This window comes from Oncorhynchus clarkii, chromosome 5, assembly GCF_045791955.1.
Source record: "Oncorhynchus clarkii lewisi isolate Uvic-CL-2024 chromosome 5, UVic_Ocla_1.0, whole genome shotgun sequence".
Lineage (NCBI taxonomy): Eukaryota > Metazoa > Chordata > Actinopteri > Salmoniformes > Salmonidae > Oncorhynchus > Oncorhynchus clarkii.
In genome coordinates, this window is record NC_092151.1 from 35,294,405 (window position 1) to 35,416,300 (window position 121,896).

Consider the following 121,896-nt stretch of genomic DNA (forward strand, 5'->3'; position numbering starts at 1 on the left):
GAATGGAAGGAAGTGGGGTTTATTTGACCACAATTGTCAGAAGGCAGCCCACCCTCCGGACCCTTTTTCTCCGCCTTCTCTTCACGCAAATCAAGGGGATCTAGGCCTGTTCCAGAGAAAGCAGTATATCGTTTGCGTCGGGCTCGTCAGACACATTAAAGGGAAAAAAGGATTCTGTCAGTCCGTGGTGAGTAATCGCAGTCCTGATGTCCAGAAGTTATTATCAGTCATAAGAGACGGTAGCGGCAACATTATGTACAAAATAAGTTTAAGAAATAGAGTTTGTGAAGATGAAAAATGGTACTGGGCCGAGGACACGCACCTCAGGGCGACTGCGGGGAGGAGGAACAGGAAGTACTGGGCTCTGGACACGCACAGGAAGCCCCCCCAAGGCAGAGCTGGAGGCAGCCAAAGCGGAGAGGCGGCGGTTTGAAGAGGCAGCACGGAAGCAGGGATGGAAGCCCGAGAGTCAGCCCCAAAAACTTTCTTGGGGGGGTGCACACGGGAAGTGTGGCGAAGCCAGGTAGGAGATCTGCGCCAACTCCCCGTGCTTACCGTGGAGAGAGGCGGACCGAGCAGGCACCGTGTTATGCCGTGAGGCGCACGGTGTCCCCAGTGCGCAGGCATAGCCCGGTGCGGTACAGCGCCTCGTATTGGCCGGGCTAGAGTGGGCATTGAGTCAGGTGCCATGAAGCCGGCTCAGCGCATCTGGTCTCCAGTGTGTCTCCTCGGGCCGGGGTACATGGCACCAGCCCTACGCATGGAGTCCCCGGTTCGCCAGCACAGCCCAGTGCGGGCTATTCCACCTCGCCGCACTGGCCTGGCTACGGGAAGCATTCAGCCAGGTAGGGTTGGACAGGCTCGGTGCTCGAGACCTCCAGTGCGCCTTCACGGTCCGGTCTATCCAGTGCCACCTCCACGCACCAGTCCTCCGGTGGCAGCCCCCCGCACCAGGCTGTCTCTCCGTCTGCTCCCTACAGGTGCTCCCGCCTGTCCAGTGCTGCCAGAGTCTTCCTCCTGCCCAGAGCTGCCAGAGTCTCCCATCTGTCCTGAGCTGCCAGAGTCTCCCGAATGTCCTGAGCTGCCAGAGTCTCCCGAATGTCCTGAGCTGCCAGAGTCTCCCGTCTGTCCTGAGCTGCCAGTCTCCCGTCTGTCAGGATTTGGTCACTAGATGCGCCCATTGTGCTTTTTGACCCTTTTGTTTTCCCTTGTTCCCAGTTATTATTTGCACCTGTGCCTAGTTTCCCTTGATTGTATTAAAACCCTTAGTTTTCCTCAGTTCTTTGCTCTGTGTTTGAAGTTGGCACCCAGCCCCAGTGATGCTGTGAACATTTGTTGCTCCAGTTGGACTCTCTTGTGGTACTCTGTTTTTGTTCTTGTTTATTTATTTTTGATTATCTTTTGAGGCTTTTTCTGCTGTACCTACCACCTTGTGGATTTACCTTTTTAACTTGGAGGATTACCTTTGTTCTCTTGGAATTACTTTTGACGTTGTGGATTTATATTTTTGCCTGAAGAACTTTCCTTTTACTTTATTAAAACCGTCTCAAGTACTGCTGTGTCTGCCTCATCTTCGCCGGAGTCTCCCGCATGTCCTGTGCTGCCGGAATCTCCCGTCCATTCAGGACCCGTGGCTAGGGGTCCGAGGTCGGCGGCGAGGGTCGCCGCTCTAAAGAGGCCACGGAGGCGGTTAAAGAGGTGGAGAAAGACTATGGTGGAGTGGGGTCCACGTCCCGTGCCAGAGCAGCCACCGCGGACAGACACCCACACAGACCCTCCCCTATAGGTTCAGGTTTTGCGGCCGGAGACCGCACCTTTTGAGGGGGGGTACTGTCACGTTCTGACCTTAGGTCTTTTGTTATGTCTTTGTTTTAGTATGGTCAGGGCGTGAGTTGGGTGGGTTGTCTATGTTTCTTTTTCTATGATTTGGGATTTCGGTGTTTGGCCTGGTATGGTTCTCAATCAGAGGCAGCTGTCATTCGTTGTCCCTGATTGAGAACCATTCTTAGGTAGCCTGGTTTCACTTTTGAGTTGTGGGTGATTGTTTCCTGTGTCTGTGTTTGTACCACACGGGACTGCTTCGATTTTCGTTTGTTCCTTCACGTTGTTATTTTGTATTTTTGTAGTGTTCAGTTTTATATATTAAAATGGACACTTACCACGCTGCACATTGGTCCGACCTCTCTTACTCCTCGTCAGAAGAAGAGGACAATCGTTACATATCGCCTCTTCTTTCATCCCCAGAAAAGGCACCATACCTGACTATCCTGTCCCCATGTGCACTATGCATTCACAGGTGGCCTGTCACTGTGGCCACCTATGGCTGTTGCATTCACTGTCTTTGAGTTGACTAGGGTGAAACTAACAGGTTGTACCACAGTTCAAAAATAGCATACTAGGCATCAGCTATGGCATGAACCACCTCAGATCTCTGCTCAGTTCAAGAGTTCAAGGCTAAACAACATTTCCTCTTCAATAATCTGAACATCGATTGATGATCATAGAAAGGACACTTTCTTTCTTAAGGATGCGATACAGTAGATCAAAATATATATGCTCCTCACATAATTGGAGTGGTGCTTGCAATGGTCTCACGTTCACTCACTTGACTACACTGGAATTGTGCACTTACTGATCAGAAATATGACTGCCTCATTTGGAGGTACCACCACCTATGTGAAAACATCTCAATACTAGGTCCATAGTTCTGTACAATGATTAAAATGCGGTGTTTGTTAATTCATGCAATTGACTAACAAAGAGTAAAATGTCACATAATATGGTTCAAGTGGTATTGAGGTGCATTCACCCACGTGGTATATCCGCTGCTTCCACACTGCTAACTAGCGAAAGAACCCAGTTCAAGTTCCATTGTACTTCAGTGAACACACGTTACTTGTGTAATCTGTGTGAAACTAGCCTCAATACGTTTTAGCCACAATAATGACATTTGCGGTTTGCCTTCAAAATAAAAGTCCTAATTGAAACTGATTGAAACTGATAAAAATAGTGGAACATGCCATATTTGGATTAGACCAGGGGTTTCAAACTCATTCCATGGTGGGCCTAGTGTCTGCAGGTTTTTTAGTTTTTCCTTTCAATTAAGATCTAGACAACCAGGTGAGGGGAGTTCCTCACAAATTAGTTTCCGTAATTCATCAATCAAGTACAAGGGAGGAGCGAAAACCTGCAGACACTTGGCCCTCTGTGGAATTTGACACATGTGGACTAGATAATGATTAACAAGGTTGGAATGTTATATAAATTAAACAAAAGACAATTAGTTAATTTGAAAAACAAAATGTATATATATATCTGTTGATATATCTGTTGATATTGCACTGTGGATATATTACACTTCAAAACTGCATCGGGGGCATACTTATATGCACTGTACTTATATATCCAGAGTCATATTCCTGTTAGGCTGAGAGAGGATCTCATGTCATATGATGTGGAAGTAATATGGCTACAGGTTCATCTGCCTCACCTAAAGGCTATTCTCATAGGAAGTTGCTATAAACCCCCATGTACTAAAAGTCAGTATTTGGACTAGACAGTATGTGGTCGATAATGTACAGTGGGGCAAAAAAGTATTTAGTCAGCCACCAATTGTGCAAGTTCTCCCACTTAAAAAGATGAGACAGGCCTGTAATTTGCATTATATGTACACTTCAACTATGACAGACAAAATTAGAAAAGAAATCCAGAAAATCACATTGTAGGATTTTTTATGAATTTATTTGCAAATTATGGTGGAAAATAAGTATTTGGTCAATAAGAAAAGTTTATCTCAATACTTTGTTATATTCCCTTTGTTGGCAATGACAGAGGTCAAACGTTTTCGGTAAGGTTTTCACACACTGTTGCTGGTATTTTGGCCCATTCCTCCATGCAGATCTCCTCTAGAGCAGTGATGTTTTGGGGCTGTTGCTGGGCAACACGGACTTTCAACTCCCTCCAAAGATTTTCTATGGGGTTGAGATCTGGAGACTGGCTAGGCCACTCCAAGACCTTGAAATGCTTCTTATGAAGCCACACCTTCGTTGCCTGGGCGGTGTGTTTGGGATCATTGTCATGCTGAAAGACCCAGCCACGTTTCATCTTCAATGCCCTTGCTGATTAAAGGAGGTTTTCAATCAAAATCTTACGATACATGGCCCCATTCATTCTTTCCTTTACACGGATCAGTCGTCCTGGTCCCTTTGCAGAAAAACAGCCCCAAAGCATGATGTTTCCACCCCCATGCTTCGCAGTAGGTATGGTGTTCTTTGGATGCAACTCAGGATTATTTGTCCTCCAAACACGACGAGTTGAGTTTTTACCAAAAAGTTATATTTTGGTTTCATCTGACCATATGACATTCTCCCAATCTTCTTCTGGATCATCCAAATGCTCTCTAGAAACTTCAGACGGGCCTGGACATGAACTGGCTTAAGCAGGGGGACACGTCTGGCACTGCAGGATTTGAGTCCCTGGCGGCGTAGTGTGTTACTGATGGTAGGCTTTGTTACTTTGGTCCCAGCTCTCTGCAGGTCATTCACTAGGTCCCCCGTGTGGTTCTGGGATTTTTGCTCACCGTTCTTGTGATCATTTTGACCCCACGGGGTGAGATCTTGCGTGGAGCCTCAGATCGAGGGAGATTATCAGTGGTCTTGTATGTCTTCCATTTCCTAATAATTGCTCCCACAGTTGATATCTTCAAACCAAGCTGCTTACCTATTGCAGATTCAGTCTTCCCAGCCTGGTGCAGGTCTACAATTTTGTTTCTGGTGTCCTTTGACAGCTCTTTGGTCTTGGCCATAGTGGAGTTTGGAGTGTGACTGTTTGAGGTTGTGTACAGGTGTCTTATATACTGATAACAAGTTCAAACAGGTGCCATTAATACAGGTAACGAGTGGAGGACAGAGGAGCCTCTTAAAGAAGTTACAGGTCTGTGAGAGCCAGAAATCTTGCTTGTTTGTAGGTGACCAAATACTTATTTTCCACCATAATTTGCAAATAAATTCATTAAAAATCCTACAATGTGATTTTCTGGATTTTTCTCATTTTGTCTGTCATAGTTGAAGTGTACCTATGATGAAAATTACAGGCCTATCTCATCTTTTAAGTGGGAGAACATGCGCAATTGGTGGCTGACTAAATACTTTTTTGCCCCACTGTATGTGATATCAACAGAAAGGTATATTTTCTGGGTGACCTAAATATTGACTGGTTGTCATCAAGCTGTCCACTCAAAAAGAAGCTTTAAGCTGTATCTGATGCCTGCAATCTGGTTCTGTAATGGTTTTCCTCCTCTTCGTCTGAAGAGGAGAGGCGAGAAGGATCGGAGGACCAATATGCGGCGTGGTAAGTGTCCATGGTATTTATTTAAACACTTAAACTGAACACTCCATACAAAAACAATAAACATAATGTGAATAACCAAAACCTGAAAACAGTACCGTGTGGTGTAAAACACAGACACGGAAACAATCACCCACCAACAAACAGTGACACCCAGGCTACCTAAGTATGATTCTCAATCAGAGACAACTAACGACACCTGCCTCTGATTGAAAACCATACTGGGCCGAACACAGAAAAACACCCTAGACACACAACACATAGAATGCCCACCCAACTCACGTCCTGACCAACTAAAACAAACAATTAACACAATAACTGGGGTCAGAACGTGACAGTACCCCCCTCCCAATGTGCGGACTCCGGCCGCAAAACCTGAACCTATAGGGGAGGGTCTGGGTGGGCATCTGTCCGCTGTGGCGGCTCTGGCGCTGAACGTGGAGCCCACTCCACCATAGTCTTAGTCCGCCTCTGTGGTCTCCTAGGAACGGCGACCCTTGCCGCCGACCCTGACCTGGGAACCTTAAACAACAGGCTCACCGGACTGAGGGACACCTCTGGACTTAAGGGGTAGCTCAGGACTGATGGGTAGCTCAGGACTGAGGGGTAGCTCAGGACTGAGGGGTAGCTCAGGACTGAGAGGCAGCTCCTGGCTGGCTGACGGCTCTGGCAGCTCCTGGCTGGCTGACAGCTCTGGCAGCTCCTGGCTGGCGGGCGGCTATGGCAGCTGCTGACTGGCGGGCGGCTCTGGCAGCTCCTGACTGGCGGGCGGCTCTGACAGCTCCTGACTGGCGGGCGGCTCTGGCTGCTCCTGACTGACGGGCGGCTCAGATGGCGCTGGGCAGACGGGCGGCTCAGATGGCGCTGGGCAGACGGGCGGCTCAGATGGTGCTGGGCAGACGGGCGGCTCAGATGGCGCTGGGCAGAGGGGCGGCTCAGATGGCGCTGGGCAGACGGGCGGCTCAGGCGGCGCTGGGCAGACGGGCGGCTCAGGCGGCGCTGGGCAGACGGGCGGCTCAGGCGGCGCTGGGCAGACGGGCGGCTCAGGCGGCGCTGGGCAGACGGGCAGCTCAGGCGGCGCTGGGCAGACTGGAGACTCCGGCAGCGCTGGAGAGGAGGAAGGCTCTGGCAGCGCTGGACAGAGGAGCTCTGGCGCCTCTGGACTGAGGGGCTCTGGCGGCTCTGGACTGAAGGGCTCTGGCTGCTATGGACAGGCGGGGGACTCCGACAGCGCTGGAGAGGAGGAAGGCTCTGGCAGCGCTGGACAGAGGGGCTCTGGCGCCTCTGGACTGAGGGGCGGAAGCTCTGGCAGTGCCGGACAGGCGGGAGACTCCGGCAGCGCTGGAGAGGAGGAAGGCTCTGGCAGCGCTGGACAGAGGGGCTCTGGCGCCTCTGGACTGAGGGGCTCTGGCGCCTCTGGACTGAGGGGCGGAAGCTCTGGCAGCGCCAGCCACTTTAATAACTTTTTTGTTGACAAGATTAACAAATTTAGGCATGACATGCAAACAACAAACACTGAGCTTTCATATTCATGCATATCGTACCAAATAATGAAAGACAATTATTGTAGTTTTGAGTTCCGCAAATTTGATGTGGAAGAGGCTAACAAAATGGTTGCTATCTATAAATAAGGATTAGCCACCTCGTACTGACAATCTGGATGGTAAATTGCTGAGGTTGTTAGTGGAATACATTGCGACTCCTGTTTGCCACATCTTCAATTTATGCCTAGAAAACGGTGGGAGGCAAAGGTCATTCCGCTGCCAAGAATAGCAACGCACCCTTTAATGGTTCAAACAGCCGACCAATCATCCTGTTATCGATGCTTCGTAAACTTTTGGGAAAAATTGTGTTTGACCAAATACAATGTTATTTTACAGAAAACAAATTGGCAAAGGACTTTCAGCATGCTTATAGGGAAGGGCACTCAACACGCTCGTCACTGACAAAAATGACTGATGAAATGTAAGAAATGTACAATAAGAAGATTGTGGGAGCTGTTTTGTTAGACCTCAGCGCAGATTTTGATATCATTGATCATAACCTATTGCTGAAAACCTGATGTGAATTTACATCCTCTGCCTTATCATGTATTGAGAGTTACCTATTTAATAGAAGACAGGAGGTTTTATTTAATGGAAGCCTCTCTAATGCAAATAAGGTTGAGTGTGGTGTACCGCAGAGCGGCTGGCTTGGGCAATTATTGTTTTCCGGTTTTACCAATGACATTCCACTGATCTTGAATAAAGCATGTGTGTCTATGTACAGTGCCTTGCAAAAGTATTCATCCCCCTTGGCATTTTTCCTATTTTGCTGCATTCCAACCTGTCATTTAAATTGATTTTTATTTGGATTTCATGTAATGGGCATACACAAAATAGTCCAAATTGGTGAAGTGAAATTTTTAAAATTACTTGTTTAAAAAAAATATATATATATTTACACGGAAAAGTGGTGCGTGCATATGTATTCCCCCCGTTGCTATGAAAGCCCCTAAATAAGATATGGTGCAACCAATTACCTTCAGAAGTCACATAATTCGTTAAATAAAGTCCACCTATGTGCAATCTAAGTGTCACATGATCTGTCACATGATCTCAGTATATATACACCGGTTCTGAAAGGCCCCAGAGTCTGCAACGCCACTAAGCAAGGGGCACAATGAAGACCAAGGAGCTCTCCAAACAGGTCAGGGACAAAGTGGGGGAGAAGTACAGATCAGGGTTGGGTTAGAAAAAAATATCTGAAACTTTGAACATCCCACTGAGCACCATTAAATCCATTATTAAAACATGGAACGAATATGGCACCACAACAAACCTGCCAAGAGAGGGCCGTCCACCAAAACTCACGGACCAGGCAAGGAGGGCATTAATCAGAGGGGCAACAAAGAGACCAAAGATAACCCTGAAGGAGCTGCAAAGTTCCACAGCGGAGATTGGAGTATCTGTCCATAGGACCACTTTAAGCCTACAATCCACAGAGCTGGGCTTTATGCTAGTGTGGCCATAAAAAAGTCATTGCTTAATGAAGAAAATAAGCAAACATGTTCGGTGTTCACCAAAAGGCATGTGGGAGACTCCCCAAACATATGGAAGAAGGTACTCTGCTCAGATGAGACAAACATTTAGCGTTTTGGCCATCAAGGAAAACGCAATGTATGGTGCAAACCCAACACCTCTCATCACCCCGAGAACACCCCACAGTGAAGCATGATGGTGGCAGAATCATGCTGTAGAAATGTTTTTCATTGGCAGGGACTGGCAAACTGGTCAGAATTGAAGGAATGATGGATGGCGCTAAATACAGAGAAATTCTTGAGGGAAACCTGTTTCAGTCTTCCAGAGATTTGAGACTGGGACGGAGGTTCATCTTCCAGCAGGACAATGACCCTAAGCATACTGCTAAAGCAACACTTGAGTGGTTTAAGGGGAAACATTTAAATGTCTTGGAATGGCCTAGTCAAAGCCCAGACCTCAATTCAATTGAGATTCTGTGGTATGACTTAAAGATTGCTGTATACCAGCGGAACCCATTCAACTTGAAGGAGCAGGAGCAGTTTTGCCTTGAAGAACGGGAAAAAATCCCAGTGGCTAGATGTGCCAAGTTTATAGAGACATACCACAAGAGACTTGCAGCTGTAATTGCTGTAAAAGGTGGCTCTACAAAGTATTGACTTTTGGGGGGTGAATAGTTATGCATGCTCAAGTTCTGTTTTTTTGTCTTATTTCTGGTTTGTTTCACAATAAAAAATATTTTGCATCTTCAAAGTGGTAGGCATGTTGTGTAAATCAAATGATACAACCCCCCCAAAATCTATTTTAATTCCAGATTGTATGGCAACAAAATAGGAAAAATGCCAAGGGGTGAATACTTTTGCAAGCCACTGTATATAATCTATTTTATGTATTATATTTGTTGTGTTTTGTTGCCTTGGCAGAAGCTAATTGGGGATCCTAATAAAATACAGTAAATACAGCTTAATAAGTTACGGATGTTGCACCCGTGAAATGGGGTATCAGCCTACTCAGTGACAGCCATAGAACACAACTGTGAAGAGTTTCCACAAATATTACCATCTTAGCACTTATTGCAGGACTTTGAAACCAGTGTGAAATGAGCCACATTAAGCTCACCAGTCAACATACTTTCAATTGAACATTCATATTGCAATATACAGCCTTAACTATGGATCTTGGGTCCATGAAATGGAGTATCAGCCTACTTGGTGACAGCATTTAAGATACCCAATAATGACAAATTGCAACATAAATAATGTTTTAATCAGCATTTATTTAAATAAACTATTTTCCAGAGATCCATAGGTAAGGCTGTACAATATTTATGGAAACTCTTCACAATTGTGTTCTGTGGGTGTCACCCATTACATGGGTGCACATCTAGTTTAGGCTGTCCAGTCCAATATGAATGTTCAATATGTATATAATAAAGGCTGAATGGTTAATGTGGCTCATTTCGCACTGGTTTTTAGAGTCCCACAATAATAATATTTGTGGAAACTCTACACAGTTGTGTTCTGTGAGTGTTACTGAGTAGGATGATACCTCATTTCATGGGTGCAACATCCATAGCTTAGGCTGGACAGTGCATATACTTCTAATATATCCACAGATTATTTTTTTGTGTCAAATTAACAAATTATTGTATTTTGTTAAATTTATATAACAACATTCCGACCTTCTTCATTAGCATTATCTAGTCCAAAGATGGCATGATTCCACTATTTGAATCAATGGGGAGCTTTTATTTTGAAGTCGAACCGAAAATTCCACTATTGTGGCTAGTCTTTATTGTGGTTAGCTTCACACAGGTACTTGTGTAAACCTCTCTTGCAAGGGCGATATTGCGCGTGCCTGTGACTCTCTCGCCATAGAAAATAAAGCTATCTGCGCGGCTTCCATTACAGCCGAGGGTGCAGACTTAAGGAATATCTGAATATAGACGCAAGAAAACACCCCTAAATATGGATTTACAGCGAGTATAGGATCCGTTGAGACTCGGGCCTGCTTGGGGGCAGTGAGACGGCAGGACACTCGCAAAACTGATGAAATATAGAGTTTTTTTTCTCGGCGTGCTTTGTCTTGGCCACCTAGCAAACCATCATTGTAATTCGATTGGAAGCTAGTCGGCTGGTGTTTGCTAGCAGGTCTGGGGGCTGGTGTACATCGCCATGTTGTTATCAAATAGTGACTGTTAAAAAGACCCATCTTGAAGTAAAGGCGGCAATTGTGTCCACCAGGTCCTACCGTTTTGCCACAGGGACACGAATCTCTACAGTCGCGGAACCCACCACTACACTGTTGTCGTCGGCGACATGGCGGAACAAGGCTACTCTTCTTGGTGAGTACGCATAGGCATTGCGCGAGCTGGCTAACCACACTGAATTGATTGGTGTAGTTATGCCATTTGTACGCTGCAATTCACATAGATACAGCAACATATTTCGTTCCTACATGAATCAGCCGCTATTTTCGCTTAGTTAGAATGAGATGGCCATCTTCAAATTGTGTTAGTGAACTAAACGTTAGCTTGCTACGGTCCAAGTTACAGTAGGCTAGCGTGAACGGGGTTAACTAGCCAGCTAGCCGCAAGTTAGCTCAGACTCCCGTATCCATGGTGGCGTTACTGTTGATTCAGAACTGTGTTTAAGCTCGACGAATGCGCAAGGTTATTGCTAGCTAATGTTGGTTCGCCAACTCATACCTACTTCATATTATTTAATTAGTTTAAGCCCCTCGACAATATTTGTTAAAATAAATAGCTTATTGCTACCTCTCGTAGCCAGTTGCACACAAAGGGAGCTTATCGTAACTAACGTTAGCCAGACCGTTTACGCTTGCTAGCCAGAAAAGCTCACCTTAATTCATGAAATGTCATTGTGATAACGTTATTTATACCACGCCCGGTGTTGTATCGCGTCAGATGAATAGATAGGGACGTTGTGCCATCCATTTTTATTTTGTTAGCAGTTAAGTGCGCAGCTGACTTGCTAGCTATTCAACACAGCTAACTCATTTAGCTAGTTCACCAACTCATTTAGCTAGGTAATATTGATTGTCCTAAATAGTAGCTAGCTAGCTAAATAAGGCATTGTCTTTATAGATCTGGGTGTATCTTCCCGCATCATTGTTAGCTAGCTAGTTAGCAATCACTAGTTAGTTACATGTGCCATAATGATAGCTAACTAATTTGTACATTGCCTACATTAAAAAAAAATTATGATAGCGATAGATGCCATTCAGACCGGTATAGTAATTTATTGGGCTGACTGATACAGTCCAGTCCATGTCATGTCTCTCTTGTTCACAATTGGAGATCAGGTCATTTGTCTACAATTTGTTTAGGTGTTTTAATTGAAGTCTTGTGCTGCAGATCATGGAATTATTGAAGTCTAATTTTGTGACGTCTAAAAATGACTAGTAGTATGTATTGATGTGGAGGCAACCATTTAGGTTATGCCACTAAGACCAAGTGTATTTTTGAATAAGTATGCCGCTCCTGGTGACCAATGTTTGGAAAATAGTGACACCCCGCCCCCAGGTTTAGTAGAACTAAAAAACTGTAATGCCAGAGCCATTATGTTATGTGGTTATAATAAGCAACACACATGGTCAGCCTAATTAATATTTTGACTGTTCTATCTTTTAAAAGGTATGTTCTGTGTCTTGGTTACAAAAACATATGTCATAATTACTTATTTCTTATTTGTATTTTTTTTATTAAAAAAAACTGCATTGTTGGTTAGGGGCTCATAAGTAAGTATTTCACTGTAAAGTGAACAACACCTGTTGTATTAGGCGCATGTGACTAATAAAATGATGTGATTTGAAGTTAAGATAACGTACCACTTAATTAAATTGCAACCCTTCTGAGTAGATTGAATACGAGTTGTTTTTAACCAGAGTTTGGCAATTCTCTAGCTGCACCTACTGTCCTGGGACATGGTCTCACTCAGATTTCCCTCTAGTGAAGCGCATGAGGCCAGACATAGGCACAATATTTTACCATGCCCATCTGTAACAAGACATGCCTGTTTTGTAAGACCTATAAGGAAGCATTGTTACATTGAAATTGTTACATTGCCTAATTGGTGGCAACTACCTAATGAAATGTAACAATTCTACCAACATGCTGTAATTTATTACAACAGCCTCAGCATTGACAGTGTCATGAGGTGTTCTCTTGGTTTTCTGTCTATCACAAATGTTGGTGTAATATCCTACAAAAATGCTCTGTATGCAGACATTTGAGAGATTCTGATTGTTTTCCTCATGTAGGGCTACCATGAATAACGATGTAATTTCGAACCAGCTCTCATTTTTGTGGGTCAATCAGAATGGTCAATAGTCATTTGCTATAGCGACATGTTTTGAGAAACTAATCCTTGTCCTCTGTCGCTTGGTGGCTGAGTCCTCAGTGGCCAAAGCATGCATGCCTTTGGCTTGATGGTGTACGGTTTTGGAATTGTGTTATAGAAGCCTTGTTTCTCCCAAACAAGGAAGTCTTCTGGCCCTTGGGCTTCTGTCCAGCCCTCAACATTCCAGGATTGTATTTTATTTTTAAATGTTCCATTTATTTAGCCCATCTCATCCATGTGAGCAGAATTGAGGGACAACTTGACCAGTTTACTTGCTGTATATCATTTTTTACTTAATACAATCCATTACTTTGACTTCAGTGAGGATTTTATATTTGTTTATAAATGTCCAAGCACTGTCTGGAAATGTATACCGTTCTCTTAAAACAATAATTATTTAATTTGATCCGAGTTAAATCCAAGACTGGCAACAGAGAAGGCCAGGCTACCCCTTTCTCATTTGAATGCAAGCCTACGGTGGCTGGTACAGAAGGTGCCTGTTAATGGTGTTTTACAGCTCTGTTAGGGATATAGACCAGCATGCTTTTTATAATGTTATACAAATGCTATATATAATGAACAAAATTATAAAGACAATATGCAGCAATTTCTAAGATTTTACTGAGATACAGTTCCTATAAGGAAATCAGTCAATTTAAATAAATTAATTAGGCCCTAATCTATGGATTTCAAATGACTGAGAATACAGATATACCTCGGTTGGTTTCAAATACCTTTAAAAAATAAAAAGGTAGGGCCATGTATCTGGTGTGACCACCATTTGCATCATGCAGCGTGACACATCTCCTTTGCGTAGAGTGGACCAGGCTGTTGATTGTTATCCCACTCCTCTTTAATGGCTGTGTGAAGTTGCTGGATATTGGCGGCAACTGGAACATGCTGTCGTACACGTCGATTCAGAGCATTCCAAACGTGCTCAATGGGTGGCATGTCTGAGTATGCAGCCACTGGAAGGACTGGGACATATTCAGCTTCCAGGAATTGTGTATGGGGCGTGCATTATCATGCTGAAACATGAGGTGATGGCAGAGGAATGTGCCTCAGGATCTCGTCACGTACATTCAAATTGCCATTGATAAAATGCAATTGTTTGTTGTCCATAGTTTATGCATGCCCATACCATAACCCCACCGCAACCATGGGGCACGTTGACATCAGCAGACCTCTCGTCCACACGACGCCATGCACGTGGTCTGTGGTTGTGAGACCGATTTGGAGGTCCCGACAAATTCTCTAAAACATGACGTTGGAGGTGGCTTATGGTAGAGAAATTAACATTCAATTCTCTGGCAAAAGCTCTGGTGGACATTACTGCAGTCAGCATGCAAGATGCGTTCTCCCTCAACTTGAGACATCTGTGGCATTGTCCTGTGAGACAACTGCACATTTTAGTGGCCTTTTATTGTCCCCAGCACAAGGTGCACCTGTGTAATCTAGCTGTTTAATCCGCTTCTTGATATGCCACACCTGTCAGGTGGCTTGATTCTCTTGGCATAGGACAAATGGTCATTAACAGGGATGGAACATTTTGGGGATCTTTTATTTCAGCTCATAAAACATGGGATCAACACTACACGTTGCGTTTTATATTTTTGTTCAGGGTAAAGAGCGAGAGCTGTGGTTTGTGCGGAAGGCGTGCGTCACTGTTGTGAGCCCTATGAGGAAAAATGCATCTCAGTAAGTCTGTATGCAGACTTTAGGAACACGTCTTTTCTGGGACTGGCTGGACCATAATACCACTAACGAGGCGTAGCATTGACCTTTTTTATCCCGTTTCAACAGTAAACTACATGACGCCGCTCCCTCCCCTGATAGACGGCTCCAGTTATTTCTGTATTACTGAATGAATGAAATGGATAGGAGATTACCGCTTTTTCTCAAACTAATTACAAGTGCGGCATATCGGGCCTGGCGATTCCTGTTTGGCAGAGCGCATGAATAGAGTAGAGCCCGACCGATATGGGATTTTTGAATCCAACCCTGATTTTAGTGGAAATATGAACAGATGAGCGATATCTGCCGATTTAAAAAAAAATAAAAAAAATAAAAAAAAAATAATAATAATAATAATAATAAAATAAAATTATAATAAAAATAAATAAAAAAACTAGAACAAACTTTTTTGTGCTTAAAACAGCCCCACGAAGATACTCAAAGATGATTTCAGGAAAGAACATTCATGTAACCACTGCAATTTTTTTAATGTAAAAACTGTTACTTTTGTAAAAAGGAGGATTAACTGCACTGATTCCAGCAAATAAATTGTCTAGGCTCTGAAGAATGAGCTGCCTCATGCTAACCAGCTGGAAAACAACGACACAGTACACCATTTCAATGTATTGGTATTTAGTTGTGTTTTCATCTTATTTTTTTGTTGTTGTAGGGCAGTAGCCGCTGAATTCTGGCGGCAGGAAGCCTAGCGGTTAAGAGCATTGGGCAGTAACTGGAAGGTCGCTGGTTTGAATCCCAGCGCCATCTAGGTGATAAATCTGCCAATGTGCCCGAGAGCAAAGCACTTAACCCTAATTGCTCTGGGTAAGTGTGTCTGTCAAACGACTGTAAAATGAAAGGGAAAATATAATTCTCTAAATTCAAAGTACTCTCGCACAGCAAGTTAGCTGGCTAGCTAGCTAGAACTTGTCGTGGAAATGGGTGGCAAAATGTGTATTTGGACCTAAGTAGCTACTTTGTGACTTGCTAAGCTTTTTAGTGTCTCATAAAACATTTGAATGACAGTGCTTGAGGAATGCCCTTCAAAAAGAGCAAATATACCACACCAGATTTCGATGGCTTCACTAAAGCGCTGTAACATTGATGTTACCACAGATTTGAATGTTCTTTGTTTGTCACGACACCCAACACCCTAACATGACACTTTGTGTCACAGTATATGGCCAGTGCACATTTTTGGTTTCTATCTACTTTGCAGTCACCGTAGAAGAAGTAACAGTTTGTCAGTAACTCTGTGGTAGTTCACTCGTATGTAACTTGTGTAGTTGCGTTGGCCAGGTGATACCTCTGTTGTCCAGTCTTACTGTAGCGCAAGGCAAGATGGGGCTTATAGCCATGCAAAGTACCTCTCCTTGCTCCTCCCTGGGCTCGAACCAGGAACACAACGACAACAGCCACCATCGAAGCAGCGTTACCCATGCAGAACAAGGGGAACAATTACTAGAAAACTCAGAGCGAGTGATGTTAGAAACGCTATTAGCGCGCGCTAACTAGCTAGCCATTTCACTTCGGTTACACCAGCCTCATCTCGGGAGTTAGGCTTGAAGTCATAAACAGTGCAATGCTTGACGCACAACGAAGAGCTGCTGGCAAAACGCACGAAAGTGCTGTTTGAATGAATGTTTACGCGCCTGCTTCTGCCTACCACCGCTCAGTCAGATACTTAGATACTTGTATGCTCAGTCAGATTATATGCAAGGCAGGACACGCTAGATAATATCTAGTAATATCATCAACCATGTGTAGTTAACTAGTGATTATGATTGATCTTATAAAAAACGATAAGTTTAATGCTAGCTAGCAACTTACCTTGGCTTACTGCATTCGCGTAACAGGCAGTCTCCACAACGAGAAAGAGGCAGGTCGTTATTGCGTTGGACTAGTTAACGGTAAGGTTGCAAGATTGGATCCCCCGGGCTGACATGGTGAAAATCTGTCATTCTGCCCCTGATCAAGGCAGTTAAGTTTTTATGGCTGCAGGGGCAGTATTGAATAGCATGGATGAAAAGGTGCCCATTGTAAATGGCCAGCTTCTCAGTTGCTAATATATGCATATTATTAGTATTGGATAGAAAACACTAAAGTTTCAAACTGTCAAAATATTGTCTGAGTATAACAGAATTGATATAGCAGGCGAAACCCTGAGGAAAATCAAAACAGGAAGTGGCTTCTATTTTGAAAATTCCATGTTCCACCGCAAGGTGTCAAGTCTTCAGACATAGTTTCAGGCTTTTATTTTGAAAAATGAGCCAGAACAATAACATTGCGTCAAGTGGTCACATGAGTTTTGCTCGCGCAACAGAGTTTGGATTGATATTGCTTTTCCCTCTCCTACTGTGAAAGACATTTGCGGTTGATATATTATCGATTATATATTTTAAAAACAACCTGAGGATTGATTATAAAAATCGTTTGACATGTTTCTGTGGACATTATGGAAACTATTTGGAATTTGTCTGCGTTGTCGTGACCGCTCTTTCCTGTGGATTTCTGAAAACGCGACAAACAAACGGAGGTATTTTGGATATAAAAATAATCTTTATGGAACAAAAGGAACATTTGTTGTGTAACAGTCTCGTGAGTGAAAACATCAGAAGACCATCAAAGGTAAACGATTAGTTTGATTGCTTTTCTGATTTTCGTGACCAAGCTTCCTGATGCTAAGTGTACTTAATGTTTTGTCGTGCGATCGATAAACTTACACCAACGCTTGGATTGCATTCGCTGTAAAGCATAATTTCAAAATCTGGCACGACAGGTGGATTAACAAAAGGCTAAGCTGTGTTTTCCTATATTGCACTTGAATATAAATATTTGTAGTAATATTTATTGAATGTAGCGCTATGCTATTCAGCGGTTGTTGATGACACTTATCCCGACAGGGGGATTGCAGCCATAACAAGTTAACCCATCGTTCCTAGGCAGTCATTGAAAAAAAGAATGTGTTCTTAAAAAGGTATATACATTTTTAAAAAATGGGCAAATCGGTGCCCAAAAATACAGATTTCTGATTATGAAAACTTAATCGGCCCTAATTAATCGGCCATTCCGATTAATCGGTTGACCTCTAGTCTGGGGAGTTTCCTGGCCATGGACCCAAAATATTGATGTTTTGTTCCCCGGGCCACTTGGTTATCACTTTTGCCTTATGGCAAGGTGTTCCATCATGCTAGAAAAGGCATTGTTTGTCACCAAACTGTTCCTGGATGGTTGGGAGAAGTTGCTCTCGGAGGATGTGTTGGTACCATTCTTTATTTATGGCTGTGTTCTTAGGCAAAATTGTGAGTGAGCCACTCCCTTGGCTGAGAAGCAACCCCACACATGAATGGTCTCAGGATGCTTTACAACGGACAAGCTTTTTTCTCAGGATGCTTTCCGGATGCCCCAAACAATTAGAAAGGAGATTCATCAGAGAAAATTACTTTACCTCAGCAATCCAATCCCTGTACCTTTTGCAGAATGTCAGTCTGTCCCTGATGTTTTTCCTGGAGAGAAGTGGCTTCTTTGCTGCCCTTAACACCAGGCCATCCTCCAAAAGTCTTCGCCTCACTGTACGTGCAGATGCACTCACACCTTCCTGCTGCCATTCCTGAGCAAGCTCTGTACTGGTGGTTCCCCGATCCCGCAGCTGAATCAACTTTAGGAGACGGTCCTGGCGCTTGCTGGACTTTCTTGGGCGCCCTGAAGCCTTCTTCACAACAATTGAACCGCTCTCCTTGAAGTTCTTGATGATCCTATAAATGGTTGATTTAGGTGCAATCTTACTGGCAGCAATATCCTTGCCTGTGAAGCCTTTTTTGTGCAAAGCAATGATGACGGCACGTGTTTCCTTGCAGGTAACCATGGCTGACAGAGGAAGAACAATGATTCCAAGCACCACCCTCCTTTTGAAGCTTAGTCTGTTATTCGAACTCAATGAGCATGACCGAGTGATCTCCAGGCTTGTCCTCGTCAACACTCACACCTGTGTTAACAAGAGAATCACTGACATGATGTCAGCTGGTCCTTTTCTGGTAGGGCTGAAATGCAGTGGAAATGTTTTGGGAGGATTCAGTTCATTTGCATGGCAAAGAGGGACTTTGCAATTAATCGCAATTCATCTGATCACTTTTCATAACATTCTGCAGTATATGCAAATTGCCATCATACAAACTGAGTCAGCAGACTTTGAAAATTAATATTTGTGTCATTCTCAACTTTTGGCCACGACAGTATATCGGTCCTTTTCAGTGGATTAAACGCAGATACACAAATATAAAAGCGACGGTCACGTGTTTCATGAGCCAAAATAAAAGCTTATTTCTGTCATTTTGTGCACAGCGTTGTTTACATCTGCATTTAGTGAGCATTTCTCCTTTGCCAAGATGATCCATCCACTTGACCGGTGTGGCATATCAAGAAGCTAGTTAAACAGCGTGATCATTAGAGGTTCGCTGTGGATAATAAAAGGGCACTCTACAATGTGCCGTTTTGGCACACAACACAATGCCACAGATGTCTCAAGTTTTGAGGGAGCGTGCAATTGGCATGTTGACTGCAGGAATGTCCACCAGAGCTGTTGCAAGATAATTGAATGTTAATTTCTCTACCATAAGCGGCCTCCAACGTTGTTTTAGAGAATTTGGCCGTATGTCCAACTGGCCTCACAACCGCAGACCACGTGTAACCACACCAGCCCAGGACCTCCACATCCAGCTTCTTCGCCTGCGGGATCGTCGGGGGAAGGTGTGCTGAGGACGACTTCTGACTCTAATAAAGCACTTGTTGGATTAAACTCATTCTGTTTGGCTTGGTCTGGCTTCCCAGTGGGTAGGCTTATACCCTCCCGGGCCCACCCATGTCATGTGAAGTCAATAGATTAGGGCCTAATTAATTAATTTAAATTGACTGATTTCCTTATATGAACTAACTCTGTAAAATCATTGCAATTATTGCGTTTTATATTTTTGTGAAGTGACTCGGTGAAAGGCTAATATCGGTCGACCAATAAATCAACAGTGTACGCTAGTCGTAACTACAATCCTTTTTATATGAACTCATGGCCTGGCTTTCTACCAGGAAAGGATGACTATGGTGCCAAAATATCAGCCCAATTCCATTAGTAAAGACTAACAGGATTCTCTAAAATGACTGACTTTAAGCTTATAGGACTACAGCGAATGCCTTATGAAAATATACACGCTCATGTATGTTTTATTTTTTTCAATTAAAACCATTTTTATGTACATTAACATACATAATTGAATACTTGCACAGCCAAATGTCTTGCCATATCTCCTGGATGTTAAGTAGGCTAGCTGTATCTAAAGACATAAGACCTCTGCAGTAGGATTAGACTGAACATTGTAATGCAACCGGCACTTTTTCGCTATTGCCTTTCATTGATTGCACGGCGCTGGATGAGGGTTGTGGCGTTTGTCTACTTCCGCAAAACACAATGTTGGCAACCTCCGTGAAGTCTTGCTTAGACCAACGGCAAGTAGACGTTTGAGTAGTTATGCAGCTAAGACGTCTTAATTTCTATCTATATGTATTTCGCTTTGAAGGTGGTGAGTAGTAGTGCTCTCCCCGACCCCAAAAAATCTTAGTAGACCGAGAGTCGTCGGTTCTTTCGACCAATCGATTGGTCAATTTTAAAACGTCAATTTTTCCCGTTTACAGTTGAAGTCGAAGTTTACATACACTTAGGTTGAAGTCATTTAAAACTTGTTTTTCAACATCTCCACACATTTCTTGTTAACAAACTATAGTTTTGGCAAGTCGGTTAGGACATCTACTTTGTGCATGACACAAGTAATTTTTCCAACTGTTGTTTAAACAGATTATTTCACTTATTCACTGTATCACAATTCCAGTGGGTCAGAAGTTTACATCGTTGACTGCCTTTAAACAGCTTGGAAATTCCAGAAAATGATGTCATAGCTTTAGAAGCTTCTGAGACCTGGCTGTGTGGTACCAGGACAACAACCTCTCCCGCAATGTGAGCAAGACAAAGGTGCTGATTGTGGACTACAGGAAAAGGAGGGCCGCACAGGCCCCCATTAACATCGACAGGCTGTAGTGGAGCAGGTTGAGAGCTTCAAGTTCCTTGGTGTCCACATCACCAACAAACTATCATGGTTCAAGTGCACCAAGACAGTCATTTAAGAGGGCACAACAACACCTTTCCCCCTCAGGAAACTGAGAAGATTTGGCATGGGTCCCCGTAGTAACTCCTATTGCCAATATGTAAAAATAGCCTACATAAAGCTAATAAATAAAAACCGTGTAGCCTGCAGGTAGACAATATCCAGATTTTGAAGAAAAAATAAGAAAAATAAGAAAAAAATATATATAATATATATATCCTGAAAATCAAATTGGCTAAGCATGGCCTGTCTTTAAGGAACTTGAAACATTGTATCAACTTGGTCCCATCTGAAGCTAGTGCTAGCAAACTTTACAACATTGTTTAAAATATTCTGGGCCCTCAGGAGCTCACTGGCACGGGAAACTAGCTATTGGCGCAAGGAATCAGGTAGGTCTATCTAAAAATAAAAAAATTGTTTCCACCGGCTCCGAGCATGACCACTCATAAATGGAATGAAATAAACCAAAACCTGTTTCTCACAAGTGTAACATTGGTTGTGCCCTCTGCAAATGTCATGTCCACCCCTACCATGAGAACGGTAAGACTGTAATTATATTTTGAATGCAGTAACATAATTACCGTAACCCAACAAACATGGTAGATTAGAGATTCTAGAAATGAACTGTAAATGTAGGCCTACTACTGGTGTGCAATCCCTGCGGCCTCCAATGGATTAGTCCACTCAAACAGGAGCTGATTCAGACAGGTGTCTCGTGTGCCATTTTATATATATATATATATATATATATATATATTATTTTTTTAAGTATAGATTTTGACTGCTTGACAAAATCTTGGTCGACCAACTGCCTATCGACCAAACAATTGTCCAGTCAACTAAATGAGGTCATCTCTAGTGTGTGGTGATGTAGATCCCCTCTGCATCTGAATATTTTATGAAAGAATTGGATTTTGCATCTCCTGGTTTGTAAAGGAGAGGTCTGTCAGGCCCATTGACGGGCGAAGGAACATTTCTCTCCAGCGTGTTTGGGAGAATGTTTGTTTGTCAACAGGGTAATCCATTAGCTTTTAGTTTGCCCTGTGATTTTCTATGGTAGTGATTGGCGTGTTACCTTGCGAGTTTACGCTTCACAGCTCATAAGTACGTATGATTTATGCCGTTTCATCATGCGTTTCCTAACACTTATCCAGGGGTGTAATTTAGAGTGCCTGCCATATGACTGCACTCCATGGGATGCATAGTTATGAAGAATGAATACTGTTATTTATTTTGGGGCTGTGTCCTCTTAACCCCAGAATACATTTCTCACTCGGGGCTGGCTACAGAGGGACATGAGACGGGTCAGGGGTCAAACCTGCACCTCTGAAGGCAGGGTTGCACAGTGTAACCATTATGCTCTTATTTACCCCCCCAGAGATGAACCTGTCAGTGCTCTACGCCAAATTTCTTTTTACAAGGACCGTCCGTGTGTGTGCCTAGGTTGAAAAATGTAGGTGCACAAATACATTTAAGGAGCACAATTAAAAATATTTGAGATATTAAAGATGGACTTCTTTAGTTTTTCTAGGTGCATTGATGTTCCTAAATACAAATTCCAAGTTGCACAGCAAAATATTTAGGCACAAAAGCAAGTAAAATGGTTGTACTTGTAGAGCCCTGCCAGTGTGACATTTTTTTTTAAATCTCAGGAACTGGAACACATGTCTTCCACTGACTCTCTCTCTCCCCCTCTGGGACACCTATTAGTTGATCTACAACTTTACCAGTGATAATTAGCCTGCCATGGGCATACAACACTGAGGTCATGGCGCCGGGCACATCCACACCTTTTAATGTAAACAAACAGATTTGATTACAGCTGGTAGCACATGTAGGGTAAGGTTTACTGTGCCAGATACCTGATCGGTCAGGATTTCTCTCTCAGCCTTCCATCAGCATGGCCCAGTACCCAAAGCTGAGATGAATGTAGGCAGTCTATATCCCATTTGAACAGCTATCTGTTTGTTTTCTCTCTGTTTATTTATGCACTCCTCGGATTTGTAACCCTGTGTATTTTTGATCATTTTTAGCTTGTGTATGTGCTTTTTAGGCACGCTCAAGCTGCTACTACCGAGGAGTATCTCTAGGAAACCAGAAGTTGTCAGCCGGCCATGTCTGGCAGATAAGGTTAAAGCTGCAGATTAGTGGGTTTAGAATGTTAAATCCATAAATGTGTCTCTGCTGCAGCTCTCGTGCCACAGATGGTCCACCATCCTTTCTGTTAGTCAGCTGTCGTAATGGTCTGGAACACTGACATGTTTCCTGTGCTATTTCTACAGCCTTCCCAATTGAATAGCCAGTGTCCCTATTAAGATTCAATGAAACGCACACTACTGGTCTGTTGTGAAACAGTATCAAATTGCAATACATACGGGCACCTATGTATTGTAGTACTATCGCGTGAGGTCCCTGGTAATCCCACCCCATCTGTACGTTTACTTTCAACTTGTTTGGTGCACAAAGAATTGCATAAATAAATGTGGCTAGAACAAGACAAACACACACGTACATTAGATTAATGCCAGTAAGGGTTAGGCTGCGGTTTTCTTCTTTGATTGTGTATTTTCAAAGACTTTCATTCAGTCCTCCAAACCAAAAACAAACAGCTGTTAGGAACACGAGTATAAATAGCAACTAGTATGTCGCGCTCCTTTTTCTTTTTTAGGTTCCTTTCTCCTTGCTGAAGCAAAGGGAATGTATTGATTTGGTGTCAAGGGACTTATTTTAAGGTTTGACCAAAGGGATTATGAATACCAGGGTTCCAAATGAGAATATACTCTTCAATAATATGTTCATTATAGTCTTATGACACAACTGACCAAGGTCAAGCTTTGTTGACATATGCAACACTGAAGCTATAGTATGGGTTACTCTATTATATACTGGGTGGGTTGAGCCCTGAATGCTGTGGTATATCAGACCTTAAGACATTTTCCTTTTTACTGCTCTAAGTTGCTAACCCATTTTTATAATAGCAATAAGGCACCTCGGATGTTTGTGTTATATTGCCAAAATACCAATGCTAAAGGCTGTATCCAGGCACACCGTGTTGCGAAGTGCATAAAAACAGCCCTTCGGGTCAGACTTAGACCTTTTCTGTGGAGGAAATGGAATCTAAAATCTCTCTCTCTCTCTCTCTCTGTCTATAGGGCATACTCCCTGGTCGACTCCAGCCAGGTGTCCACCTTCCTCATCTCCATCCTCCTCATAGTCTATGGCAGCTTCAGGTCAGTCTACCCTGTCAACCCTCTTCCATCACAGATAGGCCAACACTGGTCACTGTGGGTCTCATCTTTATCATGTTACTTCCATTACATTGAGCGCCTATGAGCTATCCAGTCATTGTAAAACAAGTCTTTGACAATAGCAATGTGAGAGAAGCTTGATCTTATTTCAGATAGTCAACCTCTCTCCACCTTTCCCTCCATCTCTCCCTGTGCAGATCATTAAACATGGACTGTGAGAACCAGGAAAAAGATAAGGATGGTAACCCTGTCCCGAATGGGACCTTCAACAATGGCAACACAAACAACAGTGAGTCTCACATATTTGGTGAGACATAAGACATACAGAGCGTGTGTTTTTTTTTAATAAGTTGGAAGTCGTCATACCGTGGATTCCGTATATTTTGTGGTTGGTTGGTTTGCTGTTACACAGGCTGTAGACACAGCACATGCAGAAATGCCTGTCTCTGCCTGTGTGATTTGTCTTTCTCAATCCCTGTGTGTTTGAGCATTCTCACTTGTGCATGTGTTGTGTGTTGTAGGTATTCAGACCATAGACTCCACACAGGCTCTGTTCCTGCCCATAGGAGCCTCCGTGTCTCTGCTCGTCATGTTCTTCTTCTTCGACTCTGTCCAGGTGGTCTTCACCATTTGCACCGCAGGTACCTGACCCGTCACGCGCCACACAGACACGCGCCTTAATGTCACAGAGCAGTTTCTTGCCCATCTTTTGTCTGAAGGCAAGCTGACATGTATTTATATCCTTAGAGCATGGTGTTATATTGATGGTGTCATATGGTGCATTGATTTAACAGAAACATTTTCTCAGCATAATTCTTATTAGGCTTGGGCAATACCCCGGTATACGGTATAAATGGTATATTCCGAAATACCGCCGGTATGGTTTTCAATATTGTTTTCGGGGGGGCTGCGTGCTATGCCACTGCTTATAAACTATAAGTTAAGTCTAAGATGTGTCAAATTATAGCCAGCTCAGGGCTCCAGCTATGCATTTGGTTTGCTTACTTGCTAGCTAAATGGCTAGATGTCAAGATCAAGCTTCTTGGTTACAGCGGAGACATTCAAATGTTTTTATTAAGTAGTGCCCCTAGTGTCCACATTCAGTAATACTGTATACCCCTTTAGGGTACAGAGACTGTATGACAATCTGGATACCTACCGCCCAACTAATTCTTATGATGACAATGATTGACTCTGATAAACTGACTGAAACCAATGGAACGAAACAACAAACTGTCTTGCTGCTATTTCTTTCTCGTTCTCTTATCGATCTTCCTTTGTTGTTCCTCTTCAGTTCTTGCGACAATTGCGTTTGCGTTCCTCCTGTTGCCAATGTGCCAGTACTTGACCAGGCCCTGCTCACCACAAAACAAGTAAGCTGAGAGGCTGAGAGGCATTACAACCAATAATGTGACAGGTCTTAAATTCCCCTTTTTATGTTTGACAATGTGAAGCATCTGGCCTTAGATTTTTCAGCTTAATCTGAATTCTTCAACCTGAACCCCTGTGTTTGGGTGTGTTGAGCATATTTTGACCCCGTACATATCGACGAGGTGATGTATTTTCCAGTGAGAAGTGATTGTGTTTTGTCCAGTGTGTATAAACCATTTCTCTCTCTCTGCCCCCCTGTAGGATCTCGTTTGGTTGCTGTGGGCGCTTCACTCTGGCTGAGCTCCTCTCCTTCTCCCTCTCTGTCATGCTGGTGCTGATCTGGGTGCTCACTGGACACTGGCTGCTCATGGACGGTATGTCAGTGTGTCATGACTGCCTTGTGTTTGTGTGTGTTGTGGGGGGGGGGTTGTCTTGCCATTGTAAGGTTTGCCTTTAGTTTCTCTCTAATCTCATGTCTCTATGAGCTCCATTCCAAGTTTTTTTTGAGCTGTGTGTTTGTCTGCTATTCCTGTCTCTCTCAGCGCTGTGTCTCCTTCTCTCAGCGCTGTGTCTCCTTCTCTCAGCGTTGTCTCTCTCCTCCTCTCAGCGCTCTCTCTCCTCCTTCTCTCAGCGCTGTCTCTCTCAGCGCTGTCTTTCTCCTCCTTCTCTCAGTGCTGTCTCCTCCTTCTCTCAGCGCTGTCTCTCTCCTCTGTCTCTCAGCGCTGTCTCTCTTCTCCGTCTCTCAGCGCTGTGCGTTTATATGTCTGATATTCTCTCTCTCTCCTCAGCTCTGGCCATGGGGCTGTGTGTGGCCATGATAGCCTTTGTACGGCTACCCAGTCTGAAGGTGTCTTGCCTGCTGCTATCAGGGCTGCTTATCTATGATGTGTTCTGGGTAAGATGGCTGCTCCCATCTCTCCCTCCACCCAGCTGACCCAAATACAACCACTAAAACACAGGCAGGGCCATGAGTCATCAGACACCAAAAAAAAAGGACCCCAGCTGTAGACCATGGCTGAATCTCAAACGTAATACTTTGAGCACTCGATCACTCAACGTGTGCGTTCACGAATCAATCGAGTCCATCTCAAACTCTAGTTTGTCGAGCCATTGAGACCTCCACTGAACCCTTCGGAAACCTCTTTATCGAGTGGCATCCTCTGCTGACTCAGTGCCCTCAGCAGCAATTCCTTCCCATGAATCTCAGCACGTTACCTAATAACATTATTATTTTTGACGTTTTTGCCAATGTCTTAGTCACACAATTTTAAATCTAGCTAAGGAGTTCAGTGCTTGAAGACGCAGTATTTATGACATTTGATAATGTGCACGAAAACCTGTCCATTCTCTTGCTAAGCCTGGGCCAGTCAGTCCATGTCAAAGCTGACCAGCTAGTGCAACACTAAGGAACATTATTTTGTCACAACAAACACGTTTTAATGAAGCAGCAACTGTCTGTTCTTCTCCGAGTCAGTGCAGTATCGCGCTCACAGGGTTCAGCTGACTCAATTACAATATAGCGATTGGTGCTTTGGTAAATGAAGTATGGAATGCTAAGTATAGGTCAAGAACTTCATCAGCAAGCTGTCCAACTATCATAAATAAGTCCCATCCGAACTACACGCTGTTTACTTGTGCAGTGGTGCTTAAAATCCTTGCCTAACATTTGCTTGAATTCCATTCCAACCCTGTTTGTTAGTGAAGCTAGCTAACATCAGACAGGCTACAACCAGCTAAATTGGCTCATGAAGTCACTTGCAACCAATATACTTGCACATATTTTGGTCATGAGTAGCTACAGAGTTTTTACAACTCTCACCATCTATCAGAGTAAGCGTGTCTGCCCATGTTTCATATTGAGTCATGCTACAAGACAAGTCGCAGGAGACTATGCTTGCAACTGGATTTCAAATTATGGCAGTCGTGACATTGAGTTTGTATCGTCTCAATTCTATTTTTGCCCCTAAACCTGCAGACTAGAGCGTTTACTATCGAACACAAGGGCCAATCCAATAAAGGGCTTAGGGGACAAATGTTCGGTTTGAGATTCGGCCACTGTCAAAGCAGCTTACTAAACGTGTGAAGACCTAAGGTACAGCAAGTGCCGCTCTTTCAGGTTTCTTGAGGTGGACAGAGCAGCACACCATAGATAGACAGATATTTCCACGCTAACAGGACAGTAGCTGTTTTTCCGCTGTACACCATGGTGGAGCCTACAATGCCATCTATCCCCTTTATCGTGGTTAGACTACATGTCAAAGACAGAACAACAAACATGGCTATTTTCCAAGGATCGCTTGAGCCACCGGAGATGACTCCTCTGTCTGCCCTGCAGGTGTTCTTCTCGGCCTACATCTTCAACAGCAACGTGATGGTGAAGGTGGCCACCCAGCCGGCTGACAACCCCTTAGACGTGCTGTCCAGGAAGCTCCACCTGGGCCCTGGGATGGGCCGCGACGTACCCCGATTGTCCCTGCCGGGCAAACTGGTCTTCCCCAGGTACCACAGAGTGGATCTATGTTTAAACCTCCAGCTGCATTCACTACAGCTGTTCTTATGAGCTCTGAAACTCACACTTGCATTTCCTCCCACGCTGTCCTGCTTTGTCCCCTCCTGCTGTCTCCTTATTACCCTCTTTGCATCCTGCCTTTCACCATGTTTTGGTTGTCTGTGTTTTCCCTCCCTCTTCTCCCTATATCTCATCCCTCTCTCCCTCCAGTTCCACAGGCAGTCACTTCTCCATGCTCGGGATCGGGGACATAGTGATGCCGGGGCTGCTGCTGTGCTTCGTGCTGCGCTACGACAACTACAAGAAGCAGGCCAGCGGGGAGGCGGGGGGACCAGGCACGCCCGGACGCATGGGTCGCGTCTCCTACTTCCACTGCACTCTCATAGGATACTTTGTGGGTAAGGACAGGGTGAGAGATGGATGTGGGGGGGACCATCGTGTAGAATGAGGCTGCCCAAATCTGTCCCTGGAAAGCTTACCCTCCAGTAGGTAACTAACCTGATTCAGCCTATTAACCAAGTTAAAGGTCGACTTTGGGTGCAGAAATAACGTCTTTAAAACTGTATAACTGATTTTACCATCATACCAGGTCATTTTAATATTGAAAAACAAAGATGAATAAGATATTTGGCTACAGAAGTGCCATTTGTTACTGATCTCTACAGCTTCTGTCCAAAAACAAATCCTGTGAAATGATGTCATGACACACTGGAGGAGTTACTGGCTAGCTTAGCTAGCAAACTAACTACGTCGGTCACAGCGCACAAGATCAGAGTAACACAACGATGAATCACCGAAGGCACAACCGATTTCTGTTTGAAAATTGAGAAGGGGGCAGAGTTAGACTTTTTTTTTGTGCCCAAAGTCTACCTTTTAATTATTAGAATCGGGTGTGCTAGATTAGGGTTGGAACAAACAGGACGGTAGCTCTGCAGGAACAGAGTTGGGCAGCCCTGACGTAACAGAACCACATTCTGACTTGTTGAACCCAGTTAGTAGAGCGTGCTATTGTCTGGTTAACTAGACTAGTGGCAATAGTCAGCCATATGACAACATATAAAGGGAGGCGACTTCATGCTTAGAGAATTAAACAACATTAGTGTCATTCTTGGCTGATTTGAATTTAGTTGTATTGTGTATGCAGTACAGGGAAGCCTCTCTGTACACAATGATGTCATATTGCTTAGTCTACCTTAAACTTCATAGTATGAGTATTTCAGACCTGTCGCCGCTTCTTCCAGGCCTGCTGACTGCCACTGTGGCCTCCAGAATCCACCGCGCGGCTCAGCCTGCCCTGCTCTACCTGGTACCCTTCACCTTGCTGCCTCTGCTCACCATGGCCTACCTGAAGGTACATATGGGGTGGTTTCTGGAAAAGGGGGAGCGGTGGGGGATAATGTGATGGCTTCAGTCATTTATGTAAGTTAAGAGGTCAGACAAAATAGCAGTACTGCTGGGGAATCATTTTATAGGACTCAAAGCTTGTGTAGATGTGTTTTGACTGAATGCTGACAGTCAGAAGCTATGTTTCCATTAACTTGTAAAGAGTTTTTTTTTGTCGACATTTAGAAAGTTGTCATAGAAAATGGATGCAATTGCCTGCTACGGTGCATTTCCAGTTAACTGTCTGCTGTGTAGATAAAAACAGCTGGATGTAATGCCATCACACACAAAAAATCAAATAAAAATTGCAAAAAAAAAACTTTACTTTACCTTCTATACCGATATTTGAATGTTTGGTTTGTTAAATGTGATACGCCATGTGTAATGTACATTTTGATAGTTTTACTTCCCTACTTGAGTCATCTCTCCACTCTTTATCTCCGTGCCACTTTCCACACAGACCTAGCCATGTCCCCTGTCACTCAAGGAGCGCATTTGATGTGCCTCAACCACAAGACACTTGAGTTCAGTCTGAAAGGTCAATGCAGCACATGGAACAATGTTGATGAGGACAATGCTGTTTTCACTTTGCTTCTTAATATAAATCCACTAGCGTTCTATAATGACACTTAGTTTGTTTCTTACATCAGCAAACAGCTAGTTTGTCTTAGCAAGTTGCCCTAAATCTCGTGAGACGCTAATGTTAATAGCTAGCTAGCAAATAAATGTACTGAGTAAGAGCAAATGTAGCTAGCTAATACAGCATGATAATATCAGTGACGGTGTAGGCCTAAATCGGCATGTTTGCAACAGTATCTTCTAAATCAAAGAGATTTTTGCTTTGCATATTCATGTTAGCTACATGAAGTAGCTAAGAGAACCTGCAATATAGCCAAAGCTTATAGGGTCCACTAGGAAACACTTATCAACACTTCAGTTCCTACCCTGTCAGAATAACTCCAACCTGGCATTTTCATTTGTTTTCATCTCAAACAACACTGTTTTCAAAATGCCCACTATTATATTCTAACTATAGAATTAGAATAGTCATATTTCCATGATTCCAACAGTTTTGCTCTAATTCACAAGTCAAATCGCAATTGCAACATTTTGTTAAAAAGAAGCCCAAGATTATTTGCCCATATCCTGCATCCCTACGTGGCAGTGTGTAAATTATCTCAATTGAGCAGTGGTGTAAAGTACTTAATAAAAATACTTTAAAGTACTACTTATTTGATTTACTTCACTACATTCCTAAAGAAAATACTGTACTTTTTACTCCATACATTTCCCCTAACATCTACAATTTATTCATTACATTTTGAATGCTTAGCAGGACAGAAATGGTCCAATTCACGCACTTATCAAGAGAACATCCCTGGTCATCAACTGCCTCTGATCTGGAAGACTCACTAAACACACATGCTTTGTTGATAAATGATGTCTGTGTGTTGGAGTGTGCCCCTGGCTATCCGTAAATTAAAAAAACAAGCAAGTGGTGCCATCAGGTTTGCTTAATATAAGGAATTTGAAGTGATTTATACTTTTACTTTTGATACTTAAGTATATTTAAAACCCACATACTTTTAGACTTTTTATTCAAGTTGTATTTTACTGGGTGACTCACTTTTACTTGAGTAATTTTCTATTAACGTATCTTTATTACTCAAGTATGACAATTTGGTACTTTTTCCACCACTGCAATTTGAGTGCAGGAAATGCATAAATTATGAAAGTGCTGAAATGTGTTTTGGTTGAAGTTGAACAGTATAAAACAATCAGAATGGAAAAAGACTAATTGAAGTCACTTAGAATGTATGTGTTGCTACCCTAGGAACACTCACTACTCTTAAGGCAAATGTAGACCTTTTATAATTCAAAAACTAAAATACCGTCTTATTATTTTTTAATACCATGATATAATATTTTGGCTATATCACATCTTGGTGGGTATTTGTATTCGATAGTGTGGTAGTTAAAGGGAATCACTTGGGCTCCTGAGTGGTGTGGTGGTCTCAGACACTGCATCTCAGTGCAAGAGGCGTCACTGCAGTACTTGGTTCGAATTCAGGCTACATCACATCCGGCCATGATTGGGAGTCCTTTAAGGTGGTGCACAATTGTTCCAGCGTTGTCCGTGTTTGGCCCGGGGTAGGCCGTCCGTCATTGTAATAAGAATTTGTTCTTAACTGACCTGCCTAGTTAAATAAAAATCTAACCCTGGTGTGTCCTACAGGGAGACCTGCGGCGCATGTGGTCAGAGCCTTTCCACACCAAGGCCAGCAGCTCCCGCTTCCTGGAGGTATGATGCACCCTGGGAACACAGCCAGCGTGGGGTGGACCATGAGAGAAGAGGGAGAGTGTGCACTGAAGAGAGGCCTCGGCCTCATCACTCGTTCATTCTTTCCACCCATCCTCTGAGCAGCAGACCTCTCATATGGACACCAGTGTGTGGACCTCATTGCCGGACGACTCCCCTTTGCTTCCTTTTTCTTATTCTTAATCTCCCTCCTCTCTCACTTCCTGACCTTCTTTCCTTCCCTCTCTATATTCCCACCTTTTCTATCCTTTCCTTATTTTCCCTCTCCCTTCCCATGACCCATTCCATTTTGCTAGGCCTCTCACGCTCTCCTTTTGCTCTTGGTCTCTCTCTCTGACTTACTGCCGTACCGCCCCTCCATCCCTTCCCATTTATGTATCTGACTGACTCTGCCGGACTCCAAGGCCAGGTCTCCCCTTATATGGATTACTGGTTGTGGGACGTGACTGGGTCTTCGTCATTGCAAATCTTGTAATTATTATTCTGGAATGATTTGGTATGAACCACAGAGAGTAGGCAGAGCTGCTGCTGCCACTACGCAGGACAATGACATCAGTGCACAGGACCAGCAGCTGATGGGGGAGAAAGAGAAGGAATGGTTCATCAGTCTCCCTCCCTCTGTCTCTGCCATCCATCTCCCCCCTCCTGTCCCCTGAACACTTCTCTTTCCTCTACACCCTCAACCTTCCTCCCCCTCTAACAATCTCCCACCTTCTATCATTCGCTGCCCCATCACAGAAACATGTATTTTATTTAGAAAATATTTTATTCTTGGCATATACAGAAATGATGCATTATAAATTGTGAATGTGTCCCTGCTATTGATGGGGATGCATCTCTCTTTGTAAATATGTGTACACACACATTTGGGTGTCATGTTGTTTGGGTGTGTGAGTGAGAGAGTATAGAATGAGAGATTGTGTTATTACATTATGAAAAATTGAATAATGTTTTAGATCCAGCACAGGTATAAAGACATCGACAATGACTCGGCTTGTGGAGTGACAAATCTCTGACTTGGATCACAGCTTTGTTCTGGAAGGATAGTCACACTAGGGGAGGTTTCCTTGTGTACACATTTCTTCTTACGAGTAAATGAATGGACCATGGGAAACCCCTAGATAACCCTTGACATGTCATGGCTGTACCTGGAGGTGTGTGTGTGTGTGTGTGTGTGATCATATAGCATTACCTCCATAATGTCTAATGGACCTTGAGAGAGAATCTCTACGCCCCTGAGGGATTCAGATTAATAAAGGATTGTAATCAATGGACCCTGAGAGGTTCAATCTAACCCATAGCTAGTTTTTACTGTCAAAGGTTTAGTATCCCTCCCACGGTTTGAGGTGCTTGTCAGTTAGATCATAGCTTCAACGATATTGGAATTAAAGTATGTATGTGTGAGAGCGAGAGAATCAGAGGGAGACTTGAATGGAACATGCAGTTTGTCTTGGGTTTTCTTTACCTGTTTATTTTGTATTTTTATGTTGGTTCTCTGGCCTTGCATGTCAAGTGTACAGTGTGTGTCATTCCTCAGACTGCATCAACAGCGCAAACTCTATGCTGGCCAAAACCAAGGCACTGAGCTTTGCCAGCAAGGCTGCACAGAGGAAAGTTACATGGACAAAGGCCAGGTGTCTGGAGGACTCTGAACAGTTCTGACCCAACAGGCTAGCTGGCAGATTTGAGACTCGTTTAGCCCTGACTTCACGCTGGCTGATCATTACCTGGACATTATCTGGCTGTGGGACAGACCAACGTCAGACGGCCTAAACATCATGGACTTCATGTAACTACAAAAAAATGAGCTCCCCTCTGCCTCTTTATGGACTTGGCAAAGAAAATAAAATAAAAAAACAATGCCGATCATGGTGATAAATAATTGAAGAAAAAAATTGATGTTTTCATTTTTTATGGAAGATCTTTCTTTTTATCCCCTTTGTATTTTTATTTTTTTCTTAGTGCTGTAGGTTTAGTTCCATTTTCTACCTTTCTTTCCTCTCCTCCCTTGCAGCAAAGGGCTCTAGCTCTTTGGTGCATTGACATTACAGCTGAATGGATTCTGTATACAAGAAGTTGAATAAAGTAAGAACTGTTTAGTGAAACATGGACCTTGATGAGCTGAATCTAAAATATTTTGTCTTAATCCCCCTCCCTGTTCCTCTCCCCCTTGTCAGGATTCTGCTGTAAATAAACATGACTCTAGCTGTACGGCTCCTGTGTACGGCTGTTTTTCTACAGGCTTACGTTGGGGTCATATCCGAGTCAGACTCATTGTTCAACTTACACTGGTATTGGTTCTGTATCAGCTACTCTGGTAGGAAGTTGAGCTCTTTCGATAGATTACTTTCACACTTGCTACATTATCAGGGGATAATGTTTGATAAATTCAGCCATACTCTGTGTGATGAGGCCAATGTTACTGGTAGTTTATATTCAGAATATTCTGTTTTTTAATAAGGAATAGATGTTGAAATATGTTTTCATGAAATATGAGCAAAATGCTATTGTCATGGGAAGATACTATATTTCCAAAATATACCACTTGATGGCGACACTGTCCAAGTCAGATGCTTGAGGTCGGTTGAAAATGAAACTAGACTTGAGCAAGCCTGATATGAATAGCTTCCTCATCCACACTGCATGTGAATTATGCATATGGTATTCTTCAAAGAATTTACTTAGGATCCCACAAATTATCTTGTGGGATCCTATTAGATGCTTTTGCCCTTTATTTCTAAACCCTAAAACAATACTGATTCTTAGTTTGAACACTGCTGAAAGTGTCTGCTGCTTGGTTTTAAAGCACTGTATGGTCTGTCAGTGGTTCTCAACATTTTTCGGTTACTGTACCACCTACTGAAGTTTGCTCTGCCGAGAGTACCCCTCTTGTGTATTTTACCAGTAAGCCTATGGTCTCATGAGTCTTAAGTACCCCTGGTTGGGATCCACTGATCTGTATGTTGAAAGAGGTGTGGTGTTGGGCTGTCAGGTGTTTCATATGCATCCCATGATCTGAAAGGCTACCCATTTAAGAAGCTGTAAGGTACAGTATGTTACCTGTGTTTTACCCCTGGGGAGCATCATTCTATGTTCTAACGATGCTTTTATACTCTGTTTTCCATGCTCTAGATGAGGTCCACCAGAGAACGTCAAAGGATTGATGGAAGCTCTAGCATGGAGGAGCCTTTTTAGCTTCTGTGGGAAAATGGCTGCCTCTGTCGCACCAAAGATGCTGAGTCAGGGATTTCTATAGAGCACAGTGTGAAAGGCCACTGGACCAGCGTGCCGATGGGTGGCAAAACCGCTGAGTCACCACCTCTGGTCCGGTTACTCTTGTCTACCTAAATAGGAAAGTGGGAATTAAGATGATGCATTTTGTCTATTCAAAATCTGTCCGCAGATGAATTTGGCCAGGATCTGAATATGCAGTAGGGTGGGACCGTGAAAACATGTTGAATTACCAGAAGACACATATATTACAGACCCCTGGCTGAAATGTCCAGCTTACTGAAACCACAACCACCCCACCTTGCCCACTTCAGACATTTATCAGAATTACTACCAAAATGCCTGTCAATCAAAAGGCTCTCACACCTAGCAAATATGGTGAGGAATTATGTACCATTTGAGAGAAGGAGAGGGACCAGATTGAAATAGTTAAAGGTGGTGGTTGTAGGGGGGCAGGGAGGGAGAGGGCTTCCAGGACGTTGGAGGTTGGGAAGGGTCAGTGAGGTCAAGGCAGAGAGAGCGAAAGACCGGGGCTTTTGAATTCCCAGGGTCCGCCCCTCGTCACGTATTGGCCAGTTAGACAAATCCACCGGGGCCATGGGGATTGTAGCATGTCATCTGGAACACGGTTCGTCAAGCTAGGTGTCCTAAAATAAGTCAACCCACCATTGGAATGTAGGGTTTGGTGTGAAGAGGTCCTTAAGTCCCTTTCACATGAATCCTCATCTAAGACAGGCAGGTACAAGGGCAGCCCAAGAACTAGCCAACCACTGAGTATATTGAGACGTGATTTACTCTTGAGAGAGTAAGGTTATCTGAGACAAATCATTATTTTCTACCTGCCAAGGAGAACTGTTTTGACAATGACATCACTCATGTTAGCATATTATGGTCAAAAACAGAATGATGAAAATCACACTTAATGAAAAAGGTATGTTATATAATTACAGAATAAGCATGTTTATTATTCAGTAATAACATATTACAAAGTCTTTTGTTGGCCTTTATAACTTCTGCAAAATCAGGTAATCTAGTAAAATGGTCATTACCCAACTCCGGTAGCCTACTATCAAAGTGTGCATGCATGTGCTGGTTGTGGCCCATGCTCACACCCATGCTAATGGGAGAGGTTTCTCCCCCCTCCTTTCCCCCTCCATCACGTCCTCCAGCCTGGAATTCCAGGACTGTTTAAATAAGGTTTGCCTGCCCGGGCGCAGGTGGATTCCCCTCTGGCCCTCTGACCCGGAGGGCATTCAGTACATAAAGTGAAGAATTCCTCTGAAGTTCAGTTAATGTGGCTGGGTTTTCATCCTTTGGACTCAAACAGTCACAGAGTGGAAAGAAAAACAACCGTGGCGTACACCAAAGAGCGGAAAAGACATATCGAGCAGCCCACTCGACCTATGTAAAACGCCATTCTTACGAGAAGATAGATCTCAACTATGTTGATGTATGTAATTACCAGCATGATGTCCTTCATTTGCTTTGGATGGTGGATATAAATGTGATGGGATTGGCTAAACTGAAAACAAGTTTTTTTTTTTTAAATGCATTTGCATTACCAGTTACTCCTATAATGATCTACTATCCTTTTGGTCAATTACACAATCAATTGAATTAACTTTTGAACATTTTAACACACTGCACAAACACTTCTCACCCATCTTCACCAGCTGAACCATGACTACATTCCAAAGCAACACTCCCAAGCGCCTGGAGAAACTGTCAGGCTTAAGATGGAACGTCTGAGGTGTTTTCTGTGGTGCTGAGCTTCAGAACCAGTCACCATACTGCTGGAGACGCTGTAAAAGGCAGTGCCACCCACACAGCTGGAATGTCATGCATGGAGTGGATAGACCCTGTTTCTGGAGGGAGAGGGGAGCCTGTGGTAGAGACAGGGTACACAGCACACACGGGCTGGGCGCTAGAGGTGGGGTCAACTCTCTGTGTGAGAAAATATGGGGAACACTCACACCCCACCCCCACACTCACCAAAAAAACGAATCCATTAACATTTTGGGGTTGGGAAATTATCAATGACTATCCATCAGTTGTTTGCCCTTCTCCTGATGAGACAGAATCTGGAGAGAGATGGGGGATGGAGGGATGGGGGTTGGGAGAGGTTAAAGGGCAGAGGAAGAAGGGAGGTACATTTTCAGAGGAAGGGAGTTTGGAAAAAAGAAGGGAACAATAACTCCAATGTTTAAAAGGATCCTCTCAGCCCCATGACACCTCACAGTTCAGAGTTTAGAATCAAAGCATGAAAAATGTAATTTCACCAAATTTTTCAGGATTCACACTCTCCAAATATGCTATTGGAAAAGGCTATTAATTATTGGCTTGGATGTATTTTTTTTGTTCTTTGTGTGTGTGGTAAAGTACTTCAAGATGGAATTTGAACTGGTCATATATAGGACAAAGCTAAAGCAGGGTAAAGGATTTTATGCTCATTTCCCTCTATTTGTAATACAGAAATAGCAAGGAATGTCTATCCTTAGTGTCACCAATACTTTGAAGACAGACACTTGGCTAAATTTTGCAATACAGTCTACGTTGAATCTTGAATAGCAGCATATTCAAATGAACATGTCTGTATTGTTACATTCTTAATCATTAGTTTGCAATGGTTTGTTGAAACAGTAAATTGCCTAAATATTGAATATATAAATATCTATGACCAGCTTTATTCAAGATTTTCATTTGAAATATTAAAACATTTGGGTAAATATTTGGTTTGTTTGTAAGTAAATAAACCTCTGAAAACCTGTGATGTAATGTTGGAAAATACTTATTTCGTTATCTTAAAATATATTTTGTTCATTGTATCTTATTTTGGGAAGGAAATTAATTTTCAATCAAATACAATTGCCCTTCCAAAATCACAACTACAGTAAATTCTATCTTGATGTTTGTTGTTTTGAGTTAAACAGTACATCAACATGTTCATGATTTCATCAAGTGAAATTCTGAAAATATTGTGATTCAATTATGATTCAAATGCTTCAATCACATCAAGAAGTTTAAATGAAACTTGTATTAATGTTCATTCTTGATCACATGAATGAAATCAGTATACATGTATAACCAATGCAATTCTGTTTGTAAGAGTTGAATGAATAACTAGATGTAATAGCAATAAGCAAACAGTAAGGAATCAAATCATCTTTCTCAATTATTTTAACGTTGCCACTTTGCACAGGAAGGACAGAACATATCTAGCTTGAAATTTTTTTATTTATTTTTATTTTACCTTTATTTAGCCAGGCAAGTCAGTTAAGAACAAATTCTTATTTTCAATGACGGCCTGGGAACAGTGGGTTAACTGCCTGTTCAGGGGCAGAACGACAGATTTGTACCTTGTCAGCTCGGGGGTTTGAACTCGCAACCTTCCGGTTACTAGTCCAACGCTCTAACCACTAGGCTACCCTGCCGCCCAAAAACCTAGACTGTACAAATGCATTATTGATTATATCAGTGGTATTTTTCCACAAAAGATACATTCATTAGTTAATTTAATTATAAGTCAGATAATTATAAAAAATCTATTATACAAATCTTTTGTTTAATGTATTTTGTATGTAATTATAAGGTCAACAACACTGATAATGATAGAAAGAATAAAGATCTAATTAACAAGATACTTGTTTTTATCATAATTTTATTTATTTATTTCACCTTTATTTAACCAGGTAGGCAAGTTGAGAACAAGTTCTCATTTACAATTGCGACCTGGCAATTAATACATTTTAGTATTTACATTACCACTCATAATCTTGTTTTGTTTGTGCCACAAACTCAAGTCCTTGGTACAAAACTCAACAGACGAATAAACAGATGCTTAATTTCTTATTGTATGAATCATTATTATAGAAAGGTTGAAGTGGACATTGGGGATACTATGAGATGATACATGAAAGTTTCTCTATTCTGCTGGGATTCTTTTTACTGTCTCAATACTCACACTCATCTCATTCTCTACCTTGCTCTTCTCTCTCCCAGAGAATCATTTATTTATTTTAGATTGAATTCAGTTCCCCTTAGGAATCCATAAATGCAGTTCCACAAATATTTTCCCATCAATACCTCTTATTTGCTGTCCATGGCAAGTCTCTCTCAGACCAACAATAAAGTTTATCTCAGTGAGACTATAAATGACAGTTAATTGGCCAGTATCTTGTCAAATGTCATCCCCTTTCCATTCCTTTAGCTTTCCATCTATTCTCTTTCATAGATTGATCGATTGTATATTGTAATTTATGTTCATGAAAATGTTAATGTTTTTCTATTTGGGTTCTATGTCAGTTTGCAATCTTGAACAAAATCGATAGTAGTTATAATTTGTAATGATCTCTTTGGTCTGCATTGTGCTCTGACATGGCAAGAGATACACTGCATCCCATACTAAGCCGGGGCTTTGAAGAGAAATGTCGAAGAGGGATGAATGAGGTTTGCTATCAAGACTTGCTATCAAGAAACTTGTTTGAGTGGCACCTTTCACAAACCTTTCAAAGTCCAGAGTGGGAGCATTGATCAATGTTCATGACTGTTGTCTGTTCTCTTTTAATATAGAAAACACAGTTTAATCAGACTACTTCTGATAAACTAAGGAGTGGTGATGAAGAGACTGTCTGTAGCCTACTGCTTTATAAAAAGAGACGAGTGAGAAACAGAGGGACAGTGAGACCAAGAACTCCTCTTCTGTGGTGTTTAATGGCAGTGTGTAAACCAAGAGATAGAGAACATCACTGGCCTATAATATCTCTGTATCCCTCTGAATTCATCATGCCACGCCTTACATCAAACATTTTTTGCCGATCGGCAGCACAATCAGATCCCTTCAGAGTGGGGTAGGGTGGGGTGGTGAAAAGTGGGCCCTCTCCCACAGGACAATACCATTATTTCAGCTCCCCTGATCAGGAATGCCAGATTTCACAGCCCACTACTCTCCTCCAGGCGTCAATCAAAGCTTTGCAAGGGTTCAGTCACCTACTGGGACCGCCCCCACTGGTCCTCTTCACAGTTATGAACCAACCTGAGAGCTTCCAAAAATCTTTAGTCTATATTCAAGTCATGAAACAGTTCAAACAGTCGTCACTACTGGAGACAACAGTCCTTATACTTAATTTAGAGTTTAAATTAGCCAAATTACATACTATTCATACACTTTTGGGTGTTTTTAAGAAGTGTCAAATGTATTATTTGCTTATTTGAGTGGCATAGCTGTGTGTACAAAAGTGTGCAGGAGTCAAGTCTTATTAGCTAAATCTTGGTAATTAGATGGGTGGAGGACTATGTCCAAATATCTGCATCTCTGACTAAAATATTAATAGGTCTAACGTTTTAAACATGAGGTTATTTAGTTAATCACAAATAACTGTTTATTATAAACTAGGCTACTTTATACATATCTTGAGTGGGATTGAGGTAAACATATGTCCTAAAGCCAATCATTCTATGAAAATGGTGGCTTCCTGTCTCCCGCCTTAACCACCAGGAAAAACACTTACATAAATATTACAAATATAAATTTCATGTCACTGGTGTTACCCTTCTATAAACATTTTTAAAAATAATAATAAATAATAAATAAATAAAATTTAAATGCAACATCCTTGCCAACTTCTTACTGGGTCAAAGGTTCATGGTGTGTCTGCACTCTCTCTTCATTTGTTAGCAATTTGATGATTAAGTTGGTCATTTCAAGCGAAGCGTTAGGATGTGTCACTGGTGTTACACAGTTTATAGTAAGGGGGAAAGGACATTTGATGAATATAATTAAGCAAATCACATGATTTTTTGATTAATTTACAATTTAAGAAGTGTGGTTTGAGCTACTGTGGCTGCCTACTTAGATATTCTGTATTTTCTGAAGATTTGGTGTTACTAGTCCAGGGTTTCCCAAACTCGGTACATGGGACTCCAAGGGGTGCACGTTTTGGCTTTTTGCCCTAGCACTACACAGCTGATTCAAATAATCAATTAATAATCAATCTTTGATCATTTGAATCAGCTGTGTAGTGCTATTCCAAAACAAAAATAAAGTTGTACTAGTCACTGGGGTTACCATTACTGGTGTTATTATAGAAAAAATGGTTTTGTTTAAAGTCCATTATTACTAATCAAAAACATTTCTTAATATTATCATTAACCTTTTATGTCTTTGATTATATAAGCAAACTAAATAGTCAAATTATATTCTGGGAAGCCTGAATTGTCATTAAAGTATAGGTGTATAATAGTATAAGGCAACACAAGCATATTTAATGTAGTACAAATATTAAAATGCATTACACTGTTAACTATTATCTGACTACGTTTTGGTAAAAAATAATAGTAATAATATTTTTTTGTTGAGTTGGCTGGTCAAAAAGCCTCGACCATAATAACATCCACAAGCATAGCCTTATCGTAATCATTATGGTTTAATCCTGATATAATCCATTTAAAGGCGCGTGTGACTTTTACAGTCGAAAAGGTGGATAGAGTGTACTGAAAAGTAATGGTGATGAGAAATTTGTGAATGGAAGATAGTTAATCATGCATTCATTATAGGCTGTGGTGCTCCTTGTAGACTATGTGACCAATCCTGGAACCGATAAAACATTGAACACCTCGAAACTAAACCAATGGCTTATCATATGGCAAAGACTAGCGCAAGAAGAAGCCAATCAGTAGAAGGCATGCAAACGAGGAATTTGCTCCGGCAGCCTCTGAATGTCAAGTAGTCAAAGATGGAGGCTGGATCTGGGAGGCCGTGCGGTTGTGCATGAAAGATTTGCTATTTTCTCTACAAGCGCGAGAGAAATGGCTTTATACTTACGCGTTTTGAAATGACGGGATGAGTTCCTAATGTTGCGGACACATAGTTGTGGTTCATAGTGGGTTTTGCCCCTATATTTTTGGTCAACTTTTCATTTTTTTTGCCTGACGGATTGATTGTGGTCCCTCCCTTGGCTAGGTATCATTTATGAATTTGGGGGGGTCCTCTGTGTGAGTGGCATTGGGCGGAAATGGCGGGAGCTCAGGGCGAAACTGGCAAATTGGGAAGGGTGGAGAAGAGTGATATTTAAAAATAATTAAGGGAAGAGAACATCATTTTCATGCGCATCAAGACCTTGCTTTAAAGACAGGGCAAGGAAGAGCTCCCTCTACAAGATTCGACCAGTTTGTGTTTTCCTCATTCTGGATTAATCAGGAAAAATGCATGTTTAGTCCTTAATCAATGCACCACGTATAATTTGCTGGCTATTAGAATTGTGAGCGACATTCACGAGCATGGATTGTGCATAGAGTCGATGTAGGCTATGTAACAAGTCGCCTGTGTGATAGTGAGAGAGCTGGCACGTTTGTTTTGCAGATTGTATCCATTCCTGCTACTGATAAGTATCCTTTTGACATAGAAGTTGAACGCTCAAGAAAAACAAAGGTTCGTTGACAAGTTTGTGTTCTATGTTGGTATTAGGCCTATGTAAAATACCTGAATTATGTAATTGTAATCCATGGGAACTACAGAGGTAACACTGGTCTACGTTGCAATTTTACACGTAGGCTATTCGTTTTGCACATTTTCCATATTTTTTTATTTGTCTTGTTATAAAGTAATACCACGTTTATTATATTACAGGACCTACGGTGGTCTATTCACTAGCAGCTGTAGATTAATTTCATGAGTTGAGCAAAATGCTATGTTCAAAAGTTGTCGCCTGAATGGCTGACCAATGATAGAAACAAATATTAAAGCCTACCTAATTATCTTTTAAATAGCCTACCTCGGAGTTTTTATTTTATTGCACAGATAATACAACAAATAGGCATAATAAATTATTGGTTGTTGAGGTAAGATTTCAGAGTCTAAACACAAAAGTGAGCAAATGATAAATGTTCCTGATTAAGTTTCAACTATGGTTTTAAGAGTACAAAGTCTACATGAAAATGTTGCACAGTAACAAAATGTCCCCCTGTTCTCAGAATTAGAATACATTTCATTAGAACTAGTCATGATTCAGGGAAAACCCCTTTTCTCTCAGTTGTGTGAGGAACAACTTATATTTTTTTATGATGCATTTAAAAATGATATAGGCACAATTAAACCTGTATAAAGTAATTAGATGATTGACAAATATTTGTGTGTTTTGTATTAAAGGGAAAGAAATTAAAATAATTAACAGTTTAGGCCTATGTGATAATGATGCTTTCAACATATATTTTTCTGGCAAAGGAGTTCTGGTAAAATGTAGGCCTCCCTTTAAAAGATGTTTGTGTGAATTAGAGGGCAAGTAGTCTACTTGCATGTTTTTTCTGAATTGTCTCTAGAAACTACTTCTTGATAACTAATTATTTCCCTTTTAAATTGCTGCATTTCCTGAACTACTTGGTGTTAACTATTGTGACTCTCTCTCTAAACATTGTATATTTCGTGAGGAGTAGCCTATTCTTGTTTTTAAACTGGGTCAATTAATCTAGCAGATTAGAGTTGATCAGCCATTGCTTGTTTGATAGTGTCATGGTAGAACAGGAGGATTGGAGTAAGAAGCACTACTATCTTCTGATGAGGCTGATGGTGTCCATGTTGTCGTCCATTGCCCTTTTTCTGTTGTACTACTGGGCATTGAGATGAGCAGTGCAATATTAAAAGGGCATTGGCTGATGAAACGGAGAGCCACACCTCCCTCTATTGCCTTAACCTCTCACCCCTCTGAGTTGACAGACAATAAATATGAGGGGCCTACACATGTGGCTGTGTGTGAGGCAACAGGAACACTAAATATCAGGCTCCTTCATAACTTCTTTACAAAGATTAAACTTGTTTGTTTCTGAAGTTGAACATGTAGACCGCTGTCAGAAGATTTTAAGTCAGCACAGCTTTATCTTTAGATATTATTGTGCCCACATGATATGAGTCAATTAAACAGTAATTTGCAGCTATGATCATTTTACATCTGGTGTGTACAGGTATTTGTAAAATTGTTAGGTTTGAATCTATATTATAGCAATCTAACCACCCAAGTATTGATGGGAAATGTGAGCTACACACGGCTGCTTATGTAAAAGTGGTTTAGTTTTAGCTGAATCTCTTGTATTGGCAATGGAGAATGGCTGTCCCCATGTCCACGTGCTGACACATGCTGAGGTCAGCTGCTTTGACAATGTTGCACTACTGTACCATTCATTCTAGCAGTGCAATAGTATTGTCATAGCATTTGGCCTCAGCCCTCTCTGAATTGGTGGTAAGGGGATGGTGGGTGAGACAGGAATAGTTTTATTGCTTTCAAAGTCTGTTTCAGGAGTATAGTAGTGAACTCTTGTGAACTATAGACATGTGGCCCCAGTGTGCTTTTAGAACAGGATCTAAAAGTAGCCCATATAGCACTGTAAAAAGTTGTAAATAGCTCACTCTAACATCCTAATTGAATTGAGTAAAATATGTTTTCCAGATTCCAAGTAGTTATAGTGGTAAGTGAAACATCAGTAGAGCACAGCTGTATAAATTAGGAAACAAATGACATCCTAAGACTGAAAATATTTCAATGTAGTTAAAGGCAAGACACTAGACAACATTTGTTTGTGTAGTTATTTTGTATTCCGATTCTTGGTGTTTTCTAAAATATGTCTTTTTAAAATGCAACAAAAATTATATAAATGCTTCAATTTCTGTCTCTTAAGTCAGTTTAAAAAGTTGTACAGTAACTTAGTGATTGTATCTTGTGTACCCATGTGTAAGTTCCCCAAAGTAAATGAGCACCCTCTGTACTGGGCAATAATGTATATACACACACTAGATGACTATTAGGGGGCGCTGTGTTGAAGCCACCATGCCGCCATTTTGGCACTCCCCCACTGCTGTAAGTTAAAAAAAAAAAATGGAAGCCATAGAAATGCATTTATTATTATGTATACATTATTTGTCACATTTTTTTCTATTACAGACACATTAATCCAATGCATACTTTTAAATTAGATTATGTTAGCGAAACATAAAAAAATTGAAGACATATGAATATATTTTCCTTAAAGTTTCATTTTTAGAGATTACTAATGTTACTGTCCCCACTACAACAAATAAATACTTAAATACACGTCATTTTGTCCTTGAAACGTTCCATTTAAATATTGTAGAATTAAAATAATTCCTATGTAGAACTGCTCTTACTAGGGAGTGCCAATGTGGCCGACCAGTGGCTTCAAAGCCTTTCAATGGCCAATACACAGGATCAGCAATCCAGGGTTTATATACATCATTGGTAGTGGCAGGCAGATCGGTGGGGGAGGGGAGTGTTTTGGAGGAATGCAGCGAGGCAGGTCCTATTCTGTGTATGGTGGTGGTGGGGAATGGGGTGAGCTGGGATGGGGGTGCAGGGAGTGCTCCTGTGTGTCCCTCATCTGGGAGCCTTTCAAAGGTTTAGACTGCTGGGAAGTTGGTTGTGAGTGTCATCAGGAAATGTATTGTTTTGCTTCAAATAATTATAAACTCAGCTCTGTTTTTAGCTCAAAACTAAATCAAATTAATGTTTAAGCTAACATTCAACTGCCAAATGCAATTCTCTTTCAGTGGAAGATTAAACATTTCTTAACTGTACAGAGAAAAAAGTTTGAGTGTTGGAGAACATCTCAAGGCAAAGCTCCTTGATCAATGTCACACAATGTTGGTGTACTTTTTAAAACCCCTTCAACTGCCAGTCTGAGCAGACAGTCCCATTAATACATCAGGTTCATGTATTTTCTGTTACTGAGCCTATTTGATATTTCTGCAGCTACACTATATATACAGAAGTATGTGGACACCCATTAAAATTTGTGGATTTGGTTATTTCAGCCACACCCATTGTCGAGGACACAACTAATGCAATCGCCATAGACAAACATTGACAGTAGAATGGCCTTACTGAAGAGCTCAGTGACTTTCAACATGGCACTGTTATAGGACATCACCTTACCAACAAGTCAGTTCATCAAATTTCTGTCCTGCTAGAGCTGCCCCGGTCAACTGTAAGTGATGTTATTGTGAAGTGAAAACATCTAGGAGCAACAACGGCTCAGCCATGAAGTGGTAGGCCACACAAGCTCACAGAACGGGACAGCTGAGCACGTAAAAATTGCCTGTCCTTAGTTGTAACACTCACTACCGAGTTCCAAATTGCCTCTAGAAGCAACGTCAGCAACTGTTCGTCTGGAGTGCCATGAAATGGGCATCCATGGCCGGGCAGCCACACACAAGCCTAAGATCACCATGCGCAATGCCAAGAGTCGGCTGGAGTGGTGTAAAGCTCGCCGACATTGGACTCTGGAATGCGTTCTCTGGCATGGAAACGCGTTCTCTGGCATGATCAATCACGCTTCACCATCTGGCAATCTGACGGACAAATATGGGTTTGGCGGATGCCAGGAGAATGCTACCTGCCCCAAATGCATAGTGCCCACTGTAAAGTTTGGTGGATGAGGAATAATGGTCTGGAGCTGTTTTTCATGGTTCGGGCAAGGTGAAGGGGAATTATAACGCTACAGCACATAAATGACATACAATTATATTCTATACGATTCTGTGCTTCCAACTTTGTGGCAACAGTTTGGGAAAGGCCCTTTCCTGTTTCAGCATGACAACACTCCTGTACACAAGGCAAGGTCCATAAAGAAATGGTTTGTCGAGATTGGTGTGGAAGAACTTTACTGGCCTGCACAGAGCCCTGACCTCAACCCTATCGAACACCTTTGGGATGTATTGGAACATCGACTGCGAGCCAGGCCTAATCACCCAACATCAGTGCCCAACCTCACTAATGCTCTTGTGGCTGAATGGAAGCAAGTCCCCGCTGCAATGTTCCAACATCTAGTGGAAAGCCTTCCCAGAAGAGAGGAGGCTGTTATAGCAGCAAAGGGGGGATCAACTCCATATTAATGTCCATGATTTTGGAATGAGATGTTTGACGAGCAGGTGTCCACATTTGGTCATGTAGTGTACTTACCCAGGCTTTGTACATTTTTTAAGAATATTAATTAAAAAGCGACTTTGTTTGCTTTAGGGAGGGACAAGGTATGTATTGATCATTGAGTTGATTTTATCTTGAAGTGAAGTCAGTATTAGTAAGGTGGAGCAGATCTATCTCAACCACTTGACTGTGCGAAATTCCCCCAGAGTGAAGAATGTGACTTGTTGAGGCTTGCTTGCATTGCTTTCTGGGAAATCCTGGAATGCGTGGAATGGGGGACAGTGCCATGGGTGTGTGTGTCTGCAGTCATATCTGACTGGGTAGAGCACTGAGAGTCCTGCACTGAATCCAACAGGTCAGTGGTTTGGAGCACCACTTGTGTGTGGCTCAGGCAAGCTCCATTACATCCTGTTAACTGCAGAGGATACGTTAACGAGTTAATTAGCTAGTCATACGGTCTCCCAAGGCGGTCTGAGACAAAGTACTCCCCAATTGTTTTACACACACAAAAAAAGTTTTTTTTAAATTGATACACAAAAACATTTTCGTAATGTTAAAATGTATGTTTTTGAGTGAGTAAATGTGCTGTGAATAAAAGCTACGGTTTTAATCAGGGTTTTGTGTTGATCAGATGTTAGAATAAATGAGGTAGTCTATATGTTTATTTGAGAGAAATAAGATCAAAAGGAAAACCGCAAACATTTAATCATTAGGTTCAAATTAACTGTTGCCATAGTTGTATTCGTTTTCTTTAGATGCCTGACTTTATTTAGTCTTTATCAAGATTGAGTCTCAATAATGAAATGTTAGTACTGTACATTGAAATATTTTGATTCATCATCGAAATTGGTCTTCATTGTATAGTTAAAGAATCATTTGTATTTATTTATAGATCTATGTAAAGGCCACATTGCCTTGAACAGTTTTGTCGTGTTTTTGTCTTGAAAAGCAATGATATGCAATTAAATCTTGTGTAGCTATAGTCACGGCTAACTGCAATGATTGGCCATTGTATAGAAGGGGCTCGTGAATAATGAGAAACAAGGGCAAAGTGTATAAACATGACGCACCCGTGTTCCCAAACGTGACTCAGCTTCAATCTGTGAGGCCACCTTTAGCAGTGAAAATAGGAAGAATATGCCATATGTTTTCGATCGGAAAATACCAAATTAGGCCTAGGTTTCTACATTTATGAGATGTAGTAAATATAACTAAGCCTATATTTCTTGTATCATTTGAAGGTTGATTAAATAAATAATTTAAAACTGCTGAAAACTTGGGAAGATTGGGATATACGAGCAAATTACTTAGCTTAAGTGCTTCAATTCTGCCTATGATTCTGTGTTACTAAAATCAAATCTTTAAGAAAATGATTTTGACAGCAAATGCAGCAATCGGATGTTATTAACATTTTCAACGATCAGGCGAGAGGCAACGAAAAAAACATCCATCGGGCCAGTAGCACACGCTTGCACCTCAAAATGACTGTAGCCTATTTGAACAATCAATATTTGTGTTATTCGATTAATTCCGTTACATGATCCACTTCACATTTCAATGAACCAATGCTTTCGATGGTAAAGGGGTTTTAATCCCTCTTATTTTGAATGTGGAAGAAACACATTATGAACCTACAGTATAGCCTTCCAAGTTTCGATGATAAAAATGACATCCCACCCATATGTTTGCATACAGTGCAGTTGGCTGCAAGCGTTTTGCACAGAACAGCGATTTGATGCCATCCAATGGGCAGAGAGCGTACATACACCCCAAGAACCTTGTTCGTTACACTCAAATGAATGTTAAAATGCTGTAATTTTGTTTCACAGTTATAGAAAGGATACATGTTTTGGACTCCTTACTTTTATTTGATCTATGAATGTTTAGGACAAACAGCTAATTACATGGTCCCCATAGACTAGGTTAGGATTCTAAACATAAAATAGGGTATGCTGTGACGAGTAGCCAACAAGAGAAGTAAATATTTGTTATACTGTATGTAATAATTGTCATAAATCCATCTAACCTTGGACTTGTAATAACCACCAAACAAGCATACCCACCACAAAGGAGCTAGCTACATCCTTATTGAACATAGGCTGATGAGCCAACCTGCATAATAATTCACCACAAACAAGTAGCATTTCATAAATGGTCACTGAACATGTTTCAGTTTACATGCTCACTGAAGTTAATATACATTTGCACAGGGAACAAAATCAGTATTGCATATAGGACGTGTAAAAGTACTGTAGCTAAATAGATACATAAAAAATACATATATTATTAAGACAAATATTCACTTATATACATGAACCTAGAATCAGTGTCTATCCAAATGGTATTTTCCCTAACCCTTGGCAAACTGATCACGTGGGGAAAATGCAGGGGTGATTGATGAAAAACGAGTTATAAAACTATTCCAGCAGGTGGCGCTATATTTGTCATATTGTGCCAAAGAAATTGCCAGTCCAAAAAACACACACTTTTTTTTTGATCTGGAGGAACAGTCCTGTCAAAACGGAATAATTGTTTTGTCAAATACATCCTCACGTGTCTTTCAGTTCCGCTGTGTTATCCTCACTCGCCCTCTGTAAGAAAATAAAAGTTATATTTTAAAATAAATATGGACTACAAAGATATACTTTTTCAGGACTTAAAGCAAGACTGTCTATTTTAACAGATAAATACAGTGTTTATTTAAACAGAAAATGCAACATTTGTAAATAACAGATACCTGTGTAGGTATGAGTGTCAAACCTTGGCTTCGGCTATCTTCTGGATTTGATCCAGAACAGAGAACTCAGGTGAAGGGAAGTCAAGGGGGTGATTATCCCCCGAGGACTCATGGGGCATCTGGACAACATCAGGAAGAAAAAAATGTTCATGGTCATTTCAGCAAGAGATTTTATGCAAGAAGAGATGCATGTCCTTGTTATTATCACAGGGGTATCTGAGGTGGGACTCACCAGGACAGGTGGGGCTCTGAACAGGTAACTGAAGGGGTAGTGGAGCAGGTTGATGCAGGTGGAAGAGTACAGGTCTGCGTAACGCATGAGTTGGCTGGCAAACAGAGTCTGTCTGGAGCCACTCCGCAGCAGGCTGCCCATCTGCCCATAGGACAGATCCATCCTATATGTCACCACCTGTAAAACACAAGGCGATGTACCCCACATAAAAAATACTACAGTTTACTATAGAATACTGCAGTATTTACTACATAATTCTGTAGTAAACTATAGTATACTTAAGCAATAAGGTACTGTGGGGTGTGGTATATTGGCCATATACAACACCCCCTCATACCTTATTACTTAAGTATACTTTAGTTATATACCTTATTTCTCTAGTATTGATGCCCTCAAGGAGAAAGCCTCCACTTCTATGTTCAAGATAATAAAACAAAAACAGTATACTAAATACTACAGTAAGGTCTGCAAAAATACCACAGTAAATACTATTATTGAATCAGGTTTTTTCTGTCAGAAGCTACAACAAAAATGTGTGCTGTTGGGGGTACTCGAGAACTGGAGTTGGGAACCACTGTATTAGAACATTTCTCAGAGAGGGATTATGTGTCAGTGGGCATGGTTTACCTTCATCCGGGTCTGAATGGCAGTGATGTCTGGGCACTCTCTACAGCTACTGTCCAGGTGCCTAAGGAGAGAGGCCAGTCAGATTGACAACATCATGCACAGCTCTGTCAAGTGAAATAATAGGCGAGTGTCACTCATAGAACAAAATAAATGCCCACTCACTTGTACAACTCAGCTAAAAATATATCAAGATGCTTCAGCTCTTCAAAAAGATCTTGAGGAAAAAGAGACACTCGTCAAAATGGTGTCCAAGATTACATTACCTAAGGTATGTAAAGTGGCCACGTTATGTGTGTGGTATATGATAGGTCAGTTTTAGGGTCACTGTGAGGTCATGAAGAGGAGGTTGACCATGTTTGTACTCACGGTTCTTCTCTGTCCACACCTGCAGCTCTTTTGCCAGCTCAGGCACCACCAGGAAGGTCTTCCAACCTTGCCTCTTCTTAGACTTCAGGATGTCCCCAAAGATGTGGTCACCCACATAGAGAATGTCCTTCCCCTTCACATCTAGCAGTTCACATACAATGTCTGAGGAGCCTGCAGGGAGGAGAGACAGATAAAAGAGGATGGAAAGTTGAGATGTGACACCCACTGATATGACTCCCACTGAAACCAAGATGGGTGAAACTCACTATCCCTCTCTCAATTTAATACCATCTTAATCCCTTTCTCCTAACATATAGAATATGTTACCTTTTTTGATGATAATATCCCAGCTAAGTTTTGGTTGCTTGGAAGTTGGGGGAATGTATGTTTTTGGTTTCTTATTGGTTCTGGGAATGAAGCCATATGTTTCCTCAGGTTTCCTCAGGTAAACTGGTAAAATTCTGATAACGGAAGTGAAAACTTTGCCTGTTCTGGAAACATACGTTTAGAACGTTTTACTATGGTTCCCTGAAAGTTTTCCTGGGAGGTTTTAGTAACGTTCTGAAAATGGAAATGATAGTTTATATGAAGATAATTAAATAACGTTCTGAGAACATGTTTCAATAAGACTGCTAGCTTAGGTTTGGTTAACTGTTTTGAACGCCAGCACAGATAGGACACATGGAAATGAATTTACTTAGGTGTTAGTCATGCAAACACATTTATTTTTAATTGTGGCACGGTGCCAGTCAGATTCAAACCTATGATCTTCTGTTCTCTATCCATGTAATTAGTCCACTGTGCCACCAGGATTGAACTAGCATGCCATGTTTTCTTTTACACATACAAAGCTGGCCATTTTAATCTACACAAACAGACCCCATTTCAAAAGAAAATAAACACTAATTTAGTGGGCTAAATACACTTGAGCATTTATGCTGAATTGATGCTGAAAACAGAATGTATATGTTTTTAAATAAATTAGAGAGAGAGAGAGTACATTAGTAAAGTTTTTTTGTGTTTTTTATGGAAAGTTTTCTTAACATTCTCAGAACAATTTGAGAACATGACTTTAAATAGAACCATGAGAAAACCTGTAGGAAATGTTATGCTGAAGTACTGAAATTCCCACAGAAGAGCGTTGTTTCTTAATGTTCTCGTAACTATTTGAGAACATTCCCAATGTCAAACCAGTTGGAGAACGTTCCTAGAACATTACCAACATTTAAATGACATGTAATCATGTTTTAACTTTTAGGAAACGTTCTGTTAAAGTAATGAAATGCCAAGAAAATCATGTTTTTTGTAAATTTTCTTAAATGTGCTGAGAATGTTCCAAAGCCAATCAACTATCCTGCACCATTCCCAGAAAGTTGTGGGAAGGTTGTATGGAAAATAACCATAGGACAACCATGCTCTCACCAACCTATAAGAAACATTTTGTTATGTGCTAGCTGGTGATTAACATTTGAATTCTTACCGCCAGAGTAGACAGTTCCATGCTGGAGGTCTCCAGTGTATGTTCCAATACGGAGCTTCCCTGTGTTCTATGTTGGATAGATATGAACAGAGCCATGTATTTAGAGAGTTGTGCCAATGTGGTTTCTGCATTATGAAGCATTTACAGTGCCTTCAGAAAGTGTACACACCCTTGACTTTTCCCAGATTTTGTTGTGTTAAAACCTGAATTTTAAATGGATTTTTCCCCCCACTACACACAATACCCCATAATGTCAAAGTGGAATTATGTTTTTAGAACGTTTTACAAATTAATAAAACATGTAAGCTGAAATGTCTTGAGTCAATAAGTATTCAACTCCTTTGTTATGGCAACCCATAACGTTCAGGAGTAAAAATGTGCTTAACAAGTCACATAATAAGTTACATGGACTCTGTGTGCAATAATAGTGTTTAACAGGTTTTTTCAATGACTACCTCATCTCCATACCCCACACACAATTATTTATAAGGTCCCTCAGACAAGCATTGAATTTAAAACACAGATTCAACCACAAAGACCAGGGAGGTTTTCTAATGCCTTACAAAGAAAGGAAACTATTTGTAGAAGGGTAAAAATGTAAAATAAATATATAATACATTGAATATTTCTTTGAGCATGGTAAAGTTATTAATTACACTTTGGATGGGGTATCAATACACCCAGTCACTACAAAGATACAGGCGTCCTTTTTAAAAAAAAATTTTTTTACAATTAAATCCATTTTAATCTCACTTCGTAACACAACAAAATGTGGAAAAATTCAAGGGGTGTGAATACTTCTGAAGTCACTGTACATGACACTCAACATTCTATGGCAGCCATGTTAGCTCCCCATTAACATTACATGGGGAATATTTAAACAATGCTATATAACTGAATGTATAGAATTACAACAATATACACAATTGTAAAAGCTGGCATAACTCTAAATATATACCTCTGGATTAGAACATGAATCTAATTGCGAGGTGTGTTAAAGGATATTTTCTATACACACCATGTGATGATGAGTGAAAGGTTCTTACCGTGTCCACTTGTCTCAGCACAGTTCCCTCGGCAAAGAACAGTGGCTTCCTGGTATCCACGACGACAAGGTCAAAGAAGGCGCGCCACGGTTTTTTGGGGTACTTAAGAAAAAATATATTGAAATGTTGATTAAAATGAATGGTAATTTGTTCCCCAAAACCCTTTTCCTTCATTTGAAACTGGAGACACCTACACTAACCTTGGCACCTGGTGGAGTTTCAAGCAAGTATTTCATGATAGCCTAGGAAAAATAACAAAGACACATCCTTTGTATAAAAGTGAATAGAATGTATTGAATTGAATAGAATGGACATCATGTACCATGCAACATAGACAACTGACCTCCGTGTAGTTGTAATCACTGTTGGTCGCCAGGAACACTTTGGCCACCTCCTTAATACGAGTCAGGAGAACAGGCAAGTTTAGCTATCGAGCAGAAGAGAAAGGGAGAGGGTCGATTCCTCTGGATAGAGAACGTTTAGGTAATCTCAGAGACTTGTTGAACGTCACTAATTAACTGAGGTATCATCTCATAAATTATGTTCCAAAACACTTAGTCAATATACTGTATCCAGAAAAGGTATCCAATATGGAACAGCAATTAAGGGAGGTTTCAAAGTTATTTTCACTCACGTCTCTGACGACATATTTATCCAAATTCCTCAGAGTGCTTTCCTTCAGACTGCCCTATATGACACAATGGAGAGAGTCAGTCTACACAAAGGCACAGACAGTAATGTTTCATAAAGTGTGAGTACGTGTGTCGGGATGGGGTGGCGTATGTACTGTATAATGCTGACCGTATCATGAACATAGTCCATTGCATCTCGAACATCCTGGAACATGCTTCTGAAGGACATGAACAAGTCACCATGTTTGAAGCCTTTCTGGCAGCTAAAAAAAAAAAAAGTACAGAAACTACAGTCACATTACTCACTTATGTTTTATGATTTACTATTCTCACAGCTGTGGAGAAAAAGAGTCGGCAACGAGAAGAGGGAAGAGGATAATAGAGTCCACTCACTTTTCGTATCTGCTGCATCTGGTGAAGAGGTCCACAAGGCAACCATCCAGATACGTCTCTGTGGGAGGAGCAGGAGGGCATTACAAAGCCATTCTACTTTACTTTATTTGCAGCATGATTGTACAGAACTAGACAAAATAACACTGTTGTTGCAACCTGAAAGGTTGAAGAGAGTATTGAGGATATAGAAGCGGTCAGTGTTGCCTCTCTGAATGAAGTTGTTGGGGTAGTAGTCTTGGATCTTGTCCCTGTAGAGAAGGAAAGTATGTGTACAACTAGCAAATTAAGGAGTAGCCACAGGTGCATATAAAGACATGTAAACATGATAAAAACATGCATACTGTGTAGTAGAACCTCATTAAGTAAGCTGGTCTGACAACCTCCCCAATAACACACCAAACAGCTACTATTGGAGCATTTCTGGATGATGAGTCATTCAGAGAGCACCCACTGAGCCAGAAGATAACAAGATAACAGACAGAGTGCACGTATCCCACTAGCACGATCAACGTCACAAGACCTCTCTTTTTGGAGTCTCTTGACCATGACGTTCAGCTAGAGCTGGAGAAACATCCACTGGCCTTCTCTACTGAAGCAACACTGTAGTCTGCCTTTCTGTAAGAGTATGAGGCAAGGATCCAGTGGCGATTGAGTGGATTTGAACTGGAACAGGAGCCTCTTGATAGCTCAGCTGCTGGTAGGGGATCCCAAAGACATCTAAATCCTGTTATATGAATGGAAGATGGGCACTATGTACATGTCCAGCTAAAGTATATTCAATGTCGTCTTTCATGATAAAAAAACGAAATACACATAGTCCTACATAAGACTCACAATAACCCAAAGATTAACTCACGTAATCATGCAATAACACACATGTAAACACATACAGACATTAATTCGCAAATCCCACGGCACCAGGTGGTGGATATAAATATACGTTTTCATATTTGTGAGCTGGTTACATCACCATTGTAATGGATGAATAAAGAATTCCAAATAGTGCTGCTATATCTACACCCAACTAATGTTCAGAAAAAACTTTTAACATTCCTGCACACCTTGTGGAGTATCATGTTAGCTGTGAAACAAGTTTTAGGGGATATTTTGCATTCATTTCTCAGTCCTCCATGAAACAACCAGGAACAGGGGGGCTGTTTTATGTTGTAAGCTGAATATATTGGCAGTATGTAGGCCTACTGAGACAGATGCTCACAGTTGGATCTGACCAAGGTCAGGATCAGGCTCCCTTGGTCTCCAACATCCTCAGTTCTCGGGTAGAACTCCATCTCCTGTACCCTCAAGATAAAAAACAACTCCTTCATACAGCTGCAATATATAGCCTACACACAGGTAGTGTATTCTGCTTCTTCTATGAAATGTAACCAGCGGAGAATTACAAAATTCAGTGGATTCAGATTGATAAGATGTGTATAATATATCAGTTTTTCAGAAAACATGGTATTTTAAATTGGACATATGAAAATAGTCACATATTGACCTTGTGGTTTTCTGTGACCATGCTCTTTTGATGTTTGACAGAAGAACTGTTTCACCTTGATGACCCCCTTTGTAGACATGCCGATTTGCTGTGTGTGTGTGTGTGTGTGTGCGCGCGTGCGTCATTCCCCTGTTCCCCTGCTTAGAAGACTTTGCAAAGTGGTTGTGCAGATGTGCGCTCAGTGACTGTGTTGACCCAAGGACATCCTGTTACAGAATTACAAACAGTATACTCACAAAACACACACACACACACACCAGTCTTGTATAACCAACTTTGTGGGGGTCACACAATTCAGTCCCATTCAAAATCCTATTTTCCCTAACCCTTATCTGAAAACCTAACCTTAACCCTAAACCTAACTCTAGCTCCTAACCCTAACACTAATTCTAACCCTAAACCCTCTAGAAATAGCATTTGACCTTGTGGGGACTAATACAATGTCCCCAGTTGTACAATGAAACACATCCACACACACAAACTATTGTATTTCCTGTGATGTATCACTCACCTTTTTAGAAAGGTGAAACCATGACTGCACAGCAGAATGTTTCCATTGGAGTCCACCTTCAGCAAGTTACCATACATTGTGTCAAACACCAGGCCGCTAAGGAGGGAGGAGAGATTGGGATGAAAAGGAGGAAGAGAGAGCCAGGGGTGAATATGGTTATGCAGAGACAAGCAGAGAGAGGAATGGATGGGAGAGGGATAGATGATAACTTTTAGATTTGTGGCTGCTCTTGATAGTATCAGCAGGTTACTTTTTATTTCTGCTCTATTTTGACCAATCTTGTTATTCTACTGTTACCAGGCCTTTGGGGTAACTATCCCTGCAGGAGGTCTCTATCTGCTGATGAAGTGATAAAATGTCAGATGTTTCTCCAGCATAGTGTCCCCCTGGGGCAAGGATACAGAAAATAGAATGCACAGAGCAACAAATGACTTGAAAAAGAATGGTTAGGGGTCATTTCATAAGTTCAGTCCATAAAGAGCCCCATCCTAACTAACCATGCTTTGCGTCAACACAATGCTAAGGAGCTCTATTTCATGTAGAACATAAGGAAAAAAACATTTGTGAGTAAAGGGTTATGTATTACCAAACTGATCATGTAAAAATACAGTATGCAAATGTGTGTGGGATCAACAGGAAGAGAGAACTCACCGTGTGGGGAAGGTAGGGTCGTAGGTGTAATGCAGTAGCTCATGGGGATAGCCTATAGACACCAGCCTGTCTCTGAGCAGCTCAAAGCCCAGGTCCTCGTAGTCAGGAGACTTGTACTCTACACACACACACACACAGGACACATGAACAATCAGTATTCATCAATGAAAATGTAACAATGTTGCTATCCTCATATACTGTTCAATAGTTCTGAGCGGTATACTATAAAGTAGGATCAAGCTAACATGCCTAAATATTTTGAAATAACTTCTTTTTTTTAAAGGATAAGCTTGAATTTGGCATAGTCTAACAAACAAAAACAAATGTAACTTTAGCTTTCTTAATGAATCAGGAAATCTAGTTTTTTCTGGTTGTTTAGGCTAACTCATTAATCTTGCTTTGTAGTATACCCCCCATGATTGCACACCTTAAAGACATAGATTTTCAGATTTTCTCCAAAAGTCTGCCTTTTTTGGCCCTTTACCAGTACAATCACATTTTCTCTTTGTTGGAGTAGGTCTACTGAGCTACTATACCGATCAACAATATAAACACGACATGCAATAATTTACAGTTCATACGAGGAAATCAGTCTATTGAAATAAATTCATTAGGCCCTAATCTATGGATGACTGGGAATACAGATATGTATCTGTTGGTCACAGATACCTTAAAAACAAATAAGGGTGTGGATCAGAAAACCAGTCAGTATCTGGTGGGACCACCATTCACGACATGCAACGGGACACATCTCCTTCGTTGATCAGTTGATCAGGCTGTTGATTGTGGCCTGTGGAATGTTGTCCCACTCCTCTTCAATGGCTGTGTGAAGTTGCTGGATATTGGCAGGGAACTGGAACACGCTGTCGTACACATCTGGATCGATGTGTGTGACACACCACTCTATGCAAAAAAATGCAATTGTGTTCGCTGTCCGTAGCTTATGCCTGCCTGTACAATAACTCCACCACTGGAATTCTGTTCACAACATTGACATCAGCAAACAGCTCGCTCACACGACGCTATACACATGGTCTGAGGTTGTAAGACCGGTTGGACGTACTGCCAAATTCTCAAAAACGATGTTGGAGGCGCAGTATGGTAGAGAAATGAACATTCAATTCTCTGGCAACAGCTCTGGTGGACATTTCTGCAGTCAGCATGCAAATTGCACGTCTCAAAACTTGAGACATCTGTGGCATTGTGTTGTGTGACAAAACTGCACATTTTAGAGTGCCCTTTTATTTTCCTCAGCACAAGGTGCACCTGTGTAATGATCATGCTGTTTAATCAGGTTCTTGATATGCCACACATGTCAGGTGGATGGATTATCTTGGTAAAAGAGAAATGCTCACTAACAGGGATTTAAACAAATTTGTGCATTTGAGAAAAATAAGCATTTTGTGCGTATGGAACATTTCTGGGATCTTTTATTTCAGCTTATGAAACATTTGATATTTTTGTTCAGTATTAATGAACCTACCTGCCAGAGTGTAGTCCATGTCAAAGCCATAGCATTTGATGTTCTCCAATGGTACACTCCTATTGACAAACACCCTGTAATCAAAGGAAAACAGGACAGTTGGAGTTTCTGAAGTGACTATCTGGGAGACAAACAGGGGTCAGTTGAGAAGCAGATCTCAGATGGGCACGTCAAAGCTTTTCAGAATACCCAATCAGTTTTATAAGAGTATTTAATGGCATGGCTTGAATGTGGCTCCAAATCTGACCTATTGTCTAAGACCAGTTACTGAAACCTTCAAGAGTAGAACTCATTTTGACAAATTGACTCAACTTCCTTCAAGCCCATGGAAATCAATCAACTTGAGCCCAATGCTGGTCACATTGGGATATGCCTCACCAACTATATTATTGGGAACCAACCATTAAATTATATCTTATGCTGCACATTCAGCTCGTAGTGGCGTATCGGGCTCTATATCCTACTGCACTACATCACATCACCACAGTCCTACTCTTATCAGTTCATTAACATATGTCTTCAAGCCTGCCAACACAAACAGCCACGTCCATCTAGACTCTAGAGGAAAGCCATTTAAGGTGGTCTTTTTTTAGGAGGCTGCAATGGTATTGGCAAGGATTTCCGAGACTTGGCACTGCTTATTTTTTAATGACAGTCACGTACCGTGATTAATGTATCCTGATTCAACTCATTGAGCACACTCTGCATGTGATCAAACTTTGCAGTCGGTGGTGCTGCAGCAGAAATTGTGGTCAGTTCTCTCTAGCCTCTACCACACAGAACTCCACCTAATCATCAGTAACAGGTTCTTATTTCAGTAATGGATAGCCTATGTAATAACTAAATCCATATGTTATAACAAAAATATCTTTGTTTAATCAAGAATGGAACAAAGACTTGGAAACCACAATGAAAAGACAGAATGGGCAACTTCTGAAAATAGATTGCTGTATTCAGAAGAATTACCAAACTAGTTAAAAGAGAGATTGCTTTCATATATATCAAATCAGGACTCTGATCAGTTCAGTCATTCACAAGGTAACCACAGAGGGGTTTCCTGTGTCACCAGGTGATATGGAGCCTCTATCAGTGACACCCGGGGAGAGAAACCCATCTCCCTCCTGTCAGAGTGGCCTACACCTCACCCCGTCTGTCTGTCTGTCTGTCTGTCTGTCCCCAGCTCCTGCCAATAGCAGCCAGTTCAAACATATAGTGTAGCTGTTAATAATTCATCTGACAGCTCGTGTTCTAGAAGCGTGTTGCTGTGGAAGCCTCACTTGAGCGAACAACAACAGTCACCCTGAGCCAGTGGGTGCCTGGGAGGTATGAACAAGGCTACTGATGGAGAATATCTGGTTTGAAGCATGAATAGCGTACACTGACAGTAATCGGTTAAATAATATACCTAACACTTGGCTGATATTGAAGTGTCCCCCCAAGTGTGATTTACACCTGAGTGACTGAGAACCTGTATCAAGGCGAGAAAATACGTAAGATTATCTTCTCTTTTAGACCTCAGCCAAACAACTAGCCTATAATGTGGAGGAAGAACAGAAATGAGTGACTCTTACAATCGAGGAGTGAAAGAGAAGGCGTCACTGACCTCACATACCATTCCTAATCTCCACTCCCATCCACCAATCAGAACAGGTAATGTGAGTCTGTCTGACAGATCTCTGGGGCGGCAGGTATCCTAGTGGTTAGGGTGTTGGGCCAGTAACCGAAAGGTTGCTAGATCGAATCCCTGAGCTGACAAGGTAAAAATCTGTTGTTCTGCCCCCGAACAAGGCAGTTAACCCACTGTTCCTAGGCCGTCATTGTAAATAAGAACTTGTTCTTAACTGACTTGCCTAGTTTTAAAAATAAATGTCTGTGCATTGTCAGAACCTGATACAGCAAAGGTGTTGGATCACTTTAACAAAGCCTATAGGCTACGTTTTCACAAAGTTATAAAATGCTTATGTAAAAAACAGAAAGCACATTTTCTCCAAGTTTTTGAAAAATGAAAAAAATTATTATAATAAGCTGAGCCAATTAGTGTATGCCCTATGACCTTATGCAACCTGTATGATATATAACCATACCTTGATTGGCCTCTACAGCCTACAGGTTTGTGTCACATTTATACTACAGCATTGCCAGTTTTGTAAGCACTAGTGTAGGATTGGACCCAATACTGAGCTACACGTGTCATATCTTTATGGGTGTAATAAATATTATGCTACATCAAATAATAACTCACTTGTGCTGACATTCCATGTTCTTCACCAAGGGCACATCGGGTGAAATGCTCGGGTCTGTATCAGATTTAGTAGGTTGATCTGTCACAATCCGAGTCGGATCCTCCATAGTCGTCGCTGTAAAAGCCTCTCTAGATAGGGGGATAGTGAGATCTGACATGGGTAGCCCAAGTCCTAGCTGTCATCTCACTAGAAGCTTACTAATTGGAGAGGCTTTTAAAGCTCCAAAATACGCAGAACTGTGCGTAAAGGGTTTCACTACACGTCAGTAAACAGCCACTCCCTTGCTTTAAACTTCGTGGTTCGGTAGTTAAAAGTGGGTGCGGGGGCTCTGGGACCTACTGCATCCTATCTTGTCTATGAATTGGTCAAACTCACAGCGGACTGGAAACTGGCTTAAAATACCGAGATAATGTAATCAGTCGCACACACGCATAGAGGAACGTGCGTATGGCTTGAGTTCGCTGATATCACTATTGCGATATGAGCGAAGCTGGACGATTTTCAAAAAACAACACAAAGAAAGTACTAAAGAAAACAACAATTCGTTTTACATTAGGCCACATACAGGTAACTTCTCAAATAAAGGAAACACCAACATCGTGTCTTAGTAGGTCGTTGGGCCAGCACGAGCCTCCAGAATAGCTTCAATGGGCCTTGGCATAGATTCTACAAGTGTCTGGAACTCTATTGGAGGGGTGAGACCCCATTCTCCCACGATAAATTCCATAATTTGGTGTTTTGTTGAAGCTCTAGAATCTCCCATAATTGTTCAATTGAGTTGAGATTTCTGGTGGGTGGGTGAGTGACACGCACGCACGCGCACACACACTTTATACCCCATATGCTCCCTTGAGACACGTCTTTCAAAGTCACTGAGATCTCTTCTAGCCATGGTACCCAAAATAATGGGCAACTGGGCATTTTTATATATGACCCTAAGCAAGATGGGATTTTAATTGCTTAATTAACTCTGTGTGTAAGCACCTGCTTTCAATACACTTTGTATCCCTCATTTGCTCGTGTTTCCTTTATGTTTGCAGTTACCTGTATATCTATAACACTTACCCCCGAATACAGGTGAGAGAGAGAGAACACATTGAATAATTCTGATAATAATCCTAAACACCACAGTAATGGGAAAAAAATACTATCTCAAAATGAGTGTAATAAATCAGACAGATAAACTGTGTATGGCAGCCCAGACTCACTAATAAGAAACTCAAGGCGAGCTGATTGAATCATTCCCTAAGGGATGTAACTTGTTCATCAGTAAACCGCATACAGTATGCTGACTTTAGGAGTGTCAGAGGTAAAACCTCTCCCTCCCTGATTAGCGCCTGTTTGCCTGGGGCCAGAGCCTGATAACGACAGAGACCTGGGCCTGCTCACAATACTAAACACATTTCGTAAAGAGGGCCCAGAGAATTAACAGTTTTATCACACTGTACTCACCATCCCAAAGGTCAAAATTATTGATTTGCCATTGTGTCATTAGACTGGAAATGGCTTGGGTGTGGAGCAAATCTTTACAGAGGAGTTTTAACAAATATAATGTTTTAACAGGAAGTACAACGATGTACAAGTCAGACACAATGTCAATGATGATGGCAAATGTTCAGAGTTTGGTGGTTGTGCGTGCCTTGATATGATGGGGTTTAATGAGGTCAAGTCTATCCCTCCCCTGAGGATCCCCTGTTGAGATTCACAGGATACATCCCGCCAGTGATCTCCATCATGGTGAGGTTCCTGGTCTCAGACATGTTGTACCACCCAAACACCCCAGACAGCAAACAGTAGTACTCCAACTTCTCCTGTGTATGAACATACTGTGAGTGCATGTGTATGACATCAGCTGCCACGGTCCCACTTAACAAATAAGAGTCCCAATATCTATGTAATTATGGTGTAATTACAATCTAGGTACACCCTGTCACATAATAGTTACAGTACCACTGTTATACCTGTTTGTGTATGTGACAAGGTATGAGAGCGAGGTTGATGTGCTCACCACTATGAGGTGGATGAACAGCACCAGACAACTGAGGGTGCGCCAATGGTGAAGGCTGCGGACTTCGACTGGTTGGTGGAGAAGGTGAAGATGAGAACTATACTGCAGTAAGGGATCCAGGAGATTTGGATCTGAACAACAAATGACAAACGGTGTGGCTTATTGATGAGCCACTGATGTTGCCACCTATTGTAAAAGATTGATGTAACCCAGTGATAATATATAGGGACATTCTGTGCCATTATGAATGAATGACATTCATTCATAATGAGCATTGTTCCATTCATGGAAAAGATGTCACCCGTGATGACAGATCAGTGTGTTGCTTATAAAGTGTGACTTACCTGCAGGTAGAGTAACCCAGAAGACCCTGGGTAACTGCCATGCATAGGTAATCCCTGTAGAGGAGCAGCCTTTTTCCTGTGCAATCAATAATAACAACAGCAGAATATAGGCTACAGTTGCCAGCAGAGGACTTCTTTGTTACCTAAAATAAAGAAAATAGAATCAAAATTGAATGAGTAGACCTTGCCACAGTTGAGAGGCTTATGGTATTATAAAAGCCTGCAGATTACCAATATAGCTCAATGCTATTTTTTAAGACGCAGGTGTCACGCAGAGGTTAGTCAGGCGTTGGTATCAGGACATGTCAGTTAGACGTTCAATCCACAGGAGGTTGGTGGCACCCTAATTGTGGAGAACGGGCTTGGGGTAATGACTGGAGCGGAATCAGTGGAATAGTATCAAATACATCAAACACATGGTTTCCAGGTGTTTGATGCCATTCCATTTGCTCCGTTCCGACCATTGTTATGAGCCATCCTCCCCTCAGCATTCTCCTGTGGTTTAATGGTAGGTGACAGTAGGTAGTTTGGCTCATTTTTGGCTCTTTTCACCCACCATATTCTAATTATTTTCACTTGCAAACAGGATGCATGTTTTGGATAATCTTTATTCTGTACAGGCTTCCTTAATTCCACTCTGTCATTTAGGTTAATATTGTGGAGTAACTACAATGTTAGTGATCCATCCTCAGTTTTCTCCTACCACAGCCATTAAACTCTAACTTTTAAAGCCACCTTCGACCTTATGGTGAAGTCCCTGACCGGTTTCCTTGTTCTCGGTACCCTTGTTTGTTAGGCATTGGAAAACCTCCCTGGTCTTTGTGGTTAAATCTCTGTTTGAAAATCACTGCTCGACTGAAAGACCTTACAGATAATTGTATCCAGAACTTATTTAGGCTTGCCATAACAAAGGGGTTGAATACTTATTGACTCAAAACATTTCAGCTTTTCATTTTCTATTAATTTGTAAACATTTCTAAAAACATAATTCCACTTTGACATTATTGGGTATTATGTGTAGGCCAATGACAAAATCTCAATTTAATCAATTTAAAATTCAGGCTGTAACGCAACAAAATGTGGGAAAAGTCGAGGGGTGTGAATACTTTAACGCACTGTAGTTACAGCTTGATAACATGTAAGCTCTGTCAAACCCCTCCTTTTAAAGGTCATCCAAAACATGAAGAATGGTCATTTTCATTTCACAGTGTTCATAGTTCATCAATGTTAATATAGGGTTAATTAGGGTTAGTGGTGAGGGATGTGTGAAATAGGACTCACACAGGCCACAGAGGTGGAAATCTCACACAGACCGGTTCCCAAGGCAACATGGCGCAACTGGTGGGTGGGGACCCTTGCCATATGGAACACGTCAAATTAGTAAAGGCACATCTGAAGAGGAGCAGAATGACAGTTCAAAGTTCATCACTCAGTCAATCAGACTTACTGTATCTAATTGAAAAAAAATGTATGATTCTAGGCAGGCTTTGATCAGAAAATGACATGACCATGCCCTTCTACATTTGTATACCCTTTTGCTCACTCTAAACACACTGATCTCATGGATAATCTTCCTGCATCAACTCACAGCATTGAAGGTGACGAGGGCGGTGAGGAGTTGCCAGCGTACGGCCTGGTCCACCACAGTGTGGCTGCGGAACCCCTTCAGGGAGGCGTTCTCCACCAGCATCTCTCCACCTCCACACCGTGGTCTCTGCTGCCCCACAGCCTGCGGATGGCTACAGAGGGGAAAGGCCAAATAAGATACACAGGTGGAAAAGGACATAAAGACAGCTAAGTCAGGCATAATGATAATGATAATTGTGAGGATGACTATGATAACACTAATTGCAAGTACATTTTTGGTGAGGTAGTTTTCCTTAGGCAACCTGTTACCTGTCCATATTCCTCAGAGAGCTCCACCCAGGTGCTTACCTTTCTCACAGCCCTGGTGGTCCCCCGGTCCAGCAGCAGGTATCGGGGTGGCTCTGGGAGGAGGGGCAGGGTGGCAGGCTAGAGCAGGGCGGTCGCACCACTGAAGCACAGCAACCACTGCCACCTGTCCTCTGTCCCCAATAACTCACTGCAAGGACAGAAGGCTATCACATGGCATCACATAGTGTTCGTTCACCACAGGTTAAACTGATATAAGCATCCCTGACCGACACACTAGAACCAGACAGCTCACCTGATCCCCAGAAGCTGACCTGAGAACTTCCCCATAGACACAAAGGTGGCTACAGACACAAACCACCATTCCTCACAGTCTTTAACGGGTACATTACATCACCACATTGGGTGGAGACTGAGGCTAACACCTGCAGCACACACTGGAAAGGACAAACCATATCACAGACACGGTTTGGCAGCATAATTCCTCTAGTGAGATATTAAAAGACAGGTATAAAGATGACCTTGTTTTGTGGCCTACAGTAAAATAGTATCAATTCATAAGATGAAAATCAGCTGACCTGCATTAACGCCGTAGAGGAAATGTCCAACCATGATCATCACAAAGGACATGGCCGTTTTGCTCAATAGCATCATCACAGCACTGCCAATGACAAACAGGTTGTTCAATAACAGGCATCTCTTTTTGGAAAGTGTGGTGGACAAAATCATCATAATTAATGTTCTACAACATTAAATAGTAACCACACCTTCAAATAAACAGAGGCCTCTGGAGGCCCCAGATGCAGATGATGAAGGACCAGATAAGTTACTTCCCACTGCTCTTAGGAGATCCTATGCCGCTGCCAGCATGTGGTGTTCACCAGCTCCTTTATGAACTGCAGTAACACCAAGAGGGTGTCTGTGACGCTATGGAGGTTGGGTCAGTCAAACATTTATGGTTCTCAAACCATTTCTCATTTTCATTGGCATGTATCCAATTGAAATTGTTAGTTTGTTGAGAAAAAAAAGTTATTCAGAGCTATTACACTCATTTCCAAAACAATAAGGTAACAATAACTGCACTTGTTTTGCAAAGCCACATTTATCTGTTAATACTGACGTGGTCTACTCTTGACATTTTAATACTTTTGATGTGGATTTACAGTACTCACAGAATTGAGGACAGGCCAGATACACAAAAGTATGTGGACACCTGCTTGTCGAACATCTCATTCCAAAATCATGGTCATTAATATGGAGTTGGTCCCCCCTTTGCTGCTATAACAGCCTCCACTCTTACGGGAAGGCTTTCCACTAGATGTTGGAACATTGCTGCCGGGACTTGCTTCCATTCAGCCACAAGAGCATTAGTGAGGTCGGGCACTGACGTTGGGCGATTAGACCTTGCTCGAGGTCGGCTTCACAATTCATCCCAAAGGCGTTCGAAGGGGTTGAGATCAGGTGTTAGGCCAGTCAGGCAGGTTCTTCCACGTGGATCTCAACAAACCATTTGGACCTCGCTTTGTGCACAGGGGCATTATCATGCTGAAACAGGAAAGGGCCTTGCCCAAAATATTGCCACAAAGTTGGAAGATTGTCATTGTATGCTATAGCGTTAAGGTTTTCCTTCACTGGAATAAAGGGGCCTATAGCCCAAGCCATGAAAAACAGCCCCAGACCATTATTCCTCCTCCACCAAATTTTACATACGACACTGTCTAGGCATGTGACATGTATGTAGCTAGTCCCTAGTTCAACGCAATGTCTTGAACGAGGGCAAATGTGACATCCAAAATAAAGATGCCTAACTGAAACTGGTGAAATGTTAACTTATACAGCTAAAATTAGTAACCAAAAGGATCAAACATCAAATCAAACACACAGTGCCCTTATAAAAACAAATGCACATCCTTGTAGGGAAGAATAAGATACAACTTAATATGTGCATCAAGTGGTACCTGGAAAATGATTCTTACACATTGCACACAATTGACATTAATATAATAACTGATCCAAAAGATATGTTTAACTATTATTTAAAAAAATATATTTATTGCCTTTCTACCTATATAAAACATGGTTGTTATGGACAAAGTCACACTGATCATCACATTGATGATCCAATTCAAATGAGCTAATACACACTTTGAATTTAAAAATAAGTTGCATGAATGAAACTACGTTCAAATACTAACCTCCACCCACCCCAAACAATTATTATTATGTTTTGAGCCACAACCACTATTCTCAATATAATTATTTGGTGTATTTTCACCCCTCCCTAGGTCAATATGACAGATGTTATAGCCGATCATGCTAGAGACAGAGGACAACTCAATATATTCAGATCAAGCTCAGTGACAACCCCCCTTTCTCCATCTCTGCTCCTTTCACAGCAGGACGTAGCGTGTGATACCTCCCCCTCGCTGTTCTCGCAGACGCTGGCAGTGACGCAGCATGCTGAGGATGCTCTGGAAGCGCTTGTCCACCTTCATCTTAGTGAACTCTTTAATATCAGCCTCTACAATGAAAAACAGACCTGTAGGGAACACAAAGGTGGAGTGTGAAAGTTTGTTTCCATTAGTATGCAGGTTGTCATAACAATGCCATCTGGGTTAGAGAAGATAATGGCCCTTGTTTAGAGACAATTACTCAATGCAATGACCAACCTCGTTGTGTGTCAAAAGACAGCAAAACAGAGAGCCTTCTTTAGAACAGAGTAGTTTGACTGAGGTACCTTTCGTGTCCTTGTTCTCTTCCTCCTTAAATCGTTGATGAAGCTTGCGTGTGGCATTATTAAGTGTTTTTGCTGGCTGGTTCAAGATCTTGTACTTCCCTGTTACGGCTGTGTTAATGCTTTCCACAGCAGTGTTTAGCTGTTCATATGTCAAACGGCCTTTCATGTACCTAGAGAGAGAGAGTTACAGAGGAAAGATATCTTACAATAACAATAAAGAAAAAAAACGTTTAAATAAATAAAGCTGCATTGCAGTATGTGGATATAGTGCTGCTGAGGAAGACTCACTGAGGGATGGTATCAAACTCTGGGCTGGTGATGAATTCCATCTCTCTGATCTGGTTTTTGGAGGTTTTCCTGGTGTGAACCTGCTGGACTGCCTGCACATTCACAGGTCCACTCTGACCCGCAGACCCTATTCCACTGGGATATCAAAGGAGGGGCAAAATAGAGGACAACACATTTACTTGGTTTGTACTCAGTAGCTTCTCCTCTGGGCTCCCAAGTGGCGCAGCAGTCTAAGGCACTGCATCTCAGTGTTAGAGGCGTCACTACAGATGCTGGTTCGATTCCAGCCTGTATCACAACCGGCTGTGATTGGGAGTCCCATAGGGCGGCGCACAACTGGCCCAGCGTCGTAACGGTTTGGCCGTCATTGTAAATAAGATATTTTCTTAACTGACTTGCCTAGTTAAATAAAATAAAAAATGACATCCTCCAACACACACACACACTCCTTACTGGACTGCTGGCTGTCCCTTCCTGGGCATGTGTGTGGGCATGTTGTCCCTAAGGTTCTTTCCATCCTGCACATCCTCCTCAAAGAATCCCTCTAGTTCCTGTGAAACAAAAAACTAATTTTACACTGACATACAGTACAAATAGCATACTTAAAGATATTGCAATCCAGACAAGCTAAAAGGACCCATCTAAAAATGTATTGTGAAGAATGCATGAAATACCTTTAAATGCTTCAGTAGGTCTTTTTGGCGGCCAACACTTTTCTCAAACTGGTCAAGGAGTCCATCTATTGCAAGGATATCTTGTCCTATCTTCCCTAGAATGACCCGCTTGTCTTGATCTTTTGCTGAAAATAGGGAATAATTCATGATAAGTTTAAATTAAATATGCAAAACCATTGAGTTCCTGTAAGCTGAAACAGTGTTTAAATACATGAAATAACAAGCTATATATATATATATATATATATATATACACATACACATACATACATACACACACACACATCTCAGTTCATCATACCAATTGTCCGCAGCTCCAAGACACGTCTTGTGGATGAAATCCTGTCATTCAAGTGCAGGGTTATATCCTCAAGCTCACAATGACTCATATTGCTGAAAAAGAAAATGGGAAAAGGCCCAGCTGTTCAATAAAATGAAAAAAGGCACAGGCTGGAAGACTTCCTGCTGTTCTGTCAACGTTCATTTTGACATTTGAATCTTGAAGAATGCCTTAGCCTAAATGCCTCATGGGCTTATTAAATGTCTTCCACTATCATAACCCAAAATATAACGGTTCATTACCCCATTGTTTGTTTTTGTTGTCGCTTGATGTCTTATGTCTCAAAAAACAAAGCTTCAGGAAAACAATGCCTTTCTAAAGACGTTACAAGTAACAGTTGCCAATAAAGAACGTATTTGAAGCTTTACAACATTCTTACAGTTGTTAGTTATATGTAAAGTTTTTTTTGGGGGGGGGGGACTAGCTAGGAAGTGGAAATACATAGTCAACCTCATAGACTGTCAATCCTATCTAGCTCAATATATGAATTTTGAGAGTAGCTGGCTGCATTCAACCACATTGAGTTCAATCATGAACACTTACTGACAATTACGGCTGCTTCGCGTGATGTATTGTTGTCTCTACCTTCTTGCCCTGTGCCAAATAATGTTTGTACCATGTTTTGTGCTGCTACAATGCTATGTTGTTGTCTTATGTCTTTACGTATATAACATAGTGTTGTCTCTTGTCGTGATGCGTGTTTTGTCCTATTATTTTATTTTATTTTTTAACCACTGCCACCGTCCCTGCAGGATGCCTTTTGTAGACCGTCATTTTAAATAAGAATTTGTTGTTAACTGACTTTCCTAGTTAAATAAAGGTTAAATAATATTATTATTTTTTTAAATGTAGTCACAACGATGGCTAGCTAAGTTAGCTAACGTTAACTAGCTAGATAGTTAGCTAGCTTATCTGAATCCACACTGGCTCAACCGCCCAGTTTGTCAAAAACATGTTAAAAATCCAAGTAACACTGAGAGTAACTTACCTAAAGTTATCAACTGTAGTTGACTGAGTGTTTCCGAGATAGCTAATGTTCTGTTCTTCAACCTCCCTCACGCGGGCCAGATTCGAATCTTACCGCTGTGTTCAGAATGATCACTGCTGCAACGCAGCTGCGCAGCCAACCAGACGGAATGCCCTGCCAATCTTTAAAACAGTAACATTTCCTCAGCCTCATGGCAACATTTGTAGAACAGCATGAGACTGGCTATACATCTGCAAATGGTCTCCCTGCCCCATAGCAACATTTGGAGAATTGCAGTAATTGTTTTCCTAAAACAAAATGTTTTCGTAAAATGTTTTTAATAATAGTGGCAAGAAAAAGTATGTGAACCCTTTGGAATTACCTGGATTTCTGCATAAATTGGTCATACAATTTCATCTGAACTTAATCTAAGTCATAACAATAGACAAACAGTCTGCTTAAACTAATAAACAATTATACGTTTTCATGTCTTTATTGAACACACCGTGTAAACATTCAGTGTAGGGTCGAAAAAGTATGTGAACCCTTGGATTTAATAACTGGTTGACCCTCCTTTGGCAGCAATAAACTCACCCAACCGTTTTCTGTAGTTGCGAATCAGATCTGCACAACGGTCGGGAGGATCTCTATACTTTGCTCCGTTCATCTTTCCCTTGATCCTGACTAGTCTCCCAGTCCCCGTCGCTGAAAAACATCCCCACAGCATGATGCTGCCACCCCCATGCTTCACCATAGGTGACAGGTTTCCTCCAGACGTGAAGCTTGGAATTCAGGCTAAAGTGTTCAATCAGACCACAGAATCTTGTTTCTCATGGTCTGCGAGTCTTTAGGTACCTTTTGGCAAGCTCCAAGCGGGCTGTCATGTGCCTTTTACTGAGGAGTGGTTTCCTTCTGTCCACTCTACCATAAAGACCTGATTGGTGGAGTGCTGCAGAGATGGTGTCTTTCTGGAAAGTTCTCCCATCTCCACAGAGGAACTCTAGAGCTCTGTCAGTGGTTCTTGGTCACCTCCCTGAAGAAGAAACTTCTCCCCCGATTGCTCAGTTTGGCCGGGCAGCCAGCTCTAGGAAGAGTATTGGTGGTTCCAAACTTCTTCCATTTAAGAATGATAGAGGGCACTGTGTTCTTGGGGACTTTCCATGCTACAGAAATGTATTGGTACCCTTCCCCAGTCCTGTGTCTTGACACAATCCTGTCTCGGAGCTCTACTGACAATTCCTTCGACCTCATGGCTTGGTTTTTACACTGACATAGAAACATCAAGAATGATCAATGGAAACAGGATGCACCTGAGCACAATTTCGAGGCTCATAGCAAAGGGTCTGAATACTTATGTAAATAAGGTATCTGTTTTCAATTAAATTAATTTGGTAAAATTTATAAAAAACAGTTTTCCCTTTCTTTATGGGGTATCGTGTGTAGATTGCTGAGGATTTGTTTTTATGTCATCAATATTATAAGGCTGTAACATAAAATTTGAAAAGTCAAGGGGTCTGAATACTTTCCCAAGGCACTGTTGTGGGAAACCTGTTTTGAGGTGTTAAATGGTGAAGTATGCGCTGGGAAAAGTGGAGTCTATCAGAGTGACCAGGAGTGGTCTTATTTTGATTCATTGTATTTCTTAAGAACAGTGGAAGATTGCAGTGAGCCTCAAAATAATCCTTACATCCAAAGAAGTTTTGTGTTTTGAACTTCGGAGTAGCGCACCCGTCAAATGACTCATCTCAGGGGTGACGACAGATATTCAGGTTGAATACCTGAAGAACATTCCTAGTGTGGTTGGTGCCCGTCGTCTGACACGCTGGGTCAATGGAGAAAAATAAATGAGTCTGTCGGTCTGGTTGTTTTTTGATGAAGAGCAAATACCTACGCATGTGAAGCTTGGTTATGTAAGATACGCCGTAAGAGCTTTCGTTCCCAAACCACTGTAGTGTAAGAATTGTAAAGGATTTGTCCATGTTTTAATTGTGGGCAGACGGACAGAGTATTTTGAAGAACAGTGTGTAGAAGGACGACGGTGTTTGTGGTGGGGATCATGATCCCGAGTGCCCTGTAAGCGTGAAGGAGATTGAGGTGGCAAAAGTTTGAGCGGTCAATCGAATCTCCTATGCGATGGCAGTTAAAATAATTGAGAAAACAAGTGATGCCAGTGAAGATATGGTAGTGGATGCACCACAGCCTGTGGTTAATGTTTGCTGCCAGTCAAAAGACACTGTGTGTTAAAAAGGTGGATTTTGAGGAATTCATTGCCATAGTTATAAACTGTACGGCACAATCCTCAATGAAGTCTAAGAAACTTTGTGGCTGCGGCAGAAAAGTTTTTGGGACTTAAGTATTTTATCTGAAGACTTGCAAGGGGTACTGGCTCTGGAAGACCCATCCTCCCAGGTTTCCCTTAAGCCTGTATAGGGATCAGATCTGTTTTATTTTTTCACAGATTAGTTGTTTAGTTCATTTAGTTTTTAGTCGTTTTTTTGTGGTATTTTGTTACATTTTTGGGAATCCTGTTTCCGTCCCGCACAGTATGTGGTGGTGGGATGCACAATAAATTGTGTGAAGGCCAATATACCATAGAAAAATATGATGCCTTCAGAATGGAGGCCATGTACTCTGGTATCGAGTCCTCATCTCCTGACAAATGAAATGCATCTAGTTTTAGCCCGTAAAATCTATAATCAACTGTCAGAGACCATGTTCATTGGCAGGCAATATGAAAATGAACGCTGTTGTGTTGGTATGAGCATGCGAGGTACAGTATATTGTGGTTCATGTGAGTTAGGAGTGGGCAGTGAGCTCACCATCCTGGGACTGAGGCAGTCATGTCCTCTATAGAGTCCTTAACGCTCGATGACGTTCAATGTCCTGCAACATAAAGGTGACATCATTTTACTATTGGGCATATAAACTCACATCTAGTGTATGAGCAACACAAGCTCAACGGAAGCACACAAAAAAAGCACATAGCCTGGGTATGGCGGGTAACGTTAGCAAAATGCTTGTGTGTAAACAGTTTCCCCCTCCTCACTGACCTTGTGACAGCAGTCCTCTCCCTGCCTATCATTATAGGGGTTGCATTCGATGTCGTGCAACATGACCAAATAGGCTGAGGTCAGGTTGATGCCCAGGCCTCCAGCCTTCGTAGACATTAAGAACTCAAAGATGTCAGCTCTGTCTTGCACTGGCCAATTAAAATGATTCTACAAGAGGAAAAAAAATCGGTTTGCTACCCCCACTTATTCAAAACACTTCAGTCTGCATTACCAACATGCATCTTGGCCAAACAGTTAATCTCACCTACAAAACTCAAACCACCAAAACAATTTGTGCATGTCTCAAAATAAGCTCGTTTGACCATAACACTGGCAACAATTTCACTCAGAAAGCATACATTGTCACTCATAGCACACTGACCTAAAAAACACTAACAGGGAGCATTACATAAATTAACTTTTCTCTTTTAAGTTTGAATGATTTTTCACATAAATCAGTATTTCATTACAGAATAAGAATAACACCTTTTCATTTTATTGACTATAGTTTATGTAACAAGAATGAATTAGAAATGCAGCAATTTGCTTCAATATACTTTTTTTCTCTATATCTTTGCATATAGTAATTTACTTGTGAAAAATAAAAAGTTGAAACAAAAAAACTAATTCCTGAAATTCCAGGGCTGCAATAATAATTACAAAAAACAACATGTATCACCGCCTGGTACGGCAACTGCTCCGCCCACAACCGTAAGGCTCTCCAGAGGGTAGTGAGGTCTGCACAACGCATCACCGGGGGCAAACTACCGGCCCTCCAGGACACCTACACCACCCGATGTCACAGGAAGGCCATAAAGATCATCAAGGACAACAACCACCCGAGCCACTCACTGCCTGTTCACCCCGCTATCATCCAGAAGGCGAGGTCAGTACAGGTGCATCAAAGCAGGGACAGAGAGACTGAAAAACAGCTTCTATCTCAAGGCCATCAGACTGTTAAACAGCCACCACTAACATTGAGTGGCTGCTGCCAACATACCGACTCAACTCCAGCCACTTTAATAATGGAAATTGATGTAAAAAAATGTATCACTAGCCACTTTAACCAATGCCACTTCATATAATGCTTACATACCCTACATTACCCATCTCATATGTATATACTGTACTCTATATCATCTACTGCATCTTTATGTGATACATGTATCACTAGCCACTTTAAACTATGCCACTTTGTTTACATACCCTACATTACTCATCTCATATATATATACTGTACTTGATACCATCTACTGCATCTTGCCTATGCCGTTCTGTATGATCACTCATTCATATATCTTTATGTACATATTCTTTATCCCTTTACACTTGTGTGTATAAGGTAGTAGTTGTAGAATTGTTAGGTTAGATTACTCATTGGTTATTACTGCATTGTCGGAACTAGAAGCACAAGCATTTCGCTACACTTGCATTAACATCTGCTAACCATGTGTATGTGACAAATAAAATTTGATTTTGTATTGTATAATCACTTATACTGTACAGTACTGTGAAGGTTCTAGTTCTACCCCTCTCTCCTGCATTTGGCCACAAGTTCTCATCAACATCACATCTTATGTCTTCTCTGGCGATGCATCTTGGAAAGTATCTTCTGGAATGTCTAATCCAACCCTGGCAGTCTTCAGAAGTGTCTCCACACCCTGGCAGTCTTCAGGAGAAGTGTCTCCACACCCTGGCAGTCTTCAGGAGAAGTGTCTCCACACCCTGGCAGTCTTCAGAAGTGTCTCCACAGCCCCTGCATTCATGGCATACAGTAAGGACATCTGGTCATGTGGATGGTGGTCATAAACCTTCCACCTCCACGCTGAGAAAAACTCCTCTATGGGGTTTAGGAAGGGGGAGTATGGAGACAGGAATAGTACTGACATCCTGGGATGTGCAGCAAACCAGTCTGTGACTGCAGCAGAGTGGTGGAATATCACATTATCCCACACAACAACGAAGGTAGGGGAGTTTCTTGCCCCTCTCTCCTCCACTGGCACAAGTCGATTATGCAGGTCATCCAGAAAATAAATTAGCCTCTCTGTATTGTAGGAGCCAATGAGTGGTATGTGACACAGCAAACCATCATTGGACAGTGCTGCACACATTGTGATGTTAGCGCCTCTCTGGCCTGGGACATCCACGGTCAGCACAACGATGTGCAGTTTGCATGACTTCCATTTCCATTACTCTCTAAAATACAGTAAATCCACAGTTTTACAGTACTTTACATTATGCATAGCTGTGTATGTACCCTGTTTTGGTTATTGAACAGACAACTTACCTGGACATATTGATACCGGAGTTCTTTCACACGTTCACTGTTTCACCCTTATTTTATGTTTCTCTAGGACTCTGGCAATTGTCGTTGTGCTGACCGTATTCACATTCCCAAAAGTGATATTGTCTGACAGCACTCTGTCCCAAATTTCTAGCAGTTTTGTAGTCAACAATGGCAATTTCCTGCGCATCTTATAATATTCTGCCTCTCCCTCCTGTGGGAGGCAACCCTTGGATCCTACATTAAAACACAAAACAATCAATATATTTCAAAATGTCAGTAAATGTAAAATGTAAAAATGTGAACATACTGTAATATGTAGTTCAATTATCATTGAAGGATGCACATCTCACCTGTTGTTTTTACGGAAAATTCATACTATTGATGCAACTGTTAAATGCTGCAGATTTGGTTGCACTTTAAACCAGCCTCTCTCAGAGAGACCATGGTTTACAACATGGTCAATAATTGTGGCTCTTATCTCATCAGACCACCACTCTTGGTCTTCCTCTCCTTTGTCCTCCATGCATTCTCCCTCTCCCTGCCACTCTTCTTTCCCCACCAACCTGTCTTCCTTGATTCATGTTTCCGAACTAAATCATTCCGAAGCCATCCTCTTTTGTCTGTTTGGTGACTAAAAACAGGACACGTGGGTAGGATTTCAGCTGAAATTGCCATCAGCTGTGTTTAGAATGATTAAATATTCAGCTGAGATGTTCTATATGTTTCAATTCTGGTTACTGCAGAAATGCATGACCTTTGCCATCATTCTGTTTTGAATGTGTTTTTAACAGTTTTGGAAACACTGTCAGCATTTCAAAACATGTGCTACAAATATATAGTTTTGCAGGTGGTGGAGTATGAATGAGAAAAGAGTTCATGGATTTCGGAGAATGTGGTCATTGAATGCATTTTGTGTGAAAGCAATGAAAAATGATTCACAGATTGGTCCACATACACTTCTGTTTCACTGACTGTGTGAAGAGTTTTGACAATGTGACTTCAGTTTTGACCAATGCATGTTAGCAAATTTGAAAAACTAGGAATTTTTCAAAAATTGTGATTAACAGTTCATGTCCAGATTAATGTCCAAAGTCCCTGCCTGTGACCATTTTCAGTCCAAACTATGTATCAATCAATTCCTAAAAGGCAAAAGCCTTTCATATCCTATTAGGGGGAAGGTTAACAGCTCAATGAAACATAACTCATTTGATAGATTGTTTCTAAACATGTACAGCCTCTGCTATTGGCACTCAATGAAAAGCATAGTAAGGTAAGTCTAGTAAAAAATGATTTGCCTTGCGAGATGTAGGGACAGAGTACAACGCCCTGATTCATCAGACAATTCCTACCTGTCAGACATGGGTGTTGACCCATCCAATCGAATGTAGCGATGCTTCACGTGCTTCAGGAACATCTCTTAGAATGTCCAGCATCATGGTGAACTGGCTGAAAAGCAGCACTCTATCCCCCTGACAGAGGAACACAGTCACTGTGATTAATGACTACTGGACTGGAGGGATCAGAGAGAAATGTGGTTGACTGCATGTTAGAAGAGAAAAAGCCAAGGAAAGAGGGATTGTGATTGAGAGCAGGGAAGAGATGGAGTGTCTGACAAAGGTAGAGGAACGGGGAATAAAAGAGTGACTGGTTTAATGGGGGGGGGGGGGGGAGAAACCCCCAAGGAGGGCGATGGAGAAGGCTATAGCTGGTTCATTACAGGTGAGGCATACTAGCGCATAATAAAGAAGCTGTCTCCATTTGTTCAACTTCCACTCCACTTTCACACCTTGTTTTTGAGAGAGGTCAGAAGCTGTGTGAGCAGGCTGAGTTTTCCTGAGTCCAGGAGCATGTCTGTGTTCAGCTGATAGTCTTGTACGGACGGGTACTGCAGACAGAGCCGGTGCAGCTCAAAGTCTGTCATGACGTCCATATCCTCCTTGGTCAGCACTGGGTCTGCGGTCACGGTGGGTCGGGTCAAGAGTCAAAGCAATTACAGACTGACCAAAACACACTGTAATACCCTTAGCTTCCAGAAGCCCCATCAACAGCAGTTGCTGTAGTGGTAGCAGTAGACGAAACAGCAGTAACTTTCATATTAGTGGTAGTGGAGGTAGAACTGCCAATAGCAGTTACAAACTCATTCAATAACTGCAATTCTCTTAAAACAGGTAAGTGTTCAGGCCTGACCTTGAGCATGAGTCACTCATAGCAGTCAGTTTAGTAGTGGTATAATGCTACCGGTGCAGCAGTGGATAATTGACCATCTTTTTCAACTGTTTTTATTTATTTCACCTTTATTTAACCAGGTAGGCCAGTTGAGAACAAGTTCTCATTTACAACTGCGACCTGGCCAAGATAAAGCAAAGCAGTGTGACACAAACAACACAGAGTTACACATGGAATAAACAAACATACAGTCAATAATTCAATAGAAAAAGTCTATATACAGTGTGTGCAAATGAGGTAGGATAAGGGAGGTAAGGCAATGAATAGGCCATAGTGGCAAAATAATTACCTTATATAGCAATTAAACACTGGAGTGATAAATGTGCAGAAGATGAGTATCATCCCATTGGTCAGTTCTCTCTCTGAAGACACATGGACACATGCTATGGTCTTAAATCAGTTAATCTGTGCATCTTAAAATTAAACTTGTTTGGCTTTTTAGTATTCCCTTAAGTATATTATCACTTTTCAAATGACCAAGATACCTTTCTCTCATTATTCCTCTCCCTAACATACTCTCTCCATTGGTGGATCCCTACAGCTTCTGCATCAAGGTGTTGTAGAGCTGCTGCTTCTTGTCACTCATGGCCCAGAATGTTGGTCATACACTAGACAACTTCTAAAATCTTAACTTACGTCAGCATTTCCCCCCCCCCTATGACAATGGAGAAAAGCATGGCAGGATCAACTGGGGAATCATTGTGTATTGTGAGCACCCACGTCCTGGGGTTGAGGATGGACGGAATGAAACATTTGGGACAAGGAAATCAGGAAATGTGAGCACGTCCAAGATTTTAGAAGTTGAGGCTATCTCCATTTTAAAATAGTACATTTCCTTCTTCTTCATTGGCTGATTGCTCCCAACTCATAGGAATCCCCACTCAGTTGACTATTTTAAAATAGTGGAAGCCCTCAATGCCAAAACATATTATATCTCTCTCTCATCAGTGCATTCGTAACAACCTAGCCATTATGAAACTTCTATTCAATCAAATAAGCCTCTTGGAGCAAATTAGCAATTCAATGTTTTGTTGACCAATTTCGACACACTCTCATTGACCCCCATACAAAAATTCCTCACTTTGTGGGTTTATTTTCGTGGACAGATTTTGGGCAGAGTAAAACCTATCACTTCACCTCTTCCTCTCTGCTGTTTCAACCAAGATGACCAATGAAAGCCCTCCCTCTCCCGGTGCCTCTAGCAATGTACTGATGTTGATGGCCAAGAGGTGGCAGTAGAGCAGCGAAGCTCATGTTCTTCAGCTCATGCTCAGCGTTCTGAGCTTTCGGGACAGGCTGCGGTCATTGGCGATAGTCAGAGCGTAGCTGGCAGCAGACACACGGCAGCTCAAGGAGCCACACAAGGTTCCCACAAGTAGTCTGTGAGGCATGGCAACCACTTGACTACCATGAATAATGAATGAGTCACAGGTTCAGCTTACAAAGACCTTTTCAGGTTCAGTCAAACGCTGAATATATTATCATTATTGGAGTGTTAGCAGAAACCTGGCTGGGGTGACTTACACGGCTGATGGTTTTACAAGATCTCCACTAATTCCCCTGGATATTTCCAGAGGCACTTAGGCTAAGTGTCTCGCTCAGAAGACACCCAGCAGTTAGCTAACACAGTAGGATGTGAACCTGTAGTCTAATAGACTCGAGTGTACTTCTGTGTATAGTCATTCTTGCATAACCGTCATTCTTCGATTTTGGACTTACGGGAAATTATTATGTTGTAGTCGACCCATTTGTTGAGAATATCATATCGAAGGAACCTGCGATCCTCCACAGACCCTATACACACACACACAATATAAATAGGACAATCTAAACTGAATCTATATTTGGGAATCATTTCCCTTCTGGTGACTTAAACCAACAGGTTGAAATCTGTATAATCAAATCAATGTTAAGCCTTAACCATGATGGCGACAGTATGATGTGTCCCACCACTCAGAATGAACAGATGAGTCACTCACCATAGTACACCAGAGAAGCAAGACCTAACTAACAGCTGATTGAAGACGGGACAGCCGGGCATTTGTGCAGTTGACTCTGTTTCCATGGTAACGTGGATTCTTTACAATGTTACGTAACTTTGTTTTTCCTTGCTTTAACAAGGAAACAGGAAAGAGATGGCCTGGATGGTCTTCCCCCAAACCCTGCCAACAGAAGACAGGAGGTGGTTCATTACAAACACTGATTTACAGAGACTGGATTGGCACAACAAAATGAGAGCCCCGCTTCCCAATCACATTAACACAGGATTTCATCTGTTGTCATGCCATGTGTGCCGAGTCTCAGAGGAGCTGAAATAAACTGTTGGAGACTGGTCAGGAATAACAACTCGCCATTTCATCAGCAAGGATTCCACTCAGGTTGTTCTGGTATAGCAGAGTCAGACAATTTTGACCAATTAGCTGATAAGGCTTCAACTGGAACCTGGAGAGGTCAAAGTAACAGAAGGATGTGTGTGTGCGTTCAAAACTGCCTATGTACATCAAATCAAATCAAATTTTATTGGTCAAATACACGTGTTTAGCAGATGTTATTGCGGGTGTAGCGAAATGCTTGTGTTTCTAGCTTGAACAGTGGAGTAATATCTAACAATTTCACAACATATACCCAATACACACAAATCTAAGTAAAGGAATGGAAGTAAGAATAGTTATTTCCGGCTGTATGTAATAACACAAAAATGTTCTGGACTAACAATGTAAGGAATAATACATTAAAAAAACAAAATACTGCATAGTTTACCAAGAGCTAAAAGCAAGGCAGCCCTCTCTGTCGGTGCCATTATCAATTATTTCCATGTATTAGATTGTGTTTGTCTATGAAAATCATTCTACGTAAATATCTGAATGTGTATGTCAATGAGATGAGTATAAAACCAGCAGCTAAACCCACTTGCTGTTGAGGATCTCAGGCTGTTTCTGGAAGCCCTTGTCCCTCTCCACCGCTTGAGTCACGTCCTGCATCATCTTGTTGGTGATGTTCTCACACTTGGTCAAGAGGCTGCGCGCCACATCCTGTTCCCTCAGGACCACACAACAGCCCTGCACCAGGTCAGTGGAGAGGCTGTTCCCTCCGTTGAAAACAGCCACCTGAGGGTACACACACACGTTTAGACCAATTAGCTTGTAAGGCTTCAACTGTAACTTGGAGAGGTCATAGTAACATAGGGAATTCAGTAATGAATCACGATGAAAAGAAAACTGTGTGTGGGTTCATACAGGTTTTTTGTGCCACTCACCAGATTCTCCCACTCGTTAAATAGGCGCAGCTCGACAATCCTCTGGGCCTTCTTCACAGAGCAGCCAGAGATGAGAGACAGCTCAACCGGCGATGCCTCCTGGAAAAACCAGAGGATCTGGCCCTTCACATTAGACCCTGTTCCAACCACCTGATCTGAGCCTGAGGCATCCAAGTTCCATCTCCATGCCCTCAGCAGACACATCAAAGTCATCACTGGCCTCGTCCTCAGAGCTGGTGCCTGGATCTGGAATCACCTTCCTCCTTTTGTCTGCTCCTTCGGGCAGCCTATTGAAGGTCTTAATTATGCTCCCATTGGTAGGCTTGTGAGGTAGTGATGGGGGATGACCAGGGAGTTTGGCTGCTTGGGCTGCCTGGCATGCTGAGGTTTAGGGGGGAAAACTAGCTGATGATGATGCCTGGGTGTCCTCTTGACTGGACCTCTCTAAGGAAGGAAAAATAATCAGTCTACAGGACCTGGGAGGGAATTTGAGCTACCTATTGCTTCAAATACTTTTTTCTCAAATAAATCAAATTGATTCTATTCTTTTAACACATGAAACTATAGGGCTACAAGACAGCAAAGGATTTAACTAGTTACCTAAAATAATGTACATGTTTTTGTTTTGTATAAACAGGCACACATAACAGACACACACACATGCACCATGAAACACAAAACTCTCACCCTCCTCTGAAAACTTGCACAGTGCTTATAGGATTTCCTCAAAATGTTTGCCATGCTCCAGAAGTGGTTCTCTAAGCTCTTGTGTGCATGCAAGATAAGACAAATAGATACCGTTGTAAACCAAAAGCACACATTTTTTGTCAAAATAATTATTAAAATGCAGCTCCCACATTTCAAACAATTTTGGTTCACATTTGCCAAAATTTAGGGCATTGATGAATGTGTTGTGGAACTGCAGTGACAGAGAACACGGGCACAGTAGAGAGGGATTCTACAGCCTTAGTCTGTAGAACGGGGAACTTAGTCTGCAGCTCTTCCAGCTGGGCTCTGGACCCTCGTCCTCAGAAACATCTGTTTGGTTGGACGAAAACACACTGGCGCGTGAAGTCCGAAGGCAGACAGGCCAATTAGAGTGTGAGCTCCTCCCCACGCAAGCCTACCCCTCTGTACTGGAGATGACAAATAACAAATGAACAAGCAAGATGGCAGTATATCATCTTGGTCAGGGAAATAAACCGCTAACCTCAAGGTCAAAACTCCAGGTGGGGCACAGGGCTCTTGTGCCCTTGAGCGCGGCACTTTAGCCAAATTACTTCAGTAAATCTCTAGCTCAACACAGATGACTCACACGTCAGGTGTAAACTGAGTATGCACCCCCTGGTTTGGGGGTGTCATGGAGGCTGAAGGAGGTATAGGACTGCAGTCAGGTGGACTCTAGGACCGGGACGATACCAGTATTGCAATATTTTTTCCAACGCACAAATGTGTCACTGGATTACAACATGATGTGTGTTTCCAGCATTAAGGCTGTTTTCCTAAAGAAGTTAAATCTGCTTTGTGTTTTGTTTCCTTGCCTCGATACCAACGAGTATTGCGATACTGGTATTGTCCTGGCCCTAGTGGACTCACCACTAAATCTTCCTAGAGGGCTGGTTTCTTGCTGGAGTTGGATGCCCCACTCTCCTGGGAGCTGTTACACACCTCTAGTCTCCTCTTACGGGCTGGGTCTAAAACAGGACATTAAGGGGGGCATTTTAACACACCATGAACATCACCACACTGTCTCTAGTTTGTGTTGCTGGGAATAGAAACCCCAGAGATGAATTGCACTTATCTCAGTTAAACTTATCTTTCATGTTTACGTTTCACTAACTCGTTGAATTCCATGTCACAGAACATGACACAGCAGACCCCATCCCATTCCATAGTATTGATCAAAGAAAACATGAGCTTTGGTAACATTTTCCTCAATCTTGAATAGTGTGTGTACAGTATGTGTGTAATGTGTTTGGCATAAGATCCCCCTAATCACTTGTACATGCCTTGTGTTGAAGGTATGCTGCAGATAAGAGGACTGATTTCCTCAGCCCTGTGTAAACCTAGAGTGATGAGGTCTGATTTACAGTATTTAGATGAGTTTGGTGACTAACTTACCTCTCAACAACATAATGGATGACCCAGATATCTCCTCATCTGATTCAGAGTCTAGTACCACACTGTCCATGCCTCTCATTGAGCCAGGCCCTGGGGGACATTTGGGCTCTGAGGTCTCCAAGACAACAGTCTCTGCAAGTGAAAAATGTCAAAGAAAAAGACTCACAAGTGCCTACTGTGAGAGGATGTTTACTGTTTTGGGAGATGCCTTATTTAGCTATATATTTGGTGTGGTCAGGGTTTATGTAGGGGTTACATTTTTTCAAACGTGTCTTGGTTTACATCCCAGTGTCAATACTGGGTCTGGTATCAGGCACTACAGGGACCACCCTTGCCAACCCCAACCCAAAAATATTACTTTCTTCGATAAGTGTTATGTCTATGTCAGGGTTTCCCAAATACGGTCCTGGAGCCTCTACTGGGTGCACGTTTAGTTTTTTGCCCTAGTACTACACAACTGACTTAAATAACCAACTCATCATCAAGCTTTGATTATTTGAATCAGCTGTGTAGTGCTAGGGCAAATACACAAACGTGTTGTTCGAGCTAAACAATATCTTGAAATCAAACAATCCAGCAAACATGACCGTTCGTTGTCAGTAAGAATCACAACCTACCTAGCTAATGGATCTTTCACCAGACAGGATTTCAAACGTTATTTTGTTTTAGATTGATGCTGATTAACTAACGTTAGCTACTTGGCTTGCATTCCGTACATTGAGATAGAGATTACCCTGCTAATGTCGACACTGTACGTGCACGTGAATTAGTCTGCCTCTGACTAGTAAGATAGCTAGCTACATCCTTGCCATCAGGCGTCCTCTACTGATTACATATGTAGAATGCTTAGTTCCATTAATTGCAGATGGCTAGCTACAACCTTGTTTCCGCTGAATTACAAAAACAGCACGTGGTCAGACAGACCAGCCAATCAGAGACAAGTGCGCATTGCGATCTCGTGCAAAAAAATATTACAATTTAAAGGGATAACACTCAGTAGGTGACACATGTATTACATTTTATTGAGCACCTTGGACAGCTCCAATAATTTCAACGATTTGGAGTCACTGGTGCATAGGTGCTTTTTCTAAACTGGAGATGCCTTCTCTGACATAATTCAAAGGGGTTTGTAGTTTTATTAACCAAGTACTGTAAAATGATCCCTATAATAGTATATTTTAACCACATAGCCTAAACAGGCTGCCAGGATTCAGATCATTCGGGATTCAGAAAATACAATATACAGTTTGAGAGAACAATGATGTTGGATGTTTCAAAAATACACATTCACATTCTATAATAATGTGTGGTTGCAGCAGTACCCGATACGTGTGGATGATTGGGTTCAGGCTTTGCTTTATGGCTCCCCAGATGCTCAATTTCGAGCAGTTGCCTATATTTCCTCCAGGTGACATAACTCCTCCACCCCATTAATAACACCGCTACCAGCGAACACATCAATCTGAGGATTGAGACGGCTGCCCCCAGTCTGGCTGGAATGCAAGTCACATGGTCTGTGACTGTAACCAAGATTAACAGGCACAGACCATGTGAATGAAATTGCTATCTCCAACATCTTGAGTGGCTCAATCAGCACATCAGCTACGCAATGGCTACTATCGATTGATAAAATAATAATAAGTGGTTTTGAGCGATCCAAGGAAGAGTAACTGCTGCTGTAATTGTAACTCATCTGGACTAAGCAACTAGTCAACCTATTACTTTCAATGTTCAAGAGTAGGCTACAATATTATCCCTAGTAACCTACACTTGATCAATTGAGAGGTTTGGTTGATGAAACAATCCACTGGGCAAAAAAAATGGTTGAATCAACATTGGTTCCACGTCATTTCAACAAAACAAATATATGTGATGACTTGAATGAAGTGAAAAACTGATTGGATTTGCAAAAAGTCATCGATGCAAGGGAATTTCACGGTAGCCAGTGAGCCCATTCAAACCTACCACCGCCAAAATGATTTGGTGGCCTATCTGTATCAGTAGCCTAAACTACATCAAATGGACAAAACATGTTTTCATTATTATATCTTACATTCGATACCAGCCTAAAGTAGTGCATGCTGATAAAAGGCATAGCAGATTTTTGATCAGAAGAATATTGGATGATGGGAAAACTCCTGAACAAGATATGCTATCTTTTAGGCTATGTGTTTGTATTGCTTTACATTACGTTAGTTGTTATTTAATGACAATGGATAAAAGAGTGCATTTTCAATGTAATCCACGTTTTATTGACATAGACATTATGTATACTCTTATAAATGGATAAGTCAAAACCACACAATAGGAGTTGATTTTGCACTTTTGATTTCGTGTAAACGGTAGGCTACCCCACTGGTATTTTACAGTGAACATCAGAGTGCACATCATTGAGAGCTCCCATGTAGGCTCCCACGCCTAGGTTATGTGCATATGTAATATGCCCTCAATGATTTTTTGGCCCCTTATCTCGGTGTTCATACTTGAACAGTCTCACTTGTAAGACATTGTTTTTCTCTACTGACATGCTACTTTCCTTGAATGAATATTCGAAAAAATGTTGCAACCTTTTCAATGACGTCAAGACGGTTGTTTTGGTCCTGTATATCCAATTGGAGCCATCACTTACATTCTACAGGAGCCGAAATGGGTCTAATCTTGCTCCGTAGCTGTCCTCCAGGACATACCACAACGCCCTTCGGCGGGTGTATGGTGGTACCCGACTGCTGCTTTAAACAGCAGCACTGACATGGAAACCCCTTTGCAGTTGCAGAACGATTTCCTTCAAGAGCAGCAGTTCCAGCATCACTGTAAGTACCAGCACTACTGCGGACCAGAGGAACGGCTCACTAAGGAGCGCAACCAATGCTGCACCTGCAATAACTGTACATGTGATGCAAGAAAAAGCCTAGTTTTTCGCGGGACGTCGCCGAACACTCAAGGAACTTTAAGGACGCCATCCGTAACGTATTCGAGGCAAGGTTCTCAGTTTAGCGTCTGTGAGTTCACGCCCTCCAGTCATGGTAGTTCATCCAGACATCATTACCATCAGCAGTGCTACAATCGGCAGCGGGGCAGCCCGAGCAGCAGCCACAGAGACAGTAACTCGTATAACGAAATAGCCATGAGTAGCTGCAGATACAACGGCGGCGTAATGCGACCGCTGAGCAACTTGAGCTCGTCCCGCAGAAACCTACACGAGTTTGATTCCGAATCCCAGCCTTTACAACCAATCTCTACCGCAGATGCGTCGGACACCCTAGTCTCTAAACCGGAGAACAATTCCACCACCCTAATGCCTTATGCATCGGGAGACGGAGGGGGTGGATGTAACAACAGTGGCAGTAAATCGGGTAAAAAGAAGAACCAGAACATTGGGCAAAAGCTTGGACATAGAAGGGCCTTGTTTGAGAAAAGGAAGCGTCTCAGCGACTATGCTTTGATCTTTGGGATGTTTGGGATCGTAGTTATGGTTATAGAGACTGAACTCTCATGGGGAGCCTATGGAAAGGTGCGTAACTCAAACCCGGTAGGCTGCAGGTCCATCTTGGTCAGAAGGATTCATTGACTGGCATGTCGAGTTTACCAGGGAAAACCGCAAGTTAAATTTTTTAGGGATTTAAACCAGTAGTAGCATAGTTGACTTGTTTTCTTTACACATCAAATATTTAGACTGTGAAGACTTAACCCATAAACCATCTGATCAGCCATAACTTGCATGGCTGGTCTCTCTCTTGCAGCCTGGTCTCATAGACTAGACACAAAAATTGGTATGATATGTTACGTTTGGTGTGTTTACATAAGACAAGACGGATACACAGGGTGATCAGTCAGGGTGAATGGGTGGGCATATAAAGCAGACCTCTAGAAAGCGAACCCCTAGCAACCGAAAGGTTGCGAGTTTGAATCACATCATGGACAACTTTAGCTAATTAGCAACTTTTCAACTGCTTACTGCTTTTAGCTACTTTGCAACTACTTAGCTTGTTAGCTAACACTAACCTTAACCCTATTAGCTAACTCCTAAACTTAAAACTCAACCATAGCCTAGCTAACGTTAGTCAACTAGCTAACGTTAGCCACCAAGCCACCTAACTAGAATTCGTAACATATCATACGTTTTTCAAATTCGTAATATATTGTACATTTACAAGTTCGAAATATTGTCATATTGCAAATTTGTAACATATTGTGCATTTGGAAAATGTGTAACATAATGTAAGTTTTGCAAATTCGTAACATATAATACAAATTGTAATTCTTAACATATCATATGAAATGAGTGATGGACATCCACAAATGAATACATACCATACGAAACGTAACATATCATACTAAATGGAGTGTCTCGGGTTTACATACCGAATAATACAAAATGCTTTGAGACCAGGTTACTCTTTGAGCCAAGTGGGTTTACAAACTTCATTGACATAGTGATACATGATCTCTCATTAAAGGGATGTCCTCTGTTGGCCTTAAAGGAAAACTCCACTCAAAAACTATCTTTTGGTATTTTTTTCATTAGTCCACTGTTGATACAGTCCCAAAATGTTTTGCATGTCAGCATTCAAGTTTTCAAGATATAGATCTTTCAAAATAAAGAAAGTGTTACAGTACTTTGCTAGGCTTTACTAATATACTGTAGCCTTGTACTATATTGAACTAGCGATGTGCAAATCCAATATATAGGCCTACCTTACAGGAGTTTCCTGAAATGTTAATGATTCAATATATAATAGCATATTTCTATTTTGTAAGATACTGTTTGTTGCATGAATGCATGTGTTGTTGTATTACTATTGTTATTTCTCTCTTTACAGGAGTCATTGTATTCATTAGCTCTAAAATGCCTGATAAGCCTTTCTACAATCATTCTTCTTGGTCTGATTATCATATACCACGCAAGGGAGATTCAGGTAACATGGTTATTCTTCATGTCATTGTCATTCACATCCCTTGAGCGGTTAGCTGTGGTTATGATAGTGTCATAATAGTGTTATTACACATTTGCTATCCAAGTGTACCATGCTGTCAAAGTGCACAGTGAGAAAAAGTATGAAAATCTATGCACTCACTACTGTCATTCCTTGCTCTGGATAAGGGCATCTGCTAAATGACTAAAACATTTCTTATCAGTATGAGTGTGAGTTTGCAGAATAATTGTATCCAAGACATCCAAACCAAATCAAATTTTATTGGTCATGTACACATATTTTGTAGATGTTATCTATGTTGTATCTATGTATGTTCAGCTAAATGCTTATGTTTCTAGCTCCAACATTGATGCTATAAGTCAATTTAACTGACTTCACTGAGTGCAATTACTCTGAAATGAAATTGATTATTTCCAAATTAAGTACATTTCCTCTTTAGCGGGAGACATAATCTAGTTATGTGGCATTGAAAACTTAAACAGACTTAGAAATACCTTAATGAGATGAGTTGCTTTATCATAACCAAAATACTATTTCTCCATTGTTTGCTCCACAAACAATGGTATATCTCTCTACCTATTGCTCCAGGTTTTTCTTATCATTGGAGACTTTGTAAACAAATAGCTTCAAAAAATGAATTCCTATGTTGCTCTAATGGAATGGTGATGGTTTATGCTTATCTAATCTGGAGAGTCTAGCTTTAGGAAGTTGTTATTCCAATGTCTACTTCAGTCTGTTATAATTTCTATTTCATTTGTAGTCTTTTAGGTATTTGTGATTTCAACAATAATTGCTAACATATTAAAACACCCTAACAAGAAAGGTATTAATACATATGAACATATGTTTTAACATATTAAAACACCCAATGAGAAAGATCATCTTATTAATTGGAGAATACTTATTCTAATTTGTTTGAGAATCAGTGGGTAGAATAGGAGCAGCAGCCAAATCAATATTTTACTATGATAGTGGCTGGCACTTGCATCTCAAGATTGGCTCCTGCATCTTCCAAACCTTCAGGGGTTAACTGGTCTCGATTGTCAGCTTCCTTGAATGGTTCGAGCACTTGGACAAACTCAATTTTATGACCTTGCGTCAGAGCATTGTTGCATTACTTAACATTTTTTCTTCCTGCACTTCAGCACTTATGTCTGTCTCGGTTGTAGAACCACTTAATTAAAATAATGAATGGTGCTCCCTCAATTGTGTGGCTTGTCGAGAGGTGGACATATATTACGGTATTGTCAGGAACCTATTACGTGGCTCCACCAGAGTCAAATTGACCAGAGAAGAAATACGTTTGCCTATGCCAAGCATTTTTTTTACCATGCTGAGGCTGCATAAAAACACTTTTTATGTCGTCTCCTTTCTTTGAAACAGCGAGAAAACATGAAGGCTATTTACATTATTTTCAAACACCATTGTAAAACAAAGTAGATAAACCTCATGTAGCGATAAAGATTATGTGCAAGGAAAATCCTTGCAAAAATATTCAAATGAATATTACTTGTGTCAAGTCCATGAAATAATCATACTTTTCCTCATGACTATTTTTGGGTTCAATTTTGGAGGAGAATTCATATGGTTTAGCTTGAGGGATACAGTGTGTGAATAGGCCACTAGTTCATTATCTTCTGTATTGTTGAATTACAATGGCCTGTATTCATTAGCCTCTTTGTTAAATTTAGGGCTTACAAGCCCCAGAGGGATATCAATCATTGAAACAGCTCAACAGTAAAATGTGTCTCCTTTTCAAATGGCTTACTGTAAACTTAGAAAATGGCCTACTGTAAAGTTTTAAAATTGTCTACTGAAGTTTTCAAATGGCCTACGGTAAAGTTTTCAAATGGCCTACTTTAAAGTTTTCAAATGGTATACTGTAAAGTTTTCAAATTGCATACTGTAAAGTTTTCAAATTGCATACTGTAAAGTTTTCAAATGGCCTACGGTAAAGTTTTCTTTGCAAGGGATGATAGAAACGCGTACTGATCAATACCATATTTTGATACATAACAAAACCATTTACATTTCCTCAGCAAAGGTTCTCTATTGCTGTGTACATAATATAATGTAGTGTAAGCTTCCAAGAGGGTATAATTTCCAGGGTTCTCACTTTCAGGTTTCAGCTCTTTGGTTTTAGCCCTTTGTGTTTCTGTTATTTAATAAACATACTGTACATGTCATAAACTAGACTTCCTTGAGTCAACCAATTTGCTGACAACATCAAAGGGAATGGAGTATTTTGAATGACTATTACGACGATAGAAAAAGCACAAATACGCTGAGGGGTTGTTATTAGAAATATCAGATTGATACATTTTATGGCTTACATTCAATTATTTCGATTTTCATATCTTCCACAGTCTTATTCAGACTGGTTTATGACTCAATATAGCATTTCTCACCTTGATTAGTGACACTCACTTAAACTCCATATCTGCTGTTATTGCTGTTTGCAGCTACATTATTACTCAATACTCTCCTTAGTCAGTTGATTGTGACCCCACTCAATGGCACTTTTATTGCTACTTGTAGCTGTATCAGTAGTTGTAGTATTGGTATATATCTCTACCTAGGGAATCCTCTAACCAGGATTTCTGGAAAACTAAGGAATTTATTGAAAGTTCTCAGAATTGTCCAACCCTATCTCTACCACAGAGCGTGCACCCTATCCTGTCCTCTCAATATTGGCTGTTTTCCATCCTCATTGAGATAGATTATTCATGCACGTCCATCTGTACTCACAGATGCCTGTCAAATATAGATGCATAGTTCAGACTGAAGAGAGGTGCCCACACGCTGCTCAAGCTCCTTTGAAGTGATTTACTTAGCCAAACTGTACAAACAGGGAAGATTTGACTTCTACACTTTTTTGGCTGCTTAGACAGTATAGGGACACACCTCTTGATTTTAGTTTCTGTCCTCATGGTGCCGGAAATATCCTTAGGTCAGTCTGAGGACAGCTCTTGGACATGGGGAGGCTTCAGGGACATGTCTTCTAGATTAAAGGGATTCTTCAGGATTTTGGCAATGAAGCCCTTTATCTACTTCCCCAGAGTCAGATGCACTAATGGATACTATTTTTATGTCTCTGCATCCAGTATGCTATGAAGGAAATTAGAGGTAGTTTTGCGAACCAATGCTAAATAGCGTAGCGCAATGAATGGAAGTCTATGGTATCTACTAGCATGCTAGCAGTTACAATAGACTTCCAGTCATTGCGTTGAGTTCATCTGACTCTGGGGAAGCAGATAAAGGGCTTCATTGCCAAAATCCTGAAGTATCCCTTTAAGATGGCAGTGATCGGTGACATGGTGCATTATTAGCATTTCTCTCCATCTTCCTTGTTTGATGTCTCAAAGTTCAGAGACCCTCAAGACTCCTCTCCAATTAGAAGCCATATAATGTTTTTATATAGACTAATATTCTGAATGTAAACGCCAGCAATCAGCTAACAAATGTTGTAGGGCATGCTATTTCCTGTTGAAGGTATGATACCAACGACATACATCTTTTGGTGACAGCTAGCGATCTATAATAATTGCGTCGTTTGTTTGCTCTGCTGTCAGATCCGGTGGCAGTCGGTGCCATTTAAGATGAGGGAGGATGATTCTTTTTCTTATGAGCATGGCCTGATTTCTATTACAGCATATTGGATGACTGTCATTCAAATTCTATTTACCCAGCTCAATGTAACATCAATAGGTTTAGGCTAATTCATGAGACTCAAAGTTTTCCTATACACATTATGAGGTTGCTACAACCTAGCCTATGAATCCAAGTTTACAATGTACACTACTACTGTCCAATGTCTGTGTTCTTTTGTCCGTCTTAATATTTTATTTTTGTTGGCCAGTCTGAGATATGGCTTTTTCTTTGCAACTCTGCCTAGAAGGCCAGCATCCCGGAGCCGGATGCTGTTGACATTGAGACTGGTGTTTTGCGTGTACTATTTAATGAAGCTGCCAGTTGAGGAGGACTTGTGAGGCATCTGTTTCTCAAACTAGACACTAATGTACTTGTCCTCTTGCTCAATTGTGCACCGGGTCCTCCCACTCTTCTTTCTATTCTGGTTAGAGCCAGTTTGCACTGTTCTGTGAAGGGAGTAGTACACAGCATTGTATGAGATCTTCAGTTACTTGGCAATTTCACGCATGGAATAGCCTTAATTTCTCAGAACAAGAATAGACCGACGAGTTTCAGAAGAAAGTGCATTGTTTCTGGCCATTTTGAGCTTGTAATCGAACCTACCAATGCCGATGCTCCAGATACTCAACTAGTCTAAAGAAGGCCAGTTTTATTGCTTCTTTAATGAGCACAACAGTTTTCAGCTGTGCTAACTTAATTGCAAAAGGGTTTACTAATGATCAATTAGTAAACTTGGATTAGCTAACACAACATACCATTGGAACACAGGAGTGATGGTTGCTGATAATGGGCCTCTGTACACCTATGTAGATATTCCATTAAAAATCAGCCATTTCCAGCTACAATAGTCATTTACAACAACATTAACTATGTCTGCACTGTATTTCTGATCAAATTGATGTTATTATAATGGACAAAAAAAAGTGCTTGTCTTTTAAAAACAAGGACATTTCTAAGTGACCCCAAACTTTTGAACTGTAGTGTAGATGCAATGGTCGAGAGAAATTTGAGTGATCAATTTCATTGACAGACATTGAGACATTCAATACCTTGCACACTCTTGCCTGCATCTAGCTAAGTGTAATCATTAGTCCAACAGTTGCAAACAGGAGTTTCTATTGGACAAATTCAGGTATGTTTATTCCAGCTTTGTTCTGTTTGCTTCCGTTGAAGATAGTTTTTTAAACAAAATCGGACGAATGAATACACCCCTGATCATACGTAAACACAGTTCACTTTCATAGCAGTCACATACAAACAGTATAATTCCTTATTGCATTTACGAGCTCTCCTCCTCTCACTTTTTCCCTTCGCTTGTGGACTTCATATCATAACCACTAACCGCTACACACAGCCTACATCGTTATCACCATATTAACTAACATCATAGTCAACATAGCTACTAACATTAGAACTAGGACGTTAGTAAACCTGCTACAATCATGCAGTACAGTGTAGAGTCTGCAAGCAGTTACACCGACGGGCCCCGGTGGCAATAATTTAATAAAACCAAAAGCTTACCTTGACTTGGAAGAGTTTCATTGTTGGATAGCCATAGCCAGCTAGCTAACATAGCATCCCTCTCTGTTTGAGCCGGGTGTTTGAGTACGCTAAACTAGCAAGCTGTATTCGCTAGGAAAGTAAGTGAAAGTGAAAATAAATATTACCACGAAATATAGCTCTCTCTCTCTCTCTCGCGCTCTCTCTCACTCTCTCGCGCTCTCTTGCTTCTCCTTCATTTCTGAAGAAATTCATTTGTTCAAAACTGTTCAACTATTGTCCTTCTCTCTCTTTGAGTCAACTACTCATCACATTTTATGCACTGCAGTGCTAGCTAGCTGTAGCTTATGTTTTCAGTACTAGATTCATTCTCTGATCCTTTGATTGGGTGGAAAACTTGTCAATACATGCTGCAAGAGCTCTGATAGTTTGGAGGACGTCCTTCGGAAGTTGTCATAATTACTGTGGTAGCCTATGGAAGGGGGTGAGAACCACAAGCCTCCTAGGTCTTGAATTGAAGTCAATATACCCAGCCTTGTCTAGCTTAGTTTGTCCTGGATGGTGTGTGTTTTTGCTGTGTGTGTGCGTGCCTCTCTGTGTGTATTAAAGACGCCGTGGTGTAACTGCAGGAGGGGCTGTGTGTTTCTCACAGGGAAATCTGTCCTCTGCCTGAGACGCCAGACTGGAGTCAGATAACCATTGCTTGCTGGTGATCTCAATGTTTTCACTGAACAAACAGGCTTTCAAGGGCACATATACTCTGCCTCTGAACAGGATGAGAATCCAAATGTTTATTAATTGATCATGTTTGCTACCCCATGATCAATTATATGATCAGAAACATAGATGTTATATACAGTGCCTTGCGAAAGTATTCGGCCCCCTTGAACTTTGCGACCTTTTGCCACATTTCAGGATTCAAACATAAAGATATAAAACTGTATTTTTTTGTGAAGAATCAACAACAAGTGGGACACAATCATGAAGTGGAACGACATTTATTGGATATTTCAAACTTTTTTAACAAATCAAAAACTGAAAAATTGGGCGTGCAAAATTATTCAGCCCCCTTAAGTTAATACTTTGTAGCGCCACCTTTTGCTGCGATTACAGCTGTAAGTCGCTTGGGGTATGTCTCTATCAGTTTTGCACATCGAGAGACTGAAATTTTTTCCCATTCCTCCTTGCAAAACAGCTCAAGCTCAGTGAGGTTGGATGGAGAGCATTTGTGAACAGCAGTTTTCAGTTCTTTCCACAGATTCTCGATTGGATTCAGGTCTGGACTTTGACTTGGCCATTCTAACACCTGGATATGTTTATTTTTGAACCATTCCATTGTAGATTTTGCTTTATGTTTTGGATCATTGTCTTGTTGGAAGACAAATCTCCGTCCCAGTCGCAGGTCTTCTGCAGACTCCATCAGGTTTTCTTCCAGAATGGTCCTGTATTTGGCTCCATCCATCTTCCCATCAATTTTAACCATCTTCCCTGTCCCTGCTGAAGAAAAGCAGGCCCAAACCATGATGCTGCCACCACCATGTTTGACAGTGGGGATGGTGTGTTCAGCTGTGTTGCTTTTACGCCGAACATAACGTTTTGCATTGTTGCCAAAAAGTTAAATTTTGGTTTCATCTGACCAGAGCACCTTCTTCCACATGTTTGGTGTGTCTCCCAGGTGGCTTGTGGCAAACTTTAAACAACACTTTTTATGGATATCTTTAAGAAATGGTTTTCTTCTTGCCACTCTTCCATAAAGGCCAGATTTGTGCAATATACGACTGATCGTTGTCCTATGGACAGAGTCTCCCACCTCAGCTGTAGATCTCTGCAGTTCATCCAGAGTGATCATGGGCCTCTTGGCTGCATCTCTGATCAGTCTTCTCCTTGTATGAGCTGAAAGTTTAGAGGGACGGCCAGGTCTTGGTAGATTTGCAGTGGTCTGATACTCCTTCCATTTCAATATTATCGCTTGCACAGTGCTCCTTGGGATGTTTAAAGCTTGGGAAATATTTTTGTATCCAAATCCGGCTTTAAACTTCTTCACAACAGTATCTCGGACCTGCCTGGTGTGTTCCTTGTTATTCATGATGCTCTCTGCGCTTTTAACGGACCTCTGAGACTATCACAGTGCAGGTGCATTTATACGGAGACTTGATTACACACAGGTGGATTGTATTTATCATCATTAGTCATTTAGGTCAACATTGGATCATTCAGAGATCCTCACTGAACTTCTGGAGAGAGTTTGCTGCACTGAAAGTAAAGGGGCTGAATAATTTTGCACGCCCAATTTTTCAGTTTTTGATTTGTTAAAAAAGTTTGAAATATCCAATAAATGTCGTTCCACTTCATGATTGTGTCCCACTTGTTGTTGATTCTTCACAAAAAATACAGTTTTATATCTTTATGTTTGAAGCCTGAAATGTGGCAAAAGGTCGCAAAGTTCAAGGGGGCCGAATACTTTCGCAAGGCACTGTAATTGATATGAGAAACGTCTCCAGCTAGAGCACTCCAATCAAAGGGAGAGTGACTTATGATATCTTTTCATATAGATTTTTTATTTCAGTTGAATGCTACACATTCAGTAATTACTTTTATTTCAGATGCAAAATAAAATGTAACCTACAGCTTGAGATTTACTCAGCAAAGTAGCCTCTTAGTGCCTCACTTTGATATCATAAATAAACCATTGCATGAATTTCTAATTTGACTGAACCTCTCAACCTAATTCACTAATGAGATTGAGCGATTTCTTTCGCTCAGTGACAAGATATATGTTCCCATCTCCACATTACACAGACAGATTAAATATTGAGCTGGACTCCATTAGTTATATTGAGCATACGGAAAACAGTAACCAACCCAGGCTGCAACCAACACAGGGTGAGCTTCTATGCATACTGTAAGAAAGAAGGCCGACAGAGAGACTAAGGAATGGGATGACCTCAGGACATCCTTAATGGTGTGGTCTGGGCAAAGATGTCAGCACTGTGGCTTAGGCTCACCCCGGCTGGCGTGGGTGCAGCGTTCCCGTGATGAGCAGGGGAATAGTCCCTTAATGATTAAACAGTATTTGTATCCATCAGACGACAAGCCAACCATCTGAGAGCAGCCACTGGACCGTGACAGGAGGCTGTATTTGAAGAGATTGTCCTTGGTTGGAATCGGTCACTCTGGATCTTTGTGTCTTATCATTGTGCATTACAGGGGCTCTGCTTGTAGGACACCATGCGTAGCGACACTGCTCTTTCTCTCTGTTATAAAGATCATCTTCTGTGTGTGTTTGCGTTGGTGCGTGAGCACGGGTCAACAGGCCATTTTCTATGCGTCCCTCTCTGCTCCCTCTTGGACATGCTCTTTATTAGGCTATGGATCATGGGATGGACAATTGTCGTGGCATTAAGGACCTTTTAAGCTTAGTATGCCATAAACCCCTTCCGTCTTTTCATTCTAGGAGGATATGAACTGGACAAGTTATACGTGCACATGATATACTGTAGAAAGAGACTTGACTGCTGTCCCTTCTTAAGCCACATACATAATTCCAGGTTTTCCGCTGCAGATGTACTGTAACTGTAAGTTACTCCCCCTCTCCCTCATAACTAGTGCTTCTGCCACTAGCATGGAATATTTGTGATGCTCAGAGGTAAAGAGCTCTTGAGTGTTGTATTTCAGGTCATGAATTACCATTATTGCTTTTACAGACCAGTAGGCTTTTCTTATATGACCTGGTTTTAAATGTTGGAATTACACTGTTTTAAAGCAAAACGCTTTCTTTTGTTACATTGAGTTGTTGTCTCAAATACAAATGAGAGCTTTCGTGCTGTGTGCAGACAATATACTGTTTGGACTGTTTTGATGGCTTAGGACTGTGAGTAAGATAGCGTCTGTCACATAGTGGAGTAACAGCTTGTGTTTCCATGTCTAAGTTACACTCCATTGGAAAGACTTACCAATCAAGGCTATACCAACAGAGAGCCTGGTTAGTGTTACAGCGTCTCTCAGCCTAGGAGTCTGACAGATGTCAGTGCTCTCAAGGAGCTAGATGTTGTTACAGTATGTATTCAATATAGGCATCATGCACATAGTTGTGTGCTTTATAATTATATTTGTGGGGGAACCTTCCAATGTGGTGTTTTGATGAATGAATTGGGTAGAATGTTGCGTGGGAGGGTTTTGTATACGTAGCTGCAATGTAGTTTGAGCTAGAATGTGGGTCGTTCGTCTTGAAATCTGTATTACTCGGTCTCTGTGTTGCTTTCTTTATGATGCTCTATGCTGCAATGATGCTTAAGGTTGGAACTTCCTGTAGCTTTCGATGGGAAGCGTTTTGCTTGCAGGCTAGCTTTAATGGGAGTGTGACATTTGCCAGGATGTAGTGTCAGTGTGCCTGTGGGATTGGAAGGATGTAGTAGGTGCATTGCTAGCCTGGTATCAACTGATAACCGTCAGTTTGGTATACTTTTGCAGAAAGATATGCATCACGAGAGGTGACGCATAAATCAATACATTGCATTCAAGGCAAAAAAAGTCTGTGAGTGTATATGTTTGTCTGTCTGTGAGTCTTTCACGAACTTACCCATTGTGGCTTTATCACCAACTTTCTTTTAACTTGAATGGAATGTATTGACTGATGCGTCAATGCCCTTGACGCACATCTAGAGGTGGAGGTGGGAGAGAGGAGGGAGGGAGAGGAATATAAAGAGAGATGAGAGGAGGGGGAGAGAGGGAAAGAAGGAGGGAGAGAAAGAGAAAGAGAAGGGGGCGCATGAGGGAGGGGGAGAGAGGGGTGAATAAGGGAGTGGGAAGAGAGGAGGGAGAAAGAGAGATAGAGAGAGAGAGAGACAGAGACATGTCTGTCTGTGAGTTTATCTGCCTGCCTGCTTGTCTGAGTTTTTCACCATTTCACCCAATGCAGCTTTATCAGCAACTTTTGAATGCAATGTATTGACTTAAGGGTAATGTTTCGTGATGCATATCTGTTTGTATCACAAGACGTTGGTGGCACTATAGCGCAATTTCCAGGTGTACATTTGTTATTTTCAGGGTGTCGTAGAGCTAAAGATGTGAAATTAAAGCTTTCTTTGGTAGTGGGAAATATATACAGTGGGGCAAAAAAGTATTTAGTCAGCCACCAATTGTGCAAGTTTTCCCACTTAAAAAGATGAGAGAGGCCTGTAATTTTCATCATAGGTACACTTCAACTATGACAGACAAAATGAGAGAGAAAAAATCCATCTGGCTAGGCCACTCCAGGACCTTGAAATGCTTCTTACGAAGCCACTCCTTCATTGCCCAGGCGGTGTGTTTGGGATCATTGTCATGCTGAAAGACCCAGCCACGTTTCATCTTCAATGCCCTTGCTGATGGAAGGAGGTTTTCACTCAAAATCTCACGATACATGGCCCCATTCATTCTTTCCTTTACACGGATCAGTCGTCCTGGTCCCTTTGCAGAAAAACAGCCACAAAGCATGATGTTTCCACCCCAATGCTTCGCAGTAGGCATGGTGTTCTTTGGATGCAACTCAGCATTCTTTGTCCTCCAAACACGACGAGTTGAGTTTTTACCAAAATGTTATATTTTGGTTTCATCTGACCATATGACATTCTCCCAATCTTCTTCTGGATCATCCAAATGCTCTCTAGCAAACTTCAGACGGGCCTGGACATGTACTGGCTTAAGCAGGGGGACACGTCTGGCACTGCAGGATTTGAGTCCCTGGCTGCGTAGTGTGTTACTGATGGTAGGCTTTGTTACTTTGGTCCCAGCTCTCTGCAGGTCATTCACTAGGTCCCTCTGTGTTGTTCTGGGATTTTTGCTCACCGTTCTTGTGATCATTTTGACCCCACTGGGTGAGATCTTGCGTGGAGCCCCAGATCGAGGGAGATTATCAGTGGTCTTGTATGTCTTCCATTTCCTAAAAATTGCTCCCACAGTTGATTTCTTCAAACCAAGCTGCTTACCTATTGCAGATTCAGTCTTCCCAGCCTGGTGCAGGTCTACAATTTTGTTTCTGGTGTCCTTTGACAGCTCTTTGGTCTTGGCCATAGTGGAGTTTGGAGTGTGACTTTGAGGTTGTGGACAGGTGTCTTTTATACTGATAACAAGTTCAAACAGGTGCCATTAATACAGGTAATGAGTGGAGGACAGAGGAGCCTCTTAAAGAAGAAGTTACAGGTCTGTGAGAGCCAGAAATCTTGCTTGTTTGTAGGTGACCAAATACTTATTTTCCACCATAATTTGCAAATAAATTCATTAAAAATCCTACAAATGTGATTTTCTGGATTTTTTTCCCTCATTTTGTCTGTCATAATTGAAGTGTACCTATGATGAAAATTACAGGCCTCTCATCTCTTTAAGTGGGAGAACTTGCACAATTGGTGGCTGACTAAATACTTTTTTGCCCCACTGTATCTATTTCAATGATTCAAGATTTAGTCATGTATTATCGCTAAATATATGATCTAGGTCATTGATGCCATTACGCTTTGAGGAATGGGACAGCATTTTTTTCTCTAATGAGGATCCTAGAGTTGTACTAAATGGGGGTTAGTTGGCAGGATGTCAAGTCATAATGTGTGACTTATTTATCTCCCAAGTTTTTGTGCTCATAGAGAAATCTGAATTATTAAACGTTCTGGTGTTTTGACTGATCTGCTAACATATTTGGCTGATATGTGATAGATTTCAGACTTCTCATTTTGTTTGAGATTAATTGATCTTGAATATTTCATTTTCTTTAATTCTTATTCAGAGGTTTAGACAGTGGGGTAGACAGTAGGAGCCATGGGAAGCACATACTTTACAGGAACAATTACAAAAACTCAAACAGAACTGTTGTTTGAAAAAGTCAGACGAAAGACCAAAAACAGATTTGCATAATCATGTTCCCCACACACTGGAGGGACAGATATCTCTAGTTGCAGCGCCAATAATTTAAGCATCATAGGATGGCTTCAGTTAAGATTTGTTAAATTTCCCTTTATATTGAATGGCTGAGGTCATGGTGAATATTGCTCTGAAATTTGATGACGGCAACATTTTGTGAAGTATCTCCCACCAGTTGTGACAGCCCATATACAACCCATAGACCTTGAGGTGATTGAGTGCAGGAGGGAGCGGCTGAGGTGGACTATCGGTATTGCGTGTCAGAGAGGGGAATGATTTGACAACTGTAGAGAGGAAGCTAACGTTGCTCGATTTCATTTAGTCTGCAATCCATCTGCAGAGGAGTATGCCGGGTGCAAGGGAGGAAGCCATCTCTAGAGACAGAGGGTAGTAGTTTATCTGTAGATCATAAACACAGTCAGATAGATCACTTTGATTGAATTACACTGAGGGGTGTATTTGGTCTGTCGGTAGGGGGCGAGGCCAATGAGGGCATCAGTTCAGGGTGGATGGAAGCATTGAGCAATAAACTGCGGGACTGGTGGATAGCTTTAGACTAGAGTGAGAAAGATGAAAGGTGTTTATGAGGAGAAAAAGTGGAAAGGAGTGGAGGCCAATGAGGAAAGGAGATGGAGAGGAGGTGTACAGCACAGCTGAGTGTGGATAGAGGAGGATAGGATAGAGGAGAGTCATTAAAGGTAGTGAAATATGTCCACATCAAAGCCCACAGTGGAGTGGCCTACCTTCTGCTCTGTGGCCAGGCGATAAGAGACCTATGCTAATGTGGGAGGTGGCAGATGTTCTCATCAGTTTAATGCTTTGAAGTCGGAAATGTTAGCCACATGCAGGAGGTCCCATAGACTTCCGTGACAGAACCGTGTGAAGAGTGTAGCGAACGCTAACAGTTAATAATTGGAATCACTGAACGGCGATCAGTCAGAAACCTGAGTTCATTCATTTCCATTGATTGAGTGTGCTCGTAATGGTTATTATTATTTTTTAAATCAATTTTTAAATCAATTTAAGGATTCAAATGCAAGGCTGCATTTAACCAGAGCTAGTTCAGTAACCTCCGTCTGCTTCCCTCTCCCTCTCCATCCATGTTGTTATTCAGTTATTCATGGTAGACAATGCAGCAGATGACTGGAGGATAGCCATGACCTACGAGCGCATCTTCTTCATCTGCCTGGAGATCCTGGTGTGCGCCATCCACCCCATCCCAGGGAACTACACCTTCACCTGGACAGCGCGCCTGGCCTTCTCCTACACCCCGTCCAAGACGGACGCGGACGTGGACATCATCCTGTCTATCCCCATGTTCTTGCGGCTGTATCTCATCGCCCGCGTCATGCTGCTCCACAGCAAGCTCTTCACAGACGCCTCATCCCGCAGTATCGGGGCACTCAACAAAATCAACTTCAACACACGCTTCGTCATGAAGACCCTGATGACCATCTGCCCTGGCACCGTGTTGCTGGTCTTTACCATCTCGTTGTGGATCATCGCTGCGTGGACCGTGAGGGCCTGCGAGAGGTCTGGACCTGCTGCCCTATCGCTGTCACGCTATGCTGCACAAAGCACTGCATGAAACACAAATAAGGCTCCATGGTTTGGTCAGGGGGAACAGGCTCGTTGTGCATCCTACTGGAGGCTTACATCCAGATATAGTGCTCCCTCCTCACATTCCCAGCCATACCACCATTTTTGTATGCAGATCTTCTGCTTGGGAATGTCAAGGGATAGACAATTATGGCCCATAGTTTACGTCTTGTTAGGCGATAGGAGAATCTGTTTACACTTTATTTATATTGCACATGAATGAGGCATGGATGTACTGTACGTATGATGTATAAGACGTGTAAGTATTTGGCAAGCTGACTCCAGGTTGACTCTATACCTTCCATTCCAGATACCATGACAACATGGACATAACCAGCAACTTCCTAGGAGCCATGTGGTTGATCTCAATCACTTTTCTAACCATTGGATATGGGGACATGGTCCCCAACACTTACTGTGGAAAAGGAGTCTGTCTCCTCACTGGTATTATGGTGAGCCCTACACTCGTACAAAAAAAGGTGCTATCTAAAACTTCAAATAAATCTTCAGCTGACCCAATAGGAGAAGCCTTTGAAGGACCCTTTTTGGTTCCAGGAAGAACCCTTTTGGGTTTCATGTAGAACCCTTTCCACGGAGGGTTCTACAGATGTCAGATCTTAATTTGACCCCTTTTGTCACAGGAAAAAATAAACCTGCACTAATAAACCTGCACTAATTTTCAGGTACTCGCAAGGCTCAACTGAATTTCCTGATGCAGCAGGAAAATTCTCTGCGCCAAAAGTGTGATTAAGTTAAGATCCGACATCTGTACATGGAACCCAAAAGGGTTCTCCTATGGGGACGTTTATTGCAGAAATTATATTACATTCTCATGCCACTGCGGCTCTCTTTTTCAGTGCTGCTTATGAGGTATTTAAAAAAAAATCTAGCCCTTGGGTATCTGACTTTTTTTTTTAAACTGACAATATATATATTTTTTAAATCTCCGGTGAGGTGGCAGTGCAGATTCATGTATATTCAGAGGATATTAATTTGAGAATATAGATATATTTTTTTAAGCATAATTTCCTAATATTATGCTTCTAAAAGTAGGTTACATCTTTTTAAATGGACACAATAAAGTCAACCTCTATAACGGTGTCTGTCTGTTGTTCCTCCCAGGGAGCCGGCTGCACAGCCTTGGTAGTGGCTGTGGTTGCAAAGAAACTGGAGTTAACCAAAGCTGAAAAACACGTTCATAATTTTATGATGGACACCCAGCTGACAAAAAGAGTAAGTAAATATGTTACTTGCATGTCGTTTTACATTTTTAAATTGTAAAGAATAATCTCAGCTGCCCTGTTTCCCTATTGTGCAGCATTTCAGGAAGACCAAGCATGGTTGAACATGGCTACAGTATGCTTTCCATTACATTAGGAGTATTTTATTTACCATGAACGGTGTTTCTAACCCTACTCTTTGTGTGTCAGGTGAAAAACACTGCTGCAAATGTACTCAGGGAGACGTGGCTCATCTACAAGAACACCAAACTGGTGAGGAAAATGGACCATGCCAGAGTCAGGAAGCACCAGAGGAAATTCCTCCAAGCCATTCATCAGTAGGTACCCTGCCTAAAACTCTGCTCCTGGCAGTGTGGTAAATACATATTTCACCTTGGTATCTGCAGTCTCACACTTTCTCATACCATACAGTATCAAAGATGAGAATACGAACCTGAGAGCTGAATTGTTTGACACCTGTAGCCCAAATCTATATTTACAATGTGGAATATTTACAGTTTTTTATTTGTTCTTGCTCATTTCACTCCATTGTTTTGTAATATAAGTTGGAAGGGTGTCAGGAAGTATTTAGTTCCAAAGCATGTCAGTTGTGCCCTCTTAACAGCTCAGAGGTCAATACTGTGGGATATCTCAATGGCAGTTACACAAATTATGCAGATGATATGCAAATCGAAAGTATTTACTTCTGTTTTGAGAAATAATGAATTATAGAAACAGTTATGCTATATGAGTATGCACAAACATTTCCAGAAACCCTCATAGGCCAATGATCTAACTTTAAAGTTGACTTGGTAGTAAGATCGTTCTGATGCTAACTGATAAACTCTATATCATCATGTAGTGGTGTTATATTGGTGTTACTGTGCTACTGCAAAGTGGTAGGCTATAATTGCAAAGTAGTCATTCAATCTTTTTTATTGAAAGTAATTTACTTACTAGATCAGGAGAATGTAAAATGACTGGGAAATCTTTCTCAATTGCTGATAACTTATCTGCACTTAATTACTAGTTGTCTAATCTGGTATCTTCAAAGCAACTGTAAACCATGACAGATGTGCTGGGAAGGGGCCCAGACCCTTTTTTACCATAACCTAAACTATTCATGATAAACTCTTGAGGACCATTTTCACTCCCCTGCCTTCTCAGCGGTGACAGTAAAACCTCTCATCTTTCTCTCGCTCCCTCTTCCCTCCCCCTCTATCTCATCCTGCATCACCATGATGTAAGGAACTGCCTGTTCTATTGCTTGTCAAGATGACTGTGAGTGTCTTTGTTGTGTACCTAAATATCATGCTGAACTCTGGGCCTAACCTCTGAGTTGTTCCTTTAGCGTGTATCCTTATGATTAGCCAGTTTACCTGTCAGGTAGTTTCTTAGACAGTCTACAGGGAGAATGCAAGTGCTCTCTATCTCTAAAACCCTATTGATTTTCATGTCCTCTCCTCCTGGTGTACCGAAGCTGTCTTTAAGCCTAAGCCTACTTCTAACACTGTATTTCCCCCTTTTAACTAAGCAGCTGACTATCATATCAAACGCAATGATATATTTTTCTTCTTTGAGATCAGATTTGTTTTACATTACTATGATGACTAGGGTCTGATTGTAATCATATGTTATAGTGAAAATGTTCTCTTGTTTGATATAGTTTCTGTGTTGTGGTGCGTTTTCTGTGTGTTAACGGGTCTGTGTGGTCTCCTGTGTGGAGCTTTTAATTTGCTCATGATTCGTTTCTTCGTGCATCATTTACCATGATGACATTAAGAGTTTAGATTTTTGAAAGGGATTACAGGTAGAGAGTATTGGCTGCTTCTGCTGCAACCCCCATCCAAAATGCGACTGTTTTATAGGCTTCTGTCATAGTTGCGCAGGCAGAGGTACTATGTCTTTTATAGCTGAATTCAGGCTATTTGTGGTAATGACAGCATATCATGTCATCCTCCTCTTCTCTAGGATGAGCTAATAATGGGAAACCCTCAGAGCTTTGGCAGAATCTCCACAGGACCAGATTCAGTTGTAAAACGCCACATCCACCACTTTGTTCAAGGGCATGCCCATCTCCCCTTTTATACAGGCTCAGTAAGCTGTATGAAGAGGGAGTGGGTCTTAGCAGAGGAGTTGTGGTTCAGAAAGCACCTCCTGGTGTGTGTTAAGTGATGCCTGTGGCCTCAGCTGCAGGGTTCAGCTCCAAGTGTGGGCTGCCTGGGAGGATGTACATACACAGTATGTTGGGAGGAGTCAGTGGCCACAGAGAGAGTGTGCCTGGGAGCATGCTCATCCCTCAAATGGAGCTGTAATTGCATTAGTGGAAACCAAGAATGTTCTCAGGGCAGGTCTGCCAGTTTTGACTAGCAGAAGCGACTTTTCTAGCAGGTTCGGATAATTAATGTGTTGGTCAGGAAAATTAACGTGGCAGGTTAGGAGAATTAGGTTAGGGTTAGGAAAATAATTAGGATTAGCTAAAATTGTCCCTGATGCAACTCGAACATACCTAGCTACAACCAAGCCTGTCCTGAGAACAGTCTTGGTTTGCTCTAATGCGATGCTGCTCAAGTGGAGGGCTGGAGAGGGGTCAGTGACCTGTCTTGAAGCAATAGTGGTGGGAAAGTATAAATAATCCCTATGCTTCCTCCTCTGGCCTGAGCCATATCAATCGCCCTGTAAGATCCTCCACCAATAGCATTTAGGGGACAGGTCCGAGGGGAGGAGGAGGTAACTTTGTTATTTTTCCATGGTCTCTGCAGTGTCCCTGGTGAAAACCAAGATAAATGTTAGCTAGAGAACGTATCAGACTGCCACGGCTGTCTGTCTGGTCATTGGTTCGCTCAGTGAGGCTGGTCTGACAGTGCTGCATGTCTGATAAACTGGGCCGGTCTGTCGGGGAGGATTAGGACAGGACCTCGGGGAGTAGCTAGCAGGGGCCAGATCAGAATAATGTGACAGGAATATTGAAGTCTTAAACCCCATGATTCCTTGGTTATCTGTGGTGAGGCATAGCTGTGAGGTAAAAAGATACTGCTGCCTCCCGAGAGGCGCAGTGGTCTAAGGCACTGCATCGCAGTGCTAGCTGTGCCACTAGAGATCCTGGTTTGAGTCCAGGCTTTGTTGCAGCCGGCCGCGACCGGGAGACCCATGGGGTGGTGCACAATTGGCCCAGCATAGTCCGGGTTAGGGGAGGGTTTGGCCGGCAGAGATGTTCTTGTCCCATTGTGCACTAGCAACTCCTGTGGCGGGCAAGGCGCAATGCACGCTGACACGGTCGCCAGGTGTACGGTGTTTCCTCCGACACATTTGTACGGCTGGTTAAGCGGACAGTGAGTCTTGGCTGGGTTGTGTTTTGGAGGACGCACGGCTCTCGACCTTCGCATCTCCCGAGTCCGTACAGGAGTTGCAGCGATGGGACAAGACTGTAACTACCAATTGGATACCACGAAATTGGTGAGAAAAAGGGGCAAAAAAAAAAAAAAAATGCTGCTCATAGTGATGATGGTATTAAGTGGACGTTAGTGTTGTTGTTATTCAAAATGGCAGCAGTGAGATTCAGGTTGCAGTACCCAGGCCTGAACTGGAGACTGATCCTGCCATCTGGACGCATTTATCTGATGTTGTAATAATTCATTTGTCTATTTTATGTTTCCTTTTTTTCCCGTTTGTGTCGCCCAATGCAATAGAGCTCGAAAGTAAGTCTTCGCCTCACATGTAGCTACAGAAATGTTGTGTGCATGCAAATGAGAGCTTGCTTTTTTGACTCAGTGATGTGAGAAAAATGACACTCCTTCATTTGATAAGTGAAATTCATACCATAGCTCCACATTTTGATTTCCCATCGAGTAATGATTGATCACACAATGGCACATAATGTACATTTGTCAGGAACACCCTATTTCATTTTATATAGTTACACAACACCGTTAAGATTTCTATTTGTCTTTTAGATCATTACCTGAACAACATGAGGATTAGGCCAAAATAAGTTAATAGGATGAACTAGTGACTAGCCTACAAAAACTCAGCATGGTATATTTAGACAAGTAAGACCTCTCGATCAATTCCGCCCTACTTTTCTTCTGTCAAAGCGTTACACATCTGCCAATTAAACATCAATGCTCATGTTCCCATGGATCTTCCTTTGATGAATTTCAATTATGGGTGATGGAGGGTGTTATTCTTTCCATTGTTGCATGAATGTGAAGAGAATTTGATATTTAATCAGAAAGCAAGCCACTGATTAAACTCCAATAAACTGTGCTTTCATGAACCGAAGGATGACCGCTAGTGCTTGAGGAGAGGAGAGGCTTGCTGTAATAACTACAGAATAGAATCAGGTCAATGTTTACTCCCCCTATCAATCTGCCTTGGCTACATTAGCTAGGGCTTGGGGTCATCTTTCGCCTTGTGAAACCATTGTGACGTCTGCTACAGTTGCATTCCCTCCATTTCTCTCTTGGATGACTGGTAGCAACAAAGACAGTGGCCATTATGAATGCGCCAGTAGAATTCACAGATTTATTGAACCTTTATTTACCCAGTTAGTTTCATTGAGATAAAATCTATTTTGCAACAGAGACCTGGTATGTAGCTCATAGCTGCACCGAGGTAGCCACACTCTCCTTAGTCTAGTGTAATGGCCTTAGTTTATCACATTGGTGTGACCCATTTGTCTAGCTACAACTAGCATGATGCATGTACACAGCCAGATGTTCTACAATATGTTGGAGGAGATGAGAGGATTATTTGGCAGGCACACAGACCATCCTCTGTATAATGCAGTTTGACAGTCCCCTGGAGTCTGCGCCTATCCAGGAGGCAGGGATAGAGGTAGGAGGGAGGTTGATGTATAGAAGGAAGTGGGACAGGAAGCAGCATGCGTCCGTTAGCTTGGTAGCTCAGTGGAGGTGTGAGACAGGGACACGACCTTAGAGGGGAAGGTCGGGTTAAGCCTCCGGGATCTTGTCCTGCTTTAAAGATATTGTGCTGTAACTGACACGTCATGAATCCCAGTAGTCAGGCAGACACAGCCGGGGCAGGGCAGAGTCGGGCTGCAGAACGGCCTGTCCATTACACTGAAGACCATTTAGGATCAGTCTTTTCACAGCGAGGTAAACAGGGGTCATGACAAAGAGAGCTTCCCAGAGAAAATCTATGGTGCAGCACTACTGAGATTGCCTTAAAGAATTCAAAAGGGCATTGAAAAGCTTAGCATAGCTGTTTTCCCCCTGATGAATAGCAAAGCAGTTAAGCACCAATTGAAAGACCAGGACCGCACAGGAACACTGAATCACAGAAGGACATAGAATATTGAGTATGAGTGGGCAGGATGCTTTCACATTCTGACCCCAGCTTCCTGCCTGCCTTGTTCATCAACACCATTTGACAGCTATTGGTCATCCAACCGTGAAATGCAGAATTCTGACAAGTCTTACATCTCAACTGCACAAACATTTTAATATTGATTCTCTCATGTCTTTCACTCTGGTACCTTTTTTCCTTTCAATTTGCCAGATTACTTGAACAATAAAAGTGCTATTTTTGCAATAACATTGGCTAGTTGTTATGGAATGTGCTTCTTTTGGACCATACAGCTACCCCTCACTAGCTGTTGAGGCATCGTCCTTTGCCTGTAGTGTCCTTCAGTGGCTCCTGTAGTGCCCCTTGTTGCTCTGTCATCTAGCTCCACACATTTCTGCCTTTGTATTGGAATGCCTAACAATGATGCTCCATTGCATGAGACTAGATGAATCTGGGCCTATTAGCAGAGGGTCCCTGAAGACCCTTCGTGTTCTCCTCCTTGTTCTATGGTGCTGTACACCCTCAAATTCACACAGTCTAATTAGAGCCGCTAACTCAAAGCCCATCTCATCAGTTTATACAATTAGTCTGAGAGCATTGGGTTTTATCTGAAAGAAAAAGCTGGTCACAAGGGCTATGTTACTGTCATGCCTCCAGCTCACTGTGTGTGTTGGTCTCATTCTGATTTAGCATGCAAAACGGGTGGTTGCAGGGGGGGGGGGCTCTTGATATCCTGAGTACAGTTGCTGTTTTTGACTCCCCAGTGAGTGTGGGTGATAAACATTTGCTCTAGTAGCCTAATTAAACCGGAGATTTGAATTATTTAAGCCAGCTGTATGGATTAAAGCAAGTTACTAATTTCACTCTGTCTCTTGAAGAAGTGTATTTTTGTGTTTTTAACTGGTCTGCATCACCAAGACAGAAAGGCCTCATACCAGCTGGATGAGTTTCTCACTATGTAACAATGTAGCATATCACTGTTAGTAACTAGGTCATTTTACATAAGATACAGTACCAGGTGGAGGTTCTCTTTGATCAATAACTGGTATACGACATAAAGCTGCAACTTTACTGTAATCGTTGTTATCCCTTTTATGATACATTTTATTCATTTTATCATTAAATTATATTTTACAATGCTGTATTTATGTTGAACAATGAATTAATACCTGCTTTTGTGTAGAGTTTGGCTATCACAGCACTTTAGTTGGAATAGCAAAGTGTTTTTCTATTTTGAGAATGAAAATGATCTTACTTGAAGGTGGATTAAATAATTCACGAGAATCAAACAGAGAAACGTCTTCCAGGTGTTTGGATGAAGCTTTTAGCATGTGTATAAATGTTTGCTATGGTTAGAAAACCAGGTCCCGCGACTTATGATAGTTTATATACTGCATTAATCGTTTATTTCAGCTAAATCCCATTGCAACAGATTGTATCTACCTAGTTGAGCCCTTGTATATGTCTTTGTTTCTAGAGTTCAGGGGCTGGAGATTTACTGCAGTAATAGACACATTCTCCTCTCTGGCAGCTTCTCCACTCCGTGGTCTTCACTTGCATGCAGTCAATCAAACTGTCTGAAACCAATCCTGCATTCTCTACACACATCCTGTGCATGTCCTAGGAGTGAGTGCTCTCTGTGTGTATTCCTTCTGTGTGCACAGATCTGTTAAACCCATCTTTACCGAATAGATACATTTATTGGGTTCTGAATGGTCTTCTGTTCAGATTGAGAAGTGTTAAAATGGAGCAACGCAAGCTGAATGACCAAGCAAACTCACTAGTGGACCTTGCAAAGGTAAGCTGGACTGACAAACGTCACATATTCCAGTTTATTTTGGTTGTGAAGTTTGGTTGTGCATTTGGATTGATCTCTATCTAACCCACTTTTTGATTTGAAGGATTCCATGTGATACATGTGATATCAATGCATTGGGGGAATTAATAACACATTTTCATATAAACAAACAAAGTCTACAGGTGTCAAATAAACAGACTTTCCATATGAATGTTAAGAGGAACCAGTTGTGTAATGTCATTGAAAGACAATAAGATGCATTATATTTCTACTTCTTGAACTGGGTGCAGGACAGCCTGGTCCCAGATCTGTTTGTGCTCTTGCCAACTCATTGGCATGACAAGGAGTTGGCATGATAGCACATTAAACAGACTGGCTCTCAGGCTAGATGCAGGAATGTTGTTGGTGGAAACATGCAGTATCTTGGTTTCAAAGATTATAGAACGATATACATACTGTCAGGGGTGGTTTAGGAGGGGGGGGGGGGGGGGGGATCCCTATGGGAACCCTCCAATGTAGATTCCTTGAATTCAGTGCATTTGTACATGTCAAAATGAATAATGAAAATGAACTACATGTAAAACTGCACATTTTTGCATGTCAAAATAACTTCCCAGAGGGAACCTGGTTTCATCAGGTTCCCTCCATTTCCACCCCTTGTTGTAGGTGAAAACCTACAGCATCTTTGTTTTAAAGATTATATAAAGGAATGCATATTATTTTATGAGATCAGGATACCCATCCTGATAGGTACGTCAAACTAATTTACCTTTAGGTTTGGTTTCCCAGACTTAGATTAAGCCTAGTCCTGGATTAAAAAGCATGGTCAAGGAGAGTCTTGAAATGGCTTTTTAGTCCAGGAGTTTTCTTAATCAGTGTCTGGGAAACCACCCTTTGGTGGTATTGAACACATTGCTATCTTTCAGCAAATCTCTCTTTGGTGGTGATCTTGTGATAACAGACATTGACACACCTTAGGGAAAGACTAAGCAGAGAGCTAGCCTGAAGCAACAAAAAAAATACAGTATACTAACCTGGAAAGGGAGACACGCTGTGAGTCTGATGTGAGGATTCAGCCAGAAACAATGACAGAGGAAGGGAGAGAGAGAGGACTGACATTCAAATGTCCACCACGGTCAAATTGGTTTCAGGCCACCATGCCACAAAATACATTAGTTAGCTAATATCACCCTATCACAGAGTGCTATGAAGGCTCACAGTGAGTTAGGAGAGGGTTAAGATTGGGGAAGATAACAAGTACAGCCCATTCGGCCATCTTTAATCAATGTCATAAGTGGCTCTCGCCATCAGAGGGCAGCATAGCATTAATCATCACAGTACATGAGCTCCCCGTAGATAGATGGAGATGTATGATGGAACTTAAAATAACTTTGGCAGCTGCATAGCCTTTGCAAAGCTATGAGAAATCCCTCACATAGCAGTGGTTTCCCTACAGTTGTAGCAATTTCGGGCAGAACATAAAGTAGTTGGGGCTCCCGAGTGGCGCAGCGGTCAAAGGCACTGCATCTCAGTGCTTGAGGCGCCACTACAGACACCCTGGTTCAAATCCAAGCTGTATCACAGCCGACTGTGATTGGGAGTCCCGTAGGGCGGTGCAGAATTGGCCCAGCGTCATGGGTTTTGCTGATGTAGGCTGTCATTGAAATAAGAGTTTGTTCTTAACTGACTTGCCTAAATAAATAAATATATTAATACAGGATACATTAATAGTGTGGTAGGTCTACAATTACAGTATCCTAAACACTTTTTTTCAGCATTTGTCCTCAAATGAATTACCATTTCATTAATGAAAATGCAGGATATTTATTTATTACATTTTATTTAAATGTTCTACACTTTGATTTACGGAGTCAGTTGGTAGTCATTATAATTTCAGCTACTTGGGGTTTTGGGTATACATTGGGTCAAAGGCCTATGTATACCCACACGTCCAGCTTCCTGGACCCAGTGTCGGCTAAATCTGGGTCAGTGAAATCAGCCCACAATTACACAAGCATTTTTGTGCCTCAATTGAATATACTTACAGTCCCAGTCTACCCTTCACTGACTTCTGGTCATATTTTATTAGTGTTATATTATAAAGATTTAATGCATTCCCAGTTTAATTTGTTTATGATTAACAGAGGCATACTCTTGACTCAGTTAATCTACAGTTGAAGTTGGAAGTTTACATACACTTAGGTTGGAGTCATTAAAACTCGTTTTTCAACCACTCCACAAATTTCTTGTTAAACAAACTATAGTTTTGGCAAGTCGGTTAGGACATCTACTTTGTGCATGACACAAGTAATTTTTCCTACAATTATTTACAGACAGATTATTTCACTTATAATTCACTGTATCACAATTCCAGTGGGTCAGAAGTTTACATACACTAAGTTGACTGTGCCTTTAAACAGCTTGGAAAATTCCAGAAAATGATGTCATGGCTTTAGAAGCTTCTGATAGGCTAATTGACATAATTTGAGTCAATTGGAGGTGTACCTGTGGATGTATTTCAAGGCCTACCTTTAAACTCAGTGCCTCTTGCTTGACATCATGGGAAAATCAACAGAAATCAGCCAAGATTGCAGAAAAACAATTGTAGACCTCCACAAGTCTGGTTCATCCTTGGGAGCAATTTCCAAACGCCTGAAGGTACCACGTTCATCTGTACAAACAATAGTACGCAAGTATGAACACCATGGGATCAGTGACTCAGCTACACCAGCTCTGTCAGGAGGAATGGGCCAAAATTCACCCAACTTATTGTGCGAAGCGTGTAGAAGGCTACCCAAAACGTTTGACCCAAGTTAAACAATTTAAAGGAAATGCTACCAAATACTAATTGAGTTTATGTAAACTTCTGACCCACTGGGAATGTGATGAAAGAAATAAAAGCTGAAATGAATCATTCTTTCTGCTATTATTTTGACATTTCACATTTTTTAAATAAAGTGGTGATCCTAACTGACCCAAGACCAGGGAATGTTTACTAGGATTAAATGTCAGGAATTGTGAAACTGAGTTTAAATGTAGTTGGCTAAGGTGTATGTAAACTTCCGACTTCAACTGTATGTGTCTATCCACAATTCACTTCTTACAGAGAGAGGCTCAGATTGGTTTTGGCAGGGCAATAACTCTAAATGTTGCATTTTGCTGTCGCCTCAAGGTCCCATCCTTATTTTCGTGAATTCAGAGGCAACCATAAAATTGGTTGCTCATTTCATGGACTATACATCAAGGTTTCCGATATAGATTTAATCTCTCTAAGCATATAAATTCTAAATTCCTTGATCATCTGTGGAAAATTATTTTATTTTAAAACATCATAGGACGTGATGAGTTGTTGTGGTAGTGATGCAACCTAGCGAAACGTTATCTGCCTCAGTTGGAGTGTCAGTGGTGAATAGCTGTCAGTGTTGTTTTGGTCCTCAGTGGATCACTGTGATTCTAAACAAGCCACCCAACCCATTATTCCTGCCCCAAATGAGAAAAGGACAAGATGAATGATGGATAGCATTGGCCACAGGCTGGCAGTGATTACTTTCATAGTGAACATTAGCTCGGTACACAGCAGCCCTCACTCCCACTCTCCAGCCCCCACAGAACTGGATATCTCACTGTTTGATAACATGCCATGTCTCGAGAGGAAGAGGATCAACTTCCTGGCGCAGAAGTTAGTAAGTGTATACAGCAGAATTTCTCTGCAAGTTATCAATTCATATTTGATTTGCTCATCTTCAGCATCCGGTTTTCCCACTGGGCACAGACATCCATTCAACGTCTATTCCACGTTCGTTCAACATATTTTCATTGAGATGACATGGACACAACGTTGATTCAACCAGTGTGTGCCCAGTGGGTTGTTTGTTGTGATGATGAACCTCTGTAAAATTTTAATTAGGCTACCTGTGTCCAGACACTATTTGTTATATTATGTTGATCTGTCTCTGTCTACATTGACTCAGCTGTGCGTTTCTAACACTTTTTATCACAGTGAATAATCATTTCGTTTTGGAGGGCACTTTAAGAGGGTTCTCTTTTCAACAGTCACCGAGACAGTTGTGTTGTATCCCTTTTGTCTGAGAATAGCTGTAGACTGAGTTCAGTTCTGACAGGAGTGCAAACTAATAGCCTGTAAAAATCAACATCTCCAGGGAACAGTTTAGTGTTGTAGTGGGAAACAGTAGCATGATTAGATACTTAGAATGATGCAACCCATGATCAAATGAATCACAAGCTGTATCTAGTTAGTAGTATCAATTTCATGCTCTCTCTCTTCTCAGCTGAGGGGCAACTCCTAACTTCCATTTCAGTGAAGTTTTCACTTAGCCTTTTGACATCAATGCATGACTAAGTGAAGATTTGACTAAGTCAGGATTTGCCCCTCAATTGTCTCAAATGCACTGTTGCCATGTGTGTCTGTCTATGTGTATTCTTGTGATGTCTTTGTTTTGTTCTCTTCGTCGCTGCTGTCTTCGCCTCTGGACAGATCGTCATTGTAAATAAGAATTTGTTCTTATTTATTGACTTGCCTGTGTAAATAAAGGTTCATAAAATATGCAAAATAAGGTAAATAAAACAAATAAATAATTGTACAACTGCCTGCAACCTCTCTAGCCTAAAGCACCCCGTGCTCTGGGAGCCTCTCACCCTCTTACTCTGACTGTGAGTCTCTCCTCCTCCTCCTCCAGACTCAGAACATCATGTATGACCTGATCTCAGACCTGAACGAGAGAGGGGAGGACATGGAGAAGAGGATCGCCATGCTGGAGACCAAGCTGGAGACTCTGCTGGGGAACCTGCAAGCCCTGCCAGGACTCATCAGCCAGGTCATCAGCCAGCAGCACAGGGACTTCCTGGAGGTGCAGCTCCAGCCATACGACAAACACAGCCCTGAGCGCTCACAGTCTGTCTCCAGACGGAGGTCGTCCTCCACGGCACCACCCACCTCCTCCGAGAGCAGCTAGAGTCCAAGTGGAACACCTACAAAGAAGACTTTTGCCATCATATGGCCAGGTTGCATTTATTGTAAAGCCTTTCAATAAGTGTTATCCAAATTCTGATGACAGAATCCAAGGTACCGGGACAATGGATTTTAAACTGATGCTGTTTGTTTTTTATTATCTCAAAAGATGTTGTTTTCCTTGCTCTGGTGACAGGACTGTAGAAAAATATGCTTTCCTCAGTAAAAACTATTAGGCCTATCGATGGGGGCTGTGATCAGAACTATACTCCATCTCTATGCAGAGGTAGCCAGTTTTAGGACAGCAAGGTTACCGGCCGGGTGTAAAGATATGGCACGAAAATAGTGCTTCTTCTCACAGACTTTGTGCTTCCGCTGGCTTGATTCAGATGCCGTGTTCCTTAAAGCAAGCTGAGAAATCAACGGACCTGTCAATCAGCAAGCATTACAGCAATACTTTTTATTGAGGAAAAAGTATTTGGTGGAGATGAATGAACTGCAGACAGAGGGCAGCACAAGAAGGCACCCACATACTGTCACTCAGAGGTACCATATGCAGCTTGAAATATGAGGAAAAAACATATATCTTTTAGGTTAGAAACAGCATCAACTATAGTGTTTTTTTGTTGATGTTGCTGAGTGCCCCTGTAGAATGAGTATTTTTGGGGCCACACTGCAAACAATTTAGTCCTCTAATCAAAATGAATGCATCTAAATCTGTACTTGCACTTACTTTTTAATCAATGCACTTCAATACTGACTGACATATTATATACATTTTTGTTGCTCCTTAAAATAAGAATAATTTAGATGTTTGGGCATGGATTTATGGTCAATGCGCAATTAATAAATTGTGAATTAGTGAGGGTGACTCAAGTCAAAGCCCTCATGCTATGTACCACAAAGGGACCTCAATATCAAACTGCTAGGCTACTGAAATGAATACTTTCAATTATCACAAACACAGTTTGTTCTTTCCTCAAAATATCTCAACTCTTGTCCTGGAGGCACTTAGTATTTATACTGTTTTTTGCCTCAGCTGAGCAATGCTAGTTGGTTGCAATGCAAACCAATAACTCACAAGAACTGTAACTCACTTTTAAAAGAAAATTCATATTTTTATATGTTCATGAGGATAAGCACACCTCCGCACACCTCTTACAATATATGTCTTTCACACAATATTTACAAGCAAATGATGATGGAGAGATATGAACAGAATAAACGATGCAACATGTTGCATAGGTCGAGATGAAATCCAGCATATTCAACATATCTTCCAGTAAACCTCCAGGACCAGGGTTAAGAAACCATGTTGAAGAGCCTCCCATCATCCCTACCATGATCAGGCCTGTCTTGTTTCTGAAATGATAGCTTACTTCAGAAGAGGTTCAATATATCTCTTTCAAAAACCATAGGAATATACATTGTTAGTTCAAGAGGAATGTATAGAAGATGATATAGCAACTTACTGTGTGATCACTAACCACATATCCTTAATAATGAGTGGTGGTTATCAGATTGAGAAGTAAAATGTCAAAACCTAACTGCAAAAAAAGTAATCTCTGACACATATAATTGTGAAAATATTGTATGTGCTCAAGATTATAGCATTATTATCAACAAAGCTTCGTAACTTTGTTTTAAACAGCAATAGCTTGGCCACTGGCCAGTCACAAAGGGAAATAAAGGTAACCTTCCACCATTTATGCACATTTTGGCAATATGCACCCTCCCTCCTGCAAGGTTTTTAGAAGTTAAAGGAGTGTGCCACATTCATCTGATGGGCACTTATCTAGTCAACTTTCTGCAATGACCTTGTCCAACCAACCAAAAGCTCAATCCCATCTACAGTGTTGAATGTACTGTTGTTGGTATTAGAGCTTTAAAACACTGACAGTCGATCCAGAAATTTTAGCAACATAGATACTTTTGAGATATTATGTACTGTATGCGATAGAAATATTAAACAATAAAAACTACTATTTACCAGATGCGTGTGCATTACTAAGACCATCCATTTGACTGGAGAGAGAGGGGGGAGGCACGGATGGAAAGAAAGAGAGAGACAGGGACGGCCTGAAGGAGGGAGGGAGGGAAGGAGAGAGAGACGGGGACGGGAGGGAGGGAGGGAGAGAGCGAACGAGAGAGAGAGCAAGCGAGAGAGAGAGAGCGAACGAAAGAGAGTGGGGGCAGACGGACGGAAGGAGGAAGGAGAGACAGGGACGTACTGAGAGGGAAAGAGGGGGGGAGAGCGGGGAGAGAGAGGGGGTGGGGGGGACGAGAGGAGGTGGGGGGGACGAGAGGAGGGAGGGAAGGAGAGAGAGAGAGAGAGAGACGGGGACGGACGGAAGGAGGGAGGGAGGGCACGAGAGAGAGATGGGATGGACTGAGGGAAGGAGGGGGAGAGAGAGAGAGACAGAGAGAGAGGGGGGGTGGGGGGGACGAGAGGAGGGGGGGAAGGGGAGAGAGAGAGACGGGGACGGACAGAAGGAGGGAAGGAGGGAGGGAGGGCACGAGAGAGAGATGGGATGGACTGAGGGAAGGAGGGGGAGAGAGAAAGAGAGAGAGAGAATTATGTGCGTGTGTTGAATTATGCAGCGTCAGATACATTTCATTTATGATTTGTCAAAACCAAGCATGAATCTTGTATTTGAAATGTGTTAAATTATATAATTTCTGCAACATTCATGTCATTGCTGTTGCACGAAATATGTCATGTCAGCTAACTTGTTTTATTTGTATTTTTGTATTCCTTTTTTTATGCCAGATAGCAAATAAAAAATCTGCAAACTACTTCATTCCAGTAGGTGGCGCCAACTACAACGCCTTTTCTGAGTTTGCCCAGTATGCCATCGAGTTTCTTTGGTTTGCTTCCCTCTTCCTCCTCGCGAGAGCCGCCAAGACCCCAGCCACAGGTTGAAAGCATGGGTGCTAGCTGTTGCTAGCTAGTTTTGAATGATTGCGTGATAAAACTACAACATTTTAAAACTTTGCTATTAAACTTGTTTAATCGTTATAGTGATATCATCTAAGGACCAGCTACAAGATGAGTTTACTCGCTAAAATAGCAGAAATTGAGGCCGAGGTAAGTTCGTTAACGTTCGCGAATGCTAGCTAACGCGTTAGCTGTGAATCACATTTTTGTTTGGCCAATTGACTAGATGGCTAGCTAGTTGGCTAAATTTAACTTGGCTAATCAAGGCCTTACAATGGATTTCTCCTTTTAAAAAATGAATAGAACCATAATATGATGTCAGACACCTGAGTTTGAGCATAGCTGTGTGTTATTGTGCTTTTAATGTAAGCTAGTGGGTACTGTAAATTAGCTAGCTAACGTTATATTGTTGGCAGGGTAACAAACTAGCTATTTAAACACCAGTAGCATGCTAACCGGCGCCGGTACGTATAGAACCACGCCGGAGTTCCCCAGCTTTGACAGATTGTAATTCACCCCGGTGTCGTGATGACAATGTTTTCTTTGTGATCAGTCGAAAGCCAGCCATCGCAATAACTTGGCTCTGGACAAGTAGGCCTAGCTAATATTATAGTTCTGGCTGTTGTCGTATTGTGTTGAATATGAATGATTTAAACATCCTCTGTCTGTGTTGGGTAGATGGCTCGGACTCAAAAGAACAAGGCCACGTCTAACCACTTGGGGCTGCTCAAAGCTCGTCTGGCCAAGATGAGGAGAGAACTTATCACACCAAAGGGAGGCAGTGGAGGAGGCACAGGGGAAGGTGAGTCCTGACTCGTGATCATCATATTTTGTGTCGATAAATTGAGGTGGACAAAATCTTGTCATATTGTAATAAATACTAATGTGTCACTCTTTGTTGTATAGGTTTTGATGTGGCAAAAACAGGTGATGCCCGTATCGGGTTTGTAGGATTCCCCTCAGTGGGCAAGTCTACTTTGCTAAGTAACCTGGCAGGGGTGTACTCTGAGGTGGCGGCCTATGAGTTCACCACCCTCACCACAGTACCAGGAGTGATCCGCTACAAGGGTGCCAAAATACAGGTACTTTATGTGCATACTACACCTCAGCTTAAAGGGAAAATCCACTCTAAAACTATGTGGAACTTTCAAGAAGACAAGTATCACTTCCACATCATCATGCTTCTTGAAAGTCCAATATCTTGAAAACTTGACTGCTGATGTGTAAAACATTTTGGGACTGTATCAACAGGGGACTAATGAAGAAAATACCTAAATATGTATTTTGGATGGAGTTTTCCTTTATGGCCAATAGAGGACAATATGTACTAACAGTGATAATTGGTATTTTTGCTACTTGTAATTTTTACTTAATTTGTGGTTGTTTTGCAGGAGATGTTTCAGTATTTGTATGTTTATTCCACTTTTGTGTCTCCAAGCTCCTGGATCTCCCAGGTATCATCGAGGGGGCCAAAGATGGCAAGGGTAGAGGACGACAGGTCATCGCAGGTGAGAGCCATCAGTGAATCATCAGAACCATACACAAACATGTCACAATCACACCTTGAAGGTAGTTTGTAACTGTGGTCTTTCTTTTCCCAGTGGCTCGAACCTGCAACCTGATCCTCATAGTGTTGGATGTTCTAAAGCCTCTGGGCCACAAGAAGCTGATTGAACACGAGCTGGAGGGCTTTGGAATCCGCCTCAACAAGAAGCCGCCCAACATCGGCTTCAAGAAGAAGGACAAAGGAGGCATCAACTTCACCGTCACAGTACGTCTGTTTAATACATCACTTTCACGTCCAGCACAACCTGTTCCCATTTCTCTCTCTCTTCACAGCTCTCTATCTCTGGAAGTAGTTTCTTCTTTTATCCCTCTCATTTGATTTCAATGGGCTTACGCTGGTGTTCTTCCTTTCTTGCTCCTTCTCCAGTGTCCACAGAGTGAGCTGGACGGTGACGCAGTGAAGAGCATCCTGGCCGAGTACAAGATCCACAACGCTGACATCACCCTGCGCAGTGACTCCACGGCTGATGACCTCATCGACGTGGTGGAGGGAAACCGGTAAGCAGCTGAGCACTTCTACAAACTCAGGGATGTACTTTTTTATTGAGTTTTTTTTATTCTTAATCCTCAATGAATCAATGATTGGATCCAATCTATAACCCCAAGCCAAAGTCCCGCTATACCGCATTCAAAGTAAGGTCAACGCTCCCCTACAGACCTGCTGACATAACAGTTCTGTTTAATCCCACCAGAGTGTACATCCCCTGCATTTATGTGCTCAACAAAATTGACCAGATCTCCATTGAAGAGCTGGACATCATCTACAAGGTGCCCCACTGCGTGCCCATCTCTGCCCACTCCCGCTGGAATTTTGATGACCTTCTGGAGAAGATGTGGGACTACTTGCACCTAGTGCGCATGTAAGGAAATACACTCAACTTAACAGCCCTTAGATGGGACATTGGAACCCTATATGAAACATAATTCCTATTACACACAGAACTGTTTTGTACTACTTGGATAAATGTTGTTTTTGTGAATTAATCATTTGAATGTGTTGTCCCCCAGATACACCAAACCCAAAGGCCAGCTTCCTGACTACACGTCTCCAGTTGTTCTACCTACTGAACATACTGCAGTGGAAGACTTCTGTTTGAAGATTCATAAAAGCCTCCTCAAAGAATTAAAATAGTGAGTACTATACTGTTGATGAATGGCTTTTGTGCATCTTGTTGAATTTTTTGAAAAGACTGGGGTTCACTCCCAGTATTTAACTGATTTAAAGCCACAATCAGTAAATCAATAATTAACTTTAAAACAACTATACTGTATAAAAACTATATATATAACATTTATCATAAAAAAAACAATTACATTCAAAATTCACATGGGTACCCAATTCTGATATGTTTTCCTGTAATTGGTCTTTTGACCAATCACATCACATGATCTGATTGGTCAAAAGACCAATTAGTGAAAAAAAGATCAGAATTGGGCTGCCTGTTTAAAAGCAGCCTTAGCTGCCACTGTGTCCAGCACACAGACAAATATGATTCAATGTTGCAGCTGGTTGGTATTGTTCTAACACTCCGTCTTCCTGTCTTTTCAGTGCTCTGGTGTGGGGTGCTTCAGTGAAACACAACCCCCAGAAGGTGGGAAAAGACCATGTCATGGAGGATGAGGACGTTATCCAGCTGGTGAAAAAGTAAAAAGATTCCTGATTGCTTAATTTTCTCATCACAGGAAATTGTCTGCTGCTCATGAAGACCCCTCTCAAACATATCCACGAGAACATCTGTGTCTTGTGGTTCTCAATTTTATTTTGGAATTTGAAAAACAGAAAAGAAAAAATATGAATGTCCATGTTGCGTTTACCTCTCATTTATGCCGACATGTGATTCATTAAATCCATCGAAGAGTATTATCCTTGAATCTCAAAAATATCAAATAAACACCATAAATATGACTTATGGGATTGCCTTTTATTTTACATCATGTCATTGGGTTTATGCCTTGAAAGATGCACTGTAATTACAATGTTGAACAACAGTGACACATATAACTTCAAAACATTCACATTTCCCTTACAAAATCCTGCCCCAGTTACATGGGTGTGTCCTGCTCCATCTCTGTACTTTCAATGGTGAGAGACTGTTCTTATGAAACGTTCTTATTTTCTTTAACTTATTTTTTACATAATGTTGCTGCTACTGTATCTTATGAGAAAAAAATAACTTATGGACATCAGGACTGCGATTTGCTCACCACAAACTTCCCTTTAACGAGTCTGACGAGCCCAACGTGAATGACATACTGCTTTTCCGGGAACAGTCCCAGATCCCCGTAGCACTCATGTCTGTAGCCATGAAGTGCTTTGAAAGGCTGGTCATGGCTAAAATCAACACTATTATTCCAGAAACCCTAGACCCACTCCAATTTGCATACCGCCCTAACAGATATGATGCAATCTCTATTGCACTCCACACTGCCCTTTCCCACCTGGTCAAAAGGAATACCTAAACTCAGCAAAAAAAGAAACGTCCCTTTTTCAGGACCCTGCCTTTCAAAGATAATTGGTAAAAATCCAAATAACGTCACAGATCTTAATTCTAAAGGGTTTAAACACTGTTTCCCATGCTTGTTCAATGAACCATAAACAATTCATGAACATACACCTGTGGAACGGTCATTAAGACACTAACAGCTTACAGACGGTAGGCAATTAAGGTCACAGTTATAAAACTTAGGACACTTAAGAGGCCTTTCTACTGACTCTGAAAAACACCAAAAGAAAGATGCCCAGTATCCCTGCTCATCTGCGTGAACATGCCTTAGGCGTGCTGCAAGGAGGCATGAGGACTTCAGATGTGGCCAGGGCAATAAATTGCAATGCCCGTATT

The 121,896-nt window shown here is 41.7% G+C and overlaps 5 protein-coding genes and 2 pseudogenes across 9 annotated transcripts; 3 read left to right on the top strand and 4 right to left on the bottom strand.

Annotated features, from left to right (window-relative positions):
• Positions 1 to 10,149: 10,149 nt before the first annotated feature.
• Positions 10,150 to 33,646, top strand: LOC139408704 (signal peptide peptidase-like 3). Of its 4 annotated transcripts, none has more exons than XM_071152937.1 (11): positions 10,150 to 10,707; positions 23,757 to 23,834; positions 24,050 to 24,159; positions 24,374 to 24,493; positions 25,147 to 25,225; positions 25,485 to 25,597; positions 26,012 to 26,118; positions 27,559 to 27,722; positions 27,943 to 28,130; positions 28,974 to 29,083; positions 31,352 to 33,646. In XM_071152937.1, exons 1-11 carry the CDS (start codon positions 10,682 to 10,684, stop codon positions 31,421 to 31,423), a joined length of 1,167 nt encoding a protein of 388 aa, XP_071009038.1. In that variant the 5' UTR covers positions 10,150 to 10,681; the 3' UTR covers positions 31,424 to 33,646. The 4 variants fall into 4 exon arrangements, with proteins under 4 accessions (XP_071009038.1, XP_071009040.1, XP_071009037.1 ...); XM_071152939.1 differs by having other exon boundaries at positions 24,050 to 24,141; XM_071152936.1 differs by having other exon boundaries at positions 10,223 to 10,707; positions 25,482 to 25,597.
• Positions 33,647 to 44,531: 10,885 nt separating this feature from the next.
• LOC139408705 (cytosolic purine 5'-nucleotidase-like) lies at positions 44,532 to 60,865 on the bottom strand. 2 transcript variants are annotated; one of them, XM_071152940.1, is made up of 18 exons: positions 60,492 to 60,865; positions 58,250 to 58,323; positions 56,767 to 56,884; positions 56,116 to 56,211; positions 54,260 to 54,351; positions 54,104 to 54,161; positions 53,880 to 53,973; positions 53,713 to 53,766; positions 53,422 to 53,505; positions 53,279 to 53,320; positions 53,079 to 53,180; positions 52,033 to 52,099; positions 50,553 to 50,723; positions 50,349 to 50,400; positions 50,187 to 50,247; positions 49,560 to 49,736; positions 49,351 to 49,446; positions 44,532 to 49,181 (listed from the first exon to the last, which is right to left on the bottom strand). In XM_071152940.1, the coding sequence occupies exons 1-18, from the start codon at positions 60,647 to 60,649 to the stop codon at positions 49,140 to 49,142; spliced, it is 1,638 nt and encodes a 545-aa protein (XP_071009041.1). In that variant the 5' UTR covers positions 60,650 to 60,865; the 3' UTR covers positions 44,532 to 49,139. The 2 variants fall into 2 exon arrangements, with proteins under 2 accessions (XP_071009041.1, XP_071009042.1); XM_071152941.1 differs by having other exon boundaries at positions 48,438 to 49,181; positions 49,328 to 49,446.
• A 1,297-nt stretch (positions 60,866 to 62,162) lies between these two features.
• Positions 62,163 to 65,965, bottom strand: LOC139409677 (solute carrier family 2, facilitated glucose transporter member 11-like; annotated as a pseudogene).
• Positions 65,821 to 69,916, bottom strand: LOC139409972 (SKA complex subunit 1-like). The gene is made up of 7 exons (XM_071155387.1): positions 69,765 to 69,916; positions 68,738 to 68,829; positions 68,437 to 68,561; positions 68,216 to 68,313; positions 67,763 to 67,897; positions 67,475 to 67,644; positions 65,821 to 67,276 (listed from the first exon to the last, which is right to left on the bottom strand). Exons 2-7 carry the CDS (start codon positions 68,823 to 68,825, stop codon positions 67,128 to 67,130), a joined length of 765 nt encoding a protein of 254 aa, XP_071011488.1. The 5' UTR covers positions 68,826 to 68,829; positions 69,765 to 69,916; the 3' UTR covers positions 65,821 to 67,127.
• A 2,674-nt stretch (positions 69,917 to 72,590) lies between these two features.
• LOC139409678 (SWI/SNF-related matrix-associated actin-dependent regulator of chromatin subfamily A containing DEAD/H box 1B-like) lies at positions 72,591 to 82,455 on the bottom strand (annotated as a pseudogene).
• A 2,977-nt stretch (positions 82,456 to 85,432) lies between these two features.
• On the top strand, positions 85,433 to 116,502 carry LOC139408706 (small conductance calcium-activated potassium channel protein 2-like). The gene is made up of 9 exons (XM_071152942.1): positions 85,433 to 86,194; positions 87,504 to 87,599; positions 100,774 to 101,192; positions 101,569 to 101,710; positions 102,381 to 102,491; positions 102,689 to 102,816; positions 106,168 to 106,176; positions 109,478 to 109,583; positions 114,281 to 116,502. Exons 1-9 carry the CDS (start codon positions 85,433 to 85,435, stop codon positions 114,554 to 114,556), a joined length of 2,049 nt encoding a protein of 682 aa, XP_071009043.1. The 3' UTR covers positions 114,557 to 116,502.
• A 907-nt stretch (positions 116,503 to 117,409) lies between these two features.
• On the top strand, positions 117,410 to 120,957 carry LOC139408707 (developmentally-regulated GTP-binding protein 1-like). Its single transcript, XM_071152943.1, has 9 exons — positions 117,410 to 117,640; positions 118,169 to 118,292; positions 118,397 to 118,572; positions 118,929 to 118,998; positions 119,092 to 119,261; positions 119,424 to 119,554; positions 119,749 to 119,916; positions 120,065 to 120,187; positions 120,606 to 120,957. Exons 1-9 carry the CDS (start codon positions 117,602 to 117,604, stop codon positions 120,703 to 120,705), a joined length of 1,101 nt encoding a protein of 366 aa, XP_071009044.1. The 5' UTR covers positions 117,410 to 117,601; the 3' UTR covers positions 120,706 to 120,957.
• Positions 120,958 to 121,896: the final 939 nt, after the last annotated feature.

Coding starts and splice junctions, on each gene's coding strand:
- LOC139408706 (XM_071152942.1), top strand. CDS start 85,433: ATGGAAACCCCTTTGCAGTTGCAGAACGATTTCCTTCAAGAGCAGCAG. Junction 86,195..87,503: donor CATGGGGAGCCTATGGAAAG/GTGCGTAACTCA, acceptor CTCTCTTTACAG/GAGTCATTGTATTCATTAGC. Junction 87,600..100,773: donor ACCACGCAAGGGAGATTCAG/GTAACATGGTTA, acceptor GTTGTTATTCAG/TTATTCATGGTAGACAATGC.
- LOC139408705 (XM_071152940.1), bottom strand. CDS start 60,649: ATGTCAGATCTCACTATCCCCCTATCTAGAGAGGCTTTTACAGCGACG. Junction 54,162..54,259: donor TACTCTCTTCAACCTTTCAG/GTTGCAACAACA, acceptor CTCCTCCCACAG/AGACGTATCTGGATGGTTGC. Junction 53,181..53,278: donor AAACTCCACCAGGTGCCAAG/GTTAGTGTAGGT, acceptor TTTTTTCTTAAG/TACCCCAAAAAACCGTGGCG.
- LOC139408707 (XM_071152943.1), top strand. CDS start 117,602: ATGAGTTTACTCGCTAAAATAGCAGAAATTGAGGCCGAG. Junction 118,573..118,928: donor ACAAGGGTGCCAAAATACAG/GTACTTTATGTG, acceptor TGTGTCTCCAAG/CTCCTGGATCTCCCAGGTAT. Junction 119,262..119,423: donor GCATCAACTTCACCGTCACA/GTACGTCTGTTT, acceptor CTCCTTCTCCAG/TGTCCACAGAGTGAGCTGGA.
- LOC139409972 (XM_071155387.1), bottom strand. CDS start 68,825: ATGAGTCATTGTGAGCTTGAGGATATAACCCTGCACTTGAATGACAGG. Junction 68,562..68,737: donor CTTGGAGCTGCGGACAATTG/GTATGATGAACT, acceptor CCCTATTTTCAG/CAAAAGATCAAGACAAGCGG. Junction 68,314..68,436: donor ACCTACTGAAGCATTTAAAG/GTATTTCATGCA, acceptor TTTGTTTCACAG/GAACTAGAGGGATTCTTTGA.
- LOC139408704 (XM_071152936.1), top strand. CDS start 10,682: ATGGCGGAACAAGGCTACTCTTCTTG. Junction 25,226..25,481: donor CCCTGCTCACCACAAAACAA/GTAAGCTGAGAG, acceptor TCTGCCCCCCTG/TAGGATCTCGTTTGGTTGCT. Junction 28,131..28,973: donor TCTCATAGGATACTTTGTGG/GTAAGGACAGGG, acceptor CGCTTCTTCCAG/GCCTGCTGACTGCCACTGTG.